Source organism: Acipenser ruthenus, chromosome 34 (genome assembly GCF_902713425.1).
Source record: "Acipenser ruthenus chromosome 34, fAciRut3.2 maternal haplotype, whole genome shotgun sequence".
Lineage (NCBI taxonomy): Eukaryota > Metazoa > Chordata > Actinopteri > Acipenseriformes > Acipenseridae > Acipenser > Acipenser ruthenus.
Window position 1 is genome coordinate 6,869,016 of NC_081222.1, and position 144,179 is coordinate 7,013,194.

Consider the following 144,179-nt stretch of genomic DNA (forward strand, 5'->3'; position numbering starts at 1 on the left):
GTCTGGGACTTTAAAAAGATCTGTGCCAGCTGCCTCACAAGCTGTCAATCAAACACGGCTTTCATGTGATACGTTGTGTGAGAGGAAGATCCCACCCAAACATAGCATCACAATAACTACTTTGTTTTGATTGGCTATAGCCTGCAACATTTAAAAAAATAGCCCCTTTGTCCTAAACTTGAGCTCCCGCCTTTGGGGTGCACAGTTTAAAAAAAAAATAATAATAATAATAACAAATATGTAAATGTACTTAAACTTGGCATTCATATAGGCACAGATTTGAGTGGGCCTCTGTGCTAACTGGGTAGGCCCCTGGCTTACTCTTTAAAAAATAAAAAGTCTTATATTATCATACTTAGCTTGATTCATGGGCTTGCAGTCATCCTGAATTTCTGTCAAAACTGGTGAGTTTAATTTGTTGTTGTCTGTAGCAGAATAGCTGCTAATGTATTTTGAGAAGTGAAGGCGTGTTCAGCACACAGCAGACTAGATGTACTCGTGTGTGATACTGGAACTCACTTTGACAGTATCGAAGTAAGAGTCTTTCTGTCCAGTGAGCCATCAGAACGTTTAAAAAAAAAAAAAATAAACTTCCCATTTTTAGTGCATTGCTCCATTACACGGTTCAGTGATTATCTTTCTATTTAAAGGGTTAAGTCATCTCACCGTGCCTTTATCCTCCAGGAGCAGGTATCTGCTGTTGAGCTCTTGGGTGTAAAGATGTGATTGACTTGCTAGTGGGATCAGAGAATGGCCGCTGGCTTTCAGTTCTCCTGAGATGTTGTGTTGTGTTGCTTTAAAGAAAAAAACATTACAAATACAAATTAAAGTATCTGATTGCAAATTATGAAATATTAAGAATGCCTTGTGTGGACTTTGTGTTTTGATTTAGCAACTTACATTTAATCAAAATTCAGTAATAACCCTTTAAATAAAACATACAGAAACAGCTGTTTTTAGGTTAAGGGAACATTCATTATTTAGCCTAAAACAAAGATGAATCAAAGGGAACTTGATTGAAGTCTTTAAAATCTTAAAAGAAGCTGACAAGTTAACCCCAGCCAACATTTCAAACACAGCACAGAAAACGACACTAGTGGACACAGTTTGCAATTAACTAGAGACAGACTTAGAGCCCATGGTAAGAGACACGTCTTTACTCAAAGGTTAGGGAATGGGTTACCTAGCCGTGATGTTCATGCAGAATGTGGTGAGGTTAGGGAATGGGTTACCTAGCCATGATGTTCATGCAGAATGTGGTGAGGTTAGGGAATGGGTTACCTAGCCATGATGTTCATGCACAGTGTGGTGAGGTTAGGGAATGGGTTACCTAGCCATGATGTTCATGCACTATGTGGTGAGGTTAGGGAATGGGTTACCTAGCCATGATGTTCATGCAGAATGTGGTGAGGTTAGGGAATGGGTTACCTAGCCGTGATGTTCATGCATAATGTGGTGAGGTTAGGGAATGGGTTACCTAGCCATGATGTTCATGCACAATGTGGTGAGGTTAGGGAATGGGTTACCTAGCCATGATGTTCATGCACAATGTGGTGAGGTTAGGGAATGGGTTACCTAGCCATGATGTTCATGCAGAATGTGGTGAGGTTAGGGAATGGGTTACCTAGCCATGATGTTCATGCACTATGTGGTGAGGTTAGGGAATGGGTTACCTAGCCGTGATGTTCATGCAGAATGTGGTGAGGTTAGGGAATGGGTTACCTAGCCATGATGTTCATGCACAGTGTGGTGAGGTTAGGGAATGGGTTACCTAGCCATGATGTTCATGCACTATGTGGTGAGGTTAGGGAATGGGTTACCTAGCCATGATGTTCATGCAGAATGTGGTGAGGTTAGGGAATGGGTTACCTAGCCGTGATGTTCATGCATAATGTGGTGAGGTTAGGGAATGGGTTACCTAGCCATGATGTTCATGCACAATGTGGTGAGGTTAGGGAACGGGTTACCTAGCCATGATGTTCATGCACAATGTGGTGAGGTTAGGGAACGGGTTACCTAGCCATGATGTTCATGCAGAATGTGGTAAGGTTAGGGAATGGGTTACCTAGCCGTGATGTTCATGCATAATGTGGTGAGGTTAGGGAATGGGTTACCTAGCCATGATGTTCATGCACAATGTGGTGAGGTTAGGGAATGGGTTACCTAGCCATGATGTTCATGCACAGTGTGGTGAGGTTAGGGAATGGGTTACCTAGCCATGATGTTCATGTAGAATGTGGTGAGGTTAGGGAATGGGTTACCTAGCCATGATGTTCATGCACTATGTGGTGAGGTTAGGGAATGGGTTACCTAGCCGTGATGTTCATGCAGAATGTGGTGAGGTTAGGGAATGGGTTACCTAGCCATGATGTTCATGTAGAATGTGGTGAGGTTAGGGAATGGGTTACCTAGCCATGATGTTCATGCACTATGTGGTGAGGTTAGGGAATGGGTTACCTAGCCATGATGTTCATGCAGAATGTGGTGAGGTTAGGGAATGGGTTACCTAGCCATGATGTTCATGCACAGTGTGGTGAGGTTAGGGAATGGGTTACCTAGCCATGATGTTCATGTAGAATGTGGTGAGGTTAGGGAACGGGTTACCTAGCCATGATGTTCATGCACAATGTGGTGAGGTTAGGGAATGGGTTACCTAGCCATGATGTTCATGCAGAATGTGGTGAGGTTAGGGAATGGGTTACCTAGCCACGATGTTCATGCAGAATGTGGTGAGGTTAGGGAATGGGTTACCTAGCCATGATGTTCATGCACAATGTGGCGAGGTTAGGGAATGGGTTACCTAGCCATGATGTTCATGCACAGTGTGGTGAGGTTAGGGAATGGGTTACCTAGCCATGATGTTCATGCAGAATGTGGTGAGGTTAGGGAATGGGTTACCTAGCCATGATGTTCATGTAGAATGTGCTGAGGTTAGGGAATGGGTTACCTAGCCATGATGTTCATGTAGAATGTGCTGAGGTTAGGGAATGGGTTACCTAGCCATGATGTTCATGCAGAATGTGGTGAGGTTAGGGAATGGGTTACCTAGCCATGATGTTCATGCAGAATGTGGTGAGGTTAGGGAATGGGTTACCTAGCCATGATGTTCATGTAGAATGTGCTGAGGTTAGGGAATGGGTTACCTAGCCATGATGTTCATGTAGAATGTGGTGAGGTTAGGGAATGGGTTACCTAGCCATGATGTTCATGTAGAATGTGCTGAGGTTAGGGAATGGGTTACCTAGCCATGATGTTCATGTAGAATGTGCTGAGGTTAGGGAATGGGTTACCTAGCCATGATGTTCATGCAGAATGTGGTGAGGTTAGGGAATGGGTTACCTAGCCATGATGTTCATGTAGAATGTGCTGAGGTTAGGGAATGGGTTACCTAGCCATGATGTTCATGCAGAATGTGGTGAGGTTAGGGAATGGGTTACCTAGCCATGATGTTCATGTAGAATGTGCTGAGGTTAGGGAATGGGTTACCTAGCCATGATGTTCATGTAGAATGTGCTGAGGTTAGGGAATGGGTTACCTAGCCATGATGTTCATGCAGAATCACGTTGATCTTTTAATTATTTATTTATTGCATTTTATAGTGTTTTTTATACAAAAGTATCACAAAGCACTGTACAGTGCGTAGCAGAAAAAAGAACAAACCACAATACATTTGTATAGCATGTCACACATACAACTGCCACAATCAGACCATTTAATAATAACAGATTTAAATAACAGTATACGCATAATAATACAAAAGCGGCAATTTTAAAGTTACATTAAAACCCACTAAGATAAGAAAGCCATTTTATAAAAGTGTGTTTTTAGTCTTGACTTGAAAACTGTAACGGTCCCAGCTCCCTGACAAACAAAGACAGAGAATTCCATAATATCAGAGCTCTACAAGAAAAATCCCTGCCTCCTGTGTTGCTTTTGTTGACCCTAGGAATAACCAGCAGCCCTGCATCCTGTGATCTCAGAGTGTTGAAAATATATTGGTGCACCATATATTTTCATTGGTCTGTAATCCATATAAAATAAATATATGGATTACAGACTAAAATATATTTTAAATATATAAAAAAGGGGCCAATTTCTATATATGAAAAGTATAAGGATCATACTTTTCTATCATATATTTAAAATATATGTTTGTTTCATAAGGGGTTCCATTTGACAAATGCTTCAGCAGTAAAGACACTTGGCAGAAATATTTAGATCACCAGTGTTAATGGTGGTTTATAACAAGGTGTTGTATTGCTTCCTTTCAGGGTACCCCCTCCATGACCGACGCCCTGGAAGAGCAAACAGACACCAGCCAAGGGAATGGACTGCCAGCTCCCTGCACACACCTGAGGTCCTACCCTACCAAAGTTAAGTACCAGTGGCCGGGTCAGAGGTGTAAGGGGTGTAAGTGATGAATGACAAGAGACACAGAGGGAGTGTGGAGATCAAGTGCTGTTTGTTCTTTCTTTGCAGGATGCTGTGTCGTGGTGCTGGAGATGGGGGGACCGAGCCTGAAGGGGGCTAAATACAAGCCTTAGACTGGGACAAACCAACGGATTAGAAGATTCTTGGATCGGTCACCTTCAACTTTACCATTCCTTATTGGCGTTTCTACCGGGACAGTGTTTGGCGACTTGGAGTAAGTACAGGACGTACAAACTGAGTTTTCTGGCCCAGGTGACTATATTGGAACTATTGTTTCACCATACTAATAGCCCCCTGAAGTCACAAGCAGCCTGTTAAAATATTTTATGGAAGGTTTTAGTGGTTTTACTTAGTGCATAGTTTTATGTGTTTTTTTAATAGGTTTTGTATGGAGATTATGTGCAAGGTGGTTGAAAGGGGGGGAGTTTGCAAATTCTGATAAAATAAGTTGTATTTGATTGTCTAAATTTCCTGAAATAAAGAAATCCTTATTTTACTTACCAGTTTGTGTGGTTCCTGTACACTCATTGGGATGGTCCAGGTGGTCAGTTTCGAAATCCAAAACAACCTGTGGGTAAAGGGTTATAAAGATAATTCAAACTTATACTTGCCTGGAATGAAGAGTATACAATCGAGGAAACCCTGACATTTGTTCAGATGAGACAGGTTTGGATTAGCGACAGTCCACTCTATCTTCATCAGTATAGTTCTGTTTGAAATAAAATAATGCAGACAGTTGTTATGAAAGCCCAAAGCACATCATGGTATTAAACATATTAGAGGGAGAATAATCTTAATAAGCCCTGGTGCTGTTAACTGTATTCATTTCGTAGACCAAGTCATTTTCACTGTATTTCCTCCCTTCACATTCTGCTGCACCATTTCAAATGTAAAAGCTCAAGCAGCCATGTGCACGGTAGCAGATCCCCATGTGAGGCTTACATGTGTATCATACTGAATGACACCCTGTGGGGTCGGGGGGACACTGTAACACAATGTGATGCTGAAAAACACAAATAAGGTTTGGATGACTGTAAAAGTTAAAAATGTGATGCCACTTATTTTCAATAGGCCTTTTTATATAACCATTTAAAATGTCTTCATACAAAACCATTTGTTTGGTTTATAATAGCTTTATTGTTTTTCACAGCAGTCACTACCTGTTGATAATTCATTCCATTATCTAGCTTTAATAGGGCTTTCCCGTTGACTAGTACAGATGAACCCATTTTATATCACCTCGCTTCATATCATACCCCGTTTATTATCACGATTTTTGAAAAACCACTCACCATGCATCTTCGAGAAATTACCTCTCTTAATATCACCTCACAAACACGCTTATTGTCACGTTTTGTGCTGCCTGTCAAATGCTGCGTGGCCAGCTTTACTAAGTAACCACAGGATATATTTAAAATCTTAACAAAAGTTCAGTTCACTTACAAAACACCAACGTCACCAAATTTTAGCAGTCAGTCTTATGCAAATGCACACAAAAAAACACCAAGTATTGATAGCTGTCATCAGTCGACAATTCATGCCTTTTTTAGATAATGACACAAACTGTTTCGTTCCAGTTAATGATACAAAACGTATTTGTCCTGTAGTAAACTATATGCATTTGTTTAAAATGTAAAGAACAACTAAACATACAGTATTTAAACACTGTTCTTTAATTCACTTTCATTTCATTTCATTCTTTGTTTCTCACACTTGTAATGTGCTGTCATAGGCAAATGTGAAACTCGGTTTATATCATGACCTGCTTTATATCACGAATTATGCCTGCACGGCAGTCATGATATAAAACAGGTTCATCTGTGTTTGGAAAGGTAAAGACTTGATTGTGCCAAATTCACCAATGAAACTAAACTCACAGAATGAAACTATTGTGTAATTAAACTTTGCATTGCTGCTACAATGGAAATGCAAACATTAGACAGCCACCACAATATGTGTAAGCTATGAGAAATTTCAACTGGGATGAAATGCTCTATGTTTTTATTGCAAAATAAGTTGTTTGTTTGGAAATCATCTTAGAGACGGATAGATTAGCATTCCTAATTAATGAACTGCAATTACTAATTGAACGAGCACCATGCTGACAAGCATTGTGAAGGGCTTGAGAAGAACATCACCATAGCCCTTATCAATCAAACACGACACCTCCAGAGAAGGGCAATGCCTGTGCTTTGTTAGTGTGAGAATGAACATGTCTCAACTCTTAAGTGTGTAAATTAAGGCTGTAAATGTATGTTTAATAGATTTACAGCTGGTTTCACAGACCTTGATTAGCAGTGATCTTGGACTTCCTTACCTAAGGTAACATTAGGTAGTCCATAGACAGTCCAAGATCAGTGCTAATGGGGTCTGTGAAACCAGCCATAAACCTTTAAACCTTTTGTGTAAACGCTGTTTAAGCTGCTATACACATTCTCAATGAAAAAGCAGACCTGCTCTGCTAAACCTCTGCTAAATCTGTAAAAGAAAAGTTAGTAAAGACTTATACTGTAGCTAGGTTTGAACATGCACATAGCTGCTACAACCAAACCCTGATTTAGTATTTATAGTCACCTTAATATTTTGCATTTGTATTGTTTTGTGTTGTTTTTGTTTGATTTTCACATACTATATTCAATTATAGTGCTTAACAATGCACCAAGATACTATAAATAATGAAACTTTTCATAAAACAGTTGTGTAAAACAGTTTGCCATGTAGTATTCTTATCTATCTAGGTGTAAAGTAAATTAATGTTTAATTTATTTTTACCATCATGAGATCGATCGCACCGTTCAAATGTTTTTTTTTCATTGGCTGTATTTGAATAAGCATATATAATTAAGTAAAAATAAGTATATATAATTAAAAAACTACATTTTTAGTTATAATTCATATTCGTGTGTGGTGGAAATCACCCCTTGACAAACGCTTACTTTTTGCTTCAGAAATTTCGTTCCTATCATACTGTAAGCAAGTAAGTGTTTATGTAGGCTTCCTTCAACTAAAAATTCCACGGGAAATTTGCAAAGTGATTTTTGCAGTTTTCCAATAGTAATCCTGTGCATGTTTTAATATGCTGTACCATACCTCACTGCTTCAATATGCATGCATGTTTGTTTTAAATCCACGAAAACAAAGAAGGGGGTGGAAGGAAACCTCCAATTCCATAGACTGGTTGACATGGAATGCTGAGATAGTGTTCGGCAAAAGACAGGATTGGAGATAGCTTTGCGATGGTGATAGCAAGCAAACAGTCGCTTGAGCGATAATATTTCAGCTCAGCTGAATGCATGGGCTCAAATGAAGGCTTCAAGAGTGCATTGAGTACCACTTTTAACCTCCAGTGAGGAACAAAGTCCTTCATTGTTGGCCGAAACCGCCTAACCACTTTCCAAAATTTGCCCCACCAGGAAGCTGAGTTCCTGGGGAGTCAAATTTGATATGGCAAGCCGAATGGCTGCCAGAAAGACCTTTAATGTAGAAGGGGATTTCCCCCCATCAAACCGGTCCTGCAAAAATTGCAATATTACTGCCCTGGGACAAGTCGTGGAGCCGAGCCCACGAGGCAGACACCACGTCTGTAGGATGCTCCACTTGTACCCGTACTGGGAATGTGTGGACGCTGCTCTGACATTTTGTAAGGTGTCAGTAACCCTATTGGACAGACCAGGTGGCTCAATGCAGCCGTTCATGAGCCAGACCCAGAGCTACAGGCTCGATGGGTCGGTATGCCATAAGGTCCCCCGTGACTGATTGAGCAGCGCTTGGGCAGTCTCCAGAGTTTAAAACCTCCTGGGCCTGATTTTCTCCAGACCCAGAGGGAGCAAGGTGAGTGCTGGGAAAACATATAACAGTTGCCTGGGCCACTGATGTACTGAGGCATCTACTGCCATTGAGTCCCTGCCTCCTATTATAGAGAGACAAAGGGGACAGTGGGTTGATTCATGGGAGGCAAGAGATATATCTCCCAAATGAGGCTACCGCCTGGGGTTTGCCTCCACTCTGGGGACTGAGAGGCAGTCCGCTGCCCAGTTTTTTTCACACTGGGCAGATGTACTGCCCACAGTGAGAGTAGGTTCTCATGTGCCCAGGGCAAAAGCTTACAGGCCACGTGATGGAGGCCGGGTGACCTGAGGCCACCTTTGTCTGCACAGACAAGCACATGCCTCCCTTGAACCTTCTGCAACAATGCTGCAAGGCTAGGTAAACTGCCTGTAGTTCCAAAACATTTATGTGGAGACCAAGCCAAGGGGGGTTCCACACCCCCTGCGCCCCCCTGCCATTCCACACAGTGCCCCAGCCCTGAGTGGATGAGTCAGTGGTGATGACCTCCCTTCTGGTGACACTGTCCAGTGTTACGCCGAGGCGCAGATGGGCAGGCTGTTTCCACCAAAAGCGTACCTGTCACTGTCAATAGGCGGTCGCGATTCAATATAGGCTGAAAAATCCTGCTGCTGAACCAGGTTTGCAGAGGGCGTATGTGCAGGCGACCCAAAGGTACGGTCCGAGTAGATGCTGCCATCAGCCCAGAAGTTTCTGGAACTTCACTACCGTGACCGCCCTGTTGAGCTAAAGAGCTGTAAAAAGCGGCTATTCTAACGGGATGGAATGGGGACGGTACCGGGACGTTACGGGTTGGCTCGGTACCAGTTCGGTGCCTTAGCAATGGGTCAGTATGGTACAGTGTGGTAACGGGATGGAACCGGAACAGTTTGGTACCGGTTCAGTGACTTACACCGGGTCAGTATGGTATGATACCAGTGCGGTAACCTTATTCCCTGTTTGGTATGGTACCAGGTTGGGAACAGAGCAGGTCAGCGACCTCAGTACCGGTACAGTACAAGTCTACTCGGTTCATGTTAATGGAGGAAGCAGTATATAGGGATGCCCACCTGTATCTGGCAAAGTACCGGTGCGGTAACCTTGTTCCCTATTCGGTATGGTACAGTAGTGGGTCAGGAACGGAGTGGGTTGGTGACCTCGGGACCGGTACAGTACGGTACGGTACGTGTCTACTTGGTTCACGTTACTGCGGAAAGCAATATACACGGATGCCCACCTGTAGCTTCTGGCAAACCACATAGGCAGCACAAGTACAAGACCGATGGAAGCCTGCTTGTTAGTAAACTAACAGCCCTCATAATGGTGATGCTAAAGCTGTCACCAAAATGGCATCGTGATGCTGTGGGACGGATTCCCGAAGCAGCCTCTTAGTCCTGTGTGGCACAGCAGCTGCTCTCACTACACATGTGCCACAGCAGGCAGACAAGCATGTGTGTAGTATCTGTGAAAACAAAAAATATATAATGAGAAAATAAAATATTCTCTCATACAATAATACAATTACTTAAATTATACAAACCGTCTCGTAATATTGGCCAAAACGAGAATAAAATAACTGCATCCTGGGGGAAGAGCACAAAGTCAAGCCACTGGCTTCACGCGGGGCACAAGGCCGCAGCGGGACAGAACAAACAACAGGCTGTAGTGTACAAATATGTGTAATTAGTAAAATCAATACAGGGATTATTTGTAATAGCACATACAATTTGTGTAAAACACAATCAATGTAACACATACTTATCTGAATAGGCTCATCCTGTCAGGTCAGTTCTTGAAAAGAAAAACATGTGCGTGCAGTCTCTAGTTCCACTGATTGATTCAAGTGGAAAGCCGTAACCACCTTAGGAAGGAAAGCGGGTTTTCTTTTTTTTTTTGGCTGCACACACCAAATGGGCGAGCTGAGTTAGCCCAGTGGCGTCGACTCAAGAACGGGTGCGGCAGAGCCGGGTCCTGTTAGAGGAATACATGTCTCTCTTTTCTCTCTTTTATTTATTTTAGCTGCAAAAAGCAGAGGAAAATACACACAGACAGCAGATGCTGTAGGGTTAGAAAAGAAGACTACAGTATATATATATATATATATATATATATATATATATATATATATATATATATATTTGTTTTAAATGGAGCACTGTTGAGCAACGTTTATAGCTCAGTCCTCAGAAGCCGAGTTCCCGATTCCTGGGAATTGGCAAGCCGACTTCCAGTAATAAGAGCTCTTTCACAAAGACTCAATCATGCAACTGGAGAGTTTAGTTTATACCTACCTGTGACAGGGAGCGAGAGGATCGGAGCTGCAAATCTCCCTCCCGACCCAAAAGGGCGCTAAGCAGAGGTACTCGCACGCCTGTACCGAGACGGGCCGGATTGGAGAGAAGGACGGAAACGGAAGTCGGCCATCTTGGTGAAGGGCGGAATGACCATATTCGGGGACAAGATTACTGTGATCAGCTGTGCTGCATTAGACAACTGGCAGGTGTACCTATTATGTGGTGGAGTCCCCTAGTGTCATTTTGCTGAGCTGTGTGTTTGCTTGTGTGCTACGTGTTTTTGTTTGTTTATTGGCAGGACCAGGTTCAGAGTGATCTATCACGCCAAGGAGCTGTCACACTACTGCCAGCACTTTCACCTTGTACATCACACACCCCGCACTACTGAACTGAACACTTTAACACCTGAGCACCTGCACTTTCACCTTGTACATCACACACCCCGCACTACTGAACTGAACACTTTAACACCTGAGCACCTGCACTTTCACCTTGTACATCACACACCCCGCACTACTGAACTGGACACTTTAACACCTGAGCACCTGCACTTTCACCTTGTACATCACACACCCCGCACTACTGAACTGAACACTTTAACACCTGAGCACCTGCGCTTTCACCTTGTACATCACACCCCGCACTACTGAACTGGACACTTTAACACCTGAGCACCTGCGCTTTCCACCACCCTGAAAGTGCACCAAAGAGCTGAGAGGGACTCGCTCTGTTTGGAACCTATGATTTATAGCTTTGTTTGTTTGGACTGTGTTCCCCGTCAATAAAGTAAGTATTGGGGTTGGTATTGGGGTTGTTTGCACCTGTACCTGTGACTCTGTGACGTCTGTTCCACTACCACACCCACCACATGTCACACTATCTTACCTACCTGATTGTGAGAAACAAAAGAGAATGTGATCTCCGCGGAATGACTACTTATTCCCTCAGTAGGCGGGACCGAGGACGTCACTCCCCGGAGTGGCCTATGGTTGTTGGTCATCTTCGAATTGAAAGGGAACTAAGTACAACGCAATAGAATGTAAGGCAGAGCAGGTATAATGAGTAGGGGTCTACCTAATTCACAATTTCGCAGAAATTGGGAAATTGAGGGGTCACTGCAAAATTCACCTCTTTTAGGGGACAATGAATACCAGACTAGAATGGAGAGAAAAAAAAGAAACCTAATTTAAATGAACTACTACAAACCGCAAGCGACGCAAACTACATATCTTCATTCTGTAGATAGGCTTCTTTTAGTATTCCTTCGCCGTCCTGTGTTTGCTGCACTTCGGCATAAAAAAATAAAAACGTCCTTAGACAAATAGTGTTTAAAAAAAAAAAATACTCCAAAACGGTTAACTTTGTTTGCTGTTCACATGACAATGAGGTTTTAATCAGCCTACCAGTGTGTTTGTACTAGCTTTTCTGTGACCTGTACTGTACAGTAGGACGTGGGACAAAGTCAGTGTTGCATTGTTATTTTGATTTAGGTTGCTAAAATCTAGTTTTCAGCATTGGAGGTAAAATATAAAAAATGAACGAGAAAGCAAAAAAAGCAAAGTATATTTTGGCTGAAGATCGTGTCAAGAAATTTCCGAAAGAAACTTTACATGCAGATGGAGGTAAATTATTTAGTTTAATTGTTAATTATTAATTATTTAGTTTAATTATTAATTATTTTTGGAGGAAATACCGATCACTATTTAGCTTCAGAATCACACATTAAACGAAAGGCACAAAGGCTGATAAAGAGAATGTAAAACAAACAGCAGCTTTCAGAAAACAAACTTGAAAGTCAGTGAAACAAACAGTATTCCTGTTGGTTGCAGCCAAGTTATTATTATTATTATTATTATTATTATTATTATTATTATTATTATTATTATTATTATTATTATTTATTTCTTAGCAGACACCCTTATCCAGGGCGACTTACAATCGTAAGCAAATACATTTCAAGTGTTACAATACAAGTAATACAATGAGAGCAAGAAATACAATAACTTTTGTTCAAGTGTGACAAACCACAATTCAATAATACAGCAGATAATAGTGATAGTACAGGATTAAATGCAGTAAAATTGGGGGCAGATAAGAGCAAAATAAAGCACATTTACATGAAGGGTGATAGTGTCCGAGGATACAAACAGAGGAGTTCTACAGGTGCTGTTTGAAGAGGTGAGTCTTAAGGAGGTGCCGGAATGTGGTCAGGGACTGGGCAGTCCTGACATCTGTAGGAAGGTCATTCCACCACTGCGGAGCAAGGGTGGAGAAGGAGCGGGCTCTGGAGGCAGGGGAGCGTAGCGGAGGCAGAGCTAGTCTTCTAGTGCAGGCGGAGCGGAGAGGTCGAGTGGGGGTGTAGGGAGAGATGAGGGTCTGGAGGTAGCTGGGTGCAGTCTGGTCAAGGCATCTGTAGGCTAGTACAAGAGTCTTGAACTGGATGCGAGCGGTGATTGGGAGCCAGTGGAGTGAGCAGAGTAGTGGAGTAGCGTGGGCGAAGCAAGGCAGAGAGAACACCAGGCGGGCAGCGGAGTTCTGGATGAGCTGGAGCGGACGGGTGGCGGATGCAGGGAGGCCAGCCAGGAGGAAGTTAAATCAGCACTACGCCATCTCGCTTCAACAACCTGCTACTTACTTTTAAAACGCTTAGAATTTTAGACCCGAATAGGCACGTTTTCGTTCTTTTGACTTGGAACTAATAATATAAATTTCTGGATGGGAAAAACAAGATTTCCATTACATGAGAGTAGATGTTTGAACTTCATGCTGATTTGAACTCGGCTGTCACCAAGATAAGCACCAACTAAGACGTAGGTTTACAGTAAACTAATGTGATCCATATGTGTCTCCATCCATTTGCGTTTCCTTCCATCTGATGATGTAGATATCCTTCTGCCTGGTGTTGATGGCTGAAGTGTAATGCTGGCTCCAGGGATCAGCTTATTTTGCCTCCCTAGCGCATCAGCACACACAACTGCTGTGATGCTGGCTCCGGGGATCAACCACAGTGCAGTCTCCCCAGTGCTTCAGCATGACAACCATCTGGATTGAGCTAAGTAGGGTACAACTCTGGGGTTTTCAAGTGGGCACATTCCATCCTCTGTGTTTCGTCGACTAGCCCACGACACCTCAAGAGGGCTCGAAGGTGATTCTGGCATCCCAGCATCACCCCCCTCCGTCCCCCACTCAACTCAACCCAGCATACTTACCCGTACATCAGCGTTTCTTTCTTTCTATTGTGCATGAGATCCCCAACCAGAATCTTTCCGTCTCAACCGTAGCCAGTTGCTGTTCCTCTCTGCTGCTTCAGATAAGTTCTTCACTGTGCGATGCAACTCTTGGCCACTGAATACAACGTCTCTGAGAAACCAGGTTGTAGAGTGTGCCACAAATCCTCGACAACCCATCTCCACTGTGTAAACCCAGACTCTCCATCCTCACTGTTCTGCTTCAGCTGCTAGTTGAGCATACCGCAGTTTCTTCCTCTCATACACATCATTTACAGCATCCTCCCATGGCACTGTTAACTCTACCAGGTGAACAAGGCATGCTGATCCAATAATGTTTTGTAATGTTTATGTAATGTTTTAATGGAACTGGTGGCAACATATTGGTCATGTTATGCTTGTCTTCCAATGCTAAGGCCAAACATCGCAGCACCTGGTCATGGCACCAAGTAAACCATCCTTGGCTAAGACCAACTTTACATCCTGTCAAAATGTGCCTTAATGTTGCAGACATTAACATGACAATGAACGTGCTGCATATAGCAGGCCTTTATTAAACAATCCCAGATGCCCTTTTGGGACTGTTTCTAATCGATTTCCACATCTGTATAAACAGGTCCGCAAAATGTCAGTGAAATCCTAATTTTACCCCATAACCTACCTGCGAAAAAGTTAATTATTTCGTGATTTAAGTAGACCTCTAATAATGAAGCAGTGGCTTTTATAGGTGTTTAAGGTTATATAGTTATTTTGATTCCATGTTTCTTGGGGCTTTGATACTTGGTTTTAGGTAAGAGCATTGAGACGAGTCAGTGACTCAATATGTTGATTAATAGTTCAATATTTGGAAGTCTTGGGTTTTTGCCATTTAACAATAACACCTGTTTTACAGGTTAGGAAGAAAGTGGAAATAATAAAACATGCTGCAATATTCTTAAGATTAGTAGCGCAGGTGGAAAACATTCCAAGCAGAACTGATTTCAAGGGAAATTGGAAATTTGGAATCTAGAATTGTCTTCCCAAAAATATTTCGGACCAGAATGAGTTGTGTAAAGAATTGGCAGTGTCTTTGCATTGTAACAGGTGAAGTATTACATGTGTGGGTTGTCATTGAACAATACTGAGGCAGGCTCTGGAAGGGTGGTGGGTAATTCACTGACACAAGGGAGACAAAGGTGAACTTGAAACACCACCCAGGTGCCCAGTTTTATTAATGGTGGTTAGTTCCACTTTTCAGCCTGCAGAGTGCGCTGTTGACCGTGGTCTGCCTACCAACAATGGTAGACAGAACCACAGTAATACCAGAGGCGGTACAGATTACAGGTGCAGGTGCACTCACAGGTGCTCAACAAAAAATAAACAAAAGGCGAAAGAAAAAAGGAAAATAAAACACAGTAATCAAAACTGCAAATAAAAGGTGCTGCACTCGGCAGCATCACCCCAACCGTCGCTACACGCACAGCCCGGGTCTCCGTCCTACTCTTGTGTTCTCTTTCCTTTTGGGATTTTCCTTCCCGGCCGTGTCTCAGTTCTGGACCAGAGCATCCACACGTCTCTTAAAAGGGCAGACCTGAGGGAACAGCAGAATATTATTTTATAGGGCCAGCAAGACCCCCAAGACCCACCTCTCAGCCACTCAGAGAGAAGGAAAGCCCACACACCCTCTCTCCCACCTCTCCGTGTCACTGCCATGACCAACAGGCGGATATTGAACGGCTGCTGCCCTCTTCCTGCAGCACTTTGAATACACCAGAAGAGTCAGCACAGGTCTCCCCCTGCTACACAGGCACAGAGCATTGGGTGTTGACACACCGCACAGGCGCGCAGATTTAATTAACACAAGTGCTGATACTAGGGTACCTGCAATCGAGTGGCTGGGTTGTGTGCAGTAGTTCTCTCCATGGATGCTCTCCTTCTCGATGTAAACAAAGTGCCCCCTCTGTGTAGCATGGTGGTGCAGTCGCCCCGTGCTGTGGAGCAGATGCTTTTTGAGCTCTGCGCAGCCTCCCCTGGCACGCTCCCCAGCCATTTAAGACATTTACCTGGTTTGAATGTTGCTATTTTATGTGGGGTGTGCCTTGTAGAATCGTTTACTGAATTAGTTTGAATGAAGAGATTTTTATTGTATTAATTTGTTCCCAAGCTTCATTCCACTTCCTTCCCAGCACTGTTGTAGATTTTAGAATGGATTCTATCCATTCTTAATAATGTATATGTTTGTCATTTTGAGATCAGAATGTCTTGTTTGAAAGAACTGAGAGTAGAATTACTTTGGTATGTTATCAAAGGTTAACAATGTTAGCAACAATTCATTGCACTTCATCTCTAGATTAAAAACTTCATTTACAGCATTAAAACACAGCAAATTAAAATGTATCATATTTCCTATTAAATAATATATTTGAAAAATAAAATACTGTAATGCTAACTTTTTTTAAATTGAGAGTGACCAATTATTACTTTTATTTATTTTCCCCCCAATTTGGAATGTCCAGTTATGTTTTTTCTCCTCACTGCTGTGGGTCCCCACACAGCACAAACGTTCTGAGGGCGTGTGAGCGTCCTCTGATTTCACAAGCCTAAAGCCAGAATCACTTATATGCCAAGCAATCCAGAGCAGAGGTGGGCGGGCTACCGATCCCGGAGAACAGAGATCAGCCCTGCTTTTTATCCACTCTGAATGTGCTCGATGTCTGGCCAGTAGGGTTTGCTGTTGCGCGATGAGGAGAAAGTGTCCCTGCCGGTTTCCCATCCCCCACCCTTTAGAGTCCCCAGTAAAGTTCGGCCTCTTTGCACAGCCTGGACTTGAACCAGCGCCATCCAGCTGTGTGACTCATCCTGCACTCCCAGCAGCAGCGCTTTAACTGGATGAGCCACTGTATGCTAACTTTTAATTGTAATCACATGGTTTCAATGCCCATAATTTAAGTAGTGAGAGTAGGGTTTGAATGTCTCGGCTGTGTGTGTGTGAGTCTGTATCATCTCCAATCGAGTATGACATAAAGTGATGGATGTCACAGAATTTTCTGATGTTGAATTCTGATAAAACAGAGGTCATGCTTGTGGGTTCACAGCACCAATTAAAAAATGTTGATTTATATAAAATAGACCTTAGCAGCCTTTCCTCAGAACTAAAACTTTGGGGGTAATTTTTGATCCTGTTCTGTCATTTGAGTCCCATATTAGGAAAATACTAAAGCATTTTTTTATCATTTGAGAAATATAGCTAAACTTAGATGTATTATTTCTCTATCTGATGCGGAGTGGCTAATGCATGCCTTTGTTTCATCGAGAATCGACTATTGTAATGCACTTTTTTCTGGGATTCCAACGTATTTGGTGTCTTGCTTGTAGCTTATTCAGAATGCTGCTGCAAGAATTCTATTACTCATGTCTTGGCCTCCTTACACTGGCTTCCTGTGCAGTTTCAAATTGATTTTAAGATTTTATTTTTAACTTATAAAGCTCTTAATGGATTAGCACCCAGTTATTTACAAGAGCTGTTGATCCCGTACATTCCTAAGTGGACTCTTAGATCTCAGGATGCAGGACTCTTGGTTATTCCAAGGGTAAATACTAACAGTATGGGAGGAAGGCCTTTTCTTATAAGGCTCCTACATTATGGAACACTCTGCCTTTTTTTGTCAGAGAAGCTCGGAGTCTTGCTGTTTTAAGTCAAGATTGAAGACTTATTTATAAACACAGGCTTTTTTATTATAGTCTTTTTATTATTTCTGTTTCTTTTTTAAATATGCATGATTGGAAATGTATTTACTTTTATTTAAAATAGTCTTTTTATTATAATCTTTTTTATGCTATTTGAATGTTTTATTATGCTGTGTGTATATTATGTTTTCTGTAAAGCACCTTGGGGTCTATGACGTAAGGTGCTATATAAATGAAATAAAATAAATGTGTGTGAAACGTATGAGCTCTGTGTAGTGAGAGTGTGTGAGAGAATCTTAAATACGTACAGAATCACAGTAAGTGTGTCTGTGTGATTATGAGACTGTGGGTAATGAAAGTAGTAAGTAGTTAGCATGCATGTTTTGAATGCTTTAATGAAGCTGCGTTAAGGGTTTGTTTCCAAGGTTGTGAGGTTATGGCAATGTGGTCTCTGTTTTGATGAGCCACTCTGGGACGCCCCTGTATCCTGGCTTAATGGAGGAGGGATGCTCATTGCAGCAAATCTGTCTGTCCTGCTGGTACTTGTAATAACATCACATTAGGCTGAAATGAATGCTCTCATTATAACACCAATTACAGATGATGTCGCCCCCATGAAAACAAGCTTTGTCATCAGTAATTTAAAAAGCTCTAGATGATATTATTATTCAATTTCTTAAAACATTTCTTCTATATACATACCTGTTTCCTGCTAAAACTGGCTGACGTTTGTGGTTACCAAAGTTCCTTAAAAAGCAATAGCCAAATAATTTCAGTAAAACATGTATAACATGTAATATGTATTACCATGCCTTTATACAGATACGCGTGAGTCATGGGAAAATGATTGCAGGGTTAGATACCGGAGTTATACGCAGACCTAGATACACCATGATCAGTCAATTTGACAGCCGTATTAACACAACATAAATATTATAATGAAAGGACAAACAATCGGATATAAGTCATACAAATCATTGTAAATAAATTAACATTTGAATAGAAATGGTTTTATATACAGATATATTATATAAAGTGCAACTGCAAAAAACGATAACAAATTTAATAAACAAACATTTGAAAAGAAATAAGTGTAAATAAGTAACAACATTTTTTTAATAAATGGGCTTATATACAGACATAATGCGCAAATACATAAATAAATAAAAAACAAACATTTGAACATAAATGGTTTTTATATACAATCGTAAGCCTAAATGTTTGCACAATCATAATGTGGCGCTTCTCCACATATGCAGTGCACTTTCCACTCACTGCCTTTGCACATTGGGCACAGCTATCAAGAGTCTTGTTACCATTGCATTTAGCTACCTGGCATTGTCGTCGTTTGCAGCTGGCACCAGGGTCCCTACCTTCAGCTGCTGGTATGCTTTGCACTTATACTTCGTCAGGACAATTAATACATATATTTATGAAAAGTCATAAACACCAGCCCTGTATCTGCCAGACAGGTGAAGTAAATAAAATTTACTGTGAACTGGGAGAGCTCCCGAGTGGCACATCCGGTAAAGGCGTTCCGCACGAGGCGCAGGATGCGCCCTATAGGCCTGGAGGTCGCCGGTTGGAGTCCAGGCTATTCCAATGCCGACCATGGACGAGCGCTCCAAAGGGTGGCGCACAATTGGCCGAGCGTCGCCTGAGTGGGGAGGGCTTAGGTCGGCCAGGGTGTCCTCGGCTCACCGCGCACCAGCGACCCCTGTGGTCTGGCTGGACGCCTGCGGGCTTGCCTGTAAGCTGCCCAGAGCTGCGTTGTCCTCTGACACTGTAACTCTCAGGTGGCTGCATGGCGGGCCTGCAGAGTGAAAAAAAGCCGTTGGCTGACAGCACACGTTTTGGAGGACAGAGTGTGTTCATCTTCGCCGCTCCCGAGTCAGCGCATGGGTGGTAGCGGTAAACTGAGCCTAAAATAATACAATTGGCTATTTCAAATTGGGAAAAAATGGGGTAAAAATCAATTGTCGACTACTAATTTGGTAGTTCTAGTGTGAATAGGGGTTGTTCATGCAGATATAGAAGAGGAACAATTTATTTAACCAAGGTCTGATAGCACAAACCTTCACCCTGATCATTTAAACAATGTACTTAATTGAAGCTGGTTCTGAAACGCAGGGCTGGGTGCCGGGCTTGTGAGAGTTTCTAACCCTGGCAGTTTGCTAGTGAGAAAGAGGGAAAAGCGTGGAAGTGTAGCTTGATGAGCAAGACAGGCAATAGCTGAAGAAAATCTAAAAAAAAAAAGTCCTGTCTCTTTAAGCAGCCGGGTCCGAACATTGCAATATTTACTCAAGCAGTGCACAGACACCGACTCTCCTTGTGTTCCAGGTTTAACTGAGGCGCTCTCCCAAACACATGTGGCCAGGTTAAATTGGAAATCAGTTCCCAAATTTAATCTGACCACATACACATCTGTGTTTGGCCAGAGCAAGGATTAGTTTTTGAAGTACCCACATAAGCGACTGTTCAGTAAACAATCGCTGCTATTCCATGGACGTTGTTTTCAATGTCTCTGTGTTCCTCGTGAGACCTCTTGATGTAGAATGAATGCATTTTAGTAATTATTTTACGAGTGCAATGTATTTTAAGTGCACTGTATGTGCTTCCTGTTAAAGACAAGTAAACGTGTTCATTTGTCTTGGATTTTCTTCTTGCTCTTGTGGTTTATCATGACAAATGAATGGAATTACTTTGTTAAAACACCAACAGGTATTCACAGTTACAGGTACCTTAGTTTTCAACATCCACAGTATCAATTATTGTCAGATTCAATTATGGTATTATAAACATTTCCTCAAGCTTTTAACGTGTCACTCTTGCTTACCTTTTCATTGCTCTTTTGCCATTTCTGTAGTTTGTTTGGGGTACTGTACTGTAATACAGGATCATTGATGGCTAGGAGTCCATTACATGCTACAAAGATAGAGGGGGGGTTTGGCTTGAGAGACAGAGGGTGTAAGAGTCATAATAATTTCAAAACCCCAAACTATAAGTAATGTTACTATGTATAATATAGTCAACCTATTTAATATCACTCCTGTTAATATCACCCTCTGCTTATTAGCACCACATTAAAATCAAACAGCCGTGAATCATTTAGAAACTAAACAGGATCCTTAATTTACCCTTCCCTAGATATAAAGTAAGCAAAAATGTACATACTGTAGAAAGATCCCCACGATCTGATGTTCTTAATAACGTGTGCTAAATAATGTCAATACCAAGTTTTGCTGGATAAGCGGTACTCCAGATATATCCAATAACGTGTGAAGTGTGGCACACGTGCGGGCATGCGCATGACCGGCTGCACCATATCCTCTTCGCAGGACTTTCCAGCACCAGTGTGGGATAACAAGCTGTTCTAAAAACCAGCACTGGGTGCATTGCAATACTTAAGATGGGTTTTCTCAACATTAACAAGAACAGCAAACTATATGTTCAATAAATAAATAAATACAATTTAAAAAGCCATGGATTTTTTGCATGGCGTCACAACCCTGGATTCCTCACATAAGTTTATATATATATATATATATATATATATATATATATATATATATATATATATATTTTATAAAAAACAAAAAAGGATATGTAGCACACAGCTGTTTAATGAATCCATTTGATATCTTGTTTCAGAAAAAAAAGCCTTTAGCTAAAAGGGTGTCCATTTTACTAAATCAAAGTGCAGCTTTTAAACCTGTCCACTAGTGACTAAAAGCACATTTCTAAATCAGTGTCAGCCTCCCACACACAGATATGTCGTGTCTAAATGACACGGGAGTGCCAGAGGCTGCCTGCCTGCCTGCCTGCCTGTGTGTCCACATCATAGGGGTAGTTTTATATAGTTTATAAAGTGTGTGTGTGTGGGGGGGGGTCTATAGTTACATACAAGGAGCTGGTGCTAAGGGGCTGTGAAACATCTTTTTTGGGGGTAATGTCTACTCATTCACTCTGCTTTACCAGATACCAGACAGTGTTGGCTTACTGGTTTAAGAACATAAGAAAGTTTACAAACAAGCGGAGGCCGTTCAGCCCATCTTGCTCGTTTGGTTGTTAGTAGCTTATTGAACCCAGAATCTCATCAAGCAGCTTCTTGAAGGATCCCAGGGTGTCAGCTTCAACAACATTACTGGGGAGTTGGTTCCAACAATTCTCTGTGTAAAAAAGTGCCTGCTATTTTCTGTTCTGAATGCCCCTTTATCTAATCTCCATTTGTGACCCCTGGTCCTTGTTTATTTTTTCAGGTTGAAAAAGTCCCCTGGGTCGATATTGTCAATACCTTTTAGAATTTTGAATGCTTGAATCAGATTGCTGCTTAGTCTTCTTTGTTTAAGACTGAATACATGCAATTCTTTTATCCTGTCTGCATATGACATGCCTTTTAAACCCAGAATAATTCTGGTTGCTCTTCTTTGCACTCTTTCTAGAGCAGCAATATCCTTTTTGTAGCGAGGTGACCAGAACTGAACACAATATTCTAGGTGAGAACTTACTAATGTTTTAACATTACAACCCTTGATTTGAATTCAACACTTCTCACAAAATATCCATTCAGTTTGAAAATTAATCGTTTATGCAGGAGTTTGTCAAAAGCTTTCTGGAAATCTAAATAAACCATGTCGTATGCTTTGCAATTATCCATTGTCGATGTTGCATTCAATTCAAATTCCATATCTGCTACATATATTATTAAACATTATAGTTGATTCAGCGTCATGCAATTGTTATATTACTCTAATATTCTAAATATGTTCAGCAGCAATCTGCAACATAAATTAAAGTGCATTTATTTAATTAAATATAATAATTGATTCAGCATAATGCAATTGACACATCCAAATTCAATCATGATTTCATAGTATTTCATCAACAGTATACCACAGAACCATACAATAGAAACTATCAACACTGAAGATCCTTCAACATAATGTAATTGACATATCCAAGTTAAATCAGAGATTTCATATTAAAGGACACAAATTGACTCCTTCATTCAGACCAATTGGTTCTGATGTTTGGAGGGCAAATATCCAGTATGCTTCTCTCTGTAGTAACAAAAGTATCAAATTCCCACCTCGAGCTGGTAGAGTTACTTTCTCCACCCCCACACATCGTAATGAATGTGGAGAGGATCTGTGACCAGCTTTTTTTTTTTTGTTTGGCTATTGCATATTCTTGATTTTGGTTCCTAATTGTTGCTCTAATTCAAGGCTTATTTTTAAGGCTCTTTTTGTTTGACCTATGTAAACCAGTCCGCATGGACAAGTTAACATATAAATTACTCCTGTGGTATTACAGTTAATGAAACCTTGAATTTTTATCTTTTTACCCGATCTTGGGTGATTAATAGTTTTTGTATTTACAGTATTTGAGCAGTGGACTCAATAGCCACATTTAAAATTGCCATCCAGTGGATGAGATAACCATGTAATTGCTTTGTCCACTTTTGGACTAAATCAATGAACCAGCTTATCCTTAATGTTTTTTGCAGTAAATCAGTGAACCAGTTTGCCCTTAATGGTTTTTGCACGTTTAAAGGCAATACGAGGCAGTTTGTCTGTTATCGAATTCAAGGGAAATATAGGTGTGTGTGTGTATAGACATATGTACATACAGTTGTAGTCAAAAGTTTACACATTTGAACCCCACCACTACAAAACTGGGTTTAAAGAGCAACTGGACATTCTGACACAACAACAATCCAAAGCACACATCAAAATCTACTTCAGAATGGTTACAATCAAGGTTCTGGAATGGCCTAGTCAAAGTCCTGCTCTAAATCCAATTGAGAATCTTTGGTATGAGTAGAAGAAGGCTGCGCATAAGAGAAGTCCTCGGAATCTGAATGAAGTGGAACAATTTTGCATTGAAGAATGATCAAAAATCACTAAAGAATCATGCCAAAAACTCATTGACAAATATCCTAATCATTTAAAATAGGTTATTGTTGCTAAAGGTGCCTCAGCTAGCTTTTCATTTAATTTTCAGGGTATGAATACTTTTGGAGCAAAAAAAATCTATTTCTTGTAACTTTTTTTCCTCATCACAAAAGCAAAACTTTTGCTACAAAATTTTTTTCCAATAATTATTTGTTTTCAAATAATTTCTTGAAATGATAAATTTCTACTATATATATATATATATATATATATATATATATATATATATATATATATATATATATATATATATATATATATATAATGATTTCATTTTGCTTTATAAACCATTAAATCAGTTGCAAGTACTCAGTGTGGGAATAATTTTTTCAACAGAAACACGTTAATGATTAGCTTTCTATCAGCATTTGCCCCCTGAAGACGAGAGCCAGAGCTTGAACTCCGCTCAGCAATGCTGGAGAGCTAGTTTTCAATTAAAACATTAATAATGCATGCTTCTGTGTGCTGCTGTTTGAATTACATTCCACTGTTTCCCTGTTGTCACTCCTATCAAACACTGTAGCAATATCGGCTCCGGCACTAGGAATATTGATGTGTCATAGACTCCAGTCTCTTGACTTGTAAATGACCTTAAATTACACTGGGACTGAATATGATAGCCCTTATACAAAGACATTACTTAGTAACGGTTTAGTTAAATATTAACTATGGAACCTATAGTGGCTTTTAAAAGTAAAAAAAACAAGCAACTGTGATAAAAAATAACCAATGGTATTAGCATGAATTAATTGCCCTTAGTTCTCATATTTTGTTATTTGTTCATTTTGTATGTTTTATTTTTTATCCAGCGTGCCCAATTACTTTACCTCCAGTTTTCCCTAATTCAGACTGTCCCATTATGTTCCCTCACCACAGCTGCTCTGCAGAAGGTTGTGGGTGTTCTCTGAACCCCAGTTACCTCTTTACACCTGGGAGCTTGTGACCGAGCTGTTGTGTGGCGTGTGAGTGGTGACGTCATGGACCAGAAACAGAAACCAAACAATTAATGGCGGTGGTGAAACTGAGTGCTATGGCGCTCAGCTATTTTATTAAATAAACAAAACAAAAGATTTGAACAAAACACACTAAATAAAAAGGTGCGTTGGCCAAACAAATAAACAAATAAGTATCGTGCTGTTGAAAACCAGCACGCTTAGCAGTTGTTTCTATACCTCCTTTCTATCTCTCCTTGCTCGCTCTCCCATACTCTCCTCTGTACACTCTCCGCCTTAGGGCGGACAGCTGGAGGCTTTTATATTCTGGCTGAGGGGTTAACTAGCTGTTAATTATCTTATTACCCCTTGGCCACAGTCTGCGCGAGTTTAGTAAGGATGCGAGACTGTCAGCTAGTTAAATAATAAACAAAGGGGCGGGACACTCCGCCACTGAGCTCCACAGCCGATGTGAGCTAACACCACCTGCAGGACAAAGGCCAGCTTGTATAGTGCCTTTAGAAACAAAACGTTGCCTAAAAAAGGAAAATGAAACAGAAGCTGTAATTGTTGAATGAATTATTATCTCCATTTATGTTTTTTTTTTAAATGAGCCGATTCACTGTTTAGATAATATTTACACAGTTCATATTTTAACAGCAAATTCATCTGAGGGCTGCAGGTGGTCCGATCCATTAAGTCCAGCTCAGCAATCTCACTCACTCACAGGGCCGACCCCACACAGATCAGCACCATGCAATCTGGAAGGGCTGTTTACTTTGACCTGGGTCCTTTATTGTAAAGGCGGAAGAATTGCTGCTTCACGCAATAATATTCAATTTATTTGTTGTTTCTGACCAGCTGAAGCAAGTGTAACAGATTTCCTGTGAATTAGACATACAAACTGAGAGCTTTCTTTTGACCTAACCAGGTTTGATGTTTTACAATGTAAATACTGTAGATGTTTGCATATTTCTTTAAAAGAGTAACATTTGAGATTGCTGTTGCTAATGGAAGTGCAAAACACAAAAGACTCGTGGAGTAATTCTGTTACAATGTTTCAATGAGAACCCATGTCAGACCCTTTGTCGAGATGGGCATGAATATTCACGCTGCTGCTGTTGCTGGGAAATTCTTTGGGCAACTGATTACTTTCAGGACACAAGAAGGAAAAAAGGCCAATTCTACCTTTATTTCAAATCCAATCCTATGAAAACCATTTGTCCTAGATTTCAATTTGAGATACATTGGAATTTAATGTCAGTTTATCAAGCCAAAGGAATGCTGATCCCAGTAAATCTGTGACAGAAGAGTGCTGTGACCCCAGACCCCTGTTATCGGCAGAAAAGAGACTCAGAGACAAGGAAGCTGCAGCTTAAGCACAGAGTCCACATTTAATAAACAAAACAACAAATAAACAGGGACAAACAAACTGGCACAAGGGCCAAAATAAAGGTTCAAACAAAAGACTAACCGGCTATAGGCTGGGCAATCACCTTCACTACACGTAGACAAAATAATACATAAAATCACAGATCCAAAACACTCACCTAACTCCCAGCAAAAGATTTCTGGTTTCTTTTATACATGTGGTCACTCCCCAGTTAGCACCAATTACCTAATTGGGGAATGGCCACACCAGTGATTGCCCCCTCCCACATGTCAATTTTTCTCCCTCTGGATTCTTGTGGGTGGGTTGTCGGGTAGGTTGGTTGGAGTTGTGGTGGAGGTGGTCCCCTCGCCTCCTCCTTCGACCATGATGGCACCTGTTTAATCCCTCTAGTGACCCTTGGTAAGGGGGCACCTGTCTAACCACCATGGTTGACCCTGGGCTTCTGTGAGGAGGTGTCCATTTAACCCTTTTTCTATCCCTAAGCCTATGACTTTTTCCCGCTGTGAGCTTTTCTATAGAGGGTGGCCCTGGCGAAGCTAGCAGTGGCACGTGGCCCACAGCAGTGGCAACTTTGGCAGTGACAATGCAGGCAGTGGCCACTCCAGCGGTGGCAGATGGCTGAGGCACTCCAGCAGTGCCAACACTGGCAGTGGCGTGGGCAACTCAGGCAGTGGCAACGCAGGCAACGACGCTGGGCAGTCCACCGGTGGCAGATGCATGGGGCACTCCGGCAGTGGCGACGCTGACAGAGGTGCAGGGCACTCCGGCAGTGGCGATGCTGGCAGAGGGGCGGAGCACTCCGGCAGTGGCGACACTGGCAGAGGGGCGGGGCACTCCGGCAGTGGCGACACTGGCAGAGGGGTGGGGCACTCCGGCAGTGGCGACGCTGGCAGAGGGGCGGGGCACTCCGGCAGTGGCGACGCTGGCAGAGGGGCGGGGCACTCTGGCAGTGGCGACGCTGGCAGAGGGGCGGGGCACTCCGGCAGTGGTGACGCTGGCAGAGGGGCGGGGCACTCCGGCAGTGGCGCTGAGCCCTCTGGACGTGGACGTGCATCTGGCTTTTGTCGTGCTCCCCTCAGCAGCAGGTGGAGCGGCTTCTGATGTTGGCCCGGCAGTTGCCCTGCTGATTCTGGAGCCGGGGGAAGCTCCTCTTCTTCCGGCTCTGAAGACAACAGCGGCTCCTCCCCCTTTTTGCACTGGAGATGGCAACAGCTCCTCCCCTTCCGGCTCTGGAGATGGCAGCGGCTCCCCCTTTGGCACTGGAGATGGCAGAGGTTCCTCCACCTTTGGCTCTCGGGATGACAGCTCCCTCTCTGGTGCTGGAGATGGCACCGGCTCCTTTCCTCGTCTCTAGGAGAGGCCTCTCCTCCTCTTCTTTCATTTTGGGGCAGGCAAACTGGGGCAGTTTGGTCTTCTCCAGCCTTCGGGCAGGCAGCACTAGAGTGCACATTTAATAAACAAAACAACAAATAAACAGGAACAAACAAACTGGCACAAGGGCCAAAATAAAGGTTCAAACAAAAGACTAACCAGCTATAGGCTGGGCAATCGCCTTCACTACACGTAGTCAAAATAATACACCAAATCACAGATCCAAAACACTCACCTAACTCCTTCCCAACAAAAGATTTCTGGTTCATTTTGTACATGTGGCCACTCCCCAATTAGCACCAATTACCTAATTGGGGAATGGCCACACCTGTGATTGCTGGCAGGGATAGATGTAACCCCATCCCTGTCAACCTTTGTAATTATACAAACATTCTGTGGATGGTGTCACGATTATTAGAATAGAATGTTCGTTCCCAGAAGTTCCAAAGTTCCCAGTTTGAAGATAAACTCTCGTTCCTTTTGTTTCCGAGCAACATTTGTTCCATAGCACTATGTTGTCTTCAGTTGTGAGATCGTCACTGTTGAAGTAATGGAAGTGTCTTAAGTGTTCTACAAACTAGTCTGCTAAATGCCTTTTAGCCTCCCCAATATACAATTTGTTGCATTTCTTGCAGATAATGCAGTAGACTATTCCTTTAGAGGTACATATAAAATGTTCATGAATGTTGGATGAATGTATTTACAGAATGAATGTATTTACAGATATTACATTGTGGTCTATTACATGCATATGTGCCTTTCAAAGGTTCCCCAGAAGGACAAATATATCTGTGTACCACATATTCTTATATTCTTGTATCTTCTATGTGACATCAAGGGGGGAGTCTTGAAAATAGGTGCTGTAGGTTGGTTTCATTGCACAATTGTCTGTATCTTTCTATGGAGGCTGTGTGGTCCAGTGGTTAAAGAAAAGGGCTTGTAACCAGAAGGTCCTCAGTTCAAATCCCAGCTCAGCCACTGACTCATTGTGTGACCTTGAGCAAGTCATTTAACCTCCTTGTGCTCCGTCTTTCGGGTGAAACGTAATTGTAAGTGACTCTGCAGCTGATGCATAGTTCACACACCCTAGCCTCTGTAAGTCGCCTTGGATAAAGGCATCTGCTAAATAAACAAATAATAATAATATTGGTAGGGTGGTAAGTGAGGACCAGAGGGATTCTATCATCTGCGTGTTATATATTGTTATTATATAAAGCATTTTTTCTATTTATATTTGAAATGCGGGATTTAGCTTTAGTGATGATCTTGTCCTGAAAGCCACAATTTCCAGAAAACACACACATTTCCTCACTTTTGGCGAAGAAATCTTGATTGCCGCTGCAAATACATCTGAGTCTTAACAGTTGTGAATAGGGAATCGAGTCACGGCAAGCCTTAGGGTGTGAGGAGTCATACTGCAGATATGAATGAGAATCAGCTGGTTTGTAGAACACAGTGGTGTTAATGGTGGAATTCAAAAAAGTGATGGAAATGTCTAATAAAGATATATTAACCGTTACTGACATGTTCCATGTGAAACCCAGGGCTGGGTGGAAATGTGTTACTGACTGAATTAACTGTTTTAAATCCTCAGTAGAGTTGGTGATCACACTGCTGCCGACATCACAGTCTGTGTGATCAATCAGTGCTACGGAGCAAATGTTGCTCAGAAACAAAAGCAACGAGAGGAACTATTCTAATATGACACCATCCACAGAATTTTTAATAGAATTACAAATCTTGAATAATAAAAAGTTTACTACGCTGTGTTTACTTTTCTTTTTAAACAGCTAAAGGGCTTTTTGCCAGAAGAATCCTTAATCTTAAAAACCTTTTGTGTACATTTAATAATTTTCTTTCATATGCCTTCATTTTGTACACTGTGGTACATATATATACACACACACACACACTACTGAGTATACTTTGTCACGATCACTCTGCACAACTGAGAAGCAGTTGCACTTTCCTCCCTAAGGAGATACTACTGGCCCTATTCCTATAACTAAATAAATCAGCAAAAGCAGGGACGTCAGAGGTGTCAATTTCACAAACAACCAGTTTATTGTTGTGAACAATAATATCAACAAATGAAATAAACTAAAAAAAAAATGTGGACAAAACAGGTAAGTATAGAGCTTCAAATAAACCCCACACACAAACACAAAATCAATGCACAGACAGAGAGAGAGAGAGAGAGAAAGATAAAGGTGAATGAAATGATCACAGATAACAACAATAAGAACAGTCTGGATGGCAATGGATGGTGCATGAAAGTTAGATCTAACAAGCCCTGCAGAGCAATGTAATTGAAAACCAAAAAATAACAAAAAGAACAAACCCCCAAAATACAGGAAACAAAGTATCAAATTAAAGTAGAAAAAATCCAAACAAACAGAAAAGGAATGATCTCACCAACAGATAAGGAAGTCCAGCAAAGAGTCCAGTAAGAGGAGCTCTGGAGAGTGCATCAGGTACAAGGTTAAGAATGCCTTTCCTGTAAATAACGGTAAAAGTATATTGTTGTAGGTGAAGAGTCCAGCGGGTCAGTCTGAAAGAGGTATTTGGGTTATTGAATGCCCAGGAGAGTGTAGCATGGTCTGTGACAACATCAAAACTCCCCTGCAGATAATGCCGCCATTTTTCTGGCTTCTCACCATGCTGACCTCTCCTGGCTTCTTGGCAGCTCCTTTATGGCTCCTCTTGTCCTGGACGGCTTTGCTAGATATTGCCTTGGCCCAGTACTCCCGCTGGGCAGCGCTTGTCTCTCTCCACCTGGGTTCCTGATGCGCACCAGTTCTGCCACAGTCTCCACCGTTCCCCTCAGACAGCTTGCCAGTTTGGGATTACAGGTGTTGAGAATGCGACGAACCACTTCAGCCTCCTCCAAGTCTGGCTTCCAGCGCAGATATAGGGCATGGTAGTCGTAAGCGAAGTCAAGTATGTGCTCATCAGGCAGTTGAACTCTGGAGCAGAGTCGGTCTTCCACTTCTGTCTGGAAGTCGGACGGCAGAAAGGCTTGATGAAAGACAGTCTTGAACTGTTCCCAGGACTGGATTCCCTTGCGCTCTGCGACCCACCAGATCTTTGCTGAGCCTTTCAGCACACTGGACATGGTTGCCATGATCTCATACGGCGTCATAGGCCGTAGTGCAAGGAATTCATCGCACTTGTCCAGGTAGTCAATGGCATCGCTGCTGGCCTCCCCGGCAATCTCTGGGAAGTTGATTTTGATAGGCAGCTTTGCTTGGGGAAGACTTCCTTCATTTCTGGAGGCACGGTAATCAGCCGACCCACCCTCAAAGGAGAATTGTTGCGGGGCAGACTGCCTTCCAGATGAGAGAGACAGCAAAGCAAGTGGCAGACAAGGGGTGCTAGTCTTCTTGAAGAGTTTCTTCAACTCTTCTTCCCACAGCACATTGCAGCGTTTAAGGCACTTCACCACTTCCAGATCCATTTCGTCTATGGCTTCTTGCCTTCGCCTTGCCATATCTACAAAGCGTCTTTCGATGTAACCTCGTAGGACCTGTTCACGGTTAATACTGCTCTCCTGTAAATCAGACAGCTGTGCTTCCAATTGCTCAACCCGCTCGGTGAGGTGGGAACAGTGCTCAGTCAATTGCCCTATTGCATCACTGTCAGTAAGATTACCTTCATCATTATTGACTCCAGAAAGATCTGCCCCTTCCTGGGAGATGTAAAGGTCACTAAGGCGGGTGGTTATCTCTGTGACAGGCTCTCTGATAATCACATGGGGTCTATTTCCAATCTCTGAAAAGTTTAATGAAGACAAGGTCTGATTTTCCATTTCTGACATTAGGTTCCCAACAATTTAAACCGATGAATTTGGATATGAATTTAATGAGACACAAAGGGTCCCCGTACAGGCCACCAATTCTGTAACTATCACTCTGCACAACTGAGAAGCAGTTGCACTGTCCTCCCTAAGGAGATGCTACTGGCCCTATTTCTATAACTAAATAAGTCAGCAAGAGTGACAGACAGCAAAAGCAGGGACGTCAGAGATGTCAATTTCACAAACAATCGGTTTACTGTTGTGAACAATAATATTAACAAACAAAATATAAACAAAAACAAAGGTGGACAAAACAGGCAATTATAAAGATGGTACAAGTAAGCTTGTAAATGGAAAACAGAAGGCCAAAAAGTAACAAAAGAGAAAACGGGCGGAGTGTCCAGTGGGCCTGAAATAACACCCCCCCCCCCCCCCCCAAACACAAAATCAATGCACAGACAGAGAGAGAAAGATAAGGGTGAATGAAATGATCACTGATGGTAACAATAATAATAACAGACTGGACGGCAATGGATGGTGCATGAAAGTTAGGCCTAACAAGTCCAGCAGAGTAATGTAATTGAAAACCAAACAAAGTAACACAAGAGCAAAACCAAAAAATACAGGAAACAAAGTATCAAATTAAAGGAGAACAAATCCAAACAGAAAAAGAATGATCTCACCAATAGATAAGGAAGTCCAGCAAAGAGTCCAGTAATGATGGTGATTGTAGAAGGTTGAAAAAATGGAGTATGTTGAAATTGAATCAGTCCAGTAGTGCTGAGTAGAATAGTGAACAGTCTGTGAAATCAGGAGGCTCAGAAAAAGGTGTTTTTAAGGTGTTTAATGTTTAATGGATTGGGGTACAGAAGGGATCCATTAGCACTAATCTGAATTATGGAGCAAAATAAAAGAGGGTGTATTTTGTATTGCTCTGCAGCTTTTCCAATCTGCTTGAATGACATACAGTGACACTGATCATCACATATTTCCTGTGTTCATTACTGCCCTCAAAAGACGCACTTAAATAATGAGCTGCAGTGAAACTTGTTGCACGATTCCTACTTCCTCAGCACAGCGAGCACAGAGTTCCTTCACGGTTAAACTAATAGTAACAGGCCTGTAGGTCAATCAAGGACAATCAAGATGTTTAAAAGAGCACTAGCTCCAAACCAATGGAGCAAATGATCCAGTCTGCAAGTGTGTCCACACAGAACCAAAAGAATAAGCAGAAGACGTAAAGAAATGTACAGTGAGTACATAATAATTAGCTTTTTAATATTTGTTATTGTTTATTTGTTTTTATTATGTCAGTAAAAAAAAACAGTAGCAGTAAAAAAGGCCATTGTAGGCCTGCATATCAGTTAAAAACAAAATTGCAAAGTTACCAACCCTGCATCAGGAATACAGATAAAACCACAATAGATGATCTTTCTGTTTTCAATCTTTTTGTGTCACGATTTACTGTACTGAAAACCAGCATAATCATGCTCATCTAAAGGTAAAGCGGATTAGTCCATGAAGAGATTAGGGGTGTGTTCAGCAAATTCCATATCATTTAATTTGGCAAGAGGATATTAATTTAAATCAGTCTCCCTGTTCAGGGGAAAGAGCAATGGTATGGCTTTATTTTAAAAAAGCAGTGCAGGAAAGCATACAGAGTGTGTGTGAGAGAACTGCTAACAAGGGTGAAAGCCACAATTTAAAGGGAATTTAAAAATCATTTAACTCCTCATCAGCTGCAATAACTGAGCTCCCACAGAAGGTGAAATGGGGTGCCGATGCATCCCACACATAAACATGGTTAACATAAATTAAAGAAAATACATTGACACATGTTTTTATAAATACTTTAACCGTTTTTACTGACCAAACACAGATTTAAACTTCCGGAACGATTTTTAAATTAACATTTTGTTAATAAACACTTTCTGTTCCTCATTTTTTGGAGCAAGTGCCACTCGCTCACTATTGTTCCCCAGCAGACTGACAGGCTCCACTTTGAAAAATAAAAATGAATGCTTCTCAACAATATTGGTTTTACCTGCAAGGACAACCCTGTGTTGGTACTGTGCTATTGCGGTTATGAAAGACATCATTTTTCCACCCTCGGAAGGCGGAAATGGGTGCAAATGCACCTCAAGTATCTTACATGGTAAAAGTACAGCTGTGTGGTGTGCAGGGTGAGTTATGCAGTCAGAGGAGTGCAGGTTCACACCCTGGCTGTGTAAAGTCTCCAGTCTTCGCAAGTGAATTCTGAAGGACTGGAGCGCGCATTGGCTCTGACACTCCCGCGGGTTAGGGAAGGAAAAATTGTCAGGGACTGTTTCTCCTCATCGTGCTACAGCGGAGCCAACTGGCTAGGCGCCTAGTGAGCTTGGGCTGACACCTGCAGGGCTGGCCTTGGAAAGTGATTAACGTTGAATCACATGTAAGGGTATGCCGTGATCTTCAGTTAGTCATGAGATCTGTTCATTTTAAACATGCTGGGGAGCATTTGCATCCCTTGTCACTGATGAAGGGTTATGATAATTATGATGATAGATAAAAATGTTGCTAGCATCCAGCCCAGTAATATGACGAACAGTATCTTTTGTTAAAGAATGTCCTTAGCATGTTCCAATGACAGGAAAATTGTAAAGCAGAGACAGCCGTCTTCACTACATTCCAGCAGGGCACAAAAATATGAAATGTGATGCCTCTGCAACCTTACATAACAAAGAAGATGGAGGGAAAGCGTAGGTGTTGAGAGCTAAGGATAGCAGATCAAGTGGGAGTGAAAAGAAAAGTAGATTAGAAAGCCTTATTTAGAAACGCATCCCTGTTCTTGGTTACTTTCCAGAGGTATCTTTATTGTCAAGCAGTACTATTGCAGGGATCAGTCGCAACCAGCCACCTATGACGTAGCTAATGGAGCACGGGTTTACTCAAAGGTCAACCTGCCATTGAGCTCAGCTGCTCCTGTGCCTGCTACTATGATGGCATCTATTACTAAACAGGCACTGTCACTTATCTATGTCTCACAGACAGAAAGCCAGTGCTGCCAGTGTAGAACTGTTGAGACAGACTCACCATGGAGGAATCCTTTGCATTATAGAGCAACATTTTCTTTTCTTTATTGTTATGATGTGTGTGTAGTGGGCAGTGTTTTGTGATGCACAGCCGTTACGGATTCTATCCCTTGTCGGTGAGAGGAGATCAGGTTAAAAGCTCTATAACCACGATTGCAGAGGAGCCCGGCTCTCGCATTAAGGTCAAGACGCTTGCTTGCAGTGTCCGAGGTCTCTGGTTTGCACCCAGCCTCCGCCCTGTTACATTTGCAGCAATTCTGAATGGTTCTTATTACCCAAATACTGTTTTTTTTGGCAAGTCTTTGTTAAGGTACTTTCGACTAAGTCTAGGAGTTGCTATTCAGTTCTAGTTGCCTGCCATAGACATCTGTAACAGAAGACTGATCAGACAAAGTGTCTTGGAGTAAAAGCCAGCGCCCTCAAATGATCTAAATTTTCCTTTAGTTTTGCGGGCAATGCACAGCTGTGATCTAGATGGGCCAGGAGCTGACTAAAATAAAGACACTTTAGCTGATCCAGCCTACATTACATCAGTTAAATCAGTTACTTGAAAACTAACAATACATTTACTGTTGTTTTGCACTTAATGTTTTTCTTATAATAAAGCCAAAAGTTATTTATAATCCAACGTCTACAAAAGCAAACTGTAACCATTTTTAAAGACTTCTTCCTGGTCAGATTGTAAAACACAAGAGTGTAACTAGAAAATACAGCATTTTCTTCAATGTATATTGAATAAAGTGTTTTATGTACACCTGTGTTTGTGTTAATAGTACATACAATGAATTATGGGTCACAATCTGATCAGCTGTGATACAGTTTAAATAAGAAGGTAAAAAAAGGTTAAATAATTCCTTATATCATATCTTTGGATAAAATAGCAGGTGTAATGAATTAAGTCATTTTTCACAGCCTTTGGGCATTTCAATGTTTGTAATAAAAAAATGAAACCCCTAAGTACCTTGCTTGCTAGGCATATGCACTGTGAGCTGTCTGACAATGAGGCAATCTGCTAGGCAATCCATCAATCAATATGTATTTCTTATATAGCGCCTTACAGGAAAAATAGCCTTAAACCACTTTACAGTAAAAATAACCAAAAAATGATATACAGAACAACTGAGAATTAGTAAACAATAGAATGATAAAATAGCCCTTTAAATTACATCAATAAAAATGTATTTTTAATTTTATTTCAAAAAGCAGTGACAAAATGTACATCATTTATATAAAAAAATGTATAGTATAAAACAGGATGATGCATTTTCCCTTTAATATACATATGCTAAATTATAAAAATATGTTTTAAATCATACTTTAAAAGTAGCGAGAGATAGTGTCTCCCTGTGACAGGGAGCGAGAGGATTGGAGCTGTAAATCTCCCTCCCGACCCAAGAGGGCGCTAAGCAGGTACTTGCACGCCTGTGCTGAGAGCAGCTGGCTTGAAGGCTGGGGCAGAAATGGAAGTTGGCTGTCTTGGTGCTGGGCGGAATGCCCATATTAGGGGACGAGATTGCTGTGATCAGCTGTGTTGCATTAGACAGTGGGCAGGTGTGTCGTGTCGCGCTGATCATGGGATGGAGTCTCCTGATATATAAAGGCTGTCATTCTGTGAGTGCGGGCCTTGAAGGTTAGATGTAATGTGTAACCTGAGCCACTGTGTGTTTTGTTTATTTGCCTGTGTGTCTACGTGTTGTGCTTTGTGTTAAAAGGAACAGGAAGTGACTGACCCCAGGGAACTGCTGCGCCACTGCCAGTTCACCCAAACCCTGGAGCTGTTTACTTTTGCCCTGAACACTAAGTCTTTGCCCTTGAGCATGAGAACTTTTCACTGCACCGGGGAAGTGCACCAGAACTGAGAGGGACTCGTTCCGTTGGGACTTTTTGTTTACCATTTCAGCCCCTTTGGCCTGTGAGCCCATTTTGAATAAAGTACACCCCGACTACCATTGCTGGTGTCGGCGCTGTGTACCGAAGCCGTGACTTTGTGACGCCATTTCTACCACCGCACTCATCACACCATCACACTCCCTTACAAATCGTGGCAGATCATTCCACAGCTTAGGGGCTTTAAAGCTGACCGCTCTGCCACCTGCCTTCTTTCTCTGTATCCGTGGAATACTGGACAATCCTTCACCCTGTGGACTAAGACAGCAGCTAGGGACATATGGGGTCAGCAGATATTTTCCTAGGCAATGCACCTTGAACAAATTTGTGATGCAGCCGGGATCCTTGAAAAGCGCCTGTCCCAGAATAAAATGTTGACTTTAGTTAATAAATAAGTGGGGGTGCTGTGCCCCAGCAGTCCTCTCCAACCCCACTCCACCCCTGATTACAGTAGGAAAGGAGAGGTTTGTACTGCATTAGATTGGATAGTGTAGTCATTCTTAAAAAGGGTAATAACCAAGACTTTAAAAAAAACCTCTTACCAGGTCATCAAATCCAATGACATTGGATTTTAAAACCTATCGTCTCCGATTTACACCAAACTTTGTTCTTAGGTTTGTTTGTAAACAAGCACAAATTTACATTTTTAGACTGATTAGGTCAAGGGGTCAAAAGTACCCCCCCCCCCCCCACTGTTAAGTTAACCAATCTTTTACTCAAAAACAGTTTGTACTACAGACTTGTGGGAGGTGTCATTTTATTGGAAATTGCAAGTTACAAAAATAAAACCTCAAAAATAATAATCTCAAAGAATTACCAAGAAAAGGTCAAGGTATCAGCTTTATCTGTATAAAATTTCAGGAAGGTAATATTTTTGGTTTGTTTTGAAAAAATCTAAACCTAACCTCTCTCCCCCCCCCCCCCCCCCCCACATTTCTAACAAACCTGAATAATCTTCAGGTAACAGTCAGGTTTGAATCAGATGACATGAGTAAATGAATAACACATCATCAGTGGGGGAAAAAAAGTCAGCACCTTTTATTCCAGGTGAACAATTAATTTTATGTGACATGGAGATGTTATGCACACGCACACACACACACACACACACACACACACACACACACACACACACACAGATAGTCAATATGTATAAGGGAGGAACTCAGACCCCAGCTCTGGCTCTTGGTTGTCATGGTTACAGTTAATACCGTGTGAGGCCTACACAGGCCTGTTGTGGCAGGGCAGTGTTTATTCACAGCTCGCCTTCCTGTTTTAAAGCCTGCTGTAAGTCACACAAACAAGGTCAGTTATCTGGGGTCCTTCAGCCCAAGGGCTATCCTGCAGCCAACTTGAGGGTCATCAGAAATCGATAGAAAGAGACAGTTGTCTTAAATCCATGCCAGCACGACCAGTTTATACAAATAATAGTACATGAATCATTGTGACACTTTAGTGTACTTATTAAGTTAATGCAATCTAGGTTGAGAATGGAGTGTTTAGAGTTTTTAACCTTTTCACTGTTAGACTAAATAGAATCCTAGATCTCCTTCAGTACTGTGGTAAAATGCCAACTTTACATTGTTCTATTAAAATCTTTGTTTAAGCATTTTACTAACCTCATGACATTTATTTATTGTTATGCTCTAAGAGAAAACACGGGCAGCTGTTTTTCACCCTGGGCGATTTCTTAATGAAACAGCTCTGTCAAATCCTGATTTACTTGCAAATACATCCATAACAAACAATACTGTAAGAAATATGATTTCGAAAATGTGTTTTATACATTTATAATAGATTACTAAAATAAAAATCCCAAGATAAGACATTACAGTTGTAATTGTATTTGAATGTAACAATACTTTAAAATGTACATTACCAAAATATACTTATGTTGTCACATTGGCACATGAGGATAGACAGTAAAATGACAAGACCAAGGTCCATGAGGGCTCATCTGGTAAAGCGTGCAGGTTGAGTGATACAGTCAGAGGAGCACAGATTTGAGTCCTGTCAGTGAAGTCTTCCCTGACCCTCCCGCGGGTAGGAGGCCGGTTCTCCTCACTTTGCTTCATTGGACATGACTGGCCAGGTGCTGGTTGAGCCAGCGCCTGCAGATCTTGTCCTCCGGAGTCTGGTATTTCACCAACATTCTCAACATGCAAGCAGAGCTCCTGGGTGTGAAGAGGCTTGAGGATCGGAGGCCACTCTAAACTGGAGAGAAAACCGGGTAAAATAATTGGGCACACTAAATTAAAACAAAAAGGCAAAAACACTCCAAAGGTCCACAAGTGGTTATAGAGATAAACCGAAAGATTTCAGCCAGTGAAAATCTCTATTCTTTGTATCAAATTAAAAGCTCCCTCCTTCAAGGCAGGAGTCCCAGTGTACCTGTATAATAAGAGACTCAGTCTTTGTTGTGGCATTAATTTGGACACATGACACTGTACTGACTGTACTGTTTTTGTTGTTATTCCGTATTGATTTATCATGATTATGTTGGTGAAGATACACCACGTAGATGACAGGAGATAGCAACGATAAGTAATGCAATGGAAACACTACAGGATGTTCAATATCTATACTGATCAATAAAGCAATTGATGTAACAGGGAAGATCCAGCGGTGCAGCACTCACAAGGGTCCTTTAATTGCTTAGGGAACAAAAATAATAATTTTGACTCAACTGGTAAGCACTCTGCTTTATTCAACAACTAGATGAAAATTAATCATTTTGCATGAAACAAATATAAATACATAGGCTTCATGCTGGACTTAATCCATTTCAGGTACTCATTTCTTGATTACTTTTACTCGTAACAAGGGCTTTAAGTTACTGGAGAGCTACAAATGGAGTGCACAATTAAGATGCAACACTGGAGAGAGGAAAGCAGTGTGCACATTAATCTTTCTCCAATTATAAGATAATCCTTTTTAGAGTATCTCGCATTTAGCATCACTAATAATGACATTTGTCACATTTTAGATGACAAAGCAATGTCATGAAACTTAATTAACCTCTAAAGTGTTTATTCAGTGGAATAACACATTCGGCTAATGAAGTTGACAGAGGAGTGGGATGACCCTACTAATTTGAAATGGAGCAGAGATGTGTAGAACTCGGCACCTCCACTGCTAGCACCTTCAACGCAGCGCAAGCTTCAACTGTCAGTTATATCTAGGTCGGTGACACACCTTCACAATGTTCAGCTTTTGTGCACAGGTTTAATTTCTATAAGAATATATTATTTATTTGAAAGAAATTGAACCCATGCACAAAAGTTGAACATTTATGAACACAACAGAAACCCTTGCATGAACTATTAGCAGACCACAGCATTACCAGCAATGCAACACAATGGATTGAAAAAAAACAAAAGACAAGGGTCAATAAGATGGGAATTCTTCCTACAGGCGACGAATTGAAAAATGAATTATTTACTATGGAAGTTGTTTCACCTTTGATGGAACTACCACAGAGTATATTTTGAGAACTTCTCTATTGCCACATTTCTTTCCATGTGTATCAAATCCTATCTAGACCTACTTTTGTATTTCTGCTCATTTTATTGCAGTTTTTTTCTGCCCCTTCTCTTACCCATTGCACAGAGAATTATTAATTTAATTAGTCTATTCTACTGGTATGGTTCTAACATCGCTAACTGCTCTGTTTTAATTAATTGTGTATTAAAAACCATTTGCCCTGAGTTGCTATCCTGGTGTCTTTGTGACGTGACTTCACACACTCTCCTCCTTTATACGAAAAATGTATCAATAACTAACAGACCCCCCGGTTAAACAAAGGCGGTGGCAGCAGCACACTGTCGTATAATTAATCCAGTTGCACTGAACAAGAAGGTTCATTACAATACTATACCTTTAAGAACTTAAGTGCCAATTGAGAACACAGGCTGTTAAGTGTTCTAATTGTTTTCTCTTTTTAGGCAAACCGTATTTAAACTGAGTCAACCCCCATCCCAAGTTGTTTTTTGTGAATGGAGTGTGGAGGCAGTGGGAGACGCAAGGACTATTGGTTTGTTCTACGGCGAGTGTTTGAAAACTGGCTTCTTTTTAATTGCATTGAGACATTCTCTTTGCTTGTGCCAGTTGTGCTATTTTGTAACCTCGGAGATCCACAGCTGAAGTATTCTGTATAGATAAGTACTAAATTCAGATTATTACTGAACAGCCTTACCCTCCACGCTCCGTGTTAGGGCAATGTGTATGTGTTTTTGCTTATGGTGTGTAACTATTTTAAGATTGTTGCAACAAGGAATTGCTTATTTTAAACTTGTAATTTTACCGCGATTGTATTGATTCTGATACAGACAGTCTGTTCATGTGATAGCCTGACCAGTCTAAAGTACCAGATGCTTGGTGGTATTTAATCATTTTTAGTTTTAGTGCACTTTATATTTTTGGATTGTGATATTCTTTTTTTTGTGTGAATACATATTTGTTTTATTTCTTTATTTTCACTGATGATATTTGATTTGTTTTTGTTTCACGTTTGATATTTATTTTGGTTTCATTGTGTTTTGTTGTACACACTGCTGCTAAGGACTGAGCCTTTTTACTTGTCAGATGAGAATTGTTGCTGAATTGAAACAAGTGTTGTTAAATAGAACAATTGCCCTTTGTGCTAATAAACTTTTAATTGGTCTCTTGGTCACGTGCTTGGGAGTGGTGCTGGTAATGTTATAAGCTGTTGCTCAATAAAAAATAACCTTAACAAGGATGTTCCTCTTCTTCCCCATTACCATCTTGGGAGCGCCCCGTAGTGGCTACAACCAACTACATTTTCTAACTAATTAATAGGTGTTAAAATTTTCATTTTCATGCTCCACAAATGTCATACAGCACCTACTGCTCTCTGTACTCCTAACTGTGCAAGTGCGGCCGCTAAATAGACAGATGAGACCCTCATTATCATACTTGTGAATAATTATTTGTGCGTGTTGAGTAATTTGCATTGCTCTTAAGCATGCATAGGGTGCAGTGCAATTTGAATTGTGCACCACCAATTATTTGCACTACGCCTATACTTGCATCTACCCCACAGTGTGCCATCAGGACCACTGTACTGTACACTATGTTTTTCAAAATCATGAAAATAGAAGTGAAGCCATTGTGTGACAGAGACTAGATAAATTTTCCCTGGATACCAAAATCAGCTTTCCTTTTCAATTACAAACCATCTGTTCTGGTTTATATGAATGTATATTCATTAATTATAGGAAAGTGAATGCAGTGCTGGCACGACAGTGGCAATGATTCTGCACTGCGCCACAAGTGCACTTATAATGGAATGGAGCTGCCACAGGTAGAATGATACTACAGGGGGCCATTTTGACATAGCAATGGTATTGCAATTTATGTTAAATGTCACGGGTAGGGTGACCTGAGATAACCTAGCTAGTGTACCTATGTAGCTGATGGCTACACCACCTTGTTTTTGATAAGGCAAGGACCGTAGTAACTGAATAGTTATTTAAGAAAATAAGAAAGTTTACAAACGACAGGAGGCCATTTAGCCCATCTTGCTCGTTTGGTTGTTAGTAGCTTATTGATCCCAGAATCTCATCAAGCAGCTTCTTGAAGGATCCCAGGGTGTCAGCTTCAACAACATTACTGGGGAGTTGGTTCCAGACCCTCACAATTCTCTGTGTAAAAAAGTGCCTCCTATTTTCTGTTCTGAATGCCCCTTTATCTAATCTCCATTTGTGACCCCTGGTCCTTGTTTCTTTTCTCAGGTCAAAAAAGTCCCCTGGGTCGACATTGTCTATACCTTTTAGGATTTTGAATGTTTGAATCAGATCACCGCGTAGTCTTCTTTGTTCAAGACTGAATAGATTCAATTATTTTAGCCTGTCTGCATACAACATGCCTTTTAAACCTGGGATAATTCTGGTTGCTCTTCTTTGCACTCTTTCTAGAGCAGCAATATCCTTTTTGTAACGAGGTGACCAGAGCTGAACACAATAGTCTAGGTGAGGTCTTACTAATGCATTGTAAAGTTTTAACATTACTTCCCTTGATTTAAATTCAACACTTCTCACAATATATCCGAGCATCTTGTTGGCCTTTTTTACAGCTTCCCCACATTGTCTAGATGAAGACATTTCTGAGTCAACATAAACTCTTAGGTCTTTTTTTATAGAGTCCTTCTTCAATTTCAGTATCTCCCATATGATATTTATAATGCACATTTTTATTGCCTGCGTGCAGTTCTTTACACTTCTCTATTAAATGTCATTTGTCATGTGTCTGCCCAGTTCTGAATGTTGTCTAGATAATTTTGAATGACTTTTGCTGCTTCAACAGTGTTTGCTACTCCTACTATTTTTGTGTCATCTGCAAATTTAACAAGTTTGCTTAATATACCAGAATCTAAATCATTAAGGTATATTAGGAATAGCAGAGGACCTAATACTGATCCCTGTGGTACACCACTGGTTACCTCACTCCATTTTGAGCTTTCTCCTCTAATCAGTACTTTCTGTTTTCTACATGTTAACCACTCCCTAATACGTGTGCATGCATTTCCTTGAATCCCTGCTGCATTCAGTTTGAGAATTAATCTTTTATGCGGGACATTGTCAAAAGCTTTCTGGAAATCTAAATAAACTATGTTGTATGCTTTGCAATTATCCATTGTCGATGTTGCACCCTCAAAAAAATCAAGCAGGTTAGTTTAGACATGCTCTCTCTTTCCTAAAACCATGCTGACTCTCTCCTAGGATATTGTTACCATATAGGTAATTTTCCATTTTGCATCTTATTATAGTTTCCATAAGTTTACATATAATAGAAGTCATGCTTATTGGTCTGTAGTTACCTGGTTCGGTTTTGTCTCCCTTTTTGTGGATCGGTATTACGTTTGCAATTTTCCAGTCTGTCGGTACAACCTCTGTGTCAAGAGACTGTTGCATGATCTTGGTTAGCGGTTTGTAAATAATTTCTTTCATTTCTTTGAGTAATATTGGGAGGATCTCATCCGGATCTCATTCGTTCCCCCATGTAGGTTCTTTATCCCCTGGGTTCCCCCACACACACAATAAAGCGATGTCTGGTAAAACAATTTTTATTGTTCTCAACAGGGTAAAAAACGTACTAAAACCAAACCACACAAAAATACACAACAAAAGGTAAGTTCAAATTCTAAAAAGGAGTGCCAAAAAAGAACAAAAGGAAATTCCACACACTAGACAGTCCCCTCCTGTTGGTTACGGTCTAAAAAAAAAACCAACTATTCATGCACCACGGACAATTACTGTTCGACAAAACAACAAAGAAGAAAATAAATAGTCCGGCACTCCCAAGGTTTCCCCCGACTCGCTCGGTCCACCACTGTTGCCTCCTAGCGATGCGGGATCCGCCACCCTCCGCTGGATCTCACCACTGCCAATCGGCTGCCGCCTCCGAAGGACCCGAGACAGGAGAACGGGGCAAAGAAAAGGGCCATCAGGAAATGACACACAGGTAAGTAAACCTCACCTTCCACCCAAAGGTTCTGGTCACTTCCCTACAACCGACCTCTAACCCCACGTTTCTCTCCTCTCTCTCTCGCCACGCTCCCTGGACCTCACCCGATTCCGTATGCCGCCACCGGACCCGACCTGGAAGCTGGACTCCAAACCTAAAGGCAAGGCAGATGAACCACTGGAGGCCTCAAGCACACTCTAACAGCGGTGCAGGGGGCCAGCCAGTACAGGTAAGCAATATAGACAAAACAATTAGCATGGACCTTGACGATTAATTGTCCTTTCCCCTCTTCCAGAAATCGAAGAAAAATGATTCGCCCCCTACCAAGGATCCACGGGGGCCCAAACGTCCTGGATTAAGCACTGGGACCCTCCGCCCCTTGCTCCACCAAGGAGAACAAACAAAAACAAGTGTCCAAAAATAAATCGCTATGTGATGTAAATCCAAAGAAAACCTGTTTGTGAAATCCTTAAATGATTAAATGATTGTCACCCACCAATAATAGTAATAGTAGCCAGAAAGAAAAAAACACAACAAAACAAGTCAAAAAATACAGCCAATCTCCCTATATTGTCCCAACCCAACAAAAGAAACAAGAAAAAAAAACTCCAAACCCGTTCCTGGATATTGTCCCAGTGCTAGTCCGTCCCTACAACAAAGTTCTTGTTGCCAAATGATCGTTTTTCCAAGGTACTCCAAACAGTAAATCTTCCACAGTATATTTCCCCAAGGCTGCACGCTCTGCCTGCACACACTCATCCTGGTTCTTCCTGTTTTCTGTGTTCCTTCCCTCTGCTCTCAAATCCAACCCCTTATATAGGGGCAGCAGTGTGGAGTAGTGATTAGGGCTCTGGACTCTTGACCAGAGGGTCGTGGGTTCAATCCCAGGTGGGGGACACTGCTACTGTACCTTTGAGCAAGGTACTTTACCTAGATTGCTCCAGTAAAAACCCAACTGTATAAATGGGTAATTGTATGTAAAAATAATGTGATAACTTATAACAATTGTAAGTTGCCCTGGATAAGGGCATCTGCTAAAAAATAAATAGTAATAATAATATAGTCCTGCCTGGACTGCCATTGGCTGTGGTGCTAACCAGACGGTACTTCCAGTTGCTGGGGAGAGTCAACCACAACCACATAAAACCAACTGGGTGTTGAGGGAAGCAGATTCCAGAAAAAAAAAAAAAAAAAACAACAGTACACAAAAAACCCTTTAAAATTCATCACTTGTGACATTAAACATTTCACAGAACTATATCAGTGCTAGATGGTGTGCTACCGTATTAAACACAGAACATCTTACAGTTACATTTAGCCTCAAACCAACTTCGGCTATCGTCTCAATGATATTGTAGGCAATTTCCAATAACCTACCAGACAAGACTTTGAAGGGCAATAAACTTGTTCAAAATAAAAAAAGAAATTCCAAATAACTGTCACGTGTGCTAAGCAGTGTGTCTAAAACAAAGAGTACTGCCTTGCAGATTGTTTCAATGGTGACAGAGTACTATTGCATAATAATGATGGCACTTGCAGTGTTCGAGTGGCTCAGTTGGTAAAGGCACGTCCTTGTAGGGTCCAGGATGATTCATACAGGCCTGTACGCTAGGATTGCACAGGGAGAATCACATTCACTCTTGTGCTGTGGTGGACTAGTAGGTGCCCGGAGAGCTCGAAAGTAGACACTTCAGTGCTAGCCCTTGTCCTCCAGGGGCTGGTAGCTCACATCTGCTCACATCAGCTCGTGGAGGTTTCAGGGCCCCCACTGACCTTCAGTTCAGCTGAGCTGTGGTGGGGGCAGCAGCGTTAAGAGACCAGAATAATTAGACATTATACATTTGGAAAAAAAATAGGGGTCACATAATTGTTTAAAACTAAATAAATATGGAATTTTTAGTATCGAACAACAACACAACAATGTGAGTAATACTTTATAATCCTGAAATATTGGAACACTGTTTTATAAGTTCTTTAAATGGAGAGCCATCCAAGTTTTAAAATTCAATTTCTTAACTCTCAGCAGTAAAACATCACTGCTCCTCCCATTGTTTTGTGTTGATAGCTTTTGAGCTTGTTTTCTATACTTCTGTATTAGCATATACAAACATTTCAAAGACAATGCTATTGAATGAAACAATGACATTGTTGCTGCTTCTTCCAGGAACCTAATCACTTCCTTTGCTGTAGGTCAGTTTCACTTGAATGGTCTAGCTGCAAATCGGACCAAGAAATATACAGAAAATGATTTGGTAGAAGCAGGTTCCTTTTTTACCATAGTGTAAATCAGCAATAAAAATATATTAAAAAAAACATGTAAAGGACCAAAATACATCTGCTTGCCTGTTAGAAGTAAGAATGGATTTGCAAACTATTTCACTAATGTTCTTTTTGTATTTGCTAGTCAGATTGTATAGATACAGCACCTATAAAAAGAATTGAGAGTCATACACCTACGCTTCTATTCTGTAGCAGTACACACTCACTGACAGCATTATTAAAAATGTCTGCAACCGCCACCTCTGGTTCCATTCTCCTATCTGGCACCATTGATTAATACTGTCTCTGTCTCTATCAACTGCAAGAAGGACATCAATAACCATGGAAACCCAGCATAGATAAGCACTGTGAAGCCCAGGGAGGTATATTGTTTAAAATGGCAAGTCATGGTAAACTTTGGTAAATTGCAAACTATAACCATGGGAAAAGTGCAAAATTACTGTGAAAATGTACTGTGGTAAACTTTTCTGAGGGTACACATGACCTGTGTGTGTCAAAGTATCAAAGGTCCATCATCTTTAACCCTGTTTGGTCACACTATCACTATACACCAGGTGGCACTAGCACAGTTGAAAGGTTACTGTATCAAGCACATTATTTATTTGCAATCAGGTACTCAAAAGGAGCTGGCAACTAGAATTGTATAGACTCAACCACTCAGATGATTGTAAACATCATACACAGGTAAGAGACTAACAAACTAGAAGATATGTGAAGCTGCTAGCCCTTACAATTCTGGCACTATTGCTAGGCAACACATAACACTGTTTTTTTTAATGGTAAACAGTCATACGGTTATGGCTACAAAGAGCTGTAATTGTCACTTTTTTGTAGACTGCAGATAGAACTGGTGAATGGCAGCCTTTGCAATTGAAACAAGGCGAGATGTGTATTGAAACAGACACTTGTAAAAATCTCTGCTTGTCAAATCATTTCTTTGCTCATTTTATGATGGAGTGTTTAAAGATGGTTTGCATCGCTCCTCAATTTCTGCGTTGATGGTGTAATGAGCCGGCACATTATGAACTTCACATTATCCTCTGTTTTAAAATATTTACCGGGTGAAGTCACTGAAATGAAACCAGGCACTTTTTCAGACAGGCCCTCTAGGAGAATCATGGCAATCAAAACCAGAAGCTTAACTGGTCTGGAGCTGCTTCATTACATTGCTCATCTTTCCATAAATCAATTAACAAAATTAGCACGCGCTGTAGTGTCACACAGCACACAGTGAATGTGCTGGAAAGGAAACAGCCTGGAGTCAAGAAAGAGCCTGATGTTGCTAGGCAATACACTCAAGCTTGCTGATCCCAAGAGGAGCAAGTACATTTAAGAGAATTGGGCATTATTTTCCGCAATCACTGAAATTTGTTTTATTCGCTCTAACTTTCATAGATTTTCAAGATGTTATAGAACACTTAAGTCATTTATTTCAATGGCTGCCGTGGTGGCTTTGTTACTTGAGCAATAGTTTGCATTTTTTATACCCCATCGTTGCTCAATATTCGTAAAATGTGTTACTATGAAGATAGAAGCCATTGTGAATATTCTGCTGGAGATTTATATTTGCCAGTGTGATGACTGTGAATGTTATTTTGACAATGGTTTTAGAATAAGTCTAGTTTGACTAGCACTCTTGGAATCTATTAATGTTATATATCATGTGTTGATCACGTGATGTGACATGTGACAAAGCTGTGGGAGCAATTAGTCTACCAGAAATAAGGAATAGTGTGATTTTCTAATGCCCCAGGCTAGCTATAGGAAAACTCACCACAAGAATACTGAAAGCAGCATTCTGTTTATTTAGACAAACACCATAGAGCAGAGTTGCATACAATTAATTAACAGATATTACTCTAACAGCATTGGAAAGACGCATAAGAGTGGTGCATGTGGAGCAGGTACCACAGCAGCAAGGGCAGTCCTGTTGGTTAGGCTGCTCCAGTGGTCATCAGAGTGGATCAGCAATGGGAAAGTAGTTGCCAAGAGAGACAGAAAGAAGAAAGTATGGCTGCAGTGTAATGAGAGATTGAACTATTGATGACTGGAGGGAAGTGGTGTTCAATGTGTGAGGATCATGAGAGCTAGAGTGTCACAATGTGTCATGATTCATTCTTTTTTGGATGGTTCTAATGGTCCAGGCTTCCAATGGCTGTATTGTGGTGTGGGACATGTTCTCCTGGTATACCGTGGGTCACTTGTTTGCTCCGGAAGGCCAAACACATTTTGTAGTTTACTTAAGCATCATTGTGGTCCATAGGGCAATGCTGCATTTGTACCCTGGTGGCCATGGCTACTTTTAAGATGATAATTCACCTACCTGATGTGCCAGAATTGTGCACACATGATTTGATTCCCCTATCTCCAGTGTTTTCATTGTAATAGAATTAATCCACAGCCCTCATCTTCTGCCTACATGTTTGTTTCTCTAGTCCATGCATTGGACACTCATTATGTAACTTCCAGCATCAGTACTGAGTTGGAGAGATGGAGTTCTCCAGTCCTAACTGGGGCTAAATCCCTGTTGAAATGAATTGGAGCTCTATCTGCTGCTGATGGAAATAAACAAGTCTGATTTCAAACAGCTTTAAAGTCAGTCCAAGTGGAAGATGGAAATGTGGCTCTATACTACCAGAGTGGTCTGCTTTTATATATGCATTTATACTACCAGAGTGGTCTTGTACCAGGGTGCCCACCCCTTGTGTATATTTATTTATTTATTTATGTATGTATGTATGATTATTATTTTCAATTGTATTATCATTGTTATATTGTGTTTATGATCAGGCGGATGAAGACCGTCCCTCATTGTTATTTATTATTTGAGACCGGTGAAAAAGTCTTATTATGTGTAGTTGGCGTGGATGGGGTTAAATCCCCATCCTATAAATCTCGTGGGAATGTGGCTGGAGCCTTAATAAGATAATTATTTGATTAATAGGTAATTAAGTCTCCAGCCACAGAATATAAAAAGACCCACTCTGGGCTCATTAGATGGAGAGCTTTGGAGACAGACGTAAATATAAAGAAAGAGAGAGGATGCTACCACAACTACAAAGTTGAAAGGTACTCGGTTTACCAATAGTTATTATTGTTTGTGTTTGTTTTGTTTCAGCCAAAGTGCCCTTTCTTTTGTGTTTTTGTAAACATGTTTGATTTATTATTTAATAAATATACGGCTGCAGACGTTTCAGCCCCGTGCCTCTGCCGTGTACTGCTTCCTGGATGTTGACATCAGCACCCACACCCCTCAAAGCCATCCTTGACAGGTCTGCTTTTATAAGTGCATTTATACTACTAGAGTGGACTGCTATTATATGTGCATTTATCTTTCCATGGAACTGTTTACAGGTCTGCAGGTTGAAAAAGTTATGGTTATTCCTGTCACTTTTAATGAAGGACAATACTAGAATATGTCTCATTTCAGGGATTTAAGTGTGGTATAATGTTGTTAATGTCAGTAAGAAAATGGATATTAAATCCTTGGTTATTGCTCCTGTACACGAACATAAACCCCATCGTTCTTAATTAATCAAGCTTTTATTGTGTGCACCGACAACTTAACATCTGCAAAACGTGAAAGCAAAACAATTGAATTCAATGTACCATCACTTCACATAATTCACATAAGGCATTGTAAATGAACAGAATCAATCTTAATATTTACCCTAGTGCTATTGAGTAAGACAGGACAGCTGTAACAAAGAAAGCCACCATATTATTAAAATACTTTCCTGTATATACTCTGGCCTACCAAGAAATGTAAAACCTTTAAAAACATTTCATTAAAAAAGTACATCTCATATCTATTTACTACCAATGCAGAAGGACTGGGTGGAGGAATGTTTCTTAAAGTAGCTTTAGATGTCTTTTATTATTTCAATGTTCTGTTGCTCAATACTGAGTTATTTTTTCTCTAAACTGCCTTTGAACTTGCCTTAACTGGAGAGTCGACTAGGTAGCCCTCATTCAAATTATGTGACAATGTGACCTTTGAGCTGCCTAGCCTACCTCCTGTCTATATACTGTTAATGTATGGGCAGCAGCGCGTAACGAGAACATATTTGATTGAGGGGATATGTGACATCATAAACCACAAGACTGAAGCCATTATGAAATGGCACAGAACCCAGAGATTCAATATTTTCTCGAAATCCACTGTAGTCCAAATGCTATTTAAAAAAAATATATATATGATAAAATATGATGTTGTTCAAGATATCTCTTTTCATAATGCATAAATGACCGTGTTGAATTCAGAATAGTATTATATTTAATGAACTTATAAGAACGACTACGACTACTTAGGATTGAATATCATTTGATATTGAGCTTGTAAGAAGCCATGTGGATTGGTGTTTAATCAGAGTCACTGTCTGTGTCGAATATTATGTGTGGTTGCAACGCTTCATTGGTGGTGCTTGATTGGTGATTTGGAAGGTAAGTGCCTGGTTGAAAGTATAATTGGGACTGACAATGCTTTGCATTAGTCTCCGTGCCAGTTGGTGGTGCTGTCTCCTGTTCCCTCACTGCTGCTGTGCTGGAGGTTTGCTTGCTTGCTTGCTGATGCTGTTGTCTCGAGGGGGGATACAAGTTGTGAGTACTTGAACTGACTGTATTGTTCCAGGTTCATTTGCACGGCCCTCTTTTTTCGATTTGCAGAAAATGAAATTTGCCAGGTAGGTGTCAGACTTGTACACAGGTATTACATTTTGGCACTGGATGGTACCGGACCGGACACCATGAGTGGTCTGAACCTATGGAAGTCTGGTACAGGTCTGGTCTACCTTAAGGAAGTCCACCTTCTATATTTTATACAAACGCTGGGCCCACTATTTTTTTTCTCTCTGTGTTTTAAAGTGGTTGGAACAAGGACAATGTCGGAAACATGCACAACGTGTAAAACATTGCATACTCCTAAGACCTTGGCATTAACTTTTTAAAAAGCTCTACAATAATAAAATACATAAAAAGTCACATCACATAGAGACTTTAATGAGAAGGTTAGTGTCTAAAAGACATTATAGAACAAGAAAAAAACAACATAATGCTTATACAACAAAACCTCATAATGTGGTTGCTTATGTATCCCTAAATGTGTTTTTATTATTATTATTATTATTATTATTATTATTATTATTATTATTATTATTATTTATTTCTTAGACGCCCTTATCCAGGGCGACTTACAATCGTAAGCAAATACATTTCAAGTATCACAGTACAAGTAATAATACAATTAAGAGCAAGATAAATACAATGACTTTGGTTCAAGCAAGTACAAGTGTGACAAAATACAATTCAATAATACAGCAGATAACAGTGTCAGTGATAGTTACATCAGGATATGATTAAATACAAAATACTACAGATTAAACACTTGGCAGATTACAGTACTCTGAAGTACAGGATTAAATGCAGTAAAATAAGGGGCAGATAAGAGCAAAATAAAGCACATTTAAATGAAGGGTGATAGTGTCCCAGGATACAAACAGAGGAGTTCTACAGGTGCTCTTTGAAGAGGTGAGTCTTAAGGAGGCGCCGGAATGTGGTCAGGGACTGGGCAGTCCTGACATCTGTAGGAAGGTCATTCCACCACTGCGGAGCAAGGGTGGAGAAGGAGCGGGCTCTGGAGGCAGGGGAGCGTAGAGGAGGTAGAGCCAGTCTTCTAGTGCAGGCGGAGCGGAGAGGTCGAGTGGGGGTGTAGGGAGAGATGAGGGTCTGGAGGTAGCTGGGTGCAGTCTGGTCAAGGCATCTGTAGGCTAGTACAAGAGTCTTAAACTGGATGCGAGCGGTGATCGGGAGCCAGTGGAGTGAGCGGAGTAGTGGAGTTGCGTGGGAGAAGCGAGGCAGATAGAACACCAGGCGGGCAGCGGAGTTCTGGATGAGCTGGAGCGGACGGGTGGCGGACGCAGGGAGGCCAGCCAGGGAATAAGAGAGGCAGGGGTCCAGGGTGACTCTGAGGTTCTTAGCGGAGGGAGAGAGTGTGGTAGATTCCAGAGGAACAGAGATAGAGAGATCAGAGGAGGGAGAGGAGGAGGAGGGAAAGAAAAGGAGGTCAGATTTAGAGAGGTTGAGTTTGAGGTGATGTGAGTGCATCCAGGAGGAAATAGCAGACAGACAGGTAGATATACGGGAGGGGATGGTGGAGTCAGAGGTGGGGAAGGAGAGGAAAATCTGAGCATCATCAGCATAGAAATGGTATGAGAAACCATAGGATGCGTTTTTAGTACTGCAGACTCTCATTACACTTCCTCGATTCCATTTTCCACCGAGAAGTAGTTTGCAGTGGCAACCACGTGAGCTCTACATATGCTTACTGTGGGCTGGGAACAGTCTCTGGGAGCAGTCGATTTCTAGGAGCAGTTTGGCCATGTACGTCACCATTCGAGTGGATTAATGCCCAGGTTAGGAAGTGGGAGTGCATTGTAGTTTACATACATATCCTTAGGTAAATAAAAGGCAAATATTTCTGATATGGGAACTTATAACGTTAGATCCTGATAAAAATTTCTGGAGATGGACATGGTCGTTCACTCTGGGTTCAAGCAGTAAAAGTTCAAGAATTATATACATTTTTTGGGTTGTTGTACAGTGCTGGGCGGTCTTTCTTTTTATATCGCCGCTTCACAATGTCATCACATGGATGTTTCTAACTGTCTATGTACTTTTCATATTAAATTGAAACAGTAACTTAAAACGGTATAATGACCTTTGAGCTTGTTGTTTTTGTACAAAAGGTTATACAAAAACAACAACCGCTGATGTAAAAATCCAATCTGTTTTTTGGACGGTTCAACTTGCATCCCTTTATTTATATATATATGAGCATCAAAAGATACATACCACTATTATAACACATTTATTTTCTAAATAAAATAAGGTATATAAATGATTGACATTGATGTCATTGATGAAATGTTTTTGGTTTATTTTTAGTCACTCAATCATTCATCCGTGACCGTGACACGCTTGAGTGACTATGACTAAAGCATATGCACTTAATCATCTAATTAGTGAGGCAGTTGATTGGACACTGGATATGGAGTGATTTCAGCTGTTGAATTGCAAGCTTGAATAAAAGCGATAAAGAAAATCACAGAAAAAAAACAGTATGCCATGTCTGTCAAGAGAGCAATGCCTTTGTGCAATCGGCATGTTGGAGGCTGGACTAGGGCAGCATACTGTGGCTCGCTGTCTTGGGTGCTCACAGCCAAAGATAAGTAGCTCAAATATAAGTGATACGTTTCTTTTGATGCTCAGTATATATATATATATATATATATATATATATATATATATATATATATATATATATATATATCATGGCTTGGAAAAATAACAACCTCTGATTGGTTAAACAGCATCACATGACGGTGCATATATATATATACTGTATATATATATATATATATATATATATATATATATATATATATATATATATATATATAATGTAGCACGGCATGCATACCAATGAGCCGCTTCACACTAAATAAATCTCTACACACCTTAAACCTTTTTGTTTGGCCCTTGTGCCGATTTATTTTGTATTTTTGTTTATTAAAAAGCTTTCTTTTTAACGTTCAAACCTCTGTCATCCTTGTCACATTTGGTGCTCAGAAGTGGGACAACGCTACCTGGAGGCTCAGGGCAGTATTTTTTTTTGTTTTTTGAATTTTGAGGAGGTTTTTTTTTTTTTTTTCTGGAAAAAAAAAAAATGGGGAAGAAGAGCAGACAGCGGCAAAGGCAGGAGATGCAGCAGCCGAAGAAATGTAAGCTGCTGCAACAACAGCCACCACTGGAGGACCCGGCCAGCCTCTTCCCCTGGTGTTCCTGGTGCGGGAAGGTGGACCACCGCTGGAGGTCCTGCCCAGAAGTACCACCGGCAGACTGGTGTGGCCGTTGTGAGGAGGACGGCCACAACTGGGCAGGATGCCCCTACAATCAGGCCCAGGAAGAGGTGCAGTTTTCACCCCGGGCATCAGGGGCCACCCCACTACCTCCAGTGCCACCACCTTCACCACCACCATGCACCCTGAGGCGGACCTCTTCCACGACCTCCCCATAGTTATCAACACGCTGTGGCGTCGAGATGGGGGGAGGTGGGAAAAGTGGGAGGAACAGCATCACCCGGCATCCTTCGCAGAGCTTGCCCTCATGGTCGTTAACTACCTGGCGGTAGATATGGGAGAGGCCCCAGTCATTCAAACAAAGAAGGTGGAGCTGTCTTCCCGAGAGCCAGAGAGGGGTGAGCTGTCGTCCCGAGAGCCAGAGAGGGAGGAGCTGCCGTCCCGAGAGCCAGAGAGGAAGGAGCTGCCGTCCCGAGAGCCAGAGAGGAAGGAGCCGCCGTCCCGAGAGCCAGAGAGGAAGGAGCCGCCGTCCCGAGAGCCAGAAGGGGAGGAGCCGCCGTCCCGAGAGCCAGAAGAGGAGGAGCCGCTGTCCCGAGAGCCAGAAGGGGAGGAGCCGCCGTCCCGAGAGCCAGAAGGGGAGGAGCCGTCATCCCGTGAGCCAGAAGGGGGGCCGCTGCCGTCGCCCAGAGAGGGGGAGCCGCTGCCGTCGCCCAGAGAGGGGGAGCCGCTGCCGACGCCCAGAGAGGGGGAGCCGCTGCCGACGCCCAGAGAGGGGGAGCCGCTGCCGATGCCCAGAGAGGGGGAGCCGCTGCCGTCGCCCAGAGAGGGGGAGCCGCTGCCGTCGCCCAGAGAGGGGGAGCCGCTGCCGACGCCCAGAGAGGGGGAGCCGCTGCCGACGCCCAGAGAGGGGGAGCCGCTGCCGTCGCCCAGAGAGGGGGAGCCGCTGCCGTCGCCCAGAGAATGGGAGCCGCTGCCGACGCCCAGAGAGGGGGAGCCGCTGCCGACGCCCAGAGAGGGGGAGCCGCTGCCGTCGCCCAGAGAGGGGGAGCCGCTGCCGTCGCCCAGAGAGGGGGAGCCGCTGCCGACACCCAGAGAGGGGGAGCCGCTGCCGATGCCCAGAGAGGGGGAGCCGCTGCCGACGCCCAGAGAGGGGGAGCCGCTGCCGACGCCCAGAGAAGGGGAGCCCGAACGTCCACAGCCCGAGAGGGAGGAGCCCGAACGTCCACAGCCCGAGAGGGAGGAGCCCGAACGTCCACAGCCCGAGAGGGAGGAGCCCGAACGTCCACAGCCCGAGAGGGAGGAGCCCGAGCGGGAGGAGTCGGTGCGTCCACGGCCCGAGCGGGAGGAGTCGGTGCGTCCACGGCCCGAGCGGGAGGAGTCGGTGCGTCCACGGTCCGAGAAGGGGAAGCCCACAGGCCCAGGGCTGAAGGGACCCGCAGGGGAAGAATACAGGCTGTTCCCACCTCCACCGCCAGCAGAGGGGGAACAGCCAGAACTGTCTCTCCCTCCACCGCCAGCAGAGGGGGAACAGCCGGAGCTGTCTCTCCCTCCACCGCCAGCAGAGGGGGAACAGCCAGAGCTGTCTCTCCCTCCACCGCCAGCAGAGGGGGAACAGCCGGAGCTGTCTCTCCCTCCATCGCCTGGGGTTGCCTGCCTGTCCGCATCGCCTGGGGTTGCCTGCCTGTCCGCATCGCCTGGGGTTGCCTGCCTGTCCGCATCGCTTGGGGTTGCCTGCCTGTCAGGCAACCCCAGGCGATGCGTGTAGAAGCGACATTGTGGGAGAAGTACAGTCATGGACAAGTACAACGCAGTTAGAAGCAGAAAGGAGGAATTACATCTTTAAATCTGGAGTTGCTTTAATCAGAAAACATTGCAGCTTAAAGCCTTGCAGCTGCGTGTATCTTTCTGATCAGCTGAAACTCGGAGCAGCTGATTCAAATCCCGCGGCGTTCTGGGACACGGGGGAGGAGCGGAGCACGCAGCACAAACACAAACAAACAAAAGGCAGGCAGACTTCCCAGCAACAGCGTGTGGAAGCGACATCGTGGGAGAAGTACAGTCGTGGACAAGTACAACAGTTAGAAGCAGTTTGAAAGGAGGTTGACAGCTGCAGAAGCTACACTAAACAAAAAAAATGGTCTTCAAGCCAGTAATCTGTGACAACTGCATGATGTGGGAAATCCGAGAAAACCCAACAGAGCTCAACCAAGTTTGTGTAAAGTGCCACACCATCCAGGACTTGCTTCAGCGATTAAGCCTGCTAGAAAAGGAGATGGAGGAAATGAGACAGCAACAGGAGCTTGAGGAGCTGACACACCCACAATTCATGGAAGTCTGCACCCCTAGCAGACTGAAAGCCACCAGGGAGATGGAAGAGAGTCGAAACAGCTGGGTTCAGATAGGCAGAAGCAGGGAAAAAAAGAAACTTCGTCAAACACAACCACCAGAAATCCAGACAGCCAACACATTTGAGCCACTTCAACATTTAGATGACCAAAACCAACATCACGAGAATGAAAGAAACAACACCCAGGACCCTATAAACAGTGCTGACCAGGCAGCAAAAAGAAGGGAGGTCATGATTGTTGGGGACTCCATACTGAGAAACACAGCAAGTTCAGTTCGCAGTTTGGACCCCCTTACTTCAACAGTGTGCTGCCTTCCAGGAGCCTCAGTCAAGCACATCACTGAGAATGTGGACAGGCTCCTAGAACGAACAGGAGATGACCCGGTAGTAGTCGTCCACATTGGTACAAACAACATTGGAAGAGACAGGCCAAGATCCCTGCAAAACAAATTCAGAGAGCTAGGAAGCAAATTAAAAGACAAGACCAAAACTGTGGTATTTTCTGGGATACTGCCGGCGCCTTGCAAAGGACCATATGGACAGCTGGAAATACAAAATCAAAATGCATGGCTGAAATTGTGGTGCACACAGGAAGGCTTCACCTTTCTTGAACATTGGAGCACTTTCTACAACAAGGACTATCTATACAGGTGGGACGGACTGCACTTAAACAGAAAGGGAACCAATCTACTCGGAGAAACGATCCTTCAGGCGGTACAGAAGCATTTAAACTAGAAAGGAAGGGGGGAGAAAACAAAAAAACAGAAGGGAGACTACATCAAAACAAGGGCAACAACTCAGGTAAGACCACTATTAAATGTATTTATCTTAATGCTAGAAGTCTCAGAAACAAAATGTTAGAACTTGAAGCTACTGCACTAACAAGTAACTACGATGTGATAGGTGTTACAGAAACTTGGTTGTCTGAGAGTGATGGAGACGAATATAATATTAGTGGGTACACACTGTATAGGAAAGACAGGCAGGACAGAAGAGGCGGAGGGGTAGCGCTATACATAAGAAATAGCCTTGAAGCCCAGGTGTTAAATCAGGACAAAGAAAACAATGCAGAATCAATATGGGTCAGAATAATGGACACAAATTCAAAGGGCATAATAATAGGAGCATGCTATAGACCGCCAAATTCAGACGCTGAGCAAAATAATCTGTTGTACAATGACATTCGAAATGCGTGTAGAAAAGGAGAAGCCATACTAATGGGGGATTTCAACTTCCCCTGCATAAAATGGGAAAACCCAATGGGGGGCACGACGGATGAAATTGAAATGGTGGAAATGACAAATGACTGCTTCCTAACGCAATTTGTCAAGGCACCGACTAGAGGGGAGGCATGCCTTGATTTAGTCTTTTCAAATAATGAAGACGGAATAACTAAAACAGAGGTCAGAGAGCCATTGGCAAACTCAGACCACAACATGGTCTCATTTGAAATATTAATATTAATTTTAAAACCCCAAAAGTAATGACTAAAGCTAAGGTTTACAATTTTAGAAAAGCAAACTATGAAGGTATGAAACAGAGACTAGTAGAAGTAGATTGGAGTAAAATAGAGAAAACATCCACAGAAAAAGGGTGGCTGTTTTTTAAAAAAGTAGTACTAGAGGCACAAAACAATTATATCCCAAAAGTAGACAAATCTAAATCTAAAACAAAATGGCCAAAATGGTTTAATAGATCAATTAAAAAAAATATTCAGAGAAAAAAGGCACTTTACAGAGCGTTTAAAAGGGACCAAAAACAAAGCACACAGAAAGAGTACTTGGAACTGCAAACACAAGTCAAAAAGGAAGTTAGAAAGGCCAAGAGAGAGATAGAAATCAATATTGCTAAGGGGGCTAAAACCAATTCCAAAATGTTTTTCCAATATTATAACAGCAAGAGAACATTCAAAGAGGAGGTTAAATGTCTAAGAGACACAAATGGCAAAATCATAGATGAAGAAAAAAAAATAGCAAATATATTAAATGATTACTTTTCACAGGTTTTTACAAAGGAGGACACGGACAACATGCCCCACATGTCGACCTGTTCCTATCCAGTTTTAAATAACTTTAGCATAACAGAGGCAGAAGTGTTAAAGGGACTAGGAGCTCTTAAAATAAACAAATCCCCTGGGCCAGATGAGATCCTCCCAATAGTACTCAAAGAAATGAAAGAAGTTATTTACAAACCGCTAACCAAGATCATGCAACAGTCTCTTGACACAGGGGTTGTACCGACAGACTGGAAAATAGCAAACGTAATACCAATCCACAAAAAGGGAGACAAAACCGAACCAGGTAACTACAGACCAATAAGCCTGACTTCTATTATATGTAAACTTATGGAAACTATAATAAGATCCAAAATGGAAAATTACCTATATGGTAACAATATCCTGGGAGACAGCCAGCATGGTTTTAGGAAAGGGAGATCATGTCTAACTAACCTATTTGACTTTTTTGAGGATGCAACATTGAAAATGGATAACTGCAAAGCATACGACATGGTTTATTTAAATTTCCAGAAAGCTTTTGACAAAGTCCCGCATAAAAGATTAATTCTGAAACTGAACGCAGTAGGGATTCAAGGAAATGCATGCACATGGATTAGGGAGTGGTTAACATGTAGAAAACAGAAAGTACTGATTAGAGGAGAAACCTCGAAATGGAGTGAGGTAACCAGTGGTGTACCACAGGGATCAGTATTAGGTCCTCTGCTATTCCTAATCTACATTAATGATTTAGACTCTGATATAGTAAGCAAACTCGTTAAATTTGCAGATGACACAAAAATAGGAGGAGTGGCAAACACTGTTGAAGCAGCAAAGGTCATTCAAAATGATCTAGACAGCATTCAAAATTGGGCATACACATGGCAAATGAAATTTAATAGAGAAAAGTGTAAAGTATTGCATGCGGGCAATAAAAATGTGCATTATAAATATCATATGGGAGATACTGAAATTGAAGAAGGGAACTATGAAAAAGACCTAGGAGTTTATGTTGACTTAGAAATGTCTTCATCTAGGCAATGTGGGGAAGCTATAAAAAAGGCTAACAAGATGCTTGGATATATTGTGAGAAGTGTTGAATTTAAATCAAGGGAAGTAATGTTAAAACTCTACAATACATCAGTAAGACCTCACCTAGAATATTGTGTTCAGTTCTGGTCACCTCGTTACAAAAAGGATATTGCTGCTCTAGAAAGAGTGCAAAGAAGAGCGACCAGAATTATCCCGGGTTTAAAAGGCATGTCGTATGCAGACAGGCTAAAAGAATTGAATCTATTCAGTCTTGAACAAAGAAGACTACGCGGCGATCTGATTCAAACATTCAAAATTCTAAAAGGTATAGACAATGTCAACCCAGGGGACTTGTTTGACTTGAAACAAGGACCAGGGGTCATAAATGGAGATTAGATAAAGGGGCATTCAGAACAGAAAATAGGAGGCACTTTTTTACACAGAGAATTGTGAGGGTCTGGAACCAACTCCCCAGTAATGTTGTTGAAGCTGACACCCTGGGATCCTTCAAGAAGCTGCTTGATGAGATTCTGGGATCAATAAGCTACTAACAACCAAACGAGCAAGATGGGCTGAATGGCCTCCTCTCGTTTGTAAACTTTCTTATGTTCTTATGTTCTTATCGCCTGGGGTTGCCTGCCTGTCCGCATCGCCTGGAGTTGCCTGCCTGTCCGCATCGCCTGGAGTTGCCTGCCTGTCCGCGCCGCCAGGGGGTCCAGAGGGTCCAGCGTCGCCAGATGGGCCAGGGGGTCCCGCATCGCAAGGGGGTCCAGAGGGTCCAGCGCCGCCGGAAGGACCAGCATCGCCGTTCCCGCCTCCGCCACCAGAGGGAGCCGGGCCGCCGTTCCCGCCTCCGCCACCAGAGGGAGCCGGGCCGCCGTTCCCGCCTCCGCCACCAGAGGGAGCCGGGCCGCCGTTCCCGCCGTCGCCTCCCGAGGGTCCGCTGCTGCTGCCGTCGCCTCCCGAGGGTCCGCTGCTGCTGCCGTCGCCTCCCGAGGGTCCGCTGCTGCTGCCATCGCCTGGGGTCTTCAGGGATCCTGCTTCGCCTGGGGTTGCCAGGGATCCTGCTTCACCTGGGGTCGCTACACTGTGGCCAGAGCCCCACGGAGGGGAGTTGCCGGCCATGAAGAGGGGGGGGGGGGGGGGGGGGGGAGGTCAGGAGACCAGCTCCCCGAGCTGCACTTTCGCGGCAGGATAGTGTGTGGCCGGAGCCCCGGAAGAGGGAGCTGCTGGCCATGAAGAATTGGGGGGTGCCGGACCTCCCACCATAGCCACCCCCATGGACACTGTGCTTCCCCCTCTTCCGGAACTGAGACTGAGGGGGGAGGTGGCCATTTAGGCCATGTTGTGCTTGGCACAAGGGGGGGGATATGTGACGGGGGACTGCCCCGTCTTTATGAACGTGGTTGGGACTGGCAGGGAGGGGGTTAAATTCCTCCCACCAGGAAAACATGTGAGAATGTGGCTGGAGCCCTAATTGAATAATCAGCAATTATTGATTAATTGGGCTCCAGCCACAGGGGATAAAAGCCAGGGGAGAGGCCCATGGCTAGGGAGAGAGTTCTAGAAGGAGTAGAGTGTTTTTGTGTGTGCTGTGTTGTTAGTTTTGCAAACCAGTGAAGGCAACGCCCAGCCTGGAAGCCTTATTTGTAAGTTTTGTTTTGTGTTTATTATTTTGTGTTTTGAAACCTTTTTGTTTGGCCCTTGTGCCGATTTATTTTGTATTTTTGTTTATTAAAAGCTTTCTTTTTAACGTTTAAACTGTCTCTGAGCCTCAAACCTCTGTCATCCTTGTCACATATATATTTAGGGATGAAACTCCACATAACTGGTACAACACCATCTTTCTGAGTGAAGACAGCAGTCCATCTGAAAATAAATAAATAAAATAAAATAAGTGCACCAGCAAGAGTAGACACATAACTGTAGATGAGGAACAGCTAAATGAAATAGAAGAAAGCAAAGACTGAAAAGACACACACACAAAAAAACTACAGCATGAGCTGGTTAATGTACGTCAAGTAAAAACTTAACATAAGAGAATTTTATGCCAGTGCAAGAAGTTCAACTGAGGACCAGTATTCAGTCTGCAGTTTTATAACGCTGAGGTGGACTAAATACATATTCTAACAGTAGAAGTTTTAACATTTTTGCTTACAGCAAGTTTAAAACCAGCAATAATGTATTCCTGTCAGTCAGGAAAACTCTTAGAAAAGCAGTTAACGACAAGGCCAGACACCACCCCCCGAATTACCGGCCTGGATTTTAATTTTGCGGGAAACTGAGGTACTGTCTCCTGACACCGCGGACGGATTGGTGTGTAAAGTCTTGTCCGATCGAGGGTGTCCGACAACTAACAAAAACATATTTTGAGATCCAAAAGGATGAAAACGTACTAGAATATGTGTGCCTCACATATAACGAGTTCACAAACTCACTTCAAGATCCGGCTTCAGTCTCCATCGCAGCTGCTCCCCTTACTTCCTTAGTGTCATTTGAAACACTGCCCATCATTCCAGCTTGTGCTCAGTCCTCTAGTTTCTAGAGAGATGGCACTTTCGATGTGGAAATTCAAAATAAACTAACATGTGCAATTTATTTTTAATAAGCGAACAATTAAATTAAATTAAATTAAATTAAATTTGGGACTATATTACACTGTGGATGTATACACAATAAAAGTTTCTGGTTTTGTCTTAATTTAAATGTGTTTTAATTATTTTAATTATTTTTCTTCCCACAAATGACAGGTAGCCATGTTATACACTTCTGGGGTGGTTAAAGGCCCTTGGCTTACGCCTCGGGCCTTATCACCACCCCAGGCGTGGTATATATCATGGAAACCGCACGGCCCGTCGTGGTTTATACCTTCGTCTTTCGGGTGAGATGTAATTGTAAGTGACTCTGCAGCTGTTGCACTGTTCACACACCCTAGTCTCTGTAAGTCGCCTTGGATAAAGGCGTCTGCTAAATAAAAACAAATAATTAGTTCATTCTTTTCTGTTGAGTCCCGTTGGCATAATTGTGTTCAGTCTATTTATCCATTTATTTTATTTTCTTCTTCTATACGTCGCGTTGTCTCGTTCTTGCTGTTCTGTCTCTGATTTCAGTCATGTGTTCAATGTCTGTGTCAGAGAGCGGTGGATAAAGCGCACAAGCGTCTTTTTGTGTTTTTCTTTAACTAAAAATACATTATTTGAAATGACAAAGTCATAATGAGTATTTCTATTTTCTCTGTTTTGCTATCTTCCAGTTAATTTAATTGTTCTTCATCCAAATCGGCATGTCTACTTACTACTTGTGTGATTTTTTTGCTGGTAATTGGTCACTCAGTTTTACAGCTTTACTGTACATCTGTAACGAGATGTAAACAAGATGGCTACCGTTACTTTAAATTCTGTGAGGCACCGCAGTCATTTCTAATAATGTGATGGGGCTCCAACTGTCCGTATCCATCCAATATACAGACAGCTAGAACCTTGCTCAACCAATCACATTGCTTGTTTCATGTTCCACTGCCAGCCCTGGATTTTATATATATATATATATATTATATAATTATGTATATATATAATTATATGATGCTAGCCATGGAGCTTTGGCAGAAACATTTCGATCAGAAAACTGCAAAGCAGCTGGGAAACGCAGCTCAACCTGGATACAGTGCACATCAAGTGACACACAACAGAAAACAATGCCAGGTAACTAAATGCATTAAAAATGAAACATCTGATATCTGTGCCCAGTGTGAAACAGCAGTATGTGGTAAATGAACACAAGTTGATAAGCATTACATCTGTGTGGATTGTGCTAATATGGGAGCTACTTTGAAGCATGTTTCCCTGAAAGCGCATTCACGTTACACAATGGGAACGGAGTTATTTTCTTTTTAATGTTATTTTTTATAAATAATTATTTCAATTTTACAATTGTGTATGTAGGCCTACATATAACCAGTTTACAGCTGGTTACACAATATTTTATTTTGAAATGTTTATTTTATTATAGTTTTTTTTCATTTTTTGAAGTCGTGCTATGCAGTAGGCTAATGTGAAAAAAGCCTTTTATGTTATTTTTGTAAATAATGACTTTGTTTTCAACAATTTTGTATGTACATATAGCAGTTTACACCCGTTTTTGTCTTCTTTTGAAATGTTTATTTTATAATAGTTTTTAATTTTTTTACATCATGCATTATATGCTCTAATTTCGAAAATAAAGCCTTTTATTTTTTCATTTAAATACAATGTTTCTGCTCTGCAAATGTTAGATAGGATGTTCATAAATAAAACTTTTGAGTTGCATCTGACAGTTTGTTTTTTATTTTCATACGGAAGCTGTTTAAAATGTACCCGTCAAAATGACTACTGCTGGCAGTTCTAGGTAGTAGCATAAACCCGACGGTTCTAGTGTTAAAAGGGTTATAGATTTAATACATAAAGAGGTTCATGATCAAGAATGGCTGTCATGGTCAAAGAAGCTGTAAAAGGTAATACCACCATAAATGCCTTCCTAAAGAGTATGGTCCCTCAAATGTTAAACGAAATTGAAGGCTGTAAATGTGCTCATATATTTGTTTTGTATGCTTATGTGTCTGAGATCTGTTATTGTCACCTGGACTGGTTTACACAACCCTCTATAATAACTGCAGTACATGAACTTGTGGAGTATTTAGCGGCTAACCATGAATGCTTGTGTAAGAGCTTTATAAAACTAGTCAAATATCCAATACTGATTGATAAACTGAATAAAAGACTTTTGCAACCATAAGCTCTCTGCATTTGCTTTTACTTTATTTTTCAGTCTATGAAAAAATATACTATGAGCCCTCTAATCCTGGGGGTTTTGGAGGGGTCCAAAGCCTTCAAAGAGCCCATGTTGCGGAGGGTAGGAAGGCTGATGAACAGTTGGTAACAGAGTGGTTATCAGAACAAGACTCTTACATCTGACATAAACTCCCTAGAATAAACTTTAAAAGAAATAGCCAATATAGATTATCAGTGGTAAGCTGATTTTGTGGATATATCTAGCTTGTCAAAAGAAAACAGTGGTCACCATTTTATGTTAACATGTATTGATTTCTTATCGAAATATGCGTGGGCAAGACCCCTGAAAAATAAGTCATTTAAGACGGTGACAGAGGCATTCAAGAGGATCCTCAATACGGGGAGGAAGCCTAAAAAACTGCAAACTGATAAAGGGACCTAATTTCTAAACAGAGAATTTCAGCACATGCTAAAAAATAATATTCTACACTTCACCACGGGTAAAGAACTAAAAGCCTCTATTGTTGAGAGATACAATAGGACTCTGAAAACAAAAATATGGAAATATTTCACTGCCTTTAACACCCACATGTATACTGATAAACTACAATAAATGTTTCAGGCTTAGAATAAATTATTTCATCGTAGTATAAAAATGAAACCTTCAGAAGTTAATGAAGAGAATTCATTTAAAGTGTTTAAAACCTTATACTCTAAGGAGGGTACCCCTAAACATATAAAGTTTAAGTTTAAGGTTGGCGATAATGCTAGAGTTTCACAATTAAGAGCTCACTTTATAAAAGATTATGAACAGACGTTTATGGCTGAGATTTTTACAATAGCCGAATGTATACCAAGATCTCCATCGGTGTATAAACTGAACAATTATGATGGAGAGGCTATAACTGGCACCTTTTATGAACCAGAAATGCAGAAAATAAACAGTAAGACTGATGGGTTGTTTAGGGTAGAGAAAAAGGAAAACGGTAAAAAGTCTTCTCTTATAAAATGGGTCGGTTGGCCTGAAAAATTTAACAGTTGGGTCGCTGAGGCTCAACTGGTGGATCTTAAGAGTTAATAAGTCTTGGGGAGTATTTTATTACACCTAAAAACATTCATCAAGATGGCTCAAAACTCTTTTATGTGACTGCCTACTAATGCTTCAAAGGAAGTTTTCCCTAAAAACAGTATATCTGATTTTACTACCAAGTTAGTTAAAACAATGAATCTACCTGGGGAATGGGAAGTTTGCTTAACAGAGATTCAATACCCTCATATCCGGGATAATATAAAACGTTCTGACGGCTCTTTCATAACTTATGATTTAGACAAGGCCTCAAAACATGATTATACCTTCCCCAAAGAATATTATGAGACCTTTCAGGGTGTAATAATGACCATTTACTTAGACAGGGGTTTGAAATAGTTAAACCTTATTATAAATCAGCCACTAAAAATATTATTAGTGATGTTGTGTCAAATGTCCTAACATGTCATAACCCTCCTAGTGGGAACAACAGCCAGTCAGGGGAGGGGTTGATGGTTATGTCCAGAGGCTATAAGAGAAAACGTAGCAACCCCCAGGAGCTCTCTATCATCATCACAAAAAGACTAAACACTCAACATTTAGATCATTTAATAACAGAACCCAGAGAAGGAGTAAGAAACCAAAGACTTGCAGTAAAAAGAAAACCAGAAACATCTTTTAAATCATGACACTGGTACACCATATGTCTCAAGAATGTGTGAAATCCGAACTGGATTTGTTTACCTTCCCCTATACCCAAACAAGTATTGATAAAAGTCTCAATGTGGAAATTCCACCCCTATCGGCCTTGTCTGATACAGCTCCGCTTGAATTTTACATAGCGGGGAATGAGGACGATTATCTTGATTTGAATAATACTCTTTTAAGACTTTCATGAAGAATTACTAGGGCTGATGGCACAGATTTAGTCGCGGGGAGCCTGGTGGGTATTATTAATTACCCCGTAGCTACCATGTTTTCGCAAGTGGGTGTGACTTTAGGAGACCACCTAATTAGCCAAAGCAGTAATACTTACCCATACCGGAGAATTATAGGACACCCTAGAATCTCAATTCACTGCCGGATTGTTTTACAAAGATACCCTAGGAAACATGAATGTGACTAATCCTGCAGAGGGTAATGAAAGTTTAGTTAAGCATCACGCTTTTACCAGACTGAGCAATATTTTTAACTTTTAGGCCCCTTGCACTCGGATATATTTTTTCAAGAAAAACTCATGCTAAATGTTATTGATTTTAAAATTAAAATGGTGAGGGCCAGTGATACCTTTTGTTTAATGATGCCACCAAGGCCTACAAACTTAAAAGCCTCTCTCTACATCAAAAAAGTAAAAATTGCTCCTGAGATAAAAAAAAATAGGGCACGCCCAAGCCTTGATGTTCTCTAATGCCAAATATCCTATTGATAGAGTGGCCAAGAAAGTTTTTAGTGTGCCTAGAGGGAGCAGGGTCTGTAATCAGGAACATGTGTTTCTGGGTCAGTGTAACGGGGGAGATCTGTGCTGACTATCTGGCGCATGCGTGGTACTGCAGGAAGGGGGCAGCAGCCTCGTAGATCCGCCTGTCAGTCACGACAGTGACACGGAGAGGGGGTGAAGAGGGTGTGTTGGCTTTCCCTCTCTCTGAGTGACTGAGAGGGATTGCTCAGCCCATAAGTACTGTGCTGGGTTATGCATTGGGGTGGCCGTGATTGGAAACACACAGAGACACTGGCTAAGAAGGCCAGTGGTTGGAGCGAGCGACCAAAAGAGACAAGCTTGGCTGAGGAAGACAGCCAGCAGTAAATAAACAATTTATTAAAATATATTGTTATGTACCCGAGGGGACGTGTGTAGTGATAGGGGAACCTTGGCCATCCCAGTGTATAGTGCATAACAGCATAGGATGGAGATCCCGAGCTGACCCGCTTGGTGGCAGTGGGGGCATTGTGTAAGCAGCACCTTTATTTTGTAGTTTTATTGCAATGTTTTATTTTCCCTTTTCATTTCGCCTTTTGTTTTCATTATTATTTTCAGCACCTGTGAGTGCACCAGCTTTTAAATGTTTGCCAGTATTGCTATTCCTGTGGTCCTGTGTACCGTTGCTGGTACTCAGTCCATGGACAACAGCGCCCTCTGTGGGCTAAAAGAAAAACATCAAAAATAATAAAACTTGGCACGAGTGCGGTCATATGATCGTGTGTGTCATATGATCGTATACGCTGTTTTTGAGAACGTGATTGAGGTTTCCCACCAAAGAGCTGTTCTCTTTGATTACTGAAAAGCTTGATATAACTTTGATCCTTTTAAATGAACACCAGCCAACTTACCACACTGCTAACCCTTTTACTGAAGTATTTTTACAGGGTTTTAGCTTGTGATCAACTACCGAAAGAAAAAAACTGCCGGCGGTGATTATTGTAAACACAGATCCTCAAAATTACCCCGGAGAACACTGGTTGGGTATATATATAAAAAAAGATGGAATTGGAGATTTTTTGGATTCCTATGGTTACCCTCCGGACTTTGGGTATTTCTCTACAAATATTTCAATTTTTTTATACACAAACTCTAAACAAACATTGTACAATAAGCGGCAAATACAGGGGCTCCTGACAACCACCTGCAGACATCATTGTGTTTTCTTCTTATATCATCGAGTCAAGGGCCTTTCTTACCAAGAGGTCATGGCTCTATACAGCGAACATTTTGATAAAAATTATGCCATGGTTTGCAAATTTATACAACGTATGTACAGTCCTAAAAAATATAACTGTGTAAGCAATTTTTCAGGCGTTACGTGTTTAAATTAATGTAAGGATTTTAAAAAAAATGTTATAAAAGCTTGAAATGTTAGAAATGTAAGTAAACTCATCATGCTGTGTGGCAAAGTGCTTTGCAGTGCACAGGTGTAGTGGTGATGCGGTGCTCAGGAATGATAGGCACAAATGCAGTTAACAGTCAAAGCAGCTCTTTATTCAGCTGGGTTGCTTGGTTTGCAACCTGAAATAATAATACCTGGCTCTACACAACAATGTGTATTGCGCAGGTAAACCACAGGGTTCAGTCCCAAAATAATAATAATAATCACACACTTTTATTACACACACACGATCACAAGTCCAGCAGTGAGTGCTCCTAGTGCAAGTGGTGAATTAATATAATACTGGTGACAACAATGGTGTAGAGTGGACCGGGGTAGATGCTGGCTTTTAATGACAAATGTTAGTCGTCTACAAATGACAAACGTAACAGTTTAGTAGACATACAAAACAACTCAAAACACTCACGGTTATATTTTTGCTGCACTCCTTTACAAGTACTTTTGTAACCATTACAAAGGAACAGATTGCATGGCCACATCCCCTGGTATAGCTTCAGTCATACCCCCTTCGTAGCAAGTGCAATCACATATCCTCCAATCCATGACTGACACATCGCCTACCACATTAAGGCGATGACTTCTGGTATTGTGACCCCATCCCCTTTCTGGATGGCGGACTTCCGACTAACCCTGGAATGAACTGCCAAACCATCCAGTGCGGGGCACACTGTTCCTGTTATACAGCTCCCTCACAGGTCGCTATCCCTTCGCTCAGAGTGGAGCCGAAGGAACACTCAGCTGAATCTACTTTCCCCATTACACCCCCCTCCAGTAATCCGCATTTTGGTGATCCCCGCATGGTGTGTCATAAAATACATGAAGGGTTGCAGCGCCAGATACCACCGAGTTATCCGGGCGTTGCTATCCTTCATCATGCTTAACCACTTGAGTGGGGCGTGGTCAATGATGAGATTGAATGAATGTCCCAATAGGTAATAGCGTAAGGTCTGAGTGGCCCATTTAATGACCAGACATTCCTTTTCAATGACGGAGTAGTTACGCTCCACATTTTTTTTTACTTATGTAGAGGATGGGGTGTTCTACTCTATTCATCTGTAAAACACATCAGTTTACTACCCTGAGATATGATATGGGGGAGTAATACCGTTGGGACTAAATAATTCATAAGTAGATACCCATCATAGCCTTTCTGAATTTTGTGCCAAGAATGTGTAACCTTTGCACATGGGCTGCCTGTATCTTTCAAATAACTTTTCAACACACTCCTCACCTTCCCAACACCACGGTGTAGACAGTAAAGATAATTTGGAATATAGACTCCATTTTCCTGATGACATTCAAAACCGTAAAACACATTCATCTGTGTTTTACGGTTTTGGAGCCCCCATGAAACATTTGTGAGCTTCATCAGGTACCAGCACTGCTTTACATATCCTACAGTAGGAGCTAGGACATTTATGTTCTTTGAGTTTAGCGGGGTTAAGGGTGGACAGACTGACATGTGGGGCACAGTTTTAAGGTATCACACGATGATTCGTTGTTTTCAGTTTTTTTATTAACCAGCACCTTGTGCTCATCATAACAAAACAGGGAATGACACTATCTATGGCAATCGTTACATTTGATCTTTTCAGAATAATTTGAGGTACAGTATGGCGAAAAACACACATTACAGTGTCCCTCACATCGGTGTCCTGAGTGATTGCTATAGGCAGTGTAACAGTAATCACACAGAAATTTTGTGCTTAAAAAAACCCTTCAAGTTAACAATACCGGTATTGGTATTTTTGGTATGTCTGAAAATGAAACCATGTGGTGCTTACTGAACCCCACTACCTCCTGAACTTTTAAAGCTTCATCCCTACACACATCCTGTATGCTACTGAATTCAGGAAACAACACACTCAAACAACAGGACTCAACACACAGTAAGAAAAACACAATTGATTATCTGTATTGTAACTTATCAGTTGATTTTCTTTATAAGCTCATTTTTCATGAAAGTGTTTAAACCTCTGTGCTAACCCACCACCCCCTTCTTGGCTCCTAACAACCTGCATCACAACTGCCACAGAGTCATCAGCCAAAATTTCACTATGACTTTGAAGGAGAGCTTCAATCTAACTGACAAAATCGTCAAGGCTTAAACCTGAGCAATTCATTTGTACATATTCTGGAATATCCAAGGAATCTGCTCATAATTCAAGCTGAACAATGTCATTAGGTCTTAACCATTAGCGGTCCTATGTTGGACCAGGTCCGACATTACAATTTTCCCTTTCCAGTCTGATGTTGGACCCTGTCCAACATGATCAAAAAGACGTAAAACACAGGTCTCTAGTCGTTTTTTCTCTGGAAAAAGCAGAGAAAACCATTCACTGGCCGAGTGAGAGCGATAGGAGCCGAGAGAATCTGGAAAAAAAGGGCGGATCTGAGCAATACACACAGCCCCGGCACCACAGAGATAACACGGACATAAACAAACAAGATAGCTGCTTCTGCATCCAGCGCTCAAAGAATATAACAGACAATTGCAGAGCTTTTTGAGATGTTATAGTAATACAATAATGACTTGGATCGCATTATTGAGGAGTTTGGTGATAAAACGAGTGATCAGGAGATGATTTATCGGTATGCACTACTATCAAGAGGTATGTGAAAAAAACAGCGAACGAGGGGCGGGGCTGGAGATGCAGTACTGAGTGTCCTGTTAATATGCAGTGCCTTTTAAACCTGTTTTACTGTGAAAAAAAATACTTTTAAACAGCGCGTGTGAAAATAAATTGGACCTGACGCTCCTGATTCCAGCTGTTCTTATATTGGATAGATATGGACAGTTGGAGCTTTGTCACATATTTGAAATCACTGCGCTGCCTCACAGAATTTAAAGTACCGGTAGCCATCTTGTATACAGTTACAGATGTACAGTAACTATCAAACGGAGTGACTAATTACCAGCAAACAAATCCCAAAAGTAGTAAGTAGACAAATGCCGATTTGGATGAAGAACAATTAAATGAACTGGAAGATAGCAAAATGGAAAAACAAGCACAAATCTTTATACTCACTCACCCCAGCTTTCTCACTTCAAATAATGTATTTTTAGCAGTTTGTAAGAATTAGTTTGAAGAATTACTGAAATCTGAGTCATTATTATTTTTTACTCCCGTCTTGCACTCACAGAAAAAAATTGAATTCAGTGCCGTCTCAACTCCGTCTCTTTTCAATGGCAATGTGCAATTCAACACATCAGTTCAACACAAGTATTTACTTACTTTTGCATGTTTCAATTAAATACATTTACTCAACTTAGTGTGTAGTTCAAAGTTATAAGTGGAACGACTTTTGTGGTCCTTTTAATGCCATTTATTTTTTCAAATCCACTGTTTGACCTGGATTATAAATGCAATAAGGTTCTTCAGGGGGTTAAATGACATAACAGAGAGTCCAAAACCATGCCGACATCACCGCGAAGGACATTACAGCGCCGACCATTACAGCGACTGCCCATAACAGCGCTACGACATCGCAGCGACAGACATTACAGCACCGACCATTACAGCGACCGCCCATAACAGCGCTACGACATCGCAGCGACAGACATTACAGCGCCGACCATTACAACGACTGCCCATAACAGCGCTACGACATCGCAGCGACAGACATTACAGCACCGACCATTACAGCGACTGCCCATAACAGCGCTACGACATCGCAGCGACAGACATTACAGCGCTACGACATCGCAGCGACAGACATTACAGCGCCGACCATTACAACGACTGCCCATAACAGCGCTACGACATCGCAGCGACAGACATTACAGCACCGACCATTACAGCGACCGCCCATAACAGCGCTACGACATCGCAGCGACAGACATTACAGCACCGACCATTACAGCGACTGCCCATAACAGCGCTACGACATCGCAGCGACAGACATTACAGCGCCGACCATTACAACGACTGCCCATAACAGCGCTACGACATCGCAGCGACAGACATTACAGCGCCGACCATTACAGCGACTGCCCATAACAGCGCTACGACATCGCAGCGACAGACATTACAGCGCCGACCATTACAGCGACTGCCCATAACAGCGCTACGACATCGCAGCGACAGACATTACAGCGCCGACCATTACAGCGACTGCCCATAACAGCGCTACGACATCGCAGCGACAGACATTACAGCGCCGACCATTACAACGACCGCCCATAACAGCGCTACGACATCGCAGCGACAGACATTACAGCACCGACCATTACAGCGACTGCCCATAACAGCGCTACGATATCGCAGCGACAGACATTACAGCACCGACCATTACAGTGACTGCCTATAACAGCGCTACGACATCGCAGCGACAGACATTACAGCGCCGACCATTACAACGACTGCCCATAACAGCGCTACGACATCGCAGCGACAGACATTACAGCGCCGACCATTACAGCGACCGCCCATAACAGCGCTACGACATCGCAGCGACAGACATTACAGCACCGACCATTACAGCGACTGCCCATAACAGCGCTACGACATCGCAGCGACAGACATTACAGCGCCGACCATTACAACGACTGCCCATAACAGCGCTACGACATCGCAGCGACAGACATTACAGCACCGACCATTACAGCGACTGCCCATAACAGCGCTACGACATCGCAGCGACAGACATTACAGCGCCGACCATTACAACGACTGCCCATAACAGCGCTACGACATCGCAGCGACAGACATTACAGCACCGACCATTACAGCGACCGCCCATAACAGCGCTACGACATCGCAGCGACAGACATTACAGCACCGACCATTACAACGACCGCCCATAACAGCGCTACGACATCGCAGCGACAGACATCGCAGCGACAGACATTACAGCGCCGACCATTACAACGACCGCCCATATTTGTATATGATTACTCCTCCACAGGACTTCCGGGATTGGGGACCGATACAAGGACATGACGTGTTTGGATATTTTTTTAATGTATATTTTGTCCAGATCATTATTATTATTTATTTATTTTTTAATAGTACAACTGTTAATCAGGGTCTGTACACTATGTCTAATAAAAGGCTCTATTAAAAGACCCTTACAAATACATCACAGAGATATTTACATCTGCTGATATTTTGAATTGTCAAAGGCACAAGCTTGATCCAATTCTTCCAGTGACAGCGTGAGACTTGCAGCTCTTCCCCATTCCCCTGTTATGAGTTCTGAGCAGAAGCTTTTATTATTATTATTATTATTATTATTATTATTATTATTATTATTATTATTATTATTATTATTATTATTATTTAATTGTGCATTCATATCTTTACCCTCAAGGGCTCAGCATATATTGCAATTGGCCAATATCCACAGTAGTTTGTCAAAAGTATCCCAATGTATGCTTCTGTTGCACACATTAAATGGTGATTTATTGTTTCTTTGAAAAGATATTTATTCAGGGCTACAAGAGCACAACACAAACAAAGCAGTGCATAACTGTAATAAGCTGAACTGACAGTATTTTGTTGTGGAACTTTTTTTTTTTACATTAGCAAACAGAAGAATAGGAGGATTTTAGGAATGTACCATCTACATATATTTACCATAAATAAATAGGGGGGTTTATAGGAATGTACCATATACATGTATTTAACATTAATTTTAGGGTGTTACACTTCCATAAATTAGGGTTTGTAAACTTTGGATGACCTCTGTATACACACACAGTATAAATCTATTCTCTAGCAGCTTACAGGATTACATTTTTAGGTGCCCTGCCAAACAGGCAAACAAACGTTTCTACGTATTGTGGCCGGTGGACAAAAGAAACACACCAAAGGCAGTTTTGGGGACAAAACAGTGGTAACAACAAATGGACCCTCTGAGAAATAGGATGCTGGGCTGCTAGTAAACAAAGAGAAAACATGCACATCCAAAGTCTTTCAAGGTGCAGGGTAGAAAGATTTTAAAGTTAAACAAACATAGTACCCGCACACTTATATATTATGCTCCAAAGTGTTTATATTTTTTTATTATACCAAGATCAATGTTTTAATCTGCAAGAGATCTTCATCAAACCTGGTATGCAACTGCTTTACAATTGTGCAATACGAGTCTTGCTGACACTGTTAAGTCATATTAAAACCTGCATACTGAGGGGGGCGGGGGGAGTTGCTGGTAAGTGACATGTTTGTGAACTTCACAGAGTCTTCTGAGAATTGAATTGTAGTTCAGCGTGGTGATGTCGTAGCGCTGTAATGGTCGGCGCGGTAATGTCCCTCGCAGTCTTGGACTCACGGTGATGTCGTGATACGTCTTCAGGGTGTCCGTATACATCGTATATACAGACCTCTCGGGGATTGGAGTCACTCGACTTCCTCGTGTCACACAACGCCCTGGGGCTTCCGTATATTCAACGTATACGGACACCCTGTCGGGCCTTATTGCATAAGTATGATGTTTATAGAGACAGTAAGTCCAGTTTTGACACTGTCCCCTTACATTTTATGATGTTTACATGTTTGAGAAGTCTGTTAAGGGTGCTTTTTGCTCTTCAGTTCTAGTTGCCTCTTTACCAGGGCAGAGACTGGGCATGAACCGGAGACCTCACAAGGCAAGTGAGCTTCTTAGCCACTATGCAGAAGAGTCTCGTCTGCATTTGTGGTTTCAGAGCTTTTACCTCATCTCATCTCACAGACAGGGGTCATAATCTGTAACGGCAGTGCATCACACAACACTGCCCGTTACACCTGCCATGACCAGCTAAACTGTCTTTATAGAAGAGCCAGCGTTTAAATATCACATGGGAGATGTTGAAATTGAAGAAGGAATCGATGAAAAAGACCTAGGAGTTTATGTTGACTCAGAAATGTCTTCATCTAGACAATGTGGGGAAGCTATAAAAAAGGCCAACAAGATGCTTGGATATATTGTGAGAAGTGTTGAATTTAAATCAAGGAAAGTAATGTTAAAACTTTACAATGCATTAGTAAGACCTCACCTAGAATATTGTGTTCGGTTCTGGTCACCTCGTTACAAAAAGGATATTGCTGCTCTAGAAAGAGTGCAAAGAAGAGCAACCAGAATTATCCCGGGTTTAAAAGGCATGTCGTATGCAGACAGGCTAAAAGAATTCAATCTATTCAGTCTTGAACAAAGAAGACTACGCGGCGATCTGATTCAAACATTCAAAATCTTAAAAGGTATAGACAATGTCAACCCAGGGGACTTTTTTGACCTGAAAAAAGAAACAAGGACCAGGGGTCACAAATGGAGATTAGATAAAGGGGCATTCAGAACAGAAAATAGGAGGCACTTTTTTACACAGTGAATTGTGAGGGTCTGGAACCAACTCCCCAGTAATGTTGTTGAAGCTGACACCCTGGCATCCTTCAAGAAGCTGCTTGATGAGATTCTGGGATCAATAAGCTACTAACAACCAAACAAGCAAGATGGGCTGAATGGCCTCCTCTCGTTTGTAAACTTTCTTATGTTCTTATGTTCTTACAACTCTGAATCAAGATTCCTGTTGACACTCTGGCAGATCTGACCTGCATTTCAGGTGTGTATGGCAGATGACTAGAACTTCAGAGCGGTTTCTCACCTCCTTGTCAAAGCATCTTAACACAGACTTTTCAAAAAATAAAAATGACACAACATTAGAGTAATCGCAACCACTGAGAAATATTACAATCATCTTTAAAAGTTAAGGGAACAGCAAACAAAGAAAATGGTGTTTGTCATCACTTACTCTTTTATATTTTCTTAATTTAAATAATTTAAAGTTAATTAAAAAAAACAAAGAACCAAAAGCCTGAATCTGAAAAACAGGCATTGAGATAATGCTGCCAGTGCTATGTATTTATTTATTTATTTATTAGCAGATGCCCTTATCCAGGGCAACTTACAGTTGTTACAAAATCACAGTAAAAAATATCATATTACAAAATTTCACCTTACAGATAAGGGCAGTTACAGGACAAAATACAATAAATTCAGTAGTAAATAGGAGCAAAAATAAAAAATACAGTAAATAATTAAGAAACAATATGAATTTTAAAACCTTAGTGAACACTCATTTCACATTTGAATTCTCCCTCACACACACTAGGCCCCTCTGTGCAGAGATATTGTCCTTCTCTGGAGGTACTGTGTTTGATTGATAAAGGGCTGCGGTGATGTTTATCTCAGGCTCTTTGCATCACAATGGCTGTCAGCCTTGCACTGTAGCTGTGCTGCAGAAAAAGACACACACACATTCAATTTACAGTTCTTGTAATTCCTATCATTTGAAATGCTTAACTATCTATCCATCTAAGCTTGCCAAGTTGTACAGGTGTTGAACAAAAGATTTGAGACACCTGGGATATGTAGCACACACTTTAGGGTGAAATGGGCTGTGTTGCATCCCACAGTGTGTCAGAAATGGCAGCCCTCATATGGCAGCCCTAAGAGAGTTCAAACAGGGGGATGAGCACTGCTCCCACTATAAGAGAGTTCAAACAAGAGGCTGAGCACTGCTCCCTCTATAAGAGAATTCAAACAGGGGGATGAGCACTGCTCCCACTATAAGAGAGTTCAAACAAGAGGCTGAGCACTGCTCCCTCTATAAGAGAATTCAAACAGGGGGATGAGCACTGCTCCCACTGTAAGAGAGTTCAAACAGGAGGCTGAGCACTGCTCCCACTATAAGAGAGTTCAAACAGGAGGCTGAGCACTGCTCCCTCTATAAGAGAGTTCAAACAGGAGGCTCAGCACTGCTCCCACTATAAGAGAGTTCAAACAGGAGGCTCAGCACTGCTCCCTCTATAAGAGAATTCAAACAGGAGGCTGAGCACTGCTCCCTCTATAAGAGAGTTCAAACAGGAGGCTGAGCACTGCTCCCACTATAAGAGAGTTCAAACAGGAGGCTCAGCACTGCTCCCTCTATAAGAGAATTCAAACAGGAGGCTGAGCACTGCTCCCTCTATAAGAGAGTTCAAACAGGAGGCTCAGCACTGCTCCCTCTATAAGAGAGTTCAAACAGGAGGCTCAGCACTGCTCCCACTATAAGAGAATTCAAACAGGGGGATGAGCACTGCTCCCTCTATAAGAGAGTTCAAACAGGGGGATGAGCACTGCTCCCACTGTAAGAGAGTTCAAACAGGAGGCTGAGCACTGCTCCCTCTATAAGAGAGTTCAAACAGGGGGATGAGCACTGCTCCCACTGTAAGAGAGTTCAAACAGGAGGCTCAGCACTGCTCCCACTATAAGAGAGTTCAAACAGGAGGCTGAGCACTGCTCCCTCTATAAGAGAATTCAAACAGGAGGCTCAACACTGCTCCCTCTATAAGAGAGTTCAAACAGGAGGCTGAGCACTGCTCCCACTATAAGAGAGTTCAAACAGGAGGCTCAGCACTGCTCCCTCTATAAGAGAATTCAAACAGGAGGCTCAGCACTGCTCCCTCTATAAGAGAATTCAAACAGGAGGCTCAGCACTGCTCCCTCTATAAGAGAATTCAAACAGGAGGCTGAGCACTGCTCCCACTATAAGAGAGTTCAAACAGGAGGCTCAGCACTGCTCCCTCTATAAGAGAATTCAAACAGGAGGCTCAGCACTGCTCCCTCTATAAGAGAATTCAAACAGGAGGCTGAGCACTGCTCCCTCTATAAGAGAGTTCAAACAGGAGGCTCAGCACTGCTCCCTATATAAGAGAGTTCAAACAGGAGGCTCAGCACTGCTCCCTCTATAAGAGAATTCAAACAGGAGGCTGAGCACTGCTACCTCTATAAGAGAGTTCAAACAGGAGGCTGAGCACTGCTCCCACTATAAGAGAGTTCAAACAGGAGGCTCAGCACTGCTCCCTCTATAAGAGAATTCAAACAGGAGGCTCAACACTGCTCCCTCTATAAGAGTGTTCAAACAGGAGGCTGAGCACTGCTCCCACTATAAGAGAGTTCAAACAGGAGGCTCAGCACTGCTCCCACTATAAGAGAGTTCAAACAGGAGGCTAAGCACTGCTCCCACTATAAGAGAGTTCAAACAGGAGGCTGAGCACTGCTCCCTCTATAAGAGAGTTCAAACAGGAGGCTGAGCACTGCTCCCTCTATAAGAGAGTTCAAACAGGAGGCTGAGCACTGCTCCCACTATAAGAGAGTTCAAACAGGAGGCTCAGCACTGCTCTCTCTATAAGAGAATTCAAACAGGAGGCTGAGCACTGCTCCCTCTATAAGAGAGTTCAAACAGGAGGCTGAGCACTGCTCCCTATATAAGAGAATTCAAACAGGAGGCTCAGCACTGCTCCCTCTATAAGAGAGTTCAAACAGGAGGCTCAGCACTGCTCCCTCTATAAGAGAGTTCAAACAGGAGGCTGAGCACTGCTCCCACTATAAGAGAGTTCAAACAGGAGGCTGAGCACTGCTCTCACTATAAGAGAGTTCAAACAGGAGGCTGAGCACTGCTCCCACTATAAGAGAGTTCAAACAGGAGGCTGAGCACTGCTCCCTCTATAAGAGAGTTCAAACAGGAGGCTGAGCACTGCTCCCTCTATAAGAGAATTCAAACAGGAGGCTGAGCACTGCTCCCTCTATAAGAGAGTTCAAACAGGAGGCTGAGCACTGCTCCCTCTATAAGAGAGTTCAAACAGGAGGATCAGCACTGCTCCCACTATAAGAGAGTTCAAACAGGAGGCTCAGCACTGCTCCCTCTATAAGAGAGTTCAAACAGGAGGCTCAGCACTGCTCCAACTATAAGAGAATTCTTGTTCCAGGAACCTTCTCCACGACACATCCTCACTGTGCTTTTTTTGGGATAAAAATCCCCTGAGCTACTCTGTTCAAATGGCTGTTTTATTTTACCCACAATTCTTGTTCTCAGAATTCCGTCTTGCAAACCGTCACTTCCGGGTTCTTCAGGGTGTGTCAGCAGTTCCTTTTTCTAACGCTCTGCCAAGAAGCCCAGCGGACAGCGAGGGATCCACAGCTGTCCAATCTCTGCAACACAGGCGGCAGCATCTCTGCAGAGTGTCCGGATTTCATTTAAATATTCAAACCATATTTTAAAATATATTTACTGTATATAACTCACACCATTTCCACGTTCAGGGCCTCAGCCCTGCCACAAAGTCAATAGTTTCAATTTGGAAATGGAACATTTGAATAGTAATCCTCTTCAAATATATTCAAAAGATTGGGGGACAGCCAACAATAGCACAGTTTTTTGCCATTATTGACTGTCACCATTGGAGAAACATATATTTTGCAGTAAAATGTATTGTTTTTTTTCCTGTAAAGGTTGTATGGTTGTCAGTTATATCCTGTCTAGCTGGAAGTTCTGTGTTTTTTTTATTGATGCTTCTGTGGGCGTTTCAGTGAGGGGACCCTAACTGATAAGCGACATCTGTCTGTATTCCTGTTGGCTTCAAACCATCTGCTGGTTTCCCACATCAGCCACGGCAACACAGAAAGCACCAGTGCCAGGACTGCACGACTCACCAGGATTAAAGTCTTAAAATAGATCAAGTATGTTTGTAACATACATCCCCGCCAGGCTATTAATACAAAGCGAGAGCTATCGGCAGAATGCAAACAGGTCACCATGACCTGCTTCCACCCCTCTCAATTTGCACTTCGGAATGTCTATACCAAGTTTTTCCACAATTGGACAAACAATTCTACAGATATATAGAAACATGGAAGTGTGACATTCAAAATGATATTGAACTGGCTGAGTGGTACAGGTGATATAGGTAAAAAAGTAAGTGGTTCCCCCCAATGGCTCCCCTGGTAAAGCCATAACCGCGTGGTGGTAGGGTGGGTCATACAGTCAGGGGATTGCAGGGGTCCTCAAATCTTTCCTGGTAAAGGCACAACCACATGGTTGAAGGGTACAGTCAGGGGAGGGCAGGGGTCCTTAAGTCTTTCCTGGTAAAGGCACAACCGCATGGTTGAAGGGTACAGTCAGGGGAGCGCAGGGGTCCTTAAGTCTTTCCTGGTAAAGGCACGACTGCATGGTGTGTAAGGTGAGTCATACAGTCAGGGGAGTGCAGAGGTCCTCAAGTCTTTCCTGATAAAGGCACGACTGCATGGTTGCAGGGTGAGTCATACTGTCAGGGGAGGGCAGAGGTCTTCAAGTCTTTCCTGATAAAGGCACGACTGCATGGTTGCAGGGTGAGTCATACTGTCAGGGGAGGGCAGAGGTCCTCAAGTCTTTCCTGGTAAAGACATGATCGCGTGGTGTGCAGGGTGAGTCATACAGTAAGGTCCATGTCCTGGCTGTGGAAAGTTCTTTTATAGGGATTCCTCACTGAGCTACAGCAACCCCTAGTGGCCAGGCGACTGCTGAGCTCAAGCAGACATCTGCAGGACTGGCTCTTTAGCTGTTGAGGGGATTTAACATAATTCTAAATTGTGGGAAAATTTTATATAATTAGATACATATGTATATATGTAAAGACAGGCAGAAAGACATATTTTTATTTCCTCAGAGTCACCAGTACTTGTGCTAATGATGTCCTAACCAAGCTTGATTTGAATTGAAAAAAAAGGTATATGCAAGACTCTAACATGTGACAAATAGAGGTTTAAATAGACGCATCTACTATGTAACTCAGGAGGTCAGTGAAAATGTTGCTAATGCAGTATTTTACAGATTAGCATTTTTTATGTGGGAAGATTGGGAAAAAAAAGATTTTCTATTATGATTATTTAACACAAGCCTCAAGTGATCTGTGTGTGTGTGTGTGTGTGTGTGTGTGCGCGTGTGTGTGTGTCAGTGTGTGTGTGTGTGCGTGCGTGTGTGTGTGTGTGTGTGTGTGTGCGTGCGTGCGTGCGTGTGTGTGTGTCAGTGTGTGTGTGTGTGTGCGTGTGCGTGTGTGCGTGTGTGCGTGTGTGTGTGCGTGTGTGCGTGTGTGTGTGTCAGTGTGTGTGCGTGCGTGTGTGCGTGTGCGTGTGTGTGCGTGTGCGTGTGCGTGTGTGTGTGTGTGTATGTGTGTGTGTGTGCGTGTGTGTGCATGTGTGTGTGTGTGTGTGTGTCAGTGCGTGTGTGTTTCTTTAAAGGTTTTTGAAAGTGTTTGTGCTTAAGGGAAGTTATTTTCAAAGTGAAAATGCTTGGTTGAGAGTGAGTGTTCATTGAACTACCTCACTGAAAAAAGTCAGTGGGTGTGGTACATGTTAAGGTTCATATAATGAATTAAGCAGGGTGTCTGTTTTACAGTTCACAGTTTAAAATTGGTAACTAAAATGATACTGGAAGCAACATGCGTGGCACTGGTATAGAGTGAATTACTCCACTGAATATTGTGAAGGTCATTAATTTATTGAATATATTGAATATAGCCAGTAGTATAGCTTCAGAATTAAAATTGAATTATTTTGTTATTGAATATAGCCAGTACTATAGCTTCAAATTCAAACTGAATTATTTTGGTATTGAATATAGCCAGCACTATAGCTTCAAATTCAAATTGAATTATTTTGGTATTGAATATAACCAGTACTATAGCTTCAAATTCAAATTGAATTATTTTGGTATTGAATATAATCAGTACTATAGCTTCAAATTCAAATTGAATTATTGTGTTTGGTGTTTTTATTGCAATTACTCAAATGTTGTGTTGTCAGTTCCAGGTGCCTGCCATAGATGTATGTGAGGTAGGCTAGATCAACCAAAGCTGCTTTATAATAGTAAGCACCAGCACCATCTAGTGCACAGCAGTGTATTGCCAGAAAAACAAAATTAAACTTGATCCAAAACTAGATGGATAATATATAGCTGTGGCAGGAAATGAGAACTCAAGAGCAGCTCCTGAATGTGAGTAAAAGCTTTACTGTTATAAAAAAAACACAGTATGTTAGTAAATATCATAAAACAGTAAGAAAACAATAATTAAATCTGAAGCTACAATACATCCACTTTAATTAAAACTATAAATTTTGCTATAAATATGTTTTTCATGTTACGTATTGTATGTTGGAAAAGATCCCCTGTTTTGAGTCAGTAGGCGGGAACTGCGTGATTTACACTATTAGCACACTGCACAGAAGGCTTTGAACGAAAATACCTTTCCTAAAGGTTAATGGACATTCTTAAAATTGATTTTAAAACCTTGGTTAGCACTCCCTTGTTTGGTCATGTTAGCTGTATTAGCATTATTACTGCTTCCCTTTTTATTGTATTGAGGATACTTCAGTTCTTCATTTGTTTGTACATCTCTCATGTTGCTTCTTTTGTCTCGGCCGCTCAGTCACGCGCTGGGAGGCCGAAACGGGTGTCGACTGCTTAGAGCCTGGAGGAAGGGCTACCCTCGGCCACGGATTTCCTGAGGTTTCCCCCTTAAAAATAAAAAATGTGCACCACTGTGGGGTGCATTAATCATGTGTTATTATTTTCCATTCATGGTTTGATGGCCTTGTCTTTTTGGGGGGAGGTGGCCCATAGCCACTTCCTATCTGCGGCACTGGGATGCATGGAACTGTTCATGTTTTTACAGCCGGCCTCGCGCTCTGAGCTGCCGAGCACCCACGGACGAGGCCTCCGGATAAATTTATTTTTCACGGGCCCTGAGCGCCCATCACAGTCATCAGGCCCTGAACGCCCATCACAGTTCATTAAATCATCTGTAATTGCAATCATTCATTCATCACGATTCTCTGAGCTGAATTAACTTGTCTATTGATACATTCTTTTGTTCCCATGTGTATCAAAAATGCTAATATACCTTATGGTGGTTCCATTAAGGTTCCATAGTTCCATAAGGAGGCTGTGTGGTCCAGTGGTTAAAGAAAAGGGCTTGTAACTAGGAGGTCCCCGGTTCAAATCCCACCTCAGCCACTGACTCATTGTGTGACCCTGAGCAAGTCACTTCACCTCCTTGTGCTCCGTCTTTCGGGTGAGACGTAGTTGTAAGTGACTCTGCAGCTGATGCATAGTTCACACACCCTAGTCTCTGTAAGTCGCCTTGGATAAAGGCGTCTGCTAAATAAACAAATAATAAAAATAATAATACATATAGTTAAATGTTTTCAAATATTATTTGTTTTCTGCATATTTTTTAATAGTTTGAAATAATATTTGATGTTGTGCACTTAATATATGAATATTTAAAAACAAAATTGATTTATAGATATTAACACCATAACCGCAGAGACTACATACAACCTAGACAGCTAGATCTGGAAGCTGATTGGTTGTTCGCACTCAATCGTTTTCTAATAGACGGTAGATGTCCTCTGGAACGTCTGAGAACCAACTATGAATCTAATTTAAAATCAATCTGCGCAAGTGCTGGCTTTTTCTTTTTTGACTTGCTGTATTTTTTAGCGTAGTTCACATCTATTGGACAGTAAATACTAAACAAAGACACGATTGGTCCAAATTAATTTTATCATCCACCAAAACTAGCCAATCAGTACTTTGCATCAACGAAAGCAACAAATCCTGTACCTGTAACTGCAGAGAGAGCCAATCACAGACTGTCAGCTCGACTGGGGTCACAGACAGGGCATCTTTCAACAATAACAAAGTGAGATGCGGACAGTTCAGTAATATTGCTCCATTCATATATAGATTCAGGAGAAAAAGGATTTGGCTTTAGGTAGGAACATGGTGAGTTAGGAGGCATTTTAGAGTGGTATTTAATGAGAGATTGTATTGGTAGTTCAGACTCCATCATACATGGACTGTCCAGTAATTAATTTCTCCATTCATTCCTCAAGCAATGTCCTGACTATAAATAGGGGTTTAAAACCCTAACAAGTTAATTAAAAAAAAAAAAAAAATTTTCAGTGGTCCAGTGGTTAAAGAAAAGGGCTTGTAACCAGGAGGTCCCCGGTTCAAATCCCACCTCAGCCACTGACTCATTGTGTGACCCTGAGCAAGTCACTTCACCTCCTTGTGCTCCGTCTTTCGGGTGAGACGTAGTTGTAAGTGACTCTGCAGCTGATGCATAGTTCACACACCCTAGTCTCTGTAAGTCGCCTTGGATAAAGGCGTCTGCTAAATAAACAAATAATAATAATAGTTAATTGTGATGGGGTGCCAGCTCGCTACTATAATTTGTGTTTTGTTATTGTTGTTATTTTTACTGTTTTCATTATGTTTTTGTGATTCTTGTTTTATTTTGGATTGGCAGGGAGGGGGTTAAATTCCTCCCTGTAAAATACATGTGAGAATGTGGCTGGAGCCTTAAGTGTTTAATTGTTAATTATTAGTTAATTGGGCTCCAGCCACAGACTATAAAAGGGCAGGTGAAACCCTTTGTGGGAGAGGAGTTTTTGGGTGAGGTTGTTTGTTGCTGTGCTGTGCTGTGCTGTGCTGTGCTGTGCTGTGCTGTGCTGTGCTGTGCTGTGCTGTTTAGTTTTGAGAAAAGAAACTGTAGTGAAGGCTAATGCCCAGCCTACATTTCTGTATTTTGTTTAAACCTTTTGTTTGGGCCCTTGTGCCTATTTATTTGATTATTTTTGTTTAATAAAGATCATTATTTTGCCCCTTCCACTGTCTCTGAGCCTCAAACCTCTGTCATCCTGCCACACGTGGTGTCAGCAGCGGGATAGCGCCACCTAGAGGCTCAGAGCAGTATTTTTTTTGAATTTTGAATTTTTTAGAATTTTTGGATTTTGGAGGTTTGGCGGTGCGCAGAATGGGGAAAAACCAAAGGCAGCGAAGAAAGCAGCAGCAGCAGTGGCCGCTACCACCCACCCAAACCCTGTGGGAGGACCCAGCGAGCTTGTTCCCGTGGTGCTCCTGGTGCGGGAAGGAGGACTACCGGTGGAGGTCCTGTTCGGATGGGCCACCAGCTGACTGGTGTGGGCGCTGTGAGCTGGATGGCCACAGCTGGGCAGGATGCCCCCACAACCCGGACCAGGAGCAGCTACCAACCCCGTCCTCGGCAGCCACCCCACCAACACCGCCTTCACCACCATCACGGGAGATCTGGGAGTGGTTGGTGCACCCCGAAGCAGACCTCTTCCACGACCTCCCCACAGCCCTCAGCATGCTGTGGCATCGAGATGGGGAGAGGTGGGAGGAGTGGGAGAGAGAGCACCACCCGGGGTCCCTCCAGGAGATAGCCGTCATGGTCCTGGCATACCTGGCGATAGACATGGGGGAGATCCCCCTCCTTGAAGAAAAGGGGGTGGAGCCGCTGCCGTCGCCCAGAGTGGGGGAGCCGCTGCCGTCGCCCAGAGTGGGGGAGCCGCTGCCGTCACCCAGAGAGGGGGAGCCGCTGCCGTCGCCCGAGAGGGAGGAGCCCGAACGTCCGCAGCCCGAGAGGGAGGAGCCCGAACGTCCGCAGCCCGAGAGGGAGGAGCCCGAACGTCCGCAGCCCGAGAGGGGGGAGCCCGAACGTCCGCAGCCCGAGAGGGGGGAGCCCGAACGTCCGCAGCCCGAGAGGGGGGAGCCCGAACGTCCGCAGCCCGAGAGGGAGGAGCCCGAACGTCCACAGCCCGAGAGGGAGGAGCCCGAACGTCCACAGCCCGAGGGGGAGGAGCCCGAGAGGGAGGAGTCGGTGCGTCCACGGCCCGAGCGGGAGGAGTCGGTGCGTCCACGGCCCGAGCGGGAGGAGTCGGTGCGTCCACGGCCCGAGCGGGAGGAGCCGGAGCTGTCTCTCCCTCCACGGCCAGCAGAGAGGGAACAGCCGGAGCTGTCTCTCCCTCCACCGCCAGCAGAGGGGGAACAGCCGGAGCTGTCTCTCCCTCCACCGCCAGCAGAGGGGGAACAGCCGGAGCTGTCTCTCCCTCCACCGCCAGCAGAGGGGGAACAGCCGGAGCTGTCTCTCCCTCCAGCGCCAGCAGAGGGGGAACAGCCGGAGCTGTCTCTCCCTCCACCGCCAGCAGAAGATGCTGGAGGTCCCTCCCAGCCTCTGTACCGGCTGCTGAAGGGAGCGCGGGGACAAACTGCCCGGCGGTTAAGAGGCACAGCACCGCCCAAGGATGCCTGCCTGTCCGCATCGCTTGGGGTTGCCTGCCTGTCCGCATCGCCTGGGGTTGCCTGCCTGTCCGCATCGCCTGGGGTTGCCTGCCTGCCCGCATCGTCTAGAGAAACTCTCAGTGTGCTTTCTCCTAGGGATGCTGGTCCGCCGTCGCCTGGGGTGGAGCTACTGTCCCGAGCGCCAGGGGGTCCAGAGGGTCCCGCGCCGCCAGGGGGTCCAGAGGGTCCCGCGTCGCCAGAGGGGCCAGGGGGTCCCGCGTCGCCAGAGGGGCCAGGGGGTCCCGCGTCGCCAGAGGGGCCAGGGGGTCCCGCGTCGCCAGAGGGTCCAGCGTCGCCGGAAGGACCAGCGTCACCGTTCCCGCCTCCGCCACCAGAGGGAGACGAGCTGCTGTTCTCGCCTCCGCCACCAGAGGGAGACGAGCTGCTGTTCCCGCCTCCGCCACCAGAGGGAGACGAGCTGCTGTTCCCGCCTCGGCCATCAGAGGGAGACGAGCTTCTGTTCCCGCGTCCGCCACCAGAGGAGCTGGAGCGGGCTCTACCTCCTGCTGCCTACAGGGAAGAGGAACTCTGGCTACTGCCACCCTGGCCGGAGGTTCCTGCAATGTTGGCCACGCCCAAGGATGCCTGCCTCGCATCGCCTGGGGTTGCCTGCTGCTCTGCTTTTGTTCCGCCTAGGGTCGCCGAAGGTCCTGCTTCGCCTGGGGTCGCCGAGGGTCCTGCTTCGCCTGGAGTCGCTGCCAGTCCTGAATGGCAGCAGGAAGTACTGTGGCCGGAGCCTCACAAAGGGGAGCTGCCGGCCACGAAGAAGGGGGGGGAGGTGAGGAGACCACCACCACCACAGCCCCGACCACCACCCCTGTGCCACAGCCCGGTGCCTGGGGGTTGGATCCCTCGGCCTGGGCTCCCGGACACCCAGGCTCCATGTCTGGACCTTTGGTCGCTGGGCCTGACTCCCAGGTCGCAGCACCACCAGGCACAGGAGGTCGCCTGGTCTCCTGCTCCGCTCCCCCTGGTTGCCCAGACGTCGCTGCACTGTCGCCTGGGCTCGCACCTCTGCCTGGGGCTGCAGCCGACTGGTAGCCTGCCTGTGCTCCCGACGCCCCATCCAATGCACCTGGGTCCCCTTTCGCCAGGTCTCTGTCCCGCCAAGAGGGCGCCGGGCTATGGACTGACCCATCCTCAGCAATGGGAGAAGGAAGACCTCCCACCATGGCCGCCCCCATGGGCCACTTGCTTCCCCTCGTCCGGGACTTTGGGACAAAAGGGGGAGGTGGCCGTTGGGGCCAAGTGTGCTGCGCACAAGGGGGGGGAAATGTGATGGGGTGCCAGCTCGCTACTATAATTTGTGTTTTGTTATTGTTGTTATTTTTTACTGTTTTCATTATGTTTTTGTGATTCTTGTTTTATTTTGGATTGGCAGGGAGGGGGTTAAATTCCTCCCTGTAAAATACATGTGAGAATGTGGCTGGAGCCTTAAGTGCTTAATTGTTAATTATTAGTTAATTGGGCTCCAGCCACAGACTATAAAAGGGCAGGTGAAACCCTTTGTGGGAGAGGAGTTTTTAGGTGAGGTTTTTTGTTGGTGTGCTGTGCTGTTTAGTTTTGAGAAAAGAAACTGTAGTGAAGGCTAATACCCAGCCTACATTTCTGTATTTTGTTTAAACCTTTTGTTTGGGCCCTTGTGCCTATTTATTTGATTATTTTTGTTTAATAAAGATCATTATTTTGCCCCTTCCACTGTCTCTGAGCCTCAAACCTCATCCTGCCACATTAATATTTCATTTTTTGCAAGTAGGCCAAATCCCCCTTTGATTTAAAAGGTTAAATGTCTTATTTTTCATTTTTGGGTTTCACATTAGATAGTTAAAAAGCCCTGTTGTGGAAGATGGGATGGCCTGTTGGAAATCGAACAGTGCCTGTCGGTTGTAAACTCATCCTCAGACACAGTGCTAAGCCTAAGAAGCTGCGGGAGTAGTGGGTTGGAAAATTGAGATTTATAGCTTTATCTGAAGGAAGATCATTCGCTGTTCTTGAGAGCGTCATGTTTTCCCCTTGAAGTGCTCCTGCTGTCTGACACTGAATCTCAGAGCAGCAGCTGACAAAAAAAAGAAAAGAAAAACAGTCATCTTAAATGAAAAGAGGGAGGGAAAGAAATCCAGGGGCACAGCATATTTCTCCTGGGCCCAGGCTATAAGTTAAGCCCTAGAGTTCAGGCTGAATGGAGTGCATTTAATTTATCAAGCCTTACTGCTGTTGCTAGCAGCCGTTTCCTATGCCATTCATTTCCCCAGCAAACAAAAAGGAAAGGAAAGTGACAGCTACACCACGCTACAGTGATGCTGTGCTTTACAGTGCGCACACCCGTGTTAACTCTCCGTGCTCCGATGTGAGGAAATTCTATTCAGAACAGCCACAAGACAGAATACGAGCGTGTATAGGCAGTTTAATCTGCAGAATGGATAGTCGCTTCTCTGTGGCTTTGCAAGTAGCTTACGAGAGATTCAAGACCATGTCAAATCGCAGCATAGATCTGCCAGGTTAAAGGTTTCAATTACCTTTGCACATGAAGCTGTCATTACATTTGCTTTTACAAAGCTGTTACATATTGGTAGCAAGTGATGATCAAAAAAAAATAAAAAAATAAAAATGACTAAAGCTTCTGGAAACAGGGAAGTTGTTTCAGTGTGACTTCATGCACAGAACTCCACACAAAGGCATGGCGTTGTTCCATTTGTGGATTGCGAGACAAGCTCTGGAAACTCGTCACCGTTTAGTTTTCCAACTACTGAAACATGAGTTCATTTTTTGTCCTTTAAATAAATGATTAAATCACAAGATTTCATGTTGGTATCAACAAGCTAAAACACATTTTGGGATTTCAGCTTGGTTTTTAATGATTGTAATGCTGGGGAGGTGAGAATCATACATTAAACAATCAAAATTCAACTTTCCAAATGGTGTTTTATCTAAACTTAGAAATCTCACTTTGAATGTCATAGTTTGCATGCCTGTGGAGAAAAGAACCATGGATATTCTATAGAAGTTAACTCTTTTAAAAAGTACAAGTGAATCCTGCTTCCCTGATCTAATACAAGGGGAGTAACTCTAACTAGTCTTGTGCCCAGTCCTTTGTTTTAAAACTCCCCTTGTTTAGGTTTATTATCAAAAATACCAGATGCCAGAAATGTCTGGGCTTTGGTTAATCTGCTCTGAATGATCTGACTGAAGTGCTAGCAATGCAGTCAATAATAATAAGAATGATCTGAACGAAGTCATCACAGCATAAATAAGTCTCACCTGGATTTGTAGGGTACTATTATTCAGAGTTCATGCGGCTATTGAAGTGAAGAATTTATTTAACAGGAACCTCAGTTCTCAATCTTCTGGCACCTGAATATTTCAATAAAATATTTCGAGAGGCAGGGGCTAATTTGTGCCGATCGCCCCGGATCTCAGATCCTGTAGCTTTCTGTCTGACAGGTGAGAATTATACAGTTTGTGTAGTGAGTGTACTTCACGTTGTGTTCATTAATGAAACTCCAGACAAGAATTTCAGATCAGCCGCCACAGCAATCCTTTATTGGTTATCGATACTTCAATATTCCTGCAATAGTTCAACACAGAAAATAAAAAGTCAGCCCTCCAGTTATATGATTCCAGCTGCAGGCCTCTAGCGCTTCCCCTGAGATCTGGCCATACATACAGTATTAATAAAATCAGGTATTAAAATAACCAACCAGAAATGATACATTTATATTAAAACAATAATGGCCTTATTGAACTCATTTCACTAATATACAGTTTAAATCCAATTGAATAGGCCATAAAAAAATACCTGTTTCAAAATAAATTAACATGTGTATATGTTATGGACCGATGCCGAAATGCCCGGGCAGTTTGTGAAGTGCCCAGCTCTGGTGGGCAGAAACCGAATTAGCATCGCATGTTATGTATTTTCGGCATCTCCCCGGGCAGTTCGTCAACTACCCACAGCCACCCGTGCTGATGGCGAAGAAAGACTTTTAACAGATACAGTACACTACTAATAGAGAGCAAATTACCTCTGTTGCCTTTAAGAGCAAAAGTACACCACCATCGAGCCACCCATTGCCATGTTTATTTAAATAACTTAAATACTTTCTGACAATGCTAGTTTAGCACAATGGTAGTCAACAAAATATCAATGCACAAGGTTATTTCATTGTAACTGGGGGTAATTGGGGGGGGGGGGGGAACTAGTCCAGAATAAAATGCAATAATAGTTATTGTATTCTTATGCAGTAATGCAATATAGATCTCTGTGCAGAGTTCCGTTGAATGAGAGATCATTCAATATCAGCAAGAGACTAATAATCACAGTTTAAACATGTAAAAGCCACCCAGTTAAATATAGTTACCTGAAACTCAGGAAGAACGCAGTGCCAAACAACTCATTTATCATAGCAATATTAATCGTATTTTGGGAATACAGCTGGAATAGAGAGGAAGTGCTGCACGAATGAATGAAAGATGTCACCAGTGAAGTTTGACCAGGACGCGGCTTCATGGAAAGTAAAGTTTAAAAGCATGATGTGGTAGATATGAACTCCTTTTTACATAACTGAGCTTCCACATCTTTGCTTGTTTTATGATCTCTCATTCAAACAAAGCAACTCTGCACTGAGATCTGTATGCATTACTGAAATAATTTTGGCATCGGCCATTACATATACAGTACATATACCCATATATATATATATACATGCATATTTGAAAAATAAATAATTAATTTTGTAACAAACGAAACAATTTGGCTATCTCTGATCTGAATAATTGTGTAACACTATAACAACATACATTAGTATTTCAAAAGAGAAACAAACATTTAAATTGTGGTACCTGCAATAGTTCAACACAGAAAACAAAAAATCAGCACTCCAGTTATATCATTCCAGCATCGCAACAGGCCTGAAATGAAAAGGCTGATTAATCCACAGGCAGGCCCACGTATTGAATAACCATTAGTTAAAGCAACTGTTCATCGGATTTGTCAGCCGCCACTGGTTCAGTTAAAACCTGAAGATTATCCGAGCATTTTGTTGGCCTTTTATTTATAGCTTCCCCACATTGCCTAGATAAAAACATTTCTGAGTCAACAGTTTCATAGATTCCTCCTTCAATTTCAGTATCTCACATATGGTATTTACAATGCACATTTTTATTACCTGCGTGCAATACCTTACACTTTTCTATATTAAATGTCGTTTGCCATGTGTCTGCACATTTCTGAATGCTGTCTAGGTCATTTTGAATGACCTTTGCTGCTGCAACGGTGTTTGCCACTCCTCCTATTTTTATGTCATCTGCAAATTTAACAAGTTTGCTTACTACACCAGAATCTAGGTCATTAATGTAGATTAGGAATAGCAGAGGACCTAATACTGATCCCTGTGGTACACCACTGGTTACCTCACTCCATTTTGAGATTTCTCCTCTAATCAGTACTTTTTGTTTTCTACATATTAACCACTCCCTAATCCATGTGCATGCATTTCCTTGAATCCCTACTGCTTTCAATTTGAGAATTAATCATTTATGCGGGACTTTGTCAAGATTTCCATTACACGAGAGTAGATGTTAAAACTTCATGCTGATTTGAACTCGGCTCTTGCCAAGATAAGCACCAACTAAGACGTAGCTTTACAGTAAACTAATGTGACCCATATGTGTCTCCATCCATTTACGTTTCCTTCCATATGATGATATAGATAACCTTCTGTCTGGTGTTAATGGCTGAAGTGTAATGCTGGCTCCAGGGATCAGCTTATTTTGCCTCCCTGGCGCATCAGCACACACAAAGGCTGCGATGCTGGCTCCGGGGATCAACCACAGTGCGGCCTCCCCTGCGCATCAGCATGACAACCGTCTGGATTGAGCTAAGTAGGGTACATCTCTGGGGTCTTCAAGTGGGCACCTTCCATCCTCAGTGTTTCGTCGACTAGCCCACGACACCTCAAGAGGGCTCGACGGTGATTCTGGCGTCCCAGCATCAACCCCCTCCGTCCCCCCACTCAACTCAGCCCAGCTTACTTACCTGTACATCAGCGTTTCTTTCTTTCTATTGTGCTTGAGATCCCCAGCCAGAATCTTTCCGTCTCAACCACAGCCAGTTGCTGCTCCTCTCTGCTGCTTCAGATAAGTTCTTCACTGTGAGTGTGCGACGCAACTCTTGGCCACTGAAGCCGACGTCTCTGAGAAACCGGGTTGTAGAGTGTGCCACAAATCCTCGACAACCCACTTCCACTGGGTAAACCTGGACTCTCCATCCTCGCTGTTCCGCTTCAGTGGCTAGTTGAGCATACCACAGTTTCTTCCTCTCATACGTCTCATCTACAGCATCATCCCATGGCACTGTTAACTCTACCAGGTGAACAAGGTGTGCTGATCCAGACCACAAGACAATATCTGGTCGAAGGTTAGTGGTGGCAATCTCAGGTGGAAAAATAAGCCGTTGACCAACATCTGCCAGCATTTTCCAGTCTCTAGCAGCTTCCAGTTGTCCTGGGCGAGGATTGGTTTTAACACCTTTTCTTGGTGGTTGCTCTCCTGGGCAGAGGAATGTTGTCTTTTGTGTGTAATGTTTTGATGGAACAGGTGGCAACTTATTGGTCATGTTACGCTTGTCTTCCAATGCTAAGGCCAAACATCGCAGCACCTGGTCATGGCGCCAAGTAAACCGTCCTTGGCTAAGAGCCACCTTACATCCTGTCAAAATGTGCCTTAATGTTGCAGGTGATGAACACAAAGGACATGAGGGATCCTCTCCTACCCAGAGGTTTAGGTTCTGTGGTGACGGGAGAACATCATATGTTGACCTGATGAGGAAACTGATCCTGCTCTGTTCCATTGACCATAGGTCTTGCCAGCCAATCTTGCGTTGTTCCACACTCTCCCATCTCATCCATTCTCCCTGCTTGGCCTGGGAAATGGCCTTTATACACCTCATCCTCTCCTCCTGCTTTTGCACCTCGTTGACTACCAGCTTCCTCCTTTGAGCTGGGGCTGCCTTGTGCCATGTAGGAGGAGCTGAACTGAGACCAAGACCCCCTCTTCCATGCTGAACTTGCCCCATGATATCACCAATTCGAAGGGCAGCCTTTGCATCTTCCACAGCTTTCTTTGCCGTCCACTTTTTTCCAGTTTTCAACACAGGTGCTGCCTCCCTTACGCATTTGTCGCGTGATTCTACTAATGTCATTTCCAGTCGGATCTTGGCGCACTTAAACTCCTTGGTTAGAGCAGAGACTGGTAGCTGCATTATTCCTTTACCATAAAGTCCCACTCTGCTGAGGCAGCATGGAACTCCCAACCATTTCCTGTTGTATGAACTGAATAAACCTTCCAGCTTCTCTACTGTTGTCAAAGAAACCTTGTACACAGTCAGTGGCCACAGCAACCTCGGCAGTAGACCAAACTGAAAGCACCAGAGTTTTAGTTTACCTGGTAGAGCGCAGCTGTCTATGCTCTTCAACCCTTCCACTGCTTGTCTAACTTCTCCCACACGAACTGTGTCCTTTAGATCCCCGTCGTACCATCTCCCAAGACTCTTCACTGGCTTCTCAGACACTGTTGGTATTGCCTCGCCATTAATGAAGAATGTTTTATCTACTACTTTGCCTTTAATTATAGAGATGCTCCTTGATTTAGTGGGCTTAAATTGCATTCGTGCCCATTCAATGTTATTGGTTAATTTGCCCAATAACTGATTAGTGCAGGCTACTGTTGTAGTCATGGTTGTCATGTCATCCATGTATGCTCGAATTGGTGGTAGTCGCTTTCCAGAAGCCAAGCGCTCTCCTCCTACTACCCATTTTGATGCCCTAATGATTACTTCCATTGCCATGGTAAAAGCCAGTGGAGAAATGGTGCATCATGCCATTATTCCAACCTCTAGGCATTGCCATGTAGTGCTGAATTCTGAAGTTGAAAAACTGAATTGCAAATCTTCAAAGTAGGCTTTCACTAAATTTGTTATTGTCATCGGTTCACTGAAAAAATCAAATGCTGCCCAAAGAAGTTCATGTGGCACTGAATCATATGCATTAGCCAAATCCAGGAATGTCACATGGAGCTCATTCCTCTCCTTTTTAGCTGATTGAATTTGTTGCCAGATCACATTGATGTGTTCTAAGCATCCTGGGAAACCTGGAATGCCCGCTTTTTGTATTGAAGTCTCAATGAAGCAGTTCTTTAATAGGTAAGCTGACAATCTCTGAGCAATAATGCTGAAGAAAATCTTGCCTTCTACGTTTAATAGGGAAATAGGACGAAACTGACTGATGCTTGTAGAATCTTTTTCTTTAGGTATAAAGACTCCACCTGCTCAGCGCCATGCTCTTGTACAACTTCTTTTTCCCATGCCACTTTCATCAATTTCCACAGGATTCGTAGAACTCCTGAAGCACTCTTGTACACTCTGTACGGAACTCAATTAGGCCCTGGAGATGATGAAGCCCTTGCTTTTTTTAACAGCTTGCTCTACTTCTTTCCACTTAGGTGCACAGTCCTCCATTTGGTATTCTGGTGGATTGATTGGTGGGATGTCTGAGGGAATTGACATAGGCTCCTGCCTTTTTTAATCTGTATGTGTTTCCTCCAAATATCTCTCCAGCTCAACCTTAGATGCTTTTAGTGTGCCATTCTTCTCACTGGTGAATAACTTCTTTACAAATTTGAATGGGTCTTTATAAAAGTTAGCTCTCGCACGCTCCTTCTTTTTGTAACGTTTCCATAGGTGCTCAGCTCTGCGCAATGTTGCAAGCTTATCTTTTATGACCCTTTGTAAGAGATTGAGTCCCTCCTTCTGACTTTGTTCTGCTCTTCTCCATTGGTTCCTCAGCTGTCTCCTTTCTCTAAATAAGCGTTCAATCTCCTGCTGCCGTCTAGACTTTCCAGGAATAGTTTGTACTTTTTTCTTCCTTTTTTCAACTCCAAACCTCTCACTTCCATATGCGTAGATGATGTCCCCAAATTTGTCCAGCTTCTTTTCAACTGTTCCGCTTAATCTTTCCAATGCAATGCAGAGATCTGTGTTTACTGTGTCCCATGCAGTTTTCTCACAAGCTCTTGGCCATTTAACTCCAGGCTTGTGCCCGTTGAGGTTCTTTTCTCTCTTATGCTGGTTTGTCTGACTGGGTTCACAAGGATCATTCATCACTAACTGTGTCCATGCAAGTCCTCCTCACGTCTATGACGGGGGTGCTGATATCCTGCGAACTGTGGTTTGCTTCCTGTCGCTGGATTTCATTCGACTGACTTGACTGACTTCGTAAGAAGTACTGATCAATGCGAGGCCCTTGTCCCTTCTCCCTCAAGCATTTCATTCTCCCTTGATGAATCTTCAAACCCCTGACCGTTGTATGCTTTACAATTATTCATTGTCGATGTTGCAAAAAATCAAGCAGGTTAGTTAGACACGATCTCCCTTTCCTAAAACCATGCTGACTGTCTCCCAGGATACTGTTACCATATAGGTAATTTTCCATTTTGGATCTTATTATAGTTTCCATAAGTTTACATATAATAGAAGTCAGGCTTATTGGTCTGTAGTTACCTGGTTCGGTTTTGTCTCCCTTTTTGTGGATCGGTATTACGTTTACAATTGTCCAGTCTGTCGGTACAACCCCTGTGTCTATGATTTTGCCATTTGTACCTCTTAGATGTTTTACTTCCTCCTTGAATGTTATTTTTCTGTTATAATATTGGAAAAACTTTTTGGAATTTGTTTTAGCCCACTTGGCAATGCTCATTTCTATCTCTCTCTTGACCTTTCTAACTTCCTTTTTGACTTGCGTTTGCAGTTCCAAGTACTCTTTCTGTGTACTTTGTTCTTGGTCCCTTTTAAATGCTCTGTAAAGTTTTTTTTTCTGTGAATATATATGTTTTTAATTGATCTATTAAACCATTTTGGCCATTTTGTTTTATAGATTTTGATTTGTCTACTTTTGGGACATAATTGTTTTGCATCTCTAGTACTAAATTTCTGAAAAATACCCATCCTTATTCTGTGGATGTTTTCTCTATGTTACTCCAATCTACTTCTGTTAGTCTCTGTTTCATTCCTTTATAGGAATGGGCAGAGTCAATTCCATTCCTTCAGTCAGACTTGTGCAATACCCAGTGGCCCCTCTCCACACTGCCTCGTGACGTGTCACAGTGTTTGACAGATCTGCAGCTCTCTCGGCCCCGGGGCAGCCATCTCTCCAAACCCCAGCTCTCCCTTCACAGGCTGGACGCGAGGCACACGATTGACAGCCCTAGGCCCACACTCCGAGGAGAGCTAACTACAGGGGGAAAGAGGACAGAGGAGTTCAGAGTCACAGCGCACATTGCACAGCAGGATGCTCTTTTTACCTTTTCGTTCGATTCAATTTTTCATTTAGAATGCATGTACAGTATATGGTTTTTATGTGGCTAGAATACAGAACCTGCTATCCATCCCACATGATATGCATAGATGCCTATAAAAGTTTACCCCAGTAGATTTGCACAGCATTTATGCATTTTTTCCATGCTTTTACTATGCATTTACCATAACTTTATAATATACTTTGCTGTATCTTTCTGGGATTTACTATGCTTACCTGTGCTTTACCATGCTCTCAGCAGTGGGGCAGCAGTGTGGAGTAGTGGTTAGGGCTCTGGACTCTTGACCGGAGGGTCGTGGGTTCAAGCCCTATCGGGGACACTGCTGTTGTACCCTTGAGCAAGGTACTTTACCTAGATTGCTCCGGTAAAAAAAACCCAACTGTATAAATGGGTAATTGTATGTAAAAATAATGTGATATCTTGTAACAATTGTAAGTCACCCTGGATAAGGGCATCTGCTAAAAAATAAATAATAATAATAATAATAATAATAATAATAATAATAATAATAATAATAATAATAATAATAATGCTCTCACTGGGCTTTATTAACTTTGCTATGCTTTTACTATGGAAAACTTTTAAAAGGGTGGTTCTGCTAGAGTTTATGATACTCTGGGATTAGAATGGGATCTCAATGGTAGAATAGCACAACATCTGCTGTGGTGAATTAGGCATCTTCAGGTTGAATAGTAATACTAAAACTATTTGACAAATGTCTGGACAAGCCCACATTCATTTTCTCCTAATCAAAGATGTTACATTTTATTGTTAAAGGTCAGATCCTTCAAGGATTAATTTCCTAATTTTAGAAATTTAACCTCTGATGATTCGATAAGTGGCCATGTGACCTTCCAGTTAAAAGTTTAAGTAATTGGCTAAATGATCCAGCAACGTGAGAATGAGATTAAATCTGTTGTGTCAGTTTGTTGTAATTTTGTATAAATACACCCATGTGCAATGCTCAGGATAGCCATAGGAATTGTTCAGAGAAGCTGGAGAGCTAGTGAGTTAGCTAGTAGAAATGTATAGATATCATTGCAGGGACAGAGGTAGTCTGTCTGCAGATCAGCCTGTGTTTAGGCAACCTTTTGTTTTGTAGATTTAAAGCATTTTTTTCTGTGACTGTCACAGCAGAAACCAGCAGGCAGGGTCCTTCTGACTGGTCCAGACAGTGACTGTCACTGCAGAAACCAGCAGGCAGGGTCCTTCTGACTGGTCCAGACAGTGACTGTCGCAGCAGAAACCAGCAGGCAGGGTCCTTCCGACTGGTCCAGACAGTGATCGTCACAGCAGAAACCAGCAGGCAGGGTCCTTCCGACTGGTCCAGACAGTGACTGTCACAGCAGAAACCAGCAGGCAGGGTCCTTCCGACTGGTCCAGACAGTGATCGTCACAGCAGAAACCAGCAGGCAGGGTCCTTCCGACTGGTCCAGACAGTGACTGTCGCAGCAGAAACCAGCAGGCAGGGTCCTTCCGACTGGTTCAGACAGGTCCTTTAAAGGGCCTGCATGGAAACTCTAGTTTAGGTTAATCTATGTTTAGATCAATTATGTTTCTGCTGCTGCCACCAGTAATAAACACTCTCCATAAATCATTCTGGAAATGTTTTGGGCAACTTTTATGTGAAATATTACAACTGGAAATAATGAAAGTCAGAGATTGCTGAATCAAAAACAACATATTAAATCTTTGTAACTACAGTACTTCTTAAACCCTAAAGTCCGGCTCACATACTCCTGGGCCAACATTGCGCCCAAAACAACCTTGTGTGCATCAGTCTGTAAAATAAAACTTTTTGAGAAATCAGTGTTATGTAAAACTGGGTGAGACGATGAAGGCCTGTTTTAGTTCTTGGAAAGCCAGTTAACATGGTGTAGACCACTGAATTGGTTGATTCTCCCTTCCCTTAGTGAGTTCTGTGACGGCTGTAGCGAGAGTGGCGGAATAAACCTCCTATAGCACGTCGCTAGCCCCAAAAATGCCCTAACACCAGAACCGCCGGATTTTCGAACCTAGAACCGCCACGTGGGTCACTGTGACCCTGTCACAAAGACGGCCAGAGTGGGTGGCGTCAGACCAGAAAGGAATACACAGACACAGACAGTGGTTGTGATGAGCTGAGTGCAATGGCTGCACTCAGCGTTTATTAACAAATAAAAGGTTTGAAAACAGCACAAAACAGGACACGGCACTTGCGCCAAAATAAACAGACATACAAAACGACTAACACTAAACAAACGGTGCACGGACAGACAAACAGACACGGTGAGAACAAACACTTTACGTTTACGATTTTACTTCTAATCACTCCTCTCTCTCTCACCCGTTCTCCTCTTCCGAACACCCCACCACGACTGAGTGCTACGTGTCTCTATATATACTGTTGTGCTGGGATTCAATTACTAATTAATTATTCACTTGAATCCCAGCACGTGAATTAATTCTGTGCAACCCCGTGCTCACATATTACATTTAACCAGCACGTGAAGTGATTTGTGCTCTCCTCGTGCCTAAATACAAATCTACACTTTTTAAATACACGTGAAACACAGACCCGTTTACATCCCGTGTACCAATAACTATACACCAACATTAACACACGCACGCAACATACAACACAGAACACACAAATGCACACAGGGGCGGGGCACTTTGCCACATATACCCCCCCTTGTGCGCAGCACACATGGCCTCAACGCCCACCTCCCCCCTTAAATACCCAGCAGTCCAGGCCAAAGTCTCGGGCTGGGAAGGGAGGCTTCAGTGGGCCCATGTCTGGAAATGCTGTCAGCTCCCCTGCCGGTAGTGGCACGGCTGACAGCATCCGGCTCCGGCCACAAGAACTCCTGCAGCGAAACTGCTGCTGGGGAAAGTGGTCTCCAGACCTTGTCCCCCTTCTTCGTGGCCGGCAGCTCCCCTTTCTGGGGCTCCGGCCACCGTACTCCCTGTGGAGGTACGGGCAGCAGAGGCAGCTCCTGCTCCTCTGCTCCGGGCGGTGGCGGAAGCAGAGGCAGCTCCAGCTCCTCTGCTCCTGGTGGTGGTGGAGGCAGAGGCAGCTCCTGCTCCTCTGCTCCTAGTGGAGGAAGCGGTGGAGGTGGCGGAGGCAGAGGCAGCTCCTGCTCCTCTGCTCCTGGTGGTGGTGGAGGCAGAGGCAGCTCCTGCTCCTCTGCTCCTAGTGGAGGAAGCGGTGGAGGTGGCGGAGGCAGAGGCAGCTCCAGCTCCTCTGCTCCTTCCGGTGGAGGTGGCGGAGACAGAGGCAGCTCCTGCTGCTCTGTTCCTGCCGGTGGAGGTGGCGGAGGCAGAGGCAGCTCCTCTGCTCCTGGCGGCGCTGGCTCCCTCCGCTGTGGCGGCTGGGCTGGTGCGCGCCGTGCTGCCTTCAGCAGCATGAATAGAGGCTGCTGGGGGACACCAGCCTCCTGCCCCTCTCCCCCCAAAAAATTTTCAGGGGGTTGGGCCTGTAACTCCTCCCCTTCTGGCTCTTGGGGCTGAACCAGCAGGCATTTTCCCTCTGCTGGTGGCTTGGGTCCCAGAGCTGTGGAAGCCCCGACTTGCCTCCCTTTGGGCTGTGGACGCACCAACTCCTCCCTTTTGGGCTGTGGACGCACCGACTCCTCCCTTTTGGGCTGTGGACGCACCGACTCCCCCCACTCAGGCGTAGGACGTTCGGGCTCCTCCCACTCAGGCGTAGGACGTTCTGGCTCCTCCCACTCAGGCGTAGGACGTTCGGTCTCCTCCCACTCAGGCGTAGGACGTTCGGGCTCCTTCCACTCAGGCGTAGGACGTTCAGGCTCCTTCCGCTTGGGCTGTGGAGGCAAAACCAGCAGGCATTCACCCTCTGCTGGTGGAGATGGGGACAGCAGGTACTCACCCTCTGCTGGTGGGGATGGGGACAGCAGGTACTCCTCTGCTGGTGGTCCTGCTACCTGGGCTGCTGTTCCGTTTATGGTTGCATCCAGGTAGCTGAGGACAAACTCCACACCTTCCTCCAAGGTGTTTGGGGTGTGTTCCTCCTGATATGCCTCCCATCTCTCACTGTCCATCATCCACAGGGCCCGGACGACTATGGGCAGAGACTGGGCCTCCAGCCCAGCATTCTCCAGGAACCAGCCCCGTAGTTTGATGGTGTCTTCTGCCATTGACTTTTTTTTTTTTTTCCCCCAAAACAATATTTGTAATCCTTTATTTATTTTTTTATTTATTTATTTTTTTTTAATCCAGACCCCTCCTGGTCTGACGCTTGGAGGCGCGGCTATCCCACGAAGACACCACGTGTCACAAAGACGGCCAGAGTGGGTGGCGTCAGACCAGAAAGGAATACACAGACACAGACAGTGGTTGTGATGAGCTGAGTGCAATGGCTGCACTCAGCGTTTATTAACAAATAAAAGGTTTGAAAACAGCACAAAACAGGACACGGCACTTGCGCCAAAATAAACAGACATACAAAACGACTAACACTAAACAAACGGTGCACGGACAGACAAACAGACACGGTGAGAACAAACACTTTACGTTTACGATTTTACTTCTAATCACTCCTCTCTCTCTCACCCGTTCTCCTCTTCCGAACACCCCACCACGACTGAGTGCTACGTGTCTCTATATATACTGTTGTGCTGGGATTCAATTACTAATTAATTATTCACTTGAATCCCAGCACGTGAATTCATTACGTGCAACCCCGTGCTCACATATTACATTTAACCAGCACGTGAAGTGATTTGTGCTCTCCTCGTGCCTAAATACAAATCTACACTTTTTAAATACACGTGAAACACAGACCCGTTTACATCCCGTGTACCAATAACTATACACCAACATTAACACACGCACGCAACATACAACACAGAACACACAAATGCACACAGGGGCGGGGCACTTTGCCACAGACCTATACATTTTTAAACTGCTTTGTTATGAAAATGAAAGACATACTATCGGATACAACTGAAAGGTTTTATTCATGAACATCATATCTAACATTTGTATCGCATCACATTTTCCATATTTAAATGGAAAATTAAACATTAGCGGTTAGCCCTGCCTCCCTAATGGAGTCCAGCACCACCTGGAGCTTCTGCACATGGGGCGGCCAGTCATCACTGAAGATGACGACATCATCCAAGTACGCCTCGGCATAAGCACCTGATCCATCAACCGCTGGAAGGAGGCCGGTGCCCCGTGGAGACCAAACAGGAGGACCACGAACTTGAAAAGGCCATCTGGGGCCAGTGGCACCTGCCAGTATCCCTTGGTTAAATCCAGGGTGGAGATATACTGAGCGGTTCCCAATCACTCCAGTAGCTCATCCAATGTATTTCCTAAAATCAATACAGAACCTGATGGAGCCACCTGACTTCGGTACCATGACCACCGGACTGCACCACTCACTGTGGGACTCCCAGATGACACCTAGGTCTAGCATTTTTCTTACCTCGGCACGCATGGTCTTCCGCTTAGCCTCTGGGATCCGCATATGTCGCTGCTGGACTTGCATTCCCGGTTTGGCGATGATTCAATGTTGGGCTAGGTGGGTAGACCCTGGAATGCCTGAAAAGACATCCGTGTTCACCCAGTGTACCCTCTTTAGTTCAGCCTTCTGTTGATCGGCCAGTTGGTCTCCAGTATAGATGGCTGTGGAGCTGAGTGAGGGGCTGGATTCACTCTCCTCCAAACACTCCCTGTCTTTCCAAAGTTTTAACAAGTTAATGTGATAAATCTTGTGAGAGTTCTCTCTCCCAGGCTGATGGACATTATAGTTAACCGGCCCGATCTTTCTGACTATTTCCGCAGGGCCATGCCACCGGGCTAGGGTCTGAGGGTACTAACACCAGGACCCGATCCTCCACTGGAGATTCTCGGGCTTGCGCTCCTTTATTGTACTGCCACTGTTTTGCTCTCTGCTCTTCCTAAAGGTTGTCCGAGACTAATTCAGACATTTCAGCTAGTTTGTCTTGGAGTTGAGAAGCATACTCCATGACTGTCTGGCCTCTAGTGGGTTTGGCTGCCCAAGTTTCCTTTAGAACATCCAAAACACCTTGGGTTTTATTATTATTATTTTATTATTATTTATTTCTTAGCAGACGCTCTTACCCAGGGCGACTTGCAGTTGTATACAAAAAATACATATCAAGAATTACAGTACAATTGAGAGCAAGATACAAAATACAATGACTTCAGTCCTAATAAAAGCAAATAAAAAACCCAGTACAATTTGATATCGGGGCAGTTCAAGAGCAGATAACAGAGTTGATAGTTACATCAGGGTTAGATACGAGTGAAATACAAGATACTACAGATTGGGTTAAGTGCAGGATTAAATACAGTAAAATAGGGAGCAGATAAGTGCAAGTTAAAGTGCATTAAAGGCAGAGTGCTATATTGTCATTATTATTATTATTATTATTATTATTATTATTATTATTATTATTATTATTTATTTCTTAGCAGACACCCTTATCCAGGCATCACATTACAGATAATAGCAGTTACATATAATATAATAAAGTCAGTTGTAAGTAAGAGTAAGTTCAGATGAGTAAATAATTACATTTGAGAGTGATTATGACTAAGAGCAGTTAAACAAATATTTGGTTATAAGAGTAAATTCCATTAACCCTTTGCAGTCCTATGTCAGACCAGGTCCGACATTGCAATTTTCCCTTTCCGGGCAGTCAAAAAGACGTCAAGCACAGGTCTCTAGTTGTTTTTTCTTTGGAAAAAGCAGAGAAAACCTTTCAATAGCCGAGTGAGACCGATAGGAGCCGAGAGAAGACGGGAAAAAAAGCAATACACATCGCCCCGGCTCCACAGAGATCACACAGACATAAACAAACAAGAGAGCTGCTTCCGCATCCAGCACTCAAAGAATAGCACTGGCAAAGCTTTTTGAGATGTTATAGTAATAAAATAATGACTTGGATCGCATTATTGAGGAGTTTGATGATAAAACGGGTGACATGATTTATCAGTATTCACTGATAAATTGATCAGTATATATATATATATATATATATATATATATATATATATATATATATATATATATATATATATATATATAGTAAATCTAAAGATCTGTGCAGTTTTTGTACATCATCAAATGCATTGATTCACAGAATTATAATTCTTGTGACTAGCTAGTGGATATTTTGACATTTTTCTAATGAATATTGAAAGAGAATAGAACTCAGAAATGTGGTGTACCACTAGCTGGTCAAGGAACCTTGCATTATTGCTCTAATAAAGTGAACAATATTCCTCCTGGCTGTTTGCAGGAGAGATGAACAGTCACTGTGCTCTTTCAATCTCAGACTGACTGCTCTGCCTTTACACAGCATCACACCAGCATATTACGGCCCATTAAGCCTGGGGCATTCTTCCTTATTACCACCTGAAATAAAGTGAGGTGTTGTCCTTCCTCTTTTGCCTGTGTGATTTCTATTTATAACAAGAGACAGATATGAAAAAAGTTTAATTGGAATCCCAGTGTATTACCCTGAAGAAACCCTAGCAGAACCATTAGCAAACCACGGCATTACAAACACAAAAGAGGGAACAAATATCACCCTTATAATAATCCTGATAGGGCAGCATGTAAGGTACTGATATCTTACCATCGTACGACAATATTAAGAGCTATCAGTATCATGAAAAAAAAAAAAAAAAAAAACACCATGATCCACATCTACAGTATTATTATTATTATTATTATTATTATTATTATTATTATTATTATTATTATTATTATTAATAATAATAATAATAATAATAATAATAATAATAATTCCAGTTGATCAGTGTCTCAAATCACTGTACCTCCAGTAAGAGCTCACAGTAATCCCTATAGTGCTCGTAATCCACCTCTCTTGTGCAGCAGCCTTGGGTAGCCGTAGAGCCGACATGCACAACATACAAACTCACCAGAATCTGTAGTATGGGCATGTTGGGAAATCCATTGGTAAAGTAGACCTGTGCCCAGCAATTTAGAATAATCAATTACGCTCCCTCACCACAGCAATTCCCCACAACAGCTCAGGAGAACTAAAGGTCAGTGGTCATCCTCAAATCCGCAACCAAGCCAATTGCCTCTTTACACCCAGGAACTCGACAGCGGATTTCTGCAAGCTACCAGACTCTGGAGGACAAGGGCCAGACTTGTAGGTGGCCACTTGAGCACATTGAGTACTTAGTCACTAGGTTTTGCCTCCCTAACCCACGGGAGCCAATGCAACATAGACCTGTGGAATGTCCAGTGAAAATCAGCCAATTTGCACAGCCAGGACGCAAACCTGCGCTACCCTGACTGTATGAGAGCCCTGCGGCAGTGCCTTTACCAGGGGAGACATGGGAAAACCTGCTCTCCCCTATCTGTATGACTCCCTGCACACACTGCGGTAGTGTCTTTACCAGGGGAGACTATGGGAAAACCTGCTCTCCCCTATCTGTATGACTCCCTGCACACACTGCGGTAGTGTCTTTACCAGGGGAGACTATGGGAAAACCTGCTCTCCCCTATCTGTATGACTCCCTGCACACACTGCGGTAGTGTCTTTACCAGGGGAGACATGGGAAAACCTGCTCTCCCCTATCTGTGCGACTCCCTGCACACACTGCGGCAGTGCCTTTAACTTTTAATCATCTGACGTGCGCTTAGTCAACTACCATTTTCAAGGTCACCTTTCTTTTGAACTAGTCGACTATTTGCTATCACTCCTACTGTACAATATAGCAGATTGCACTGAATTAAACATATTCATAAACACTTTTGTAAATGTGATGCCTAGAATTTGATCTGTTTTAGATCTTAATACATTATTTTTTAATTGCCTCTCCGCAATATGCTGAAAAGTCTCTAGTTAAAAAAATTAAACTGACAAATGGTTTTTGATTCAAAAACACTTTGTATACAAGAAAGGTATACCTCCCATACAATCATATAAGCACGAGATTTAAACTGACTTTGGACAAGGCCTCAGAACAGCTCAGTGCATATGTTTGTATTAGAAAGCACGGATATCCATGGAGTCAATTCGAAAGAGATGAAAAGACTGATAAAACTTCACAATGTTTGATATTTATACCTTTTTAAACAATTGTTGACTCCACTCCCATTTGTCTAACTTCAGTCTAATGATAGGGGTTTCCACTCTATCATTGCACACTCCCTCTATGGGGGAAAGGGGGGGTTGCTTTCCAAGTTGTACTTGTCTTTCAGTTCCCCTCCCCCATCTCACACTAGCTCTGCTAACTTCCTGCCTTTTGGCGTTTAGCTCAGACACCCATCTGTGACTTTGAAACGTGTTAGGCTATGCACAACTTCACGTAGCTGGTTTTGCCGATGGGAAATGAAATAACTCGAAACTTACACAATCCTGTATAGAAACTTAATATAAAAGCATATTAAAATAACTGAATTAGTAAGCACATTAAAACGACTATAAAAACACATTCACACACAATTTAAACATAGTGATTAAAAACAACTTAACTATAAAAGGCACATACATACACATAATAGAAAACTTAATAACATAATTAATACCTCGAGCAGAAAGCCATCACTACAAGTAATTTTCAAAATGTTCCTGAATCCATTTCAGTCCCATTCATTTTGGACTTTTTTCTAAATTTACACAACCAATTTGCATTCTGTGATGAGTCAAAGGGGTTTCGATTTGCAATTCAGCCTCCCAGCAGGAGAAGGTATTAAATCAACCCAAGGCTTTCCTCACCCAGATCATGTGACAAGTAACCGTGATGCAAGTCACCTTTATGGGGGGGGGGGCGCCAACTTGGTGAGGGGTGGAAACGCTAGTATGTATATCCCTGACACTCAAGTCATGTTCCACTGGCTACAGGGGCGGGGCTTGTCATACAGAGTTGGTCCTTGAAACACAGGAGGAGTCTGTGATGCCGGAGGGAGGAGGGATTATTTTTGTCTGACACGACTGCAGAGTAAGGAAACCATGAGTCTGCCATCAGCCTGACAGAGGCGGCAGCTGAAGAACACACCAGCGATATATACAGTATATATATATATATATATATATATATATATATATATATATATATATATATATATATATATATATAATCTCTCAGTGCAATCCCCTCACGGTTTGACTTTGTTTTTCACTTACAGCTCTGCCTGGACTGTCTCGTTGTCTACAGGCCCCATCGTATTACACAGTCACTTACATTTTTTAACATTAAACTTTATTAAAGGGGTTCAAATGCAATTTATTCCCCTTTAAACATGTTGCTATCAGAGGGATTTCCCTATCCCGTCTCCGTACCCTGCTGTGCTTTGATTCATTAAATACAGCAGCACTGGAGCTCATTCCTGCTTGTTCGTGTTATCAGTTAAGAGATAGTAAGAGAGCTGGAACATCTCTCAGGAGAAATTAACACAGAGGAGGGTTCTGCTAAATTGTGTGCATCGCTCCCATCTGACGTTTAACAGTTTCTCAAAATGAACTGAAAATTACATTTACAGAGAACATAAAAACAGCTTCCCTGTCAATCGGTGAGTAGCAGGGGCGCCGGAGCCCCCTCACTTTTTGACAAAAGGAACATGTTTATTAGGTTTTATCAGCCAAATTGGCTTTGCATCACCCTGGTGTGGGGCATGTTCTCCTGGTATACCCTGGGTCTCTTGATTACTCTAGGCTGAAGAAATGCAGTAGTTTCCTTTATGCATCATTCCAGATCCACTCAACAATGCTGCACTGGGTCCCTGAAGGCGATAGCTTCAAGATAATAACTCACCCATCCACCGTGGATGGGTGAGTTTTGGATGAATGGTTTGAGCAACATGACAGAGACCTCTGTGAACGTCTATGGTAACCACCATGCCCTGATCTCAATCCAGTTGAGCATATTTGTGAAAGTTTAATGATGTGTCACCATGATCCTCTACCTAATTCTCCACACAAGTTGTGTGATATATTAATGACTGAATGCAACAACATCCAAGGTACCTTCCAGCACTTTGTGGTCTACACCACGTGGTGTCATTGGGCAAATGATGGCCCAGTCTTATATTAGGTACAGGCCTTAATAAAGTGGTCAGAAACAAAGTCTCGGAGATCATTGTGACACACACAGAGTACAATACAAGGATTGTGGGAAACCTTTAACTTCCAGGTCAAGGTTAGAGCACATTCCGCATTCTCACAGGTACAAACTTGCTTACTATTAAATTCTAAATCTGCGCTAGATTAACACACATCTTAGAACAAGTGAGAATATGTTATTATTTTATTATTATTATTTATTTCTTAGCAGACGCCCTTATCCAGGGCGACTTACAGTCATAAACAAAAAATACATATATGTTACCTAATAACCTACAAAACTGTAGGAGATTATATCACATTCATGTATTTATTTGAAGATTTCTAGCATCAATGCTTTGGGAATTTGGTAATTTGTTAATTATTGACAGAACTATTTTTCATGTAAACTGACAATGTGTCCATCCTTCTGTGACAGGGTGACTATCCCTAAAACTAGTTTCTGCCTCACATATACATAACTGATTAAATAACTGCTTATTTATTATCATTATTATTATTATTATTATTATTATTATTATTATTATTATTATTATTATTATTATTATTATTATTATTATAGTGTTACCTACAACTACAACACAGAACAGTATTTTCTGTTTTCTTATATGTATATATAATACATACTGAATGTGTGGGTATGTATAAATATCTTTGTAAATATTTCAGTTTAAATGTAAGTTAACCCCTGTGTTTTGTTTTGTTTCCTGTAAAATGGGATATGTCCTATGGGGTCACATGACTGGTTTAAAACACACAGAATTGTTTAAGTATTTGATTTTGGTTCTGATTTAATCATTATTTTAATATTTATTATTTTGTTTTGTTTGTGAAAAGCAAGGCTCTCCACAAATGTAATAATAATAATTGGAAAGTGTCTGATTTAGAAATCCTTATTTTGTGTTTGGGCCTTCCAGGTCACATGACGTGGAAAGTGTGTTTGAAAGCAGGTTCCTAGGGGTAGACAAGGCACTGGCTACTGGACAATGACTGGAGCACATTGTGACACACTGGTATATTCCTGAGTTTAAATGCTGTTTAGTTCTTCTGTGATTTAAGACATGACATATGTTCAATAGGTGAAGCAGTTGTTCCCACAAAATTGAATAAAGCCTGTTTTTTCTAAAATAACTTTGTTTGTCCTGGTGCCAATCCTTACGGCTTCACAGATAAATCTAAAGCTTATTTCTGTTGAATTGTACTTAAAAAATGGCTAGGCAATATGGTCTCACTACAAAAAAGACACAATTGCACTCAGGAAGGTACAGAGAAGGGCAACTACGCTGATCCCAGGGCTTAATGACTTGAGCTATGAGGAAAGGTTAAAAGGGTTAAATCTCTTCCGCCTAGAAATTTGAAGAGAAAGAGAGGACTTGATTGAAGTCTGTACAATCTTAAATAGTGTAGATAAAGTTAACCCAATGCACTACTTCAAATTTAGCACAGTGAATGGAACAAGAAAGCATAAATGGAAGCTGAGTAAAAGTAAGTTTAGAACAGAAGGTAGGAAGCCTTTTATTACACAGAAAGATATACATGCATGGAATAGCCTACCAGGTGATGTAGCAGGATTTAAAATGCTGGGAACATTTTAAGAAATAACTCGATTCTGTCCTTGTATATTGGATCCCTCTAGTCGGGTGAATGGTGTGATAACAAAGAACCAGCACTGATGGGCCCAACAGCCTTTCTTATGTTTTTAAAACTGGCTCTATCAGAGAGACAACGGTGTGAGAATTTAAGATATTCCTTTAACTAACAAACTACAGACTTGTAAGTCCAAGGCATTTTTTGTAGGTGATTTAGTTATAATACATACTGCACCAGTAGTTCTAAAAGCATACCTGTAACGATGAGGTATTTCAGGTGGTCATCACTATAGGTACAGTACAACAAACCGCTCAATGGCAAACAGGGTTACATTTACCAGATATTAATACCGGTACATTACAGCAAATATGATCATGTTCCTTACCGAAGGCCTGGCATTGACCCACTGATTAGAATTCAGTGCGTCACTAAAGAAAACACTTTTTTTTTCTACAATGGGATTGAAGAATAATGTAACTATAATTATTTTCACCAAATGTGTTGTTTGTTCCCTAAGGGTGTTTTTTTAATGCAGTTGAATACAACATAACTATAAGCACCCCCCCCCCCCCCCCCTCCTTTTTCATAATTTGTTTTCATTAAAAATCTTCATTTTAATTTAGTTTTTACCTTTGCTTTGTGAGGTTTGTGATCACGCTGCTTGCTCCAATATTCAATTTCAGGTTTTCCTCAGATGCATAGGGGGCCCGGTGACAATGATGCAAACAAAACATAACAAAATGAATCCTGAAGCGTTGGTTTACACTCTGTTAAAGGCGTGTGTGAGAATGTTGCTAGTTCTGAAAAAGAGATAAGAAAATGGCTTTCAAAGTTTTGGTTAGCACTCCTTTAGCAGGGGAAGCGACAACATTGCTATCGTAAGGATTAAGTACATTGATTTTAAAGCCATGCTCAGCACTCATTTTAAAGGGGGCTGTGATAATGTTCCAGTGCTAATAACAGGTAGGAATCTGGGTTAGCACTCCTTTAAAGCTGTTCATGACAACGATGCTAGGACTAAGTTGTAAGAAAATAGATGTATCTTTAAGTGGAATGCAGATGTTAGTACAAAGGTGTAAGAAAAATATTTATTTAAAAACAAAAAAAGGAGTCTGAATACATTTTGCAGCTCTCTGCACAGCTTTTAGTGACTGCGACCCAGAATCAGAATCGGAAGGTCCATTTATAATCTTTCCTCAATAGTGCTCAGAAATAGCCGGCGATGGTGTTGAAAACAGCTTATTATTACTAGGAGATGATAGACAACAGAAACAGGGCTCAGTGCCAGCAGAACAGATGCATAACAGGGAGGTAAATGCTGCACAGGACGAGGTGGGAATAGCACAGGAAAAGAGCCAGCGGGAGACTGGGATGGCTGTGTTCGTTAATGTTTTAACTGCTCAAAAGGGTAATGCATCAGTCTGGTCTGTCCAGAAGTGGAGGTTCAAATCGAGCGTGTCATGCTTCAATGGTGCACCAAAAACATCAGTAGCACAAAAATATTTAACAGAGATAACAAAAACTACTAAAAAGGGCTATTTTATACTGTTTTTTTTTTGTTTTTTTTTTTACATTTCCTGCTTAGATCAGTATTACCAGGCTTACTAACTAATAAACAAGCACTGGTATCCAGTAAAACTGTGCTACAGTAAATCAGTTACATAATTGCTTGGGTTTTCACGTTTATTTGATTAAATCCTTGTGGTCATTCTAGATGCTCATCTAAATCAATTAGTTCATTGAATATGCAGATATTTAACAGCCAAGTGCAATCGTTATCTGTTCTTAATAAAATCCCCCATTGGTACATCTTGCAAACACTTTGTCAATTACTGTCTTGCTAAGCAGACAAAGAGTTTGAGTTATCAAAGATCCTTCAGATTCAGTAAGTAGCTTCTAATGTTATAAACTCTTCTGCATTATGGTGTTTACAAGCATTCAAAATAAGCTCTGGGTTCTGTTGTTTCCATATTGAGCTATCGGTACTGAGCAGCCTTCATTCCATTCAGGACCCCCTACTCTGTCAATAGAAATGTATGGGGGGCTATTTGAGTTCACATGATGTAAAAGGAATGAGGAAGACAATTCAGTGTCAACACTAATCAAACTGGGAGCATCATGACCCAAAACAAACATCATCAAATACTGAGGGAATTATAAAAAACAACAAAAAAACAATTACCCCATTCTGCCGAGTTAACGCCTCGATCTGAACGATTACCCTACCGCAAATTTTAGCTGAAAGTCCAATTTTCAAATGCACAAATAATGCCTGAGGGGAAATATCTGCCTAGAAGTAGTTGCTCTGTGCATTGAATGATTCAGGGTTAGGGTTAGGGTTATGTTCGGTTCAGATAACAAAGACGTGGCGTTCGGTTATTTCGAATCAGATGACACAGACTTCGTAGTCTGATTGATTACGCTTTCCTGTTGTTACGCTACAATCCATATGTGGCAGGATGGCTTGCAGTGGTGAGATGTGGTGACGTCACGGACCAGGAAGTAACTGAACCAAAACAGTGGATGGGCGGGTGAAACTGAACGCAACGGCGTTCAGCTGATTTTATTAAATCAATAAACCAAAATATTTAAACAAAACACAACAAAACAAATAAACCAAAATATTTAAACAAAACACAACAAAACAAAAGGGCACGTTGGCCAAACAAATAGAAATAAACAAATAAGCGTGCTGGTTTTACCCCAGCACGATACTTAGCAGTTGTTTCTCTTATTCACCTCGCTCTCTCCACTCCCCGTACTCTCCTCTGTACACTCAACCCCGCAGCACGGACAGCTGCAGGTTCTTATACTCTGGCCGATGGGTTAACTAGCTGTTAATTATCTTATTACCCCTCGGCCACAGTCTGCACGCGTTTAGTAAGGATGTGTGATTGTCAGCTAGTTAAATAATCAGTAGCTGATCAGCCACGCATCCTCACGAGGTTTTAAATTATAAAAACAATAACAAATACGCAGCGCTTTTATCCGCGCCGCAAACAAAAATACAAATAATAATAAATAAATATATAGGGGCGGGACACTCCGCCACACCATATTTTTGAATTTTTTTTTTAGACACTAGAAGCGCTTGTAACTCAGGCACCATTTTTTGAATTGAACATTTTAATACTATAGTGCTACTTTGTATGTTAATTTGTTATTTCGTGTTGTGTTTTCACTGCAATGTACTTGCAGATATTATGTAAAGCACTTTATTTTAGTGGACCAGACATTTCATGTGTTTACATATTTTTTAAATGTAACAACATTTATTTTAGCGATTTCCATCTACAAATGTGGTTTTTCATGATGTGAGTTTGCGCTGGAATGACAAAACAGTGGCATACTGCAGCAGCTTTGAATTGTATTACACCAGTCATTAAATATGTTAACTGCACATCTTGATTCTTTATCATGACTGTGTGTTGTTCTCTACCTTGAATTGTAAGCATGTCCAATTGTAAACGTAATCTATCTACCTAATGTTAAAAATACTTCCTCTGCAATAATGCCTGTAATTTCACCCCTGCCTGAGTCAACGCCCCCCCCCCCCCCCCCCCTTTTGCCTTTACGACAGCCCTGGACGTTGACTCAGCAGAATCTGGTAATTACATTTGTACGAAGTTACTTTGCATCAGAACTGGATAAGTGCCTCTGTAGATTTTTGTTAAAATATAAGATGGACATACAGACAGCCACCCATATACCCCCAGATTGATAATCTCAATTTTAGAAAAAATGTCCTGACCAAGTGTCCTCACAGTTATATTCAACGCTGCAAGCTCTGAAAACACAAATGGTTGCCTCCACTACTCCTATGCATCTCAAGCATTCATGTTTTTACCCAACTCCTATAGATTTCTTTGTTTTTGGGGAAGTTTAGTTGTTTTAGAAGTCTACCATTACTTCTGCCGTAAGGCTGAAAAAGCTGCCGACAGAAAGATTGAGTACCCGAGGCTGTCTCTGCAATGCAATTGAATCCAGGCCTACTGCATTTGTGCCGAGTAATCTCGGTTGGTTTGTGTGAAGGATAAAGTTCAGATACAATTGACCTGAAGTGAACAAATTGGAATGTTATTGGTTTTGAAGGAAACCCATTCTGAACTGATTCACACAGTCGTTTTTCATTACCTCTGTGGGCTGCTGCGGTAGAGGGTATAGAGTGAGGGGGACCAGTGTTTTAAACTTCTCATCTTTCAGCACTTCAGAATTGGAAGAGATGTTTAGAGTATTTTATTTTATTTATTATTATTTTTTTTGTGTGTATTTAGGGTATTTAGCAGTTTTGTCCTTGTGTGAATGACATGTCACGGCTGGTTCAGCTAGACTAGCCTAGAAAGGTATTTTAATAAATTCAATGACAAACCTTTTGACTAGAAGTCTTTCTCAAGGTCTTCAATAGAAATACTAAAAGAAACTGAGGGCCGGGCCAAATCAAAGTTAGCACTTAGCGATTGAGGACACGAAAGCATTTGCGGTAATAAAACACAAGAAAAATTCCAAGCGAAATCTCACGGAACCAAAACAAGCCGTTTTCACCCTTCAAAACGCAGCTATCGCTTGTTGACTACAAGTGGGTTGAGAAGGGGGAGTAGTTTGCTATCGCCTGACCAAATCTACTCAATTCCAGCTATAAATCACATCGCAAGACTTTTGCAGGACCGGATTTTATAGTCAACTTTGAAGTTGTCGAAGCTATCGCGTATTAAGCAAATAGTAAAAGAAATAACATTAAAAATCCTGATATTTGCAAAAAAAAAAAAAAACAGTACATGCTGCTCCACATATATCGAACACATGCACACAACACTGAATAATTTAAAATGAATAATTTACAGTATCAAATAGTAATGTATGTATTATGCCTCGTATTATCATAATATATGTTGTGTTTGTTGCACCCTTAAACGAAACACACACAAGACCGTTTTCTTCTTTAGCACTTTTTTTTTTACACCAGTTCGAGTTAAATGTTTAATAAAGCAAAGCGTATTATTTCTTTAATACGTACAAACAATAAACTCTTTTCTACTCACGGAGAGCTTTGTGTGGAGCAGTGTCTCTTTCAGTGATGGTAAAGCTTTTTAGATATATTTTCTTTCATTTCTTATCTTTGTAGCTACGACTATGGGACATTTTTATTTTTAAGTCCATGGACATACTCGCACGTCATCTGTGACGTCACCTACTTCTTAAAGGCACAGTGCTCCATTACACTGAACTTTGATAAAACACGAGGCAAGCAAATGTAAACAAACTATGTAAGCTATACCATGTCAGCATGCCAAGCGGTCCCCTCGAAACATATAAATCTGTGTAGATAACAAAATTACGTAATACCTATAATGGTAGTCTAATCTCAGAAACATCAAGATGAAGTTTTTAAATTTTTTGTTGGTTTTCGACAGAAGAAATAATAATAATAATAATAATAATAATAATAATAATAATAATAATAATAATAATAATAATAATAATAATACAACTATCCGACTCTGCAATCAACTTTTCCCACAGCACTGGATAGCATTTCATTCGACTTCTTATTGTATAATATGTATCCTGGCGACAGCATTACGTTGGTTTTTGGATGTCTATTCAAAGTTTTTTTTATTTTTTTTTTATCAGCATTTTAACATTATAATACTTGCACAGAGTTTCTTTGTTAACCAACAATTTTTTTTTTTTTTTAATCTTTGTTCTTGTGCAGTTATAGCTTACTATACAGCCTTGTGCACAACAGGGTTCTGGGCAGCACCATGCCAGTCCGGTATGAGGATGCTAACATTGCATGGTGCGGACACAAGCCAAGGCACGGTATGGATTTTTACAAAAATCATGAAAACAATGTGGCATACTTTCATAACAGTGACAGAACAATGCGGCACGATGCTGCAGACGTCGTGGAAACGAGGTAATTGACAAGTGTGTGTGTGTGTGTTTCTTTCAAACTCGCATCCGTATTTTTCAATATTTTACACAATAAAAATAAAAGCTGATAATTGTTGTTAATGATATTATTATTATTATTATTATTATTATTATTATTATTATTAATAAACATATTTTTATTATTATTACTAGTCGTAATAGTTGTTTTATGTAATAGCATTCACTGATATTCAAGCGAAACAGTAGTACAACACAGATATATATATATTTTTTTTTTGTCTGTCTTCATCTGGCTTTTCGCATGTTACCGCTTTGTTTCCGCCCCTTCAAAAGGTCACAAATACAGGCTGGGGATTGGTCAACAGCTGTTTTCATGTTGCTTTCGGCGGTCCCTCCTACTCCTGCAAAACTCTCTGCCCCTTTCGCGGATTGGAAATGGCTAGTTTTGGTTTCGGGATAAAGAAAATGCGATATGGAAACCAGCGATATTATCACATAAACACTCTTTCACAAGATCGATCAGGGTTTGATTTGGTCAGGCCCTTGTAATTTCAATGACAAACGTTTTGACTAGAGGTCTTTCACGATGTCTTCTGTAGAAATACCAAAAGATGCCTATTAAATTCAATGACAAACCTTTTGACTAGAAGTCTTTCTTAATGTCTTCTATAGAAATACTAAAAGATACCTAATAAATTCAATGACAAACTTTTTGACTAGAATCTCAATTTCTTCAGTAGAAATACAGGTACTAAAAGAAACTTAGTAAATACAATGTCAAAAGTTTTGACTAGAAGTCTTTCTCAGTATCATGAAATTGTGGTTGGTCAAATTGCATGGAGCGGGTCGGACTCCCAGTGCTCCCAGTACTCCCAGTGCTACTCTATGTTGTGTAAATATGGAGTCACCAATATATTGACACATTAAGGACCGCCTTTTTATTTTGTAACCAACTGATATATTAAGTTTCCTATTTTAACGGGTATGTACAGCCCATGGTAACTGAACAAACTACTACGATGCACACAAATTGAAAATATGGTCCGTCCGAGTGGTTCAGACCCGTTATAGAATGAAACAAATGCTTAGGTACCTAGTGAATCGACCTTCAACAACACAGTTGGAAATGAAGTGGAGATAGGCTTAGGACAGAGGTAAGGAGACACTTCTTCACACGCTCGCTTTAAGACCCACTCGTTCTCTCTTGCTTTCCATGCTTTTTAAGCCTGATATCTGTTTTTAGCTGTTGTGTCTTTCTTACTTTTTTTTTTTTTTAACTGTATCTTATATTCATGATTCTATATGCATCCACAATGTTCTAGAATCTCTGTATTTAATGTATTATGCATTGTTTTTTAGTATATCTTGTAAAGCGCTTTGTGATGGTGGTCCACTATGAGAGGCGCTATATAAAACAAAGATTGATTGATTGATTGATTGATTGAGAGTGGGCAGTGTAGAGTAAAAGAATTCCCCTGGGTCCTGCTATCCTGCCTGTTTCACTCCACCTGCCAAAAGATTTGTGAGGCAGCACCTCTGCTGAGCCCTTTTCAGTTTAACTACCAAACAAGAACAAATATACGCCACAGAAATAGCAGCGCTTCACTGCAGTGGAAAGTTCCCCAGATATAATGCGTTACCCTTATTGGGGTTTCTCATTTAATGGCATAAGAACACTCATGCGATAGAGAACAATGTTTATTAAAGCTTAACAAATACAACGTTATATATTTTCATTGCATCTTTAGCCTTTGGTCTCGCCCTTCGAGGTACCTCTGCCCATAATTGTGCTTGCAGAAGCCATAGGCAGGGGGGCAGGATAGCTGCCCTCTCCCTTAGACGAGGCCTAAAAAACAGGTGGAGGCTGGGGAGGAACAGTCGAACTCTGACGAATGGATTGAGGTAAGATACAAGCCCTTTCTAGCTCATTGGACGACTTGTTTATCAAATGATGAAGGAGATACTAGCCATTTGACTGACGAATGTTCTGTAAATGGGGGTGCCTAAAATGCTTGATGTTTACGATTTTAATCTAGCTCAAAAAGCGAGTTCCCAGCCTGAACAGCCACTTTGTTAAATAGAATTATAATGTAAAGCCCCTAATTTAATTACATATTGGGGAAGTCCATGGTTACCAATTAATGGGCCTGCTATTTCAATTGAAGTGTAAATTTCTACTGCCAGTAACTCTGCATAAATGCTCAATCTGCAGGCCGTTCTTCAGTCTCTTGAGGAGAATTATCACCGGCTGCTCTGGCCTCCGGAAGTGCTGTTCTTTATTTTGAGTGACACGTTGCAAGGGAGGGCTTACTGAAGAACTTTTTGTAAAATGTGTTTAAAGTGGAGTGATCTGGTGCATTCTGGGAGCCAGTTATAATAAGTGTGGTCTGTGGGCAATGTACAGATACATTTAAGATCTGTCCCCAGTCCTACCTCTTAGCCTGTACCAACTCAATGGTGTAACACTGATAGTTTTAGTATCCATGCTCACCTTATAGTTACCCAGTTGAACTTTTAAAAATTGACAACAATCACAGTTGCAAAATTTAGCAGCCGCTTATTGTAAATTACTTCTAATAATATAAATTCCCTTAACACAAATTGACTGTGAGTGTGAACTCATTTGGAGCCCTATTGACTAAGTGTGAACTATTTTGGAGCCTCCCAGGGAAGAAAAATGTGAATAAAACAAAATGCCCTAGTTCGAACACCTGTTTAAAGGATATTGAGAAATGTATTAACTAACTTGCATCCACATTAGTGCCTCTGGACTGTATTTTAGTGATGTTTGGGGATGACTACTGATCCTATAATGCATTTCGATGCGACAGGATGGTGGTGTGGTGACATAACCAAGTTCCAAACAGTACTATATTTCAAAACATCCATGCTTTAATTAGTAAAAAGTAAATAATAAATCCACCCCTCTACCAGCGATGGTATTGGGGTGCACATGGGGGTTTTCAGTCCCAAATAATAAACAATAATCCCACACAAGTAATCCACAGTGCATGAAATGTGCTAAATGTAATCTTCAAAACTAGAATGTGGTGCGTGTCTTGTGCAGTGCTGTGAGGGTAGTGCTCAGGGGTTTGTGCTGGCTCCGTGGCTGCAGCTCCTGCCTGCTACTCCTCCTCTGCAACACAAGAAGACAAAAACAAAACAAACAGTTCCAGCTGGTTAGTACGTTTCAGTGTAAGATGTAACTGCATCACCTTTGTACTACCGAACTCCTCCCTGTGATCAGCCCGGTGCCATGGTTTATCCAATCGCAGCCTGCCCTGCAGCTAACCACAATGGAGTTCTTCAGTAATCTCACAGCTACGTGCTCTCCCCAAAATGGCTAACTTCTGGTTGCCACCCACCGTCGAGTCAACCCAAAAATGTGCACTATCCTTGCAGACAAAAATTGAGGTGTTGAAAGCGGTGGATAATGCATCACCATACAAGAATAAAAAAGATGATGCTACAGATTTCAACATTCCCACGAACACTTTGTCAACCATTCGGAAAAAACAAGATACAATAATACAGGCTTATGAAGAGGAAACTGTGGATGCAAGTCGTCAGTGTTTCTGATTTGCTCAATATCCTGATGTTGAGGATGCCTAGCTTTTGTGGTTTAAAAATGTCTGATAAGTGCAGTTCATGTACTTTTTAAAAAGCTGTATTTTCTGTAAAACACACAGTACTTTTCATTGTTCTGTAATTGAAATTTGATTTCATTGTTGCTGTAACTTCAATAAATACTGACACTTCTCATTTGGCTTTAGGTTCCTGATGATACAAATTACTGATAAGACACATATTTTTGCTGGTACCTTGAAATACATATTAACAAGAATTGACTGTATATGAATCTGTTTAGCACAGAATATCTATACAAAATAACATTCACTTTCAGTAATTTGACACATGCTGACAAAAAAATATAGCCCTTAAGCAATCACATTTTATTAGGTAGAAAAAGTTAAGAAGTTGCACAAACTGTGAGCCATGACATTTCACCAGCAATGTATTATAGATTACATCCAATTATTCTAGAACCCTAACATAAATCTTAACCAAGTTGAGATTATTTAAAAGTGCTGAAAACCTTAGTTTTGCATTCTTTGCATAGTTTGTTGGAATTCACCCAAAGATTCTTAAAAAGGGGATGCAATTTTGAGTGCCTATCACACCTCTCAAGTGTTTGTACTGCTAAAGAATGCGTACAGGAAAGTAAGAGGATGTAGAACTAAGAGAGCCTTTTAAATTGGTTTAAATTCATACATCGTTGTCAGAACTTATCCCTTCTAAAAGTTTCCCATAGTAAAAGCATTGCAAAGTGTAATAAAGCATAGTGAAAGCAATGTAAAAAACAGCACATTAATAAACATGGCAAACCAGGGTAAATTATGGTTAATACATGGTATTACCATGGAAAAAGCATGGTAAAGGTGCAAAAATACTGTGCAAAAATACCATGGTAAACTTGTATAAGGGATGCTCGGTCCCTTTGAAGCGATATTAAGTAGGTTTGAATGTATTTGATTCATTGCAACCAGCAATACAGAAAACAGGTGAACAGGTTTTTTTTTTTAAATTGGAAAAACACAAAAACTTGATTCAGATTTATTTATTTATCTTTTCAATTTAGTTTTTTTTTTTTTTTTAAAGGAAAAAATTATTGGACACAATAACACATAATTCATTCCATGATGTTCTTTTAGTAACATACAGAGTAGTCGTTAGGGTAGTCGCTGTTTGCTGCTGTGGGGGATTTTCCTACATTATGATTGTCTGTGTGTTTTCTACATAAAATGAAAAGGCTCAAATGATCCATTAAAAAAAAAAAAAAAGATTACACTAGAGTTAAACTTACCAAGGTATGCTGGGATTGATAAGTTGTAGTAATTAAAACCATGCACAGACCTCACTGTTTTCAGCTCTGTTTCTGAGTCTCTGGTAACTAACACAAGCTCAAGGAGGGTTGAAGCCAGGCACTGCGCGTGAGAACAGCTAGCGAGCCCATGAAAACACAACAGCAGTCTTTCTTTATTAAACTTTGTAAATCTTTCAGCCTCTCAACAAATAAAAACTATGGGTTCACAAAGATTCCTAAAGCCCACCAAAGTGCTCTACTGTGGTGTGAGAACTGGTATTCGATCAACACCACAAACCCCCAGGAGCCGCTAGTGCTTCCAGTGGCAAATGTCATGAGGGCGAGTCACATGATGATTTTTGACCAGGCTAATCATTTGATGCATCTTAAATGAAGCACCATGTTGTTAATAAATTGAGTTTGTATCTGTTTTTTTTTTTTTTTTTATCTATACACGCTTATATAATAGTCTGAAGAAAATATTTTTAAAAACATATTTATAATGATTTGTACCTAGGGTTGCCACCTGTCTGGGTTTGACCCAGACAGTCCGGGAATTGGCATCTGTGGATGGGTGGCAGGAATTAACAAGCCTGGACACCCTAATGTCCGGTTTTGAGTGAAACACATAAGAAACACCAATCCTCCTTTAATATTTTCTTTGACATACATTAAGTGCATAAATGATTTTGCAATGAGGGGCAATGAACATACATGGGTTTTTAGGTCTGAGGATCCTTCACTCTGAATTTGAAAATCCAAGTGAATATGGCGCTGTCATGGCATATGCCGCCTCCATGCCACATTTCGCCCTGCACTGTAGTGGTAAACGAGTAACGTGACAATTCAGTTTTGTGATCAAGAGTCATTAGAGCCGTGGTGGCCAATACTGGATCGTGATCCACTAGTGAATCTCAAGAGAGTTTTGGTGGACCTTGGTCCAAATCTGAACAAGCATCAAGACATAAGCATAGAATAGTTTTAACATGGTTGATTGCTTATTTAAAAAAAATATAATTCCTGACTGTGAATACATACACATACAAAACATTCATTCCAAACAGTAGGTGGTTCTAATAACTGGACTATGGCTTCCATCCCTCAGTAACCGGAACAACAAGCTTCCTCAACTCGTTGGTTGGTAGTGTACAGTTGTGAGTTTGTTTGGTGGTTTCAATGGATCGCTTTGTGGTGCGAGTAACAAGATATGGAGGACAGCCTTCTGTGCCGTCCAGTAGTACTGATTTGGATGAAAATATCCAAGCTGTTTTGCCATTATGTTTTCAGCACTGACTGACATTGAAGCCGAAAAAGCGCAGGAAGTTTTTTGATCAAAATCTTGAGGCTCAGCTTCGTTGTGCTGCCTGAGCTAGAAAAAAAATGGCCAAACCCAAAGCATGCAAAAGTTCACACTAAACTTGAAGTATTTGTGCTTTTTTATGCCATCCTGTTGCGTTTTTGCAGAAATCAAAAAAGGGACACATTTGTCTACTTGACTGAGATTTTTCTTTCATTTTAATAAAATGTTCATTCCACCCCCTCGCTAGCCACAGGTTCATTGTTACTTTTATGGGGTGATTTGTATTGCACAAAAATGTCACAAAATACACAGCAGCTTTTAGGACTCCCTTTTCCTCAGATACAAAAACGCTTAAGTTTCCATTTGTTCATAAGTATAGTTCGTCCTTTCTTAAAGTTGAAAATGCTGATATGTTTGCATTCTGTTTTATGGAGTTTTGTTTTTCATTGCTACCTTAATGTATTGCCCACCACTGGCTTAAAGCTAGTTGCTCCCAATTGGTCAAAAGGGTTTTATTTATTGTACTCGTGTTCACCTTATTGCTGGTGGATGGCAGAGCCCATTGAGATCCACCAAAACACATCTCAATACTTGGTGTATTGGCCACCACTGCAATAGAGTAAAAACAAAAATATATTTATTGTTTTTTTTTATTGGTATTTAATCACAATGTTTATACTTGTCTTGCTTTTGTTATTTATCATCTCTGGATGCTTTACATTACATTGATCTGCATGTGATTTAAATAAATAACCTTTACAGTAAATACAAATTTACATAAAATATGGTTTGATTACAATATATAATGGTAATTAAACCACATACAGCGCCTTATATTGTTGCCTTATAGCCTGGAATTAAAATGCATTAAAATAGTTTTTTTCATTTATCTACACATTCTACCCCACAACTTCCAAGTGAAAAAAATTAATTCAAAATAAAAATTGAAATAGCTTGGTTGGATAAGTGTCCATCCCCCTTGTAATAGCAATCCTAAATTAGCTCAGGTGTAACCAATCGCCTTCAAAATCACACACCAAGTTAAGTGACCTCCACCTGTGTTAAATTGTAGTGATTCACATGATTTCAGGATAAATTCAACAGTTCCTGTAGGTTCCTTCTGCTGGGTAGTGCATTTCAAAGCAAAGACTCAACCATGAGCACCAAGGCAATTTCAAAAGAACTCTGGGACAAAGTGTTGAAAGGCACAGATCAGGGGATGGGTATAAAAAAAGATCAAAGGCCCTGAATATTCCTTGGAGCATGGTTAAGATGATTATTAAGAAATGGAAGGTGTATGGCACCACCAAGACCCTGCCTAGATCAGGCCGTCCCTCCAAACTGGATGACTGAGCAAGAAGGAGACTGAACAGAGAGGCTACCAAGAGGCCAATGGCAACTTTGCAAGAGCTACAGGCTTTTATGATCAAGACTGGTCAAAGTGTGCATGTGACAACAATATCCCAAGCACTCCACAAATCTGGCCTGTATCGTAGGGTGGCAAGAAGGAAGCCATTACTCAAGAAAGCCCACCTTGAATCCCATTTGATGTATGCAAAAAAACACTCAGGAGATTCTGTAGCCATGTGGGAAAAAAGTTTGTGGTCTGACAAAACTAAAATTGAACCTTTTGGCCTAAATGCAAAGAGTTATGTTTGGCGCAAACCCAACACAGCGCATCACCCAAAGAACACCATCCCTACTGTGGTGGCAGCATCATGTTATGGGGATGTTTCTCATCGGCAGGGACTGGGGCACTTAAGAACATAAGAAAGTTTACAAACGAGAGGAGGCCATTCAGCCCATCTTGCTTGTTTGGTTGTTAGTAGCTTATTGATCCCAGAATCTCATCAAGCAGCTTCTTGAAGGATCCCAGGGTGTCAGCTTCAACAACATTACTGGGGAGTTGGTTCCAGACCATCACAATTCTCTGTGTAAAAAAGTGCCTCCTATTTTCTGTTCTGAATGCCCCTTTATCTAATCTCCATTTGTGACCCCTGGTCCTTGTTTCTTTTTTCAGGTCGAAAAAGTCCCCTGTGTCGACATTGTCTATACCTTTTAGGATTTTGAATGCTTGAATCAGATCACCGCATAGTCTTCTTTGTTCAAGACTGAATAGATTCAATTCTTTTAGCCTGTCTGCATACGACATGCCTTTTAAACCCAGGATAATTCTGGATGCTCTTCTTTGCACATTCTAGAGCAGCAATATCCTTTTTGTAACGAGGTGACCAGAGCAGTACTTTACACTTTTCTCTATTAAATGTCACTTGCCATGTGTCTGCCCAGTTCTGAATGCTGTCTAGATCATTTTGAATGACCTTTGCTGCTGCAACTTGTCAGGATAGAAGGGAAAATGAATGGAGCGAAGTACAGAGAAGTCCTTCAGGAAAACATGCTGCCCTCTGCAAGAAAGCTGAAACTGGGACGGAAGTTCACCTTTCAGCATGACAACAACCCAAAGCACACAACCAAAGCTACACTGGAGTGGCTAAGGAACAAAAAGGTAATGTCCTTGAGTGGCCCAGTCAGAGCCCCAACCTAAATCCAATTGAAAATGTGTGGCATGATGTGGCCGAGCTGTTGTTGCAGTTACGTGTGGGTAATGATGTCACGGACCAGGAAGTAAACAGAAACCAAACAATGGATGGTGGTGGTGAAACTGAGCGCTACGGCGCTTACCTATTTTATTAAATAATAAAATAATAAAACAAAAACAAAACACCAAACGAAAAGGCACAAGGGCCAAACAAATAAACAAATAAGTATCATGCTGGCAAAAACCAGCACGCTTAGCAGTTGTTTTTAGCAGTTGTTTTTAGCTCTCCTTGCTCGCTCTCCTGTACTCTCCTCTGTACACTCTCCCCGTGTGTAGAGAGCTGCAGGTTTATATACAGTGACCATCTCCCGATTAGCAACAATTAATCAATGAATTAACTCGGGAGATGGTCACCGTCTGCAAGAGTAGCGTGACTAGTAAGGATGCGTGACTGTCAACTAATTAAATAATCAGTAGCTGATCAGTCACGCATCCTCATGAGGTTTTATCCGCGCCACAAACAATAATACAAATAATAACAAAACAGTGCACATATATATAAGGGCGGGACATGCCGCCACACATGCCCCCAAAGTCCCGGTTAACAGTCCCAGCCCAGGAACAGGGGCAGCAACGGGCCAAAGGTGGCGGCCACAGTGGGAGGTCCTCTGGCCACCCTTTCTCCGGCAGCAAAATTGCTGCTGGGGGAGCTGGTCTCCTGACCTCCCCCCCCCTTCTTCATGGCCGGCAGCTCCCCTTCATGGAGCTCCAGCCACAGTATTTCCTGCCACATGGCAGGACTGGTAGTGACCCCAGGTGAAGCAGAGCCCCCGGTGACTCCAGGTGAAGCAGGACCCTCGGGAGGAAACGGCAGCAGCAGCGCACCCTCGGGAGGCGACGGCAGCAGCAGCAGACCCTCGGGAGGCGACGGCAGCAGCAGCGGACCCTCGGGAGGCGAACTCGGGAGGGGAGCCCCTGGCCATGGAGGCGACAGCGGGAGCTCCTCTTCTCCCTCGTACCCTGCAACTGGTGGCTCCACAGGCGATGCGGAACAGCAGGCAACCCCAGGCGATGCAGAGCAGCAGACAACCCCAGGCGATGCAGAGCAGCAGGCAACCCCAGGCATCCTTGGGCGGTGCGAGGCAGGCATCCTTGGGTGGTGCAAGGCAGGCATCCTTGGGCGGAGCAAGGCAGGCATCCTTGGGCGGTGCGAGGCAGGCATCCTTGGACGGTGCGAGGCAGGCATCCTTGGGCGGTGTGAGGCAGGCACCCTTTGGCGGTGCAAGGCAGGAATCCTTGGGCGGAGCGAGGCAGAGCAGGAGCAGTCCTTCCCATGGCGGTAGAGGTGGAACCAGCAGGTATTCACCCTCTGCTGGTGGAGGTTGGAGGGGCAAGCAGTCCTCCCACGGCGGTTGAGATGGAACCAGCAGGTATTCACCCTCTGCTGGTGAAGATGGGAGGGTCAAGCAGTCCTCCCACGGCGGTTGAGATGGAAACAACAGGCATTCACCCTCTGCTGGTGGAGGTGGGAGGGGCAAGCAGTCCTCCCACGGCGGTGGAGACGGAACCAGCAGGTATTCACCCTCTGTTGGTGGAGATGGGAGGGGCAAGCAGTCCTCCCACGACGGTTGAGGCGGAACCAGCAGGTATTCACCCTCTGCTGGTGGAGGTGGGAGCAGTAAGCTGTCCTCCCACGACGGTTGAGACGGAACCAGCAGGTTGGTAAAATAATTAATTAATTGTTTATTTAGCAGACACCTTTATCCAAGGCGACTTACAGAAACTAGGGTGTGTGAACGATGCATCAGCTGCAGAGTCACTTACAATTACGTCTCATCTGAAAGACGGAGCACAAGGAGGTTAAGTGACTTGCTCAGGGTCATACAATGAGTCAGTGACTCAGGTGGGATTTGAACCGGGGACCTCCTGGTTACAAGCCCTTTTCTTTAACCACTGGACCACACAGCCTCCACACATAAACCTCCCAGCCATCATCCCAGACCTCCTCCTGCTGTTGCTGCGGTTGCTGTTGCTGCTGCAGCTTACCTCTCCCCATTCTCTTCCTGCTCCTTCTCCCTGCCTTCCTCTCCTGGGCCGGTTCCTCCTCCTCGTCCCGGGGCAGATCGCTACCGTGTGCCTGTACACCCCGCAAGCAAGGCTTGGTCCTCCAGACCACCGAGGAGGTCCTCCAGTTCCCCGCAGCCTTCCATTATTATTTTTTTTATTTTTAAACACTTATTGAAAAAAACGAGCAAACAAAAAAAACGCCCTTTGCTGTTCACATATATATATAGGAGCAGGACACTCCGCCACACATGACTTGAAGATTGCTGTCCATCAATGCTCCCCAAGGAACTTGACAGAGCTTGAACAGTTTTGTAAAGAAGAATGGTCAAATACTGCCAAATCTAGGTGTGCAAATTTGGTAGAGACCTATCCCAACAGACTCACAGCTGTAATTGCTGCCAAAGGTGCTTCCACCAAGTATTAACTCAGGGGGGGTGGAAACGTATCCAATTATGATCTTTCAGTTTTGTATTTTTAATATATAATTTTGTGTAGATAAGTGGAAAAAATCCTCATTCAAATGCATGAAACTCTGAGGCACTGACACAACAAAATGTGAAAAAAGATCAAGGGGGTGTAGACAATCTATAGGCACTGTATATGCGTGTGTATATGTATAATATGCTTGACATATTTAACTGTAGATCAGTTATTTGTAACATTGAATAACCTGAACCACATTTGTAGACATTCTGACTCATTTGTAGTTTTTACAAATTAGTCTAACGGTTGTTAATATTTATTATGTGAGGCAGGGGGAGAAATTTGCCATGACATAACGGCTCTATAATAATTCTGACCATCACAAACAGGCTTTTTAGGCTAAGCAATCCAGTGACTGTCAGAAATTGCATTGATTTACCACAGCGTTACTTATCACCACAGCTACTTGTCTCAGGGTAGATTAGACTCTAAGGTACAGCTACTATTTTTCTGGCTTGCAAGTTTGATTGCTAGAAATATCAAGAGCACAATACTGTGTATACTGCATGATTATTGATTATAGCAAGATCTAGGAGAAATTTCTACCGAGACTGAGAAATATGTCTGGGTTTAGTCTGTAGAAAAAGTGGCAACTCTATTTCTACCCTAATTAATATATATTTGTGTTCATATTTTGCACTGTATTTGTATGAATCATATTGTAATTATATGTGCTAAAAACTTATTTTTCTATAATGACCGGGCAGAATTTGCCTTGACAGTGGCAGTTCAGTGAGTAAATCTGAGTACAGCATGATGCAAGAAAGGGAACCAGGCTGCCAAAGAACATTGTCCTCCATGAAGACAAGGACGCACTCTTTCTTAATAAAACACAAACATGGGTGTTATTTTGCTTTAAATATATTCATGATAAGACCATGCTTGGAAACATGTTAAATTGACCAATGTAGGGCTTGAATTTTCCTACAACCATTTACGGTAGCAGTTATAGAAGCCCTATACCTGCCCCTGAAGGCTGCTGAGTTGTCATATCTAGCTCAATCCAAGTTAATACTTCTGAAATAATGACTTCTATAAATTAGTTATCTCCTCTCCTGTGGAAGTTTAAAATGCTAATTTCCTGTGAGAGTTTGTCTTACCTTCGCATCACTTTAGTTTGTTTTAAGTGCAATTAAAGCACTGTGGACTGAAAGCTGTTCTTGTGGGTGAAATAAGCAAAGGTTTAAAATCTGATTTCTTACCCTTATTAGCACTAGCAACACCACTGTGCAGAATCTTGTTGGTTCTTGTTTATTATAAAATGGAGGCTATTCAAAATCAAACTCCTGGACAGGAGCACAGTGTCTGGTGCTGATGTGGCACTGCCATGCATTACCAGCAATGTGTGGATTACAAATTACATTCATACACTTTACCACCAAACCGTATTTTTTATTGTATTCTTATTCAACCGTAACCATATTTTATACACAGATTAAATCACAGTGACTTCCCTCAATTTATAACAGATTCCCTTATAAATGTGTCCTACAGTAAAAGCATAGCAAAGTGTAATAGAGAATGGTAAAACATAGGTAAGCATTGTAAAGAATAGCGAGGTATTGTAAAGCATACTGATAAACATGGCAAACGAGGGTAAACTGTGGTAAAGGAAAGACATGGTACAACTGCAAAAATAGCTTGATTTACCATACTTCCTTTCTTATACTAGAACTAGCTTTTATATACATTCCTATTCCTTATTAAGCACAACTTACATTTTCTTGTATAGATCTGTCTTTCAGTGAAAGCTTAGGACTCCTGAACAACTCAGTGTGGGAACATAACATGCACTATTGCAGACTGTTGCAACAAACTGTTCCCCAAAACACCCACCCACGGGCTAATGCATCTGCCAGCGCACATTTACATCCACAGAATATAGCTTTACTGACTTCAATTAGTCGTTTTCCAGGACTTCTTAAAGACAGACGCATAATAATTAATGTCAGCTGCACAAATTGCAGACTGCTTCAAATTGACTACATCCAGACTTGGCAAAATACTTAAGTAAATGTATCCAAATACAAAATACAAACTACTTTGGAAAAACTGTAATTTCAATACAAAATACACTTGTATTTGGAAAATACAATTTTAAATGAAATGATTATGTCAATAAAAGAACTGAAACAGTTAACAATTACCAAGTTTCAAGCTACATTAAGCAAGCATGCAGTGGGTCCTTGTTTCCACCGGGGGACCCAATATCTAATAGAGTGTATGTAGGTCAGCTCGGGCCCTGTCACTAACACTGGCCATATATATATATATATATATACACATGTGTATAAATGTTGGATGCAGGAAACATATTTATTTCTTAGCTGTTTTCATAAAAATTTAACAAATATACACAATTATTTATATGCAATAGTAACCTTTAAGGGTGATTTTTTTTATGAAAGTTCAGCGACCCCACTTCCAGCTCATATACACTGAACAAAAATATAAACGTAACATGTAAAGTGTTGGTCCCATTTTTCATGAGCTTAAAATAAAAGATCCCAGAAATTTTCCATACGCACAAAAAAGCTTATTTCTCTCAAATTTTGTGCACAAATTTGATTACATTCCTGTTAGTGAGCATTTCCCCTTTGCCAAGATAATCCATCCACCTGACAGGTGTGGCATATCAAGAAGTTGATTAAACAGCATGATCATTACACAGGTGCACCTCGTGCTGGGGACAATAAAAGGCCACTAAAAAATGTGCAGTTTTGTCACACAACACAATGCCACAGATGTCTCAAGTTTTGAGGGAGCGTGCAATTGGCATGCTCACTGCAGGAATGTCCACCAGAGCTGTTGCCAGAGAATTGAATGTTCATTTCTCTACCATAAGCCGCCTCCAACATCGTTTTAGAGAATTTGGCAGTACGTCAAACCGGCCTCACAACCGCAGACCACGTGTAACCACGCCAGCCCAGGACCTCCACATCCGGCTTCTTCACCTGCGGGATCGTCTGAGACCAGTCACTCGGACTCAGTAAAATTATTATTATTATTATTATTTATTTCTTAGCAGACGCCCTTATCCAGGGCGACTTACAATCGTAAGCAAATACATTTCAAGTGTTACAATACAAGTAATACAATAAGAGCAAGAAATACAATAACTTTTGTTCAAGCAAAGTACAAGTGTGACAAAACACAATTCAATAATACAGCAGATAATAGTGATAGTTACATCAGGATATGATTAAATAGTGATAGTTACATCAGGATGTGATTAAATACAAAGTACTACAGGTTAAACACTTGGCAGATTACAGTATTCTGAAGTACAGGATTAAATGCAGAAAAATAGGGGGCAGATAAGAGCAAAATAAAGCACATTTAAATGAAGGGTGATAGTGTCCCAGGATACAAACAGAGGAGTTCTACAGGTGCTGTCTGAAGAGTTGAGTCTTAAGGAGGCGCCGGAATGTGGTCAGGGACTGGGCAGTCCTGACATCTGTAGGAAGGTCATTCCACCACTGCGGAGCAAGGGTGGAGAAGGAGCGGGCTCTGGAGGCAGGGGAGCGTAGCGGAGGTAGAGCCAGTCTTCTAGTGCAGGCGGAGCGGAGAGGTCGAGTGGGGGTGTAGGGAGAGATGAGGGTCTGGAGGTAGCTGGGTGCAGTCTGGTCAAGGCATCTGTAGGCTAGTACAAGAGTCTTGAACTGGATGCGAGCGGTGATCGGGAGCCAGTGGAGTGAGCGGAGTAGTGGAGTAGCGTGGGCGAAGCGAGGCAGAGAGAACACCAGGCGGGCAGCAGAGTTCTGGATGAGCTGGAGCGGATGGGTGGCAGACGCAGGGAGGCCAGCCAGTAGGGAGTTGCATGTAATTGTTGCATGTTGCGTTTATATTTTTGTTCAGTGTACTTTCTCATCAAAACAAAAGTATCTCACAGAATCCTTTTAAAACATGACTATTTTTTCAAAGGAATGTTGTATCTGTATAATGTTGAACTATTATTTTTAAATATGTTTTATATTTTTGAATAAAAAGCCATTGAAAACCAGTCCCCAGTTTTCAATGTCATTACCGGAACAGACAGTGTATTGCCCTCTAGTGAAAACATGCCATCGGCCCCCACTTTGATCATGTGATCATGAAAAGCGATTGTGTCATTTCCATCATGGCCATGTGGCGAGCAGATCAGTTTCAAACATTTCTTTAAAAAATAATCACTTCAAGTGTCTGAAAATCATTGATTAGGTTTATTATGCGTCATTACTGTACATGCTATTCTGCTCTGATTAAATGTTTTACTAAACAAATTATTAGGTTAGAATTATTTCATGATTTATATGTTCAAAGTTAGGCAAGGTCAGAGTGTGTAGGCCTCAGATTTTTTATAAATTCATAGAAATGCTTAAAATTGTCATTACCGTAACAGTCATTCCCGTAACAACTTATTTTGTTTCGGTAATGACAGAACTGTTACGGTAATGACACTTTTTAGGAATGCTTTATCCTAAATTATTTTTAAATATAAATTCATCAGTATTTCACAAAAGTATTTTCTACGAATATAATACGTTATATCTAGAACTAGCGGAGCTGTCATTTTGACCATCATAGTGTAAACAGTGGGTTTGGCTTAGGGCACGTGATATTGATCACACGATCAAGCTGCTGAACTTGAAAGCTTCACGTTTATATACGTCTCGTGAAAATGAATAGACCAACACAACATAGGCCTTGCAGTACTTTCAGGAGTTATCAGAAGACGAATCTTGACACGAAAATGCGCCAGATCAAGACAGTGATGAAACTGTGATCACAGTGAGGTTACTGATAGTAACAGTGAAAGTGATAATAAAGTTGCAGAAATTTTGGGACAGACACAAACACAAACACAACTGCGGTGATCTGATTGAAGCATTCAAAATTCTAAAAGGTATTGACAATGTCGACCCAGGGGACTTTTTCGACCTGAAAAAAGAAACAAAGACCAGGGGTCAGAAATGGAGATTAGATAAAGGGGCATTCAGAACAGAAAATAGGAGGCACTTTTTTACACAGAGAATTGTGAGGGTCTGGAACAAACTCCTCAGTAATGTTGTTGAAGCTGACACCCTGGGATCCTTCAAGAAGCTGCTTGATGAGATTCTGGGATCAATAAGCTACTAACAACCAAACAAGCAAGTTGGGCCGAATGGCCTCCTCTCGTTTGTAAACTTTCTTATGTTCTTATGTTCTTATGTAGCAAGTGCACTGCACATGTACTGAAGTGGCATGTCTGTGTTGATTGCACAAACTAGACTCCACACGGGGTTTTTTTTAAATTCCACATTTTGAACAGTTATGCGTTTCAATCGTTTGAACATTTGAATAATTCACATTTTTAAGAGTATACGATTCCATCTTTTGAAAAGTTGAACAATCCACGTTTTGAACAGTTGTAAGTTTCATCCTTTGAGCTTTTGAACATGTTAATAAACCACTTTAATTTAGTCCTGTTGTGCATGACTATATTGAAAAACAAAAATGAAGTTGTAGTTAATAGTGTAGTAAATCAGCTATTGCTAGACTGGAGACGGAAATTACCGTTGAATAGCCAACAGAGTCGAACTCAGGCACAAAATAAAAGAAGGGTGAACAGAAGTTTTCAAGACCTTCACCTGAAGAAGAGACCATTGAGGTCTTGAAAGCTTGTGATAAATTATTGTTTATTTAGTCCAATAAAAGGTATCACATCTTCTTCTCTTTGTCTATCATCTCTGGACTGTTACAGCTCCCGTTTCATCTGTCAACAACTGTGTTTATTTTATATATTTTTTTTTTTCAGGGGGTTACATAAAAGTTTAGAGCACTCATTTATTAGTTAAGTTGTGTGAAAAACGTGACAGTGCTAATCCTCTGTATTACTTTTCTTCAGTACATAATGGGGCTGATGTAATGCTACGTCCAAAGTGATCTGTGGCTACAAAATACCCATATTACAGCCACAATTGGTGTTGCACACGTGCAAACCATGTTTAGCGGCCATACTAGGACTTTAGAGGACACAAAAAATGTGGTGTATGTAAAGAATGATGCCGTTCTGCACCCGCTAGTAAATGAGCTCTTTGTCATCATTAATCCTTTTAAATGATATTGAAATGTATTCAAATGAAGGAAAGAGCATGGCATTGGATGGGGATCTGGAATACTAAACATTATAATGAGATGTAAGGATGTTGCCTTGCACTTTTGGGCAATTGCTGACCCTCCAAAAACTTTGCATCTCCTCTGACAAGGTGCAAACCATTGTAGAACGAGTAATTAAGAGCTGTAGAAAACCACACAAGGGCAAGACAGAGAAGACCCTGCATATTCAAACCCAGGGTCACTTTGTTTGGGAAGCCAGAGGATGTGGTGGTAACACGTTATTGTCTCACTCCGCAGGTCATCCTAGACCTAATAGCTGAATTTCACCTTTTCATCACCTGGTTGACTGTTCTGGTAACACTGACAGCATTGACTTTCTCCACTTCTGAGGACAGTATGGCCTCTTTGGTAGCATAACTGATATTGGCTGAGGATTTTCCAAATAAATCAATTCCATGCTGAGTGACCTCAGCAATAAGGACTGAACTTTTCTTTTCTTTTCCATGCACAGAGAGGACTTTGCTGCCCTTCCTCTGACATATATATATTTTTTGTTTAGTTTGATTTTCGTGGTTCACAAATCTCATACAGCGCCTGCTGCTCTCTGTACTTCTAGCTCACCTCACCTCTGGGCTGTAAGTGAGGCTGCTGAATATCCTGATGCACAGGCTCATTGCAACCCTCATAATCATGATTGCAGCTCATTATTTGTGCGTGTTGAGTAATGTGCATTGCTCTTAAGCTTACACAGACCGTAGTGTAAAATAATTGCCTGGCCGTTAGGCAATTTGGATTTTGCAGCCGCAATTGTTTGCACTATGCCTATGACCTTACATCAGCCCCAGGGTGTTTTAAAGTTTTACGATTTCCAATAAAAAGTATTTTGGAACCTGGTTAGTGTCATTATAAATGGTTTAATTCTTTACATATTTATTTTAAATCAATGTTTATATCTTTGTGTCATTAATGTAACAAGCTGTCAGTACCGTAACTGTAATGTCATTACTGTAGCAATAGTTATTATAGTAAATAAAACTGCAGCCAGATTGGCAGGAGTCGAAGTTATATTAGCAAAGGGTTGAGGGGGGCATTTTGGTTTGATATGCTTTTAATCATTGCTAACATGTTTTAATTAAAAATATCAGTACAAAACCTGATCTCAGTGCCAAAACTAAGTTTAACTTCAATTTTATTAGTCAATAAATATGAAAATCAAGTTTCTTTTGAAAAATGAAATAAATATTTTCACTAATGTGTGATGTTATAATGCTTAATCAATTTGATGTATTTTTCTCTTTATACAGCAGTTTTTGGTTGTGTTACGGTAATGACAGATTTATGTGCTAAAAGAAATTTGAACAAAAATATAAAAAAAATACATTAATATTTCAGCTGAGTTATGTTATATGCAGATAAGATTTTTTCTTATTTAAATCTGGATGTTTCACTTCATTTGCTCCCTTTCTATAGAATGACCCAGATATCTGGTGGAATGTTATACCAATTCTCCTTCATTTCAGCAAGGGTCGGTGGTCTGATGCCTGAGGCATTTCAAAACGTCCCACAGTGGTTTGATGGAGTTTAAGTTGTCACTCTGCTCCAGCCACTGCAGATGTTCAACATTATTGTCCATGAACCACTGTTGGAGGGCTGCGGTTTGACTGAGACTGATACACATAGAATTAAGCACCACTAAATCAGGAAAACAGAAAAACTAAAACACTACTAATTAAAAATAAATAAATAAAGGAGACTACTGTGTTCTCCTTTAACAAAACAAGTTTCTGGAAGAGGTCATCCGACAGTTGACGTCTTTGGGGGTTCAAAATCAGCCAAGCAAAAGAGAACAGACGCACAACAGGAGCAGATGAAGGAAAAATGGTATTAAAGTGTACAAAGAATTTCTTTGCTGTCATTAAAAAAGAAGTCGTCCTCTTCATCAGGTCTCCCACAAGCAGACTCAGATACTAGACCCAGCTCTTCAGCAGCATGAAGCATAAGCTGAGGGAATCTCTGTTTTTCCAGCGCATCTTAAACAATGGATGGGTGATTGTGGCCAAAATTGATTCATTAACCTCAGTCTTCAGCTCAAGAAAACTGCAAAATCGTTTCTTGAATCCAGTTATGATGGCTTGCAGTAGATGGGAGCAGTGGCGTAGGTTTGTGGCCGGCAATGCTTGTAATTTTGACTCCACAGCAAAAAGAGTGAGGATGAGATCATGTGGCAATGTGCCCCGCCCCTGTGTGCATTTGTGTGTTATATGTTGTATGTTGCATGTGTAAATGTTGGTGTATAGTCATTGGTACACGGGATATAAACGGGTTTGTGTTTCACGTGTATTTAAAAAGTGTAGATTTGTATTTAGGCACGAGGAGGGCACAAATCACTTCACGTGCTGGTTAAATGTAATATGTAAGCACGGGGTTGCACAGAATTAATTCACGTGCTGGGATTCAAGTGAATAATTAATAAAAAAATTATTTGTACACTTTAATACCATTTTTCCTTCATCTGCTCCTGTTGTGCGTCTGTTCTCTTTTGCTTGGCTGATTTTGAACCCCCAAAGACGTCAACTGTCGGATGACCTCTTCCAGAAACTTGTTTTGTTAAAGGAGAACACTGTAGTCTCCTTTATTTATTTATTTTTAATTAGTAGTGTTTTAGTTTTTCTGTTTTCCTGATTTAGTGGTGCTTAATTCTATGTATATCAGTCTCAGTCAAACCGCAGCCCTCCAACAGTGGTTCATGGACAATTAGGGCTCTGGACATGGACAGTTAGGGCTCTGGACTCTTGACCGGAGGGTCGTGGGTTCAATCCCATGTCGGGGACACTGCTGCTGTACCCTTGAGCAAGGTACTTTACCTAGATTGCTCCAGTAAAAACCCAACTGTATAAATGGGTAATTGTATGTAAAAATAATGTGTAAAAAATAATGTAATTGTATGTAAAAATAATGTGTAAAAAATAATGTAATTGTATGTAAAGATAATGTGATATCTTGTAACAATTGTAAGTCGCCCTGGATAAGGGCGTCTGCTAAGAAATAAATAATAATAATAATAATAATATAGAGGCACATTTTCATTCAGTCGGGGTTGGGTGTTCGGTGAGTGGAGAACGGGAGAGAGAGAAGGAGAAAGTAAAACCAAGTAAAGCGTAAATATAAGTGTTTTTCACTCACCGTGTTTGTTCGTCTGTCTGTTTTAGTACGTTTTGTTTGTCTTTATTTTGGCATATAGTGCCGTGTCCTGTTTTGTGTTCCAACCTTTTATTTTCTGTTCTGTTAATTATTAAATGCTGAGCGCGATCACGCGCTCAGCCTCACCAAAACCCCAAGTCTCTGTCTGTGTGTTACTTCCTGGCTCTGGTCTGACACCACCCACTCCGGCCGTCTTTGTGACAGATCACCATCGGTACAGGTTTTCTGACCCTGAAGCCAATCTATAGCAGTGGCAATGGGCTTCAGCACTCGGCAGTACTCATCAAGGAAGTCTAACTCTACTTCCTTAACCCTTTAAGGACTGTTATTGTGTAAACATGATCATACTGAAGTGTTATTCTGGGCACATGAAATGGTAAACACGATAAAAACACACTACTTTGCAGTACAGCTTATTAACGCATATCATTGGATAGGGGATTGAATTCCATTTCCTGTTTTTTTTTTTACCTGTTATTTTGCCTGTCACTGAGATGAAATGTGAATTATTCAAATGTTCGGCCCATCTTGCTCGTTTGGTTGTTAGTAGCTTATTGATCCTAGAATCTCATCAAGCAGCTTCTTGAAGGATCCCAGGGTTTCAGCTTCAACAACATTACTGGGGAGTTGGTTCCAGACCCTCACAATTCTCTGTGTAAAAAAGTGCCTCCTATTTTCTGTTCTGAATGCCCCTTTATCTAATCTCCATTTGTGACCCCTGGTTTCTTTTTTCAGGTTAAAAAAGTCCCCTGGGTCAACATTGTCTGTACCTTTTAAGATTCTGAATGCTTGAATCAGATTGCCGCGTAAGAACTTGACAAGAACTTGTTTACAGCTAAGAAAAAAAAAACCAGGAAAACACTGTAAATCCGATGTATTTCACTTATATTAGAACATTTATTCTGCATTTAGTCTTTTGATATTTATAAATGTTATAAAAACATATATATTAAGAAAAGTGTGGATATAAGCAGATAGTATTTCAGGAACTAAATTTATCAGGTATGTTTTTTTTTCTTTATTAATGATAATAATGGAATGAAGAACTATTATTTTATTTATAAATATTTATTTTGAGAAAATAATTGAGAGTAGTGTCCATTATTGCCTATAAAGACCGTGAGAATAAATATGTATTATGTCATTACAATAACTGAGGTGAAACAATGTCTTGTAATTTGTCCAAACACCAGTATTGATTTCAGAAGTATTGTAAGGTCCCTCAGGTCACAGAATGTATCTCTAAGCAGAATACATTATATATGTTAACTATTTGTGTGTTGTTGTTTGGTGTGGTACCCAACTGGTAGCACAAGAGAGCACACAGGGAACAGAAATTGCAGTTGCAACAGGGCAGTTTTATTATTTACAGCAGTGTATTGAAAACCAAAATAAATAAACCAAAACCCGCCACTCTGGGCACTAACTAAACTTCATGAGTTCCCTAATGCAGCCCTGTTTGAGCTAACTTCAAAGCAGGTCAAAATTAAACTTAAAATAGCAACAGAAATATAACTGTGGTAAAAATACTACACAGTCCAATATTTTTTACTGCACTTGGCAAAGTCCAGTTTGGGTTTTCCAGCGGATCCTGGCTGGCTGAAGGCTGTATCCAAGAGTAGAAGATCACCTGATTTCCACCGGTAAGTATAGCTGTAATTATCTTATTGGTAATCCTTTTGGGACTGACGATGTAATTGTTGTACTGTTCTTTTGCAGGTTAAAAGGTAAGTAACTCCAGGTCTGTAGTCTCTTCTGAGAGACATGTTATTACTGCAGGTCCAGGTATGAGCAACAGGCAAGTATTAGGTTCCAATTACATTCTCCCTGTCCTTGGTGTTAATTCAGTTTTCCCTTGTCCTTTCAGGATCGACATGCGCCCTCAGTTGGCGTACACGTGGAATGTCAACCTGATCCGCTTTGTCACTTCCCCCAGCTGGCTGAAACAATACATGACTTAACAAAAGCTAATAAACAGTCTGTGTCATTGTGGCAATGTGGTTTGTAGTGCTCCGGTGTACAGGTGATTCAAGGTGCTCCAACAAAGGACAAACACAAAGTTCACAGGTCAGGTTTCTTTAATTTTCCTTGACGAGGATTCAAATAATAAAGCTGGCTCTACCCAGCAATCGGTATTGCCAGCGAAAACTGGACTCAAATAATAAAGCTGGCTCTACCCAGCAATGGGTATTGCCAGCGACAAAATAAAGGGGTTGCAGTCCCGAAATAATAATTCTAACACAAAACAAGAAATACAGTCACAACCACACGTCTCCAGACTGTGTGCTCTGGTGCAGGTGCGGTGCTCTGAGTGCTAGTGCTGGTGCTCGTGTGCGTTCAGGTCCGGGCTGGCTTCTCCCTACAGCTCCGGCTTCGAATCAGCCGTCTGGCAAAACAAACACAACAGTTATCAATGGAACCACACTTCATTCAAAATTCCGTCCTTGTCTCCTCCCATTAACCACAACAAAGGAAGCGATTACGGCGTCACGTCCCCCTAAAGTACCCTAAGCCCCGCCCCCTCTGATAGCTCGTTCAATCACGTCTCCTCCAATTCATGACTGAAACTTCGTTCACCGTACTAGGGCGATGACTCCAGGTACCGTAACGCCGCCCTCTTCCTGAATGGCCGGCTTCCGACTGTTCCCGGAATGAACTGCCCAACCATTCAGTACGAAGCCTGCAGTTCCTGTTGTACAGTGCCCTCACCGGTCGAGAGGGAGATTGTTGATTCAGATTCATTCGCTCTCCGTCACAGTCATGTTTGTTTTTCTTTGTGCAGTGTCCTCTTTTTAAATACTGTGACACACCGGGGTAAGTCTGTCACTTGCAGGACCGTCTTCACTGTCTTCTTTGGTGTAAGACAGAATCACAGGACCACAGAAATTAAATAAAACAGTACAGTGCCTGTATATTTATTTATACCAAACAAAACTAAACAATATCTATCTCAGTTTGGAGATCTGACTTCACTCTCCCCCCCCCCCCCCCCTTTATCTATCTTATCCACTGGGTAGCTAAGCTACTTACCAGCTTTAAACTTGTTGCACCGTATTTCTTTTTGTCTTTTCCTTAATTTCTCCTTTCTCCACACAGTCTAACCGCAACCACCATAAGCCTCCCCCAGCTCGACCCTGAACAAAGGAGATAATTTCCTTTTATTGTAAACCAGTCCTGCCACTTACAAAACTAACACATCTTAAACACCTGCAGCTGTGCTGGTTTACATTTCAATTAAACCCTTGTACCCCTGGCCCTTGTAGTTTCTTTGGTGGCTGCCATTTTTGTAGGCCCTATTAACTACAACTCCCGCATTGTCTCTTGGGAGATGTAGTCTTTCCCTGCTCAATCCGGCACTTTCCAGTGCCCCGGTCCTGTATACCATAATATGCTAGGACCCACATATTTACCATTCGTGACCAGCCCACGTCTATGGTCACAATACACACAGTTCTCTAGTGGGGAACTTCAGTTTGGTGCACTATGTATGAAAACCATAAACACAGTTCTGGTTATGGTTTAAACAGTCCTTTTTGTAATCATACTTGAGTAGTCTTCACAACGGCGTCCTTGCCAATAAACACAAGGTTGTATCAAGTGCACACGTTGCAATAGTCTTTACTGTTGTTTAAACAGGTTGTTTTTACTCAGTTATCAAGTTTTGTTTTCTTAATACACTCCACACAAACTCTACACAGGTGAATGCATTTTAAAACAGTCCCTTTATAAAGTTTGAGTGCTGCACGTTGCTCAGTCAGTATTTTCATTTTACAGGTTCACACCGAAGCTTTGTATCACAGTCCTTACAACGACTAAACACTTAAGTACGTTGAAACAGGGTTTCTCACTGTGGTGTTGCTTGCGCTCTTGTTTGCTGACTTCTGGTCGCTAAGGGAATACTGCAGTCGATCAGATTCTCTCTCTAGCGTCCGCACTCCTCGTTCTACAGCCACGTGATTACACTGTGCTGGCTCCTTTTATCCTCCAGCCCCTCCCTTACCAGGTCACTCAACTTCCTACTCTGCTCTAGATTCTGGGAATTGGAGTTCTTAGTTTCCAGCACTTCATGCACAGGAACAAATGTCTTTTGTTTTGTTTTAAAATACGATGGCAAGAACCCAGTATCCCCACGTTTCTGAGATCTTGGAAGGGGTGAAGATTTTGCTTCGGGAGAACAGAGATACTATACAATCTCTCAGAACGGACATTGATTCCTAAGGTGGATGGTTGACAGTCAGAAGCAAGGACAATGGAGCATGACATGCATTGAATTTCCGAGATCAACAAATTGCATCTAAAAATGGCTGACCTCGAAGATAGATCCAGGCGCAACAATATCAGAATCTGCGGGCTAGCACCGAACTGAGAGGGAGACGATCCTGTCGTCTTTCTGCAAAAAATGCTCCCTAAATGGATCACCTCACTTGCTTTTGTTAGTATATTGTAATGTATTTAGACCTTTTCAGCCGGAGCCTGTGTTGTTCTTCAGATAAGTGTCTGTTCCTTTAATTACACACGGTACACTGGAAGGATTCTTTAAACGCTATGGCGTAAGTTTATTAACAAACTGAGTTCACAAACAAACAAAAGAAACACAACCTAGCCCTTCTTTGGGCACTAACTAAACAGGTTAACGTTACTCCTCCTATATAGTGTGAATTTGAATTTCTCCCTACAGTGCAAAAATCATCACGCTGACAATTTACTGCAAAATTCAGAGTTCGTTGCCTGATTTCAAACTAAGCTGGTAGAGTTTTTGGAAATGAACAGCCCTCAGTGAAGTACCTAGCTACGGTGTGGGAAACTGCAAAAGGCTTTAGAAGAGACAACACGTCCTCCTTTGCTTCTCACGTTAAGAAATCAAGACTGAAACAAATTAATGATCTAGAAAAACAATGTCAGTGGCTTGAAAATGCACAAAAAAGTAACTACACCCAAATTAATTAAGAAAAGCTGCAAGCATGCCAGGGCACAGCTTAATGATTTTTTGCGAAGATGAGCAGAATTTATTTAGACAAACATATTACTTTCAAGGCAGTAAACCCAGCTGATTACTTGCACTAAAATGAAAACAAATGGAATCTCGTGCATCTATTGAATCAATCCTTTCACCTTCAAAATGCTCATTTGTGACCCCAAGGAGATTAGTGCAACCTTCCGCTCCTTTTTTTCCAATTTGTATAATTCTAGCTCCACATTAGATAAGGAGGCTAGTCTCCACTATATACTCACATCTCCTAAAAGCTTCCTATAAGTCGCTAGCATTGTTCAAATTATGGGAGAACGTTCTAACCTTAGAAGATGGGCTACTTGATTGGTATGCAATCTGGGATAATATATTTAATGCATCTAAAAATCCCAATCACCAACTAATTCATTTTAAATTGTGCCACAGGACATACTGGACACCTCGTAAGAGATACCTTGTGGGCATCACCTCGGACCCTCTATGTAAACTCTGTACTCTTAATACACCTCACACTCTAATACACATGATCTCGGAATGTCCAGAGGTTAGCAATCTTTGGTGCCAGTGACATCTATGCTGTCTGGCATAACTGGGAGAGACTTATCATTAGATCCAGTTGTACTATTACTTAATGATGATTCAAAACTTCAGTTGCTGGAAAGTCAGCGGAAAATTTGGCTTGCTGGTTTAACAGCGGCAAAGAAACTGATAGTACAGCGCCGGCTCCCTCCTCATAGACTGCCTATACGGCAGTGGGTGTCATAGTTATGTTGGAACTATCTACCGCTAGAATAAATAGGGCAAAAAACACCACCTTCTGGAGGGGAGAAGCAGCTGAGATAACTAAACTACTGTCTGCTGTTTGATTGTCATTACGTTGGCTAAGAATTGTGGCACTGTCTGGGTTCATTGTCTACCTGTTGCCTATTTTCTAGGTCAATTTACGTTCCAGGGGGCCGCCAGGGGAGGGAGAACATACCAGTAATATGTGTGATGTTGTTTTTTTCTGTACTGTTAAAAATCAATACAAATTTGATCACAAAAAAAATATATATATATCGTGTTGGAAAAAAAACAAAAAGTTTGTATGGTTTCTGAATTACTTTATAATGTTCTGAAAAAAGGGACACCAATTCCAAGATGCTACTGTAAAATATAGATACAGCCAAAAAACTAATGTTGACCTTACAATGAAATGAAAAGTAAAGTTTATTTTAAACTTTACTTTCATTCGCTTTGGATATCAGTTTTTTTTAAATGTTGAACACAATTATAGATAAAACCTAATAGTAATAATAATAATAATAATAATAATAATATATATTTTTCTTATCTGATGTGCTGATGAGTTAACAGTTTCTTTGGGCTGCTGGTTGGAATTCATGACTGTAGGGGAAAATGTAGCTTTTAATCTGATAATGATGTGCTTTTTTTAGATACAATCCATACGGGGACAGAATTATTATATATTTTTTTGTATACAAAACATTTATAGAACTCTATGTTGTTGCGTTCTCACAGCGAAAAGGTAGTTTGCATCTCAAATCCTGTAATGGACTTTGCTCCGGGTGGCATAGCAGCAATGTAAAACAATGTATTTAGAAATTACAAAATACTCAGGCACGGGTACTTTTCAATACAAAATACAAAACACTTAAACATTAGCATTTGAATTACAAATTTAAAAAATACAAATATAATGAAAATACATATTTCAATTACATCTATTTTCAATACTGCCCATCTCAGGCTACATCAAGCCAGCAGCCTTTTTCATAAATCAACAGCACAGGTTGTAAAGGGCCCTGAAGCAGACTAAAACAAGAAAAATCATTACACTGGCGGATTTGAGATGTGGTTGAGGACTCAGTCAACGACAATTATTCAAATCAAACTAAATCGGAGCTCCAACTAAACAAGGAACACACCCTAATGAGTCCTCAATCTCACCTCTAATAGACTTCAGATATCGAGCATCTGGCACGTATTCTATTAGCTAATCTTGTAGCTAAGAAAGAAAGGAACTGGATTTTCAATTTACAGGCTAAACAATCACACCACAGAGCCTGACGGGTGCCGGGCTAAGAATGCACCTGCAGAGGTGACACATCTGAGCTCTAATTATTATATGCAGATATTCACCACTCAGCCATATGCTACAGTCAGGGCTGGCCTTAGGCTGTGCGGGGCCCACAACATCAAATGAATGCTACAGTAGCAACCACATTTTAAAGTTAGTATATAGGTGCATCATTTAATCATATGCACCTACATATACTAACATTAAGATACAGTAAATAATATTAATGACATTAAAATGTTACTGAATACTTGTTTCAGTTTGTTTGTTAGACTTTATCATTTTATAATTCACAACTTCAGAGCACTCAGAATTCCAGTGTACTTCAAACATATTATGTATTAACTGTTTTTAAAATGACCATGACAAAGACATTTTTCTAAAATTACAAAGGCATTTTTCTAATGCTAGTGGCAGCAAAGTCATTTTAACAACTTGGTCATTCATGACATTATCCCCCACGTTACCCATTGTCTTCCCGACGATGTAATTAGTTTAACTACTCACAGTATCTCTGGGGTAGTTTACCTAGACATTCCCGTTGAGACCTCCGCAGTGGAGCTTCCCCCTCATGGGGTAGTTCTACTGGATCTTCATTTTTCAGGTCCTTGGGCAATGGCAGGCTCAGGTACAAGAGATCTAATTAGAACTGGTTGCCCCACAGGCCGGCACATATTCCTTCCCCACTCCATAAGAGGCCTAATGGAATCTGGGTGGGGGCATGCTGGTGTGTGAGGTTCTACTGGAAATGAGGGGCAAGCTCTTAAATTATTACGATGTATTGTCTGTTCCGGGCCATCTTGGCCCTCTGGCCTTATCCTATAAACTGGACTATCAGGTCTCAAACACATTACTACAACAAAAGGAATCGGTCTCCAAATGAGGTGCCAGTTTCCCATGCGTCCTACGGCGAAAATTACGCAACAGTACTCGCTCACCTGGCAACAACGTGATCTGCTTACTTCTACGGTTGTAACAAGTCTCATCTTTCTCCCTCTGTTTTTGTGACCGGTTTGCTACTACATCATAGGCTCGCAGGAGGGTCTGGTGGTGGACTTGGACCCACCCTTCTAGGTCACGTGGTTCTACAATGGGAATTGTTCCCATTACCAGATCCACCGAAAGCTGTGCGTGTTGCCCAAAAAGAACAAAAAACGGGGTTAGTCCAGTGGTACTGTGAATTGTATTATTGTATGCATGTATTAGCTCCGGGAGTTTCTCTGCCCACCTCTGTTGTTCATCCTCACCCAACGTACCCAACAGCGTAAGCAAAGTTCTATTCATAAGTTCACAAGCCCCGTACCCTTGAGGGTGATACGGGGTCGTGCGGCTGTTTGTACATCCATAGATCCTACATAATTGGGCCATAACCTCAGACTCAAAATTTGCTCCTCTATCTGAATGGATACGTTCCAGGCAACCAAAAGGTTGAATCAAGTGTTGCCACAAAGCCTTGACTGTAGTCTGAGCCATCTGATCTCTAGTTGGCACTGCCCATGCAAATTTAGAGAATAGGTCAACCATTACTAAGATGTAAGGATATGTATCAGTAGGTCGACCTAATGCTAAATAATCAACTGCAGCGACTTCTAGGGGGAATGAACTTACTACAGACTGAAGGGGGGCTCTTACCTCCGGTCCCGCTTTACTGCACACACACCGGAAGCACTCAGCTGTCCACCTCTTAGCGTCTTCCCCAATCCGGGGCCAGAAGAAGGTCCTCCGCAGGATGGACAAGGTCTTTGCTCCTCCAAGGTGGCCTGCTGCACTATGATACTTCTCCCAGACCCTGTGTGTCTGCTCCCTAGGCACCACGATCTGGTGGTGCTCTACCTCAGAGTTGGGTTCAAACTTATGTCTGACCAACATCCCATCCCGGCACTGTAAGAGATCCCATTCCTGTAAAAGACGGTGAATGGTATACGAAAGAGTCTTACGTACACAGACCTCTGGGCTCACTCCATGTTCAAGGTATTGAAGAATCTTCTGTATATCAGGGTCTTGTTGTTGCCATAGCTTCCAGCAACCTGGAACTGCCCCTAGCCCATCTAAGCTGGCATCCGTATATAATGGAAAGGGAGCAAGAAAATCTGCATATGCCAAGATAGGAGCACTCACCAAGGCAATCTTCAACTGGACAAAGGCGGATTGACACTGATCAGTCCAGGTTACAGGCGACGTCTTATTTCCCAAGGTGGCAGTTCCAGTCAACAGGGCATGTAAGGGAGC